Source organism: Somniosus microcephalus, chromosome 13 (genome assembly GCF_052327205.1).
Source record: "Somniosus microcephalus isolate GS21.2 chromosome 13, FLI_Smic_1.0, whole genome shotgun sequence".
Classification (NCBI taxonomy): Eukaryota; Metazoa; Chordata; class Chondrichthyes; order Squaliformes; family Somniosidae; genus Somniosus; species Somniosus microcephalus.
The window spans coordinates 71457091-71561111 of NC_140999.1; the positions used below are offsets into that span (position 1 = coordinate 71457091).

Genomic DNA, 104021 nt, shown 5'->3' on the forward strand with positions numbered 1-104021 from the left:
CCCGGCCGCAATACCCCTCGCACCGCCGCCTCTGGGACCTACCTCAGCGTCGGCGTCCCAGAACCGATCGGGACCGCCACCCCCGGTACCGGCTGCGACATCGGAGCCCCGCGATCGGGCCGCCGGCTGCTTCTTCTGTGGCCAGGCGAAACACCCGAGGACGTGCTGCCCTGCAAGAAACGCGACCTGCTCCGATTGCCACAAGAAAGGCCACTTCGCAAAGGCCTGCAGGGGGAGAGCCACAGACGCCAGCAGTGCCTCATGTGAGTTGTGGGGCGGCCATCTTTCATCAAGGCCACAGATGCCAGTATCCCCTCGTGTGAGTCGTGGGGGCGGCCATCTTTGATCAAGGCCACCGACGCCAGCAGGGCCTCATGTGAGTTGTGGGGGCGGCCATCTTCTCCGCCATTTTATTCAATGTCGTGGGCGCCGCCATTTTGTCCACTACACTCGTCCGCCACCTTGTCTCCAGACCCGACCACCGCCTCACCCGCAGACTACAGCAGCTCGCTCAGCCATACACTAGCCTCCGTCACACTGGACCAAGCTCGCCCGCATCACCTGTCCAAGTCCACGATGGACATCAAAGTAAACGGCCACGCCACGACCTGCCTGTTCGAGAGCGGAAGCACGGAGAGTTTCATCCATCCAGACACGGTGAGCCACTACTCCCTCACTGTCCGGCCAACGCGCAACCGCATCTCGATGGCGTCGAGGTCCCATTCTACAGACATCAGCGGCTACTGTGTTGTGACCCTGTCGGTTAGGGGCACGGAGTATAAAAATTTTAAACTCCTCGTCCTGCCCCAGCTCTGCGCTGCCGTCCTACTAGGGCTGGACTTCCAATCCCACCTTCAAAGTGCCACTTTGGCATACGGTGGACCCCTCCCGCCACTCACAGTCGACAACCAGCAGCCTTTAAACCGCCCACCGCGTACCACCTGCGGCCTATCCACCCTCAAGGTCCCGCCCCCCTCCCTGTTCGCTAACCTCACCCGCGACTGTAAACCCGTCGCCACCAAGAGCAGGCGGTACAGCGCCGGGGACAGAGCTTTTATTAGCTCTGAGATGCAGCGTCTCCTGAAGGAGGGCATCATCGAGAGGAGCAACAGCCCCTGGCGTGCCCAGGTCGTAGTCGTTAAGACCGGCAATAAAAACCGCCTGGTCATCGACTACAGCCAAACCATAAACCGATACACCCAGCTGGACGCATACCCCCTTCCCCGCATATCTGATATGGTCAATCAGATTGCACAGTACCGGGTATTCTCCACCATCGACCTTAAGTCGGCCTATCACCAACTCCCTATCCGCCCTGAGGACCGCCAGTATACCGCCTTCGAGGCGAATGGCCGCCTCTACCACTTCCTTAGGGTTCCCTTCGGCGTCACCAACGGGGTTTCGGTCTTCCAAAGGGAGATGGACCGGATGGTTGACCAGAACGGGCTGCAGGCCACGTTCCCTTATCTAGATAACGTCACCATCTGCGGCTGCGACCGGCAGGACCACGATGTTAATCTGGAGAAATCCCTCCGTACGGCCGAACGGCTGAACCTCATTTACAATAAGGAGAAATGTGTGTTTAACACCTCGCGTCTTGCCATCCTCGGCTGCGTAGTAGAGAACGGAGTCATTGGCCCCGACCCTGAAAGAATGCACCCCCTCATGGAGCTTCCCCTCCCCCACTGTCCAAAGGCACTGAAGAGAACCCTGGGGCTCTTCGCTTACTATGCCCAATGGGTGCCGAATTATGCGGACAAAGCCAGACCCCTCATGAAGTCCACTTCCTTCCCCCTGACGGCAGAAGCGTGCGCAGCCTTCTCCTTCATAAAGGGAGACATTGCTAAGGCCACAATGCATGCGGTAGATGAGTCTATCCCTTTCCAAGTGGAGAGCGATGCATCCGACTTCGCCCTAGCTGCAACCCTTAACCAGGCAGGGAGACCTGTGGCCTTCTTCTCAAGGACCCTCCAGGGCCCTGAGATCTGACGCTCTTCGGTCGAGAAGGAGGCCCAGGCGATCGTGGAGGCAGTACGACGCTGGAGGCATTACCTGGCAGGCAAACGATTTACCCTCCTCACCGAACAGCGTTCGGTCGCTTTTATGTTTAATAACAAGCTGAGGGGCAAAATCAAGAACGACAAGATCTTGAGGTGGAGAATCGAGCTCTCCACCTATGATTATGATATCTTGTACCGGCCTGGTAAACTGAACGAACCCCCAGATGCTCTATCACGAAGTACATGCGCCAACGCGCAAATTGATAAACTGCAGACCCTCCACAACGACCTCTGCCACCCCGGGGTCACCAGACTTTACCACTTCATTAAGGCCCGCAACCTGCCGTACTCCATCGAGGAGGTCAGGACCATGACCAGGAACTGCCAAACCTGTGCCGAATGCAAACCGCATTTCTTTAGGCCGGACAGAGCAAGCCTGATCAAGGCCACCCGCCCCTTCGAGCGCTTGAGCATCGATTTTAAGGGGCCCCTCCCGTCCTCTGACCGTAATGTGTACTTCCTCAACATCATTGATGAGTACTCCCGTTTCCCCTTTGCCTTCCCCTGCCCAGACATGACCAGTACCACGGTCATCAAATGCCTGAACGACCTCTTCGCCTTGTTCGGGTTCCCGAACTATATACATAGCGACCGGGGCTCATCCTTCATGAGCGAGGAACTTCGCCAGTTCCTACTAGCGAGAGGCATTGCTGCAAGCAGGACCACCAGCTACAACCCCCGAGGGAACGGCCAGGTGGAAAGAGAGAACGCGACTGTCTGGAAGGCCGTTCTCTTAGCCTTAAAGTCTAAGGGCCTGCCAACCTCTCGCTGGCAGGAAGTCCTCCCGGCAGCGCTGCATTCCATCCGGTCACTGCTTTGCACGGCCATTAACGCCACCCCCCATGAACGAATGTTTGTTTTCCCCAGGAAGTCGACTACGGGAACCTCGCTACCAACATGGCTGACTTCTCCGGGGCCCGTCTTGCTGCGAAAGCACGTGAGGGCCCATAAAACGGACCCCCTGGTCGAGAGGGTGGACCTCCTGCACGCCTATGTGGCATACCCAGACGGGCGAGAGGACACAGTCTCCTTACGAGACCTTGCACCCTCGGGCACCCCTGAGACACCACCGTTACCCCCCACCACCCCAAATCCAGCCCAGGTAGACGGCATGCCGGAACCCCACGAGCCTTCGCCGACCACGCAGACACCAGCATTAACATCGGATACTGCATCACCGCCACCGCTGCTGCGCCGATCAGAAAGACTTACGAGGCCTCCGGACAGACTGACATACCCGAACTGGTAGTACACTTCACCCCGCTGGACTCAAATCTAAACAAGGGGTGAATGTGGTAAACCACTTTTATCGTTCACTATCGTTACACTATGGTTATCACTGTTTATATCGTTACACTATGGTTATCACTGCACAAGGTCACCTCTTGTCACGCTGTTATACCTGGGCTGACCACGCCCGTGGCTCCGCCTGCTTGCCCAGGTATAAAGGTGGTCGACTGGCTGGTATTCCTCCTTGTTGGACCCGATCACCCACGAGGGTGGGCTCTGTCATTTAGCCAATAAAAACCTATAGTTACTATCTTAACTCGTCGCTTTTCATTGGATGAATTGATAGGTATATCAAGAGTCAACTACATTGTTGTGGGTCTGGAGTCACACATAGGCCAGATTAGCTAAGGACAGCAGATTTCCTTCCCTAAAGGACATTAGTGAACCAGTTGGGCTTTTACAACAATCCGGTAGTTTTATGGTCACCATTACTGATACTAGCTTTTTATTCCAGATTTATTTAATTAACTGAATTTAAATTCCTCAGCTGCCGTAATGGGATTTGAACTCTTGTCACTGGATTATTAGTCCAGGCCTCTGGATTACTAGTCCAGTAACATTACCACTATGCTACCATTCCCCCGTGTCCTTGAGGAGTGAGTATCTTCAGGGAGAAGGGTTTCCCGGGGGGGTGGGTGTCCTCGGGAGGTGGGTATCCTGGGGGGGTAAGTGTTCTTGGTGTCTTGGTGGATGTCTTCAGGGAGTCGGTATCCTCCAGGAGTGGGTTTCCTGGGAGTGGGTGTCCTGGGATTGCATGACTTGGGGGTGGTTGGCCTCAGGGAGTGGGCGTCCTGGGAGTGGGGGGGGGGGGGGCATTCTCGGGGAATGGGGTCCTCGGGGGGCATGGGCGTCCTCGGTGGGGGGGGGCGGAATGTATCCTGGAGTTGGATTTTAACAAGGGTGGGTGTCCTGGGAGTGCTTGTCCTGAGACTGGGTGTCCTGGACGCTGGTGTTCACAGGGGTTGGTAGTGGTGCCTCCCAAGTCTTGGAAAAGTCCCCCTTTCTCTCGGCTCCTTTTTCCCCCTTTTCCTAATTCACTTGCCCCTTTCTGAATTAAATTATGCAAATATAATTCACAAAGAAGTTGCTCCTTCTTTACCCTCTCGTGGGCACCCTTGGGGTAGGTGTTCCCGGGTGTGGGTGTTTTGGCGGCTGAGTCTACCCAGGGTGGGGGTCCAGGAGGTGTGGGGGCGGGGGTGGGTGTTTCAAGGGGTGAAAATTTCTGGGGTTTGATTTCGGGGTGGATGTGGTGGTGAAAATGGTGTTTGGGGAGGAGGCTCATGTGGATGGGGTTCGAGGGGATTCCCGTGGATGGGGTTCGGGGGGGATTCCCGCAGATGGGGTTCGGGGGGGATTCCCGCAGATGGGGTTCGGGGGTGATTCCCGCGGATGGGGTTCGGGGGGATTCCCGCGGATGGGGTTCGGGGGATTCCCGCGGATGGGGTTCGGGGGATTCCCGCGGATGGGGTTCGGGGGATTCCCGCGGATGGGGTTCGGGGGATTCCCGCGGATGGGGTTCGGGGAATATTCCCACTGATGGGGTTCGGTGGGGGGGGGGGTTTCCCGCGGATGATAAAATTCCTGAAATCCATTGTAATTTAGCGCCTTTAACATGGAAAAGCGTCCTAAAGCACACTATAGACATAATCCGACAAAATTTGACACCGAGCCAAAATAGGAAATATTAGATGGGATGACCAAATGCCTGGTTCAAGAGGCTGGAGGAGGTTACAGAGATAGGGATGAGGCCATGGAGGGACTTGAAGACAAGGATGAGAATTTTAAAATTGATGTGTTGCCGCACTGGGAACCAATGTAGATCAGCGAGCAGAGGGGTGATGGGTGGACGGGACTTGGTGCGGGATTAGGATACAGAGTTTTGGATGAACTGTAGTTTACAGGTGGACAATTTGAGGCCAGCCAGAGGAGCATTGGAATAGTTGAGTCTGAAGGTGACAAAGGTGTGGATGAGGGCTTCAGCAGCCGATGGGCTGAGGCAGGGGTGGCAAGTTTTGCAACAAGTTTGTGTAACATTGAGATTGCATTAAATTAACTTATCCCCAAGCATCAGAATTACAATATGCAACTGCTCCAAAGCATGTTTATATTACATAGAAGTAGATAGTAATTACAGCACAGAAACAGACCATTCGGCCCACCAGATCCACATAAGAACATAAGAAATAGGAGCAGGAGCAGGCCATTTGGCCCCTTGAGCCTGCTCCACCATTTAATGAGATCATGGCTGATCCGAATTTGGCCTCAACTCCACTTTCCTGCCCGCTCCCCATAACCCTTGACTCCTCTGTTGCTCAAAAATCTGTCTATCTCCACCTTGAATATATTCAATGACTCAGCTTCCACAGCTCTCTGGGGTAAAGAATTACAAAGATTCACAACCCTCTGAGAGAAGAAATTCTTCCTCATCTCCGTCTTAAATGGGCGACCCCTTATTCTGAGACTATGCCCCCTCGTTCTAGATTCCCCCACGAGGGGAAACATCTTCTCAGCATCTACCCTGTCCAACCCCCCTCAGAATCTTTTATGTTTCAATAAGATCACCTCTCATTCTTCTAAACTCCAATGAGTATAGGCCCAACCTGCTCAACCTTTCTTCATAAGACAACCCTTCCATCCCAGGAATCAACCTAGTGAACCTTCTCTGAACTGCCTCCAATGCAAGTATATCCCTCCTTAAATAAGGGGACCAAAACTGTACGCAGTACTCTAAGTGTGGTCTCACCAGCGCTCTGCACAGTTGTAGCAAGACTTCCCTACTTTTATACTTTATCCCCCTTTAAATAAAGTCCAACATTTCATTTGCTGCACCTGCATGTTAACTTTTTGTGTTTCATGTACGAGGACACCCAAATCCCTCTGCCTTTCTCCATTTAAATAATATTTTTCTTTTCTATTCTTCCTACCAAAGTGGATAACTTCACATTTTCCCACATTATACTCCATCTGCCAAATTCTTGCCCACTCACTTAACCTATCTATATCCCTTTGCAGACTCTTTATGTTCTCCTCACAACTTGCTTTCCCGCCTATCTTTGTATCGTCTGCAAATTTGGCTATAATACACTCACTTCCTTCATCCAAGTCATTAATATAGATTGAAAATAGTTGAGGCCCCTGCACTGATCCCTGTGGCACCCCACTAGTTACAGATTGCCATCCTGAAAATGACCCATTTATCCCGACTCTCTGGTTTCTGTTAGTTAGCCAATCCTCTATCCAATCTAATATATTACCCCCAACACCATGAACTCTTACCTTATGCAGTAACCTTTTATGTGGCACCTTGTCGAATGCCTTTTGGAAATCCAAATACACTACATCTACTGGTTCTCCTTTATCCACCCTGCTCATTACCTCCTCAAAGAACTCGAGCATTTGCCAATGACAGATGTTAGGCTAACTGGCCTATAGTTTCCTGTTTTCTGTCTCACTCCTTTTTTGAATATTTGCGGTTTTCCAATCCGCTGGAATTTTTCCAGAGTCTACGGAATTTTGGAAGATTACAACCAATGCATCCACTATCTCAGTAGCCACTTCTTTTAAGACCCTAGGATGCAGACCATCAGGTCCAGGGGACTTGTCAGCCTTTAGACCTATAAGTTTGCCTAGCACTTTTTCACTAGTGATAGTAATTGTTTTAAGTTCCTCCCTCCCTTTTGCCCCTTGATTTTTGTGATATCCGAGTAGTAAGGTCCAAAACTGAGATAAGCGAGATCTTAAGGAACAAAACCCAACTGTTTATTACACGGTGTAGCAGAGAAACATCTCTTACAGGCTGCAAGCAAAACACAGTATTTCCAACTGCACGAGCCAAGATGGAGGATTCACCTCTGAGTCATACCCATAATGCAATGCCACATTACCATACTAACTGGTGTACCAGGACATTACCTTAAACACTGGTGAATATGATTCCCTTAATCTTTGGCTCCATCTGGTGGATAACTTAAACATTACATCCCAGATTACTATATCCCCCCCCTCTTAAGTTTACATTAATTTCTTAACAACATTCTTAAAAAGTCCCATAAGGAAACTCCTTTAACGATAGTCCATACTGAACGAATCTAGCAGGTCGTTATCAATCTCTCTGGCGGCTTGCGAGTCCTTGGTGAACGTCTTACAGTCAAGTCCCTGCTTGGTTGTGGTAGAGCCACCTGCTGCTCCTGAGCAGTACTCAGAGTATCTGACTCTGCTATGATGGTTTCCTCTTGACGAAGGGGTCCAGGTGTAACTGGCTCTGTTCGTGGTGGTGGTACCACCGATGCATTTGGATAAATAACTGGGGGCCAACTTGTCCTCCGACATCTCCTCTGGAACCTCCAGTTCGATTTCCCCTTGTCTGGTCAGTATCTGATCTACATGTCTGCGTACTACCTGACCAGTTCCCACCATGACCATATATGATACTGGACCGGTCATTGAGTCTATGACGCCAGGAATCCATTTTGGACCATAACTGAAATTCCTGGTAAGGACCGCATCTCCTTCTCCAAAACTGCGGCTCTTTGTCCTTCTGTCATGGTTCTCCTGTTGTTTGATTTGTGGTTTTCCACCTTCCTTTTTAGGTCTGGGTGAACCAGGTCAAGAGTGGAGCGTAGTCGACGTCCTAACAACAGCTCAGCAGGAGAGAGTCCTGTGGTAGATTGAGGTGTTATTCTGCAGCTGAACAGAACTCGTGACACCTTGGTTGCCAAACTCCCTGCCGCACTTTTTTTCATCATCTCTTTAAATGTTTGTACGGCTCTCTCCACAAGTCCATTTGAAGACAGATGATATGGAGCTGAGGTCACGTGCACTATGCCATTGTTTCTCATGAACTCTTTTGTTTCAGTACTCACAAAACATGTGGCATTGTCACTTACATACTTCTTGGATTCCTCATCTAGTGTAATCTGCAAGTATGCATGACGCATATCCAGCTTTGTGAATTTCTTCCCTCCAGCCAGGTTTGCAAAGAGATCCTCTGTTTTGGGAATAGGATACTGTTCTAGTTTAGACACCCTATTTACAGTCAATTTATAATCTCCACAGAGTCTTACCGAATTGTCCGGTTTTAAAACAGGTACAATGGGAGCTGCCCATTCTGAACATTTCACGGGTTCCAGAATGTTCTCTCTCAAAAGACGGTCAAGCTCAGCCTCTACCTTCGGTTTCATGGCATAAGGCACAGGTCGTTGTTTAAAAAACCTTGGCAGTGCCTCCTTGTCTACATAAACCTTAGCTGGGGGGCCATTAAATGTGCCAAGTTCTTCCTTGAACACGTTCTCATGTTCCATCAACACTTCTTGCAAAGACAATTGTTTGCCTCCCTCCATTTGATTTATTGCTCCTCAATCTAATTTAAGTTCTTGTATCCAGCCCCGACCTAACAAGTTTGGTCCAGAACCCGATACTACAACTACAGGTAGCTGTTCCATGGTGTCCCTGTGTTGCACAGTTACAGTAGCTGTACCCAATGTCGCCACTCGTTCACCGGTATATGTTTTAAGCTGCATAGAGCAAGACTTTAACTCTGGAACTTTTGCACGGTTCCACAATTTTGAGTACTCCTCCCTGTTCATTATGGTTACGCCGCATCCTGTATCCACTTCAAAGTTGACCTTAGAGTCATTTATTGTCAGTTGCAAAGTGATAGGATCCACTTTTGGAATGTTCTCTACCATACTATGCATTATGAACATGTCGTCTTCTTTCTCAGCTTCTCCGCTGATGTGATGTGCTCCCTGTTTTTTCACTTCTCTTTCTAGGTTTTGCTTTCCTCCCCCTTTTGGTTTGTATACCTCCACGATTGCTTTTGCCCTGCATGCACGTTTTATATGTCCTTTTTTCCCACACTTGTGGCACTTTTCCTCCAGAAACCTGCATTCCCTCGCCAGGTGATCGCCATTGCATCTATAACATGCCTTCACATGCTCACGTTGTGGTTTCTGATGCAACTTTAACTTGTGCACAAAAACCTGACTTCCAACTTGCTTTGTCGTAGCCCAGTCTGAACCTTGTATTTCTTTTACATCTCGGTTCGTTGTCTCTATGGCTTGAGCAAGTGCCAACGCTTTTTCATACGTAAACCCAGTCTCGGACAATAATCTCCTCTGCATTCGATCATCCATTATCCCGCAAACGAGCCTATCTCTCAGCATGTCTTTCAGGTTGTTCCCGTAATTGCAATCGTGTGCCAATTTTCTCAACACCGCTACATAATCCAATACAGTCTCTCCCGGTTTTCTGTTCCGCGAATTAAATTTGAAACGCTGTACAATCTCACTCGGTCTGGGATTGAAATGTTCCTTCAGCAAGGCCACTAATTCAGCAAATTTACTGTCTCCCAGCTTTGCAGGACTGCATAAGTTTCTCATTAAACTATACGTCTGACTTCCCACGGAAGTGAGCAAAATAGCTCTCCTTTTCCCGACATCATCTATATCATTTGCTTCAAAGAAATGCATCAGTACCTCGCAGTACTCATCCCAGGTCTGAGTCTGAACAGCAAAAGCAGAGATCTTTCCTACCATAGCAGCCATGATCGGTTATTCAGCGCTCTTTTATTTTTCTTCTTCAAGATGTGATCTGTTGATCCTCGTCGCCAATATGTGATATCCGAGTAGTAAGGTCCGAAACTGAGATAAGCGAGATCTTAAGGAACAAAACCCAACTGTTTATTACACGGTGTAGCAGAGAAACATCTCTTACAGGCTGCAAGCAAAACACAGTATTTCTAACTGCACGAGCCAAGATGGAGGATTCACCTCTGAGTCATCATACCCACAATGCAATGCCACATTACCATACTAACTGGTGTACCAGGACATTACCTTAAACACTGGTGAATATGATCCCTTAATCTTTGGCTCCATCTGGTGGATAACTTAAACATTACATCCCAGACTACTATAATTTTCTACTATTACTGGGATGTTTTTAGTGTCCTCTACTGTGAAGCCAGATACAAAATATTTGTTCAATGCCTCTGCCATTTCCTTGTTTCCCATTATTATTTCTCCAGTCTGGTCCTCTAAGGGACCAATGTTTACTTTAGCTACTCTCTTCCTTTTTATATACTTCTAGAAGCTCTTACTGTCAGTTTTTATATTTCTTGTTAGTTTACTCTCATAAGCTATTTTCTCCCTCTTTATTTTTTTTTAGTCATCCTTTGCTGGTTTCTAAAATTTTCCCAATCTTCTGGCCTACCACTAATCTTTGCAACATTGTATGTCTTTTCTTTCAATTTGATACCTTTGTTAACTTCCTTGGTTGGTTCATCCTTCTGTTTGAGTCTTTCTCACTGAAATATATCTTTGTTGAGAGTCATGAAATAGCTCTTTAAATGTCTGTCACTACTTTTCTACCGTTTTACCTTCTAATCTATTTTCCCAGTCCACTTTAGCCAACTCTCTCCTCATACCTTTGTAATTGCCTTTATTTAAGTTTAATACTCTAGTTTCAGACCCAAGTTTCTCACCTTCAAACTGAATATGGAATTCTATCATGTTATGATCACTCTACCCTAGAGGATCCTTTACTATGAGATCAATCATTAATCTTGTTTCATTACACATTACCAGATCTAAAATTGCCTGTTCCCAAGTCGGTTCCACAACATATTGTTCCAAAAAACTGTCCCAAATGCACTCTATGAACTCATCCTCAAAGCTACTTTAGCCAATTTAATTTGTCCAATCTATATGAAGATTAAGATCACCCATGATTATTGCAGTACCCTTCTTACAAGCCCCCATTCTTTCTTGATTTATACTCTGTCCTATAGTGTAGCTACTGTTAGGGGGCCTATAGACTACTCCCACCAGTGACTTCTTTCCCTTACTATTTCTTACCTCCAACCAAATTGATGCTATAGCTGGAACTATAGCAAGATCATTTCTCACTATTGTACTGATCTCATCCTTCATTAACAGAGCTACCCCACCTCCTTTTCCTTTCTGTCTATCCTTCCGAAATGTCAAATACCCCTGAATATTCAGTTCCCAGCCTTGGTCACGTTGCAACCACGTCTCTGTGATGGCTATTAGATCATACCCATTTATTTCTATTTGTGCCACCAACTCATCTATCTTGTTACGAATGCTGCATGCATTCAGATAAAGAGCCTTTAATTTTGTCTTTTATAATTTTTCCCTACTCTGACATTTGCTGGTGCACTTTTATGTTTCTACGCTCTGTCCCTTTCTGTCATGCTCTGGTTTTCATTGCCCATATCACTACTCTGCACTGTTGTCCTGTCCTTTCTCTTTAACTTTCTAAATTTCCCCTTGCTTGTACCCTCCCCCCCACTATTTAGTTTAAAACCCTATCTACAGCCCTAGTTATTCGATTCGCCAGGACACTGGTTCCAGCATGGTTCAAGTGAAGGCCATCCCAACGGAACAGCTCCCTCTTTCCCCAGTACTGGTGTCAGTGCCCCATGAATTGAAACCCATTTCTCCCACACCAATCCTTGAGCCACGCACACAACTCTTTGATCTTATTGACCCTATGCCAATTTGCTCGTAGCTCAGGTAGTAATCCAGAGATTATTACCTTTGTGGTTCTGCTTTTTAATTTAGACCCTAGCTGTTCATACTCCCTCAACAGAACCTCTTTCTTAGTCTTACCTATGTTGTTGGTACCTATGTGGACCACGACAACTGGATCCTTCCCCTCCCACTCCAAGTTCCTCTCCAGCCTTAACTGGAGATGTCCTTAACCCTGGCACCGGGCAGGCAACACAGCTTTCGGGACTCACGCTGTAGAGACAGTATCTATCCCCCTAACTATACTGTCTCCTACCACTACGACATTCCTTTTTACACCCCAACTTGAATGGCCCCCGGTACCATGGTGCCGTTGTCAGTTTGCTCATCCCTGCAGTCCCTACTCTCATCCACACAGGTTGCAAGAACCTCATAACTGTTGGACAAGTGCAAGGGCTGAAGCTCCTCCAATGCTACCTCCTGGATCCCCATACCTGCCTCACTCGCAGTCACACACTCCTGTCCCTGACCATGGGCCAAATCTGAAGTATTTAACCTAAGGGGTGTGACTGCCTCCTGGAACAAAGTATCCAGGTAACTTTCTCCCTCCGTGATGTATTGCAATGTCTGCAGCTCGGACTCCAGCTCATCAACTCTGAGCTGAAGTTCCTCGAGCTGCAGATGCTTACTGCAGATATGGTCACCCTGGATCACACTGGTGTCCACCAGCTCCCACATGCTACAGCTGCAACACGTCACCTGCCCTGCCATTGTTGTATTTTATTTAAATAATTACGTCAATATCAATCAATTGTCTATTTATAGTTTTTAATCTAGTTAAACTAGATAATAATCTTGTTTAATTTATTAAATTTATTAAAATAAGTTTAGTTAGTTATAAATTTAGTTATATGCTGTAGGTCTTTACTGTAACTTAGCCCTCAGTCCTAAGAGAAAAGAAATACTCACCAACAATCACTTACCTGTGACGTCACACTTTGATTTTTTGTTATTGAATCAGAGCCTCGCTGCTCCTCCCCTGCTGGCTCTGCTCTCAGGCCTCCATGCCAGTGTTTATTCTCCACATGAGCCTCCTTCTTCTAACTCCTTCTAGTCCTTTCTCCCTCATGTGTTTATCTAGCTTCCCCTTAAATGCTATGCTATTCACCTCAACCACTCCTTGTGGTAGTGAGTTCCACATTCTTACCACTCTCTGGTGAAGAAGTTTCTCCTGAATTCCCTATTGGATTTATTAATGACTATCTTATATTTATGGCTCCTTGTTCTGGACTCCTCCACAAGTGGAACATCTTCTCTACGTCTCTCCTATCAAACCCTTTCATCATTTTAAAGACCTCGATCAGGTCCTTTCTAGAGAAAGGAGCCCCAGTCTGTTCAATCTTTTCTGATAGGTATAACCTCTCAGTTCTGGTATAATTCTAGTAAATCTTTTTTGCACCTTCTCCAATGCCTCTATATCCTTTTTATAATATGGAGACCAGAACTGTTCACAGTTCTCCAAGTGTGGTCTACCCAAGGTTTTATACAAGCTTAACATACCTACTCTGCTTTTCAATTCTATCCCTTTAGAAATTAACCCCAGTGCTTCGTTTGCCTTTTTTATGGCCTTATTAACCTGCATCACTACTTTTAGTGATTTGTGTTTTTGTACCCCTAGATCCGTCTGTTCCTCTACCCCATTTAGACACTTAGGGCTAGAAATTAGTTATAGCCAAGAAATGGGCAGTGTTTAGACTAAAAATGGTTAAGTAGCGCCAGTTGAAAATCGTCTAGGCTGCACCCAAAATTCATCCTCACTCCTCACTAAAATGATTGCAGTCATGATTCTCATCTAAAAACCCAAGCTCAATGGCGTTACACTGAAAAGCTGGACCAATATCAGGGGCAGTCTAATTGCAAGTCATGATTGTCACAGGCTTTTTTCACTACTTAAAGGGGAGGTTCATTGATGCTGCAGCGCCTCATTCTCAGCATTGTTGGGTGTGCAGCTGCCCCAACAATCCTAAGAAAGAGGACAAGGAGAGAAGGATCAGTTACTAACAAATCCTGATGGCAGATCGCCGCCCCAGGGAGAGAGCCCGGAGGTGGAGAGAAGGCGAGCTGTTCTGTACCCACCAACTGGCAGGAGGCCCTCGCCACAAGTCTGCCGGACTACGTGGAGGGAGGCGGCACACCATGTCATGGGCAGCACTGTGCAGGAAGAAGTTTAACAAACTCACACAGGTGGTCAGGGTGAGTGAAGGCTTCAACAAATGCTACATACCACCACTGCTCAATGCACCACACCACACCCCCAGCACTCACCCACCAACAATCTCTACCTAGCAACACTCACACCCACATCTCACACCTTGCACACAATGACAACTATACAACTATGGCAGGCACAAGGGTCATTAGTTATTAGAATTCATGTGATATGTGTGATATGTTTATAGATAAAGCTATTAATTGTGTTTAGAATATTTTGTGGTCTCTCTCATTTCACATTTGCGCCCAGGAGTACCCTGTGATATGGTAAGAGACAGGGGTGGTATGATGTGGATGTGGTGAGCTACGGGGATCCTGGGGTTTCATTCATTCATGCGAATCGGAGTCTGATGAGCCCGCCACAGACAGCCCGTCCGAAGGCCGATTGTCTCATTGCCTCAGCTCCCTCCGCCGTAGATTCTGGAGAGCGAGGACCACTGCCTTTACAGTCCAATTACTTTTAGCAAATGTTGTAGGTTGGAGCTTCTCAGAAATATTTCTGGAGTTTTGTACTTGTCACTACACTCCCTGATATCAAAGAATCTTGAAATGAATAAAGTAAACTCTTCCAGTAGCAGGAAGTAGTACGCACCCACTCAAACTTCAAAAACCTGTCACGTACGAGTGATTGGTGAGGATCCCTTTAAATGACGTCGCTGGAGCCAGCTTCCTGCTGCTGCACGCCACCTCAACCTGTCGTTGCTTTTTCCAGCCAGTAGCTTCAATGGCCAAAACGAAGTTGGGAGATCGGGCGTCAAAGGGTCAATGGCAGCACTGGAGGAAGCAGGCAAACTGGGCAAGAAGGATGCCAGTCAGGGCCAAAAGAAGAGCAACCTCAGGGAAATGGACCTGAATGTCCTCCTTATACAGAGCAGGAGGGACGGGCTGTTTGAGGTCAGGGGCCAAGATCCCCCAAAAAACAAGGTCCTGGATTCTGGAGGAAGGTTAGGGTGGGACTTTTGCCCGCCACCCTGACTAGCCAGAAGGAGCCCACTGCTGTAACCAGGGAATGTTCTGGTGATGTCACAGCAGTATCAGCATTTTAGCACCTGAAGAGGCAAAACCTTTTAAAGGAGGTAGAACAGCCCCAGAGACCAAGGAGGGAACTGCAGTTTTTAGGCCTCGGCTTAAAAAGGTAAGGATCTGAGGTTTAACAGAGGGGAGGGGGAGGGGGAGGTGCCCAGTATGGAGTCCACTTTCTCCAAAAGGCGGTCATCTGCTGATGCTTTAGGGCTTACTGTGATCCCTTTCCTGGTGATCCCTTGGACTGATGGGATCAACGGCGGAAGGTAGTGAGATGCGGTGGCTTTCTGGGCACCACCTTCCCACCGAGGAGTGGCCAGGGAAGGAACACCAGTGACTTTCCCGGGGGGGGGTGGAGGAAATGAGGTCAGGGTGGGAATACAATGGTGGGCCATACTGCCTGATTGTTTTGCCTTCGCCTCCTTTTCCGACTGATTTCAGATGGGAAAACTGAGATAAATCCAGGCTGTGGCAACCAATGTTCCCTTTAATTTATTGTTGGGTGCGCGGCCCCTTTAAGGGGCTGGTGGTTCACTCAAAATCTTCTTCTTAGGCAGTCCCTCGGAACCGAGGATGACTTGCTTCCACATTAAAAATGAGTTTGCAGGTGACTGATGAGTCGAATGCGGGACCTACAGTTTCTGTCACAGGTGGGGCAGACGGTGGTTGAAGGGGCGGGTGGGTGGGGTGCTTGGGTTGACATGCGCTGCCTGCGCTTGGCTTCCGCTTGCTCCCGGTGAAGAGACTCGAGGTGTTCGGCGCCTTCCCGGATGCTTCTCCTCCACTTTGTGCGGTCTTGGGCCAGGGATTCCCAGGTGTCAGTGGGGATGTTACACTTTTTCAAGGAGGCTTTGAGGGTGTTCTTGAAGTGTTTCCTCTGCCCATCTGGGGCTCTTTTGCCGTGCCGGAGCTCCGAGTAGAGCGCTTGTTTTGGGAGTCTCGTATCGGGCATGCGGACAATGTGACCCGTCCATCGGAGCTGATCGAGCATGGTCAAAGCTTCGATGCTGGGGATGTTGGCCTGAGCAACAACACTGACGTTGGTGCACTTATCCTGCCAATGGATTTGCAGGATCTTGCGGAGGCAGCGTTGGTGGTACCTCTCCAGTGCTTTGAGGTGCCTGCTGTACATGGTCCATGTCTCTGAGGCATATAGCAGGGTGGGTATCACTGCTGCTCTGTAGACCATGAGCTTAGTGCTGGGTTTGAGGTCCTGGTCTTCAAACACTCTCTTCCTCAGGCGACCGAAGGCTGCACTGGCACATTGAAGGCGGTGTTGGACTTCGTCGTCGACGTCTGCCCTTGTTGACAGTAGGCTCCCGAGGTATGGAAAGTGGTCCACGTTGTCCAAGGCCTTGTCATGGATTTTGATAATTGGGGGGCAGTACTGTGTGGCGGGGGCAGGTTGGTAGAGGATCTTTGTCTTACGGATGTTTATTGTAAGGCCCATGCTCTTGTACGCTTCGGTGAAGGTGTTGACGATGGTTTGGAGTTCGACCTTCGAGTGAGCGCAGACGCAAGCGTCGTCTGCATACTGTAATTCAATGACACAGGATGGGACGACCTTGGATCTGGACTGGAGGCGACAGAGGTTGAACAGTTTCCTGTTTGTTCTGTAAATTAGCTCCACTCCAGTGGGGAGCTTACTGAGGGTGAGATGGAGCATTGCAGCAAGGAAGATCAAGAAGAGTGTTGGTGCGATGACACAGCCTTGCTTGACCCCAGTCCGTACGTGAATTGGGTCTGTGGTGGAACCGTTGATCAGGATCACGTTGGGCCAGAAATTCAAGTCCCCACAGGTGAGTACGCGCTGTGTACTCACGCGTAGGGCCAACGAAAGTGCCGGTTTTGTGCATGGAAACCGGAACATCCGTTCCCTTGAAGGAAGGGATTCACAGGTCAAATGTGTGTGCCAGAGAGGCAGCGCGTACGCCTGGAACTTCTGATTTTTTTTACACGTTTCTCCATGCGGGTAAGTCCCTAGCAGCTGCGCGTGAGAAAAGCAGTCGCACAGCCTGCTTTGAACAAGGTAAGAGGTTAATTAAGTAAAATTAAAACATTTTTTCCACAGGTTTATCATTTTAAAATACTTTAAAGAAACATGACGAAAGAAAACTACTAGGCACTTGGTCTAAGTGTTAAACAAAGCTTTAATCAACTGTTTTACAACATGGAGATCTAGTTGTGTCCTTCACTAGTTCCTGTAAAAGAATGTCCTGAGCAAGCTGGGTCCATGCCCGAGTATTTATACTCTCCCTGGACAGCGCCACCAGCAGGCTGCCTAGTATTATTTCATAAGTCATTTCTACATGAATGGCTGATTCATGTCAGTAAGTTTATTTTTAGCCCCGTTAAAAACTTTAATTAATTTTTTCAAAAATTTAAATTTTTGTTTAAAATAGTTAATTTATGTAATTTATAGTTATTTTTAAAATGTGATTTTTAATAAAATTTATTTGAAGTTTTACTTAGGTTTTGGGGCCGATCTCTGTCTTCCTGTCAAATCTATGAATAGATTCCCTGCTCCGATTGGCTTCCCATGGCCCACGTGATCCCAGGGGACGCTGCGAACTAACTTCGCCGCTGGGATACACAAGCACTGCACACCGGCAGCAAGAAGAGGCCCAGGATCGGAATCCCACGCGGCCCCACAGCACAACGGCAGGTGCGCTATGTAAGTGCAGGTCGGGGGCTTGCGCCCGCGGGAAGCCTCCAACCCAGATTTCTGGCCCATTGTGAAGCAGGCGGAGGATGGTGACAGTGTCGAAGGCCTTTGTGAGATCAAAGAAGGCCATGTACAGTGGTTGGTGCTGTTTCCTGCATTTCTCTTATAATTGACGCGCGGTGAAGATCATGTCCATTGTGCCCCTTAGTGGGCGGAATCTGCATTGCGACTCTGGGAGGAGCTCTTCGGCCACTGGGAGAAGGCGATTGAGGAGGATTCTTGTGATGACTTTCCCTGAAACAGCAGGGAAACTCCTCTGTAATTACCGCAATCGGACTTGTCACCTTTCTTGAAGATTGTCACAATTACGGCGTCTCTGAGATCCCCCGGCATGCTCTCCTCCTTCCAGATAAGAGAAATGAGTTCATGAATTCGCACCAGTAGTGCTTCTCCAGCATGCTTTAGTGCCTCGGCAGGGATTCCATTTGCTCCTGAGGCCTTGTTGTTCTTCAGTTGTCGGATGGCCTTTTCAACCTCATGCTGGGCTGGGGTTGTGCTGAGATGGTGGCGGGTAGCATGCTGCGGGATGGAGTTGAGGACACTAGTGTCGAAGACAGAGTCTCGGTTAAGGAGATCTTCGAAGTGCTCCTTCTAGCGGGCACTGACTGCCTCTCTGTCCTTGATGAGTACCTCTCTGTTCTTGGCCCGGAGTGGAGTAGGACCTTGGGTGCTTGAGCCATAGATGGTCTTGACTGCGCTAAAGAATCCACGCACATCGTGGTTGTCAGCTAGCTGCTGGATCTCCTGCGCTTTCTCCACCCACCATCTGTTCTTTAGGTCGCGAGTTTTTTGTTGGACCTCGGCCTTCAGGCGTCTGTGGAGCTGCTTTCTTGCTCTCGAGTTGTGTTGCTGTTTCCAGATCAGGAAAGCCTTGCACTTGCGGCTTATTAGCTCCTGGATCTCCTGGTCGTTCTCGTCGAACCAGTCTTAGTGTTTCCTAGTTGAATGACCGAGCGTCTCTTCACAGGTGCTGATTATGGTGGCCTTAAGTGCAGACCAGGCACTGTGGACACTTTATGTCTCTGCATCACTGGGAGTTGTCAGGTTGTTTGTGAGGTGCAGGCTGAATAGGGCTTTCTTAGCGTGGTCTTTGAGTGCTCCAGCGTTTATTTTTCTGCGGCATTTTTTCTGTTGCCGCTGCTGTTTTGGGGCTACATTGATGGAGATGACAGAGCGGATTAGGCGGTGGTCTGTCCAGCAGTCATCAGCTCCTGTCATGCCGCGGGTGATGCAGACGTCCTCGAGGTCCCCCGCTCGGATGATGACATAGTCCAGCAGATGCCAGTGCTTGGAGCGAGGGTGCTGCCATGAAGCCTTGTGCTTGTCTCTCTGACGGAACAGGGTGTTGGTTATGACAAGGCCATGTTCTAAGCATTTTGGCAGGAGGTCGAAATAGACCATTTAAGACTGAGATGAGGAGAAATTTCTTCACTCAAAGGGTTGTGAATCTTTGGAATTCTCTACCCCAGAAGCTGTGGATGCTCAGTCGTTGAGTATATTCACGACAGAGGTCGATAAATTTTTGGGAACAAAGGGAATTAAGGGATATTGGGATAGTTCGGGAAGTTGGAGTTGAGGTAGAAGATCAGCCAATATCTTGTTAAATGATGGAGCAGGTTCGAAGGGCCAAATGGCCTACTCCAGCTCCTATTTCTTATGTTCTTATGTACTTTCTAAATGGTCCAAAGAGACTTGGGGGTCCATGTACATAGATCATTAAAATGTCATGGACAGGTACAGAAAATAATCTAAAAAGCTAATGGACTTTATATCTAGAGGACTGGAATACAAGGGGGTAGAAGTTATGCTACAGCTATACAAGCCCTGGTTAGACCACACCTGGAGTACTGTGAGCAGTTCTGGGCACCACACTTAGGGAGGATATATTGGCCTCGGAGGGAGTGCAGTGTAGATTTACCAGATGATATCTGGACTCCAAGGGTTAAATTACAAGGAGAAATTACACAAACTAGGGTTGTATTCCCTGGAATTTAGATGCTTAAGGAGTGATTTGATTGAAGTTTTCAAGATATTAAGTGGAACTAATAGGGTAGATAGAGAGAAGCTATTTCCGCTGGTTAGGGAGTCTAAGAGTAGGGGCTATTAGGGACAGGCCTTTTTAGGAGTGAAATTAGGGAACACTTCTACACACAAAGGGTGGTAGAAGTTTGGAACTCTCTTCCTCAACTGGCAATTGATGCTATATCAATTGTTTATTTTAAATCTGAGATTGATAGATTTTTGTTAACCAAAGGTAAGAACATAACAAATAGAAGCAGGAGTAGGCCATTCGGCCCCTTGAGCCTGCTCCGCCATTCAATAAGATCATGGCTAATTTTCGACCTCAACTCCACTTTCCTGCACTATCCCCATATCCCTTGATTCGCTTAATATCCAAAAATCTATCAATCACTGTCTTGAATATACTCAACGACTGAGCCTCCATAGCCCTCTGGGGTAGTGAATTCCAAAGATTCATCACCCTCCAAATGAAGAAATTTCTCCTCATCGCAGTCCTAAATGCCGACCCCTTATTCTGAGACTGTGACCCCTGGTTCTAGACTCCCCAGCCAGGGGAAACATCCTCCCTGCATCTACCCTGTCAAGCCCTGTAAGAATTTTGTATGTTTCAATGAGGTCACCTCTCATTCTTCTAAATTCTACAGAATATAGGCCTAGTCTACTCAATCTCTCCTCATAGGACAGTCCCCCCATCCCAGGAATCAGTCTGGTGAACCTTTGTTGCACTCCCTCTATGGCAAGTGTATCCTTCCTTAGGTAAGGATATTAGATATTAAGGGATATGGGGCAAAGGCGGGAGTTAGGTCGCAGTTCAGCCATGATCTTGTGAATGACAGATCAGTCTCGAGGGTTAAATGGCCTACTCCTGTTCCTATGTTCAACCAATTTTCTATTGATACTGCTGCATTTCCTCATACCATATGCTTGAATTTTTCTAACAAATTTCCTATGAAACACTTTATTGAATTTCTTCTGAAAATCTGTATATGTAATATCTACTGCATTCTCTTTATCTACCAAAGTGGTCACTTCTTCAAAAAAAACTTTACTCAATTTATCAAACATGACTTTGAGTGTAAGTTGTGGCTCAGTGGGTAGCATTCTTGCCTCTGAATCCAGAGACTTGAGCACACAAATCTAGGCTGACATTTCAGTTCAGTACTGAGGGAGTGCAGCACTGTGGACGTAAAAGATCCCATGGCCCTATTCGAAGAAGAGCAGGGGAGTTCTCCCAGCTGAGGAACTGGGAAGTGCAAACCTGAGGTGCTACAATGCCACTGATGGCGGGAGGGTCTAATTACAGTGTGTCAGGTTTACATAGGCATTTTCCGTTATATAAATGTGGACATAGGAATTTATGCTAGAAAAAATTGACTCAAAAACATACAACCAGAAGTAACATTTTGTAGACAAGAAGTGGCTCAGTGGTAGCACTCTCGCTTCTGAGTCAGAAGATCATGGGTGAAGCCCCACTCCAGAGGCTTGAACATACAGACTGACACTTCAGTGCAATAATGAGGGAGTATTGCACTGTCAGAGGTGTTGTCTTTTGGATGAGGCATTATACGAGGTTTTGTTTGCCCTCTCAGGTGGATGTAAAAGATCACATTCTGTACAAGTACAGAAACCAGTAAAAGCTAGTGGACAGGTACAAAATAAATTAAAAAGGCTAATGGAATGTTGGTCTTTAATTCAAGGGGGCTGGAATAGAAAAGGGTGGAAGTTATGTGATAGTTATATAAAGCTCTGATTAGATCCCATTTAGAGTACTGCAGTCATTTCTGGGCACTGCACCTCAGGAAGGATACATTGGCTTTGGAAACATAAACACAGAAACATAGAAGATAGGAGCAGGAGTAGGCCATTTGGCCCCTCGAGCCTGCTCCGCCATTCAATGAGATCATGGCTGATCATCCAAATTCAGTACCCTGTTCTTGCCTTCTCTCCATAATCCTTTGATCCCTTTAGCCTTAAGAAATATATCCAACTCCTTCTTGAATATATTTCATGAATTGGCCTCTACTGCCTTCTTTAGTAGAGAATTCCACAGGTTCACCACTCTCTGGGTGAAGAAATTCCTCCTAATCTCTGTCCTAAATGGCTTACCCCTTATCCTTAGACTGTGACTCCTGGTTCTGGACTCCCCGACCATCGGGAACATCCTTCCAGCATCTAGTCTGTCTAGTCCTGTTAGAATTTTATAAGTTTCGATGAGATCCCCTCTCATTCTTCTAAACTCCAGCGAGTACAAGCCCAATCGACCCAATCTCTCCTCGTACGTCATCCCAGGTGGTGCAGCACAGAGTCACCAAAATGATACAGGGGCTAAAAGGGTTAAATTATGAGAACAGGTTGCTTAGACTAGGCTTGTATTCCCTTGAGTATAGAAGATTAAGGGGTGATCTAATTGAGATGTTTAAAGGAGTTGATTGGGTAGATAGAGAGAAACTATTTCCTCTGGTGGGGACATAACCTTAAAATCGGAGCTAGGCCATTCAGGGGTGATGTCACACAAAGTGTAGTGGAATTCTGGAACTCTCTCCCCCAAAAAGCTATTGAGGCTGGGGGTCAATTGAAAATTTCAAAACTGAGATTGATAGAATTTTGTTCAGCAAGGGTATTAAGGGATATGGAACCAAGGTGGGTAGATGGAGCTAAGTTACAGATCAGCCCTGATCTCATTGAATAGCAGAACAGACTTGAGGGGCTGAATGGCCTAATCCTGTTCCTATGTATTCCAAGCACATCAGTGAGGTGTCCTGGCCGATATTTACCCCATAATCCGTACCACCAAAACAGATTTTCTGCTTATTTATCTCATTGCTGTTTGTGGGACCTTGCTGTATGCAAATTAGCTGTTGTGTTTCCTACATTACAACAGTGACTACACTTAAAAAAAAAGCACGTGGGATGTCCTGAGGATGTGAAAGGCATTATATAAATTCAAGTTCTTTATTATATTGTATGTCATTTAAAAATAAGCAGAGGAGCTATAATTATTTTGAATTCAATAAAAACACAGAAAATGCTGGAAACATTCCTCAGGTCAGTTAGCATCTATGGAGAACAGATGAGCATGTTTCAGGTGGGAAGCTTTGTCAGAATACAATATAGGTTGCTTTTTTTAAACCAAAATGGGTGATGTTTCTCTAGTGTGTGTTTGTGTTTGTCTGTTTGTGTGTATGCATGTGTATTTGTGTTTGCATGTTTGTTTATGTCTGTTTGTGCATGTAGATACATATTTGTGTGTGGGAGGGAGTATATTTGAGGGCGGGTGTTTTTGAATCCTGGGGGAATGCTTGTTTCAAGTCTCTCTCAGTAGATCCATTCGCCTTTGGTGATCTGACAAAAGTGCATCTTGGATTCAGGTTTAAAGGAGTTGAAGTCTGTCTGTGTGTGCGGGACCTGGGCTGCTGCTTTCTGCTTAATCCCGGGTAATTCAGTCGCCGCCCTCTCCTGACGACACCTAGACTTTGAGGGCAGGGCAGGGCACCTCCAAGAGCCCAATGCTGACAGTTTGTGGGGAGTTTCACTTTGTTAAGCCTTGCCTCTCACTGGGCTGTGCCTGGATGACTGCTTCCTCTCCTGCCTTTTAGGGCTGTGTGTGTGTCTGCTGTTTATTTCTGTGTAGGCTGCAGTTACAAGTCCCTGATTGGCTTTGATCAGACGTTGGCAGTGCAATTGTGTGTTGTGTGGGTGACGTCAGGGGGTTATTTGTGATAGCCCGGGGGGCTGGGTTAGGGGCAGTTACCCTGTCAACCGCAGCTGGGGAAAGGCAGACAGATAGATATAGAGAGACAGAGAGAGAAAGAGACAGACAGAGAGACAAGGAACCGGAGACAAAACTCAGAGCCACCTGGCCAAAGCACCTATCAGAAGCTGCAGACGCCGAACTCCCTCAGCATGGATATCCTGGCGGTGCTGAACCTGAGCGAAGTAGCTCTTTATTTTTCTAAGATATCCATGTTCCCGCTGTTTGACTTGGCTTATTACATCGTGTCCATTCTCTACCTGAAATACGAACCAGGTCTGTGCATTTCACTCTTTTTGCTGTATTGGGGGAATTGATTTTTATTTTTGGTGGGGTGGGGGACAAAGACCAGAGCCGCCTTTCGATGTTCGCAGCCAGATGTGTGTGCAGAATTTGCTGTGTTTTATCCTGTTTAGCAATGCAAGCGGGCGTTTTTACCTGAATTCTGGACAGGGCCAGTATCTGACAACGACGCATCTTAACGTGTGATTCTGTACCTATATATTTAGATTAATGAAACTATTGCTGATCAGAACGCCATCAGGTCGTAAGGAAGAAGAGTAATCCCAGCCTAATCCCAGAAACAGAGGGTAGCAGCCGGACCCTGTGTTGATGCAGTGAGTCCAGTACCGCAGTCTGTGCCCCTGTATACCCCCGAATCGGATTTATCTCCATGCAACTATTTACAGCGAGGCATATCACTTTCCTATTCATCTCAGTGATCGATGGGATTCTATTTAAATCTTTTTTTTAACTTCCCCCTCCCTACTTTTTAAACCCCTTTAAACGATCAGCGGATGGGGTATTTGTGACACATTTGGGGGGGATGAGAACCTCCAGTAATCTCTTTGTGTCAGAAGAGGAGAGAATAAATAGAAATGTCCAAGAATAACTGCAGCTGTCTGGATTGTGCCTGCTAATCTCCAGAGTTGGCGCAATGAGGGCACACAGCTACTCTGAATATAGATGCAGGAAGCTTGACTTTCACATCTACTTCATCACCAGGCTATTCCCAATCAGAAGGAGACTAAAAAGGAAAATAAAAACCACAGATACACAGCAGGAGTGTCAGAATCTGAAAGAAAAAATACATCTTAATGCTCCGGTGAATATTCCTGGTCAGTGATTGAATTTTTAACCCCCTAAAACTGCTGTGGGGCAGGGTATTCAACAGAGAACGATTGACTTAGAATATCTGCTGATTGAAGAGTAACACTGTCGATATTTAAGGGATCAAAAGATCTGATCCGGGCAGTTACACTGGGATCATGCCCTCCAGTGCTGATTCCCTGCCTGCGTCGCACCCCATCTGAGAGGGCAGACGGGCAATCTGCTCTAGTCGGTGCCAGTGTCAATAGAAGGCGCATGAGGAGGTCCAGATCTCCCATTTTCCTTCTTTGTCTCCACTCAGTGTCAGCACAGCCAAGATCAGGCACTCATTGTGTAGAGGAATGCAGGTCTGAGTCCATGGCCCATTTCCCTGCATTGCAAAGCACTTGCCTTACAACTGGCCACCTCCAAACCTCAACACTGTTCTAGCTCTGTCCTCCTTTTTTAAGGTGTGGAGATGCCGGAGTTGGACTGGGGTGGACAAATGTAAGAAGTCACACGACACCAGGTTATAGTCCAACAGCTTTATTTGAAATCACAAGCTTTCGGAGCGCTGCTCCTTCTTCAGGTGAAGTGGAGAAATGCATAAAGACACAGCTTATATAGTCAGAGAATCATGTCAGATGTTTACAGGTAACCTTTCCAACTGCCATTTATTACACCTCGGCAGAGAGATAATCACAGCAGTCAAAGGTGTGAATGGTGTCCAAACAGGTCAGTCAGGGAAACATTACATCAAAGAACAATGAGGTGGGGTCACAAGGGGTCAAATATTGCAGATGCTGGGGTCTGTATGAAAAACAAAAAAACAGACAAAAAACATTTTTTTTGGCTGGAAATCACAGCAGGTCCGGCCGCATCTGTGTAGAGAGAACAAGCCAATGTCGACTCGAGTCTGGATGACCCTGCATCAGGTGGGGTTACATGTAGCGTGACATGAACCCAAGATCTCGGTTAAGGCCGTCCTCATGGGTGCGGAACTTGGCTATCAGTTTCTGCTCGACGATTTTGCGTTGTCGTGTGTCTCGAAGGCCACCTTGGAGAATGCTTACCCGAAGATCGGAGGCTGAATGTCCTTGACTGCTGAAGTGTTCCCCGACTGGGAGGGAACACTCCTGCCTGGTGATTGTTGCGCGGTGTCCGTTCATCCGTTGTCGCAGTGTCTGCATGGTCTCGCCGATGTACCATGCTCCGGGGCATCCTTTCCTGCAACGTATGAGGTAGACAACGTTGGCCGAGTCACATGAGTATGTACCATGTACCTGGTGGGTGGTGTCCTCACGTGTGATGATGGTATCTGTGTTGATGATCTGGCATGTCTTGCAGAGGTTGCTGTGGCAGGGTTGTGTGGTGTCGTGGTCGCTGTTCTCCTGAAAGCTGGGTAATTTGCTGCGAACGATGGTCTGTTTGAGGTTAGGCGGCTGTTTGAAAGCGAGTAGTGGAGGCGTGGGGATGGCCTTAGCGAGGTGTTCGTCGTCATCGATGACATGTTGAAGGCTGCGAAGAACATGGCGTAGTTTCTCCGCTCCGGGGAAGTACTGGACGACGAAGGGTACTCTGTTGGTTGTGTCCCGTGTTTGTCTTCTGAGGAGGTCTATGCGATTTTTCGCTGTGGCCCGTCGGAACTGTCGATCGACGAGTCGAGCGTCATATCCCGTTCTTACAAGGGCGTCTTTCAGTGTCTGTAGGTGTCCATCGCGTTCCTCCTCGTCTGAGCAGATCCTGTGTATTCGCAGGGCTTGTCCATAGGGGATGGCTTCTTTAACGTGGTTAGGGTGGAAGCTGGAGAAGTGAAGCATCGTGAGGTTGTCCGTGGGCTTGCGGTAGAGTGAAGTGCTGAGGTGTCCGTCTTTGATGGAGATTCGTGTGTCCAGGAATGAGACTGATTCTGAGTAGTCCATGGTGAGTTTGATGGTGGGATGGAACTTGTTGATGTTATCGTGTAGTCTTTTCAGTGATTCTTCGCCGTGGGTCCATAACACTTAAAAAGAAATTATTTTCTCCTTTCTTTGTTTACCAACAATTCATTTATCCTCTACATCCATATCTACCTGTAACTAGTGACAGTGACGAGTCCTGCCATTGCTGCCCTATAACTGGCTGGTAGATGGTTGGGTGTGCATAAGCCATGTCTGCTCTCTCATTTCCCTGTCTTCCCTAAGGAAAGCATTTCCCCTTCACGCAAGATTCCATTAATGTCTGATTGAGGTATAGAACTCCCCAGCTGCCAACACCCAGCGAGCAGCATTAACCAACTGGCATCACCTTGCACCCTCTAATGTAAGTCAACTCACGTTACCTGCTTTTCTCCTTGTAACCCAAGCCATAGGCCTACTGCCTCTCACATGCGCCCTCTCACAGACCTAACTCCAAGCCTCAGCTCTTGCATTTTTGAATGCGTTCCTCCATATTTCACAGGAACCCCAGTCACCCAGAAGGTGGAAGAACATACAGCTATACTGAATCTATAAAGTTTCTTCAAAAATAGCGCTATGTTGGTCTTACAATCCATTGTTTTCCCATCCTTCTTGATTTCTTCTCTTCTGTCATTGTGTGGTTTAAAAATGTGGTTGAGAGTGAGAACTCACACATTGTAGGACTTTCCTTCCTGTTTCTCTGTTCCAAATAGAGATTTCTGAAAAAAAGTATTTAGTTGGCTGCCACGCTTTGTAGCCTCACCAATCTTCTTGCCTTCTGTCAACATATGTTTGCACGTCTTAATCTTTGTGCATTGCCCTTGGCCTTCAGAATTCAGCTACCATTGTCTTCCTAACCAGCGAAGGCCGTGATTCCAGCCCCAAAATACACCTGCCCTCCCACAACCCAAGTAACACTCACTCAAACCTCCTTTCCACCTGGATCAGCATTACATCAGGAAATGGACGCCAATGACAATATGAAATAACTGTCATCTGCTGGACTACGTCATCATCCGAGTGAGGGACCGCAAGGACGTCCGCATCACCCGCGCCATGACAGGAGCTGATGACTGCTGGACAGACCACCGCCTAATCCGCTCTGTCATGTCCATCAATGTAGCCCCAAAACAGCGGCGGCAACAGAAACAATGCCGCAGGAAAATTAACGCTGGAGCACTCAAAGACCCCGCTAAGAAAGCCCTATTCAGCCTGCGCCTCACAAACAACCTGACGACTCCCAGTGATGCAGAGACACAGAGTGCCCACGGCGTCTGGTCTGCACTCAAGGCCTCCATAATCAGCACCTGTGAAGGGACGCTCGGTCACTCAACCAGGAAACACCAAGACTGGTTCGACGAGAATGACCAGGAGATCCAGGAGCTAATAAGCCGCAAGCGCAAGGCATTTCTGATCTGGAAATAGCAACAAAACTCGAGAGCAAGAAAGCAGCTCTACAGAAGCCTGAAGGCCGAGGTCCAACAAAAAACTCGCGACCTAAAGAACAGATGGTGGGTGGAGAAAGCGCAGGAGATCCAGCAGCTAGCCGACAACCACGACGTGCGTGGATTCTTTAGCGCAGTCAAGACGATCTATGGCCCAAGCACCCAAGGCCCTTCCCCACTGCGGGCCAAGAACGGAGAGGTACTCATCAAGGACAGGGAAGCAGTCAGTGCCCGCTGGAAGGAGCACTTTGAAGATCTCTTTAACCACAACTCTGTCTTCGACACAAGTGTCCTCAACTCCATCCCACAGCATGCTACCCGCCACCATCTCAGCATAACCCCAGCCCGGCATGAGGTTGAAAAGGCCATCCAACAACTGAAGAACAACAAGGCCTCAGGAGCAGATGGAATCCCCGCCGAGGCACTAAAGCATGGTGGAGACGCACTACTGGCGCGAACTCATGAACTAATTTCTCTTATCTGGAAGGAGAGCATGCCAGGGGATCTCAGAGACGCCGTAATTGTGACCATCTTCAAGAAAGGTGACAAGTCCGATTGCAGTAATTACAGAGGAGTTTCCCTGCTATCTGCCACAGGGAAAGTCATCGCTAGAATCCTCCTCAATCGCCTTCTCCCAGTGGCCGAAGAGCTTCTCCCAGAGTCGCAATGCGGATTCCGCCCACTAAGGGGCACAATGGACATGATCTTCACCGCACGTTAATTATAAGAGAAATGCACCAACCACTGTACATGGCCTTCTTTGGTCTCAAAGGCCTTCGACACTGTCAACCGTGAGGGATTATGGAGTGTCCTCCTCAAATTCGGCTGCCCTCAAAAGTTTGTCACTATCCTCCGCCTGCTTCACGATGACATGCAAGCCGTGATCCTGACCAACGGTTCCACCACAGACCCAATTCACGTACGAACCGGGGTCAAGCAAGGCTGTGTCATCGCACCAACGTTCTTCTCAATTTTCCTTGCTGCAATGCTCCATCTCACCCTCAGTAAGCTCCCCACTGGAGTGGAGCTAATTTACAGAACAAACGGGAAACTGTTCAACCTCTGTCGCCTCCAGTCCAGATCCAAGGTCGTCCCATCCTCTGTCGTTGAATTACAGTATGCAGACGATGCTTGCGTCTGCGCTCATTCAGAGGTCGAACTCCAAACCATCGTAAACACCTTCACCGAAGCATACGAGAGCATGGGCCTTACACTAAACATCCGTAAGACAAAGGTCCTCTACCAACCTGCCCCCGCCACACAGTACTGCCCCCCAATTATCAAAATCCACGCCAAGGTCTTGGACAACGTGGACCACTTTCCATACCTTGGGAGCCTACTGTCAACAAGGGCAGACGTCGACAACTAAGTCCAACACCGCCTTCAGTGTGCCAGTGCAGCCTTCGGTCGCCTGAGGAAGAGAGTGTTTGAAGACCAGGACCTCAAACCCGGCACTAAGCTCATGGTCTACAGTGCAGCAGTGATATCTGCCCTGCTGTATGCCTCAGAGACATGGACCATGTACAGCAGGCACCTCAAAGCATTGGAGAGGTACCACCAATGCTGCCTCCGCAAGATCCTGCAAATCCATTGGCAGGATAGGCGCACCAACATCAGTGTTGTTGCTCAGGCCAACATCCCCAGCATCGAAGCTCTGACCACGCTCAATCAGCTCCGATGGACGGGTCACATTGTCCGCATGCCCGATACGAGACTCCCAAAACAAGCGCACTACTCGGAGCTCCGGCACGGCAAGAGAGCCCCAGGTGGGCAGAGGAAACGCTTCAAGGACACCCTCAAAGCCTCCTTGAAAAAGTGTAACATCCCCACCGACACCTGGGAATCCCTGGCCCAAGACCGCACAAAGTGGAGGAGAAGCATCCGGGAAGGCGCCGAACACCTTGAGTCTCTTCACCGGGAGCAAGCGGAAGCCAAGCACAGACAGCGCAAGGAGCGCATGTCAACCCAAGCACCCCACCCACCCGCCCCTTCAACCACTGTCTGCCCCACCTGTGACAGAGACTGTAGGTCCGGCATTGGACTAATCAGTCACATGCGAGCTCATTTTTAATGTGGAAGCAAGTCATCCTCAGTTCCGAGGGACTGCCTAAGAAGAGAAAGAAGGAAATAACAACAGAAAATGCTGGAAACACTCAGCAGGTCAGGCAGCATCCGTGGAGCTCCACGGATGCTGCCTGACCTGCTGAGTGTTTCCAGCATTTTCTGTTGTTATTTCAGATTTCCAGCATCCGCAGTATTTTGCTACTGTGTCCAATGACAATGTCTCTTGGTGTAGCTCACAATGCAGGTCAAGTTCCAGCCATGTTAGGCGCATAATGTCTACCGTGTGAAACGAACCAGGGTCTGCATTCGCTTTCTTACAGAATTATAATGTCCAACACGGTCAAACGAACAGTTGAAATAAACCGATATAGCTGTGGGGTCAGCACTGAATTCCTACTAGAGCATGTAATTTCAGCCCCAGCCTCCACTGATATTTATGCAGCTGCTCCATACAAATGAGATTCACTGGCACTCAGACCCAAACGTAAATCTGAAAAAGAACACCATCTCCAAAAAACCAAGTAATGAGTCAATGCTTTCAAACTCTCCTAACTTAGTGCTTGAAGTCATTGCAATGCGACAGCCCCTTTAATTGTGTGAGCTTTACATCAGGTGAAACATGTTATTTTGGTAGGGAAGGGAGTGTTTGGAAAGACAAAAAAGCTTGCCCTCTAAAGTTGTCTTCTTGTTGGTCAACACATAAAGCAGTCACAGAGGTCCGCACATTTCATGGAGGGCATGATAGTGACTGAAAGTGGGTGGGCAGATGCAGTTGGGTGGGGGGGGGAGGTGGGCAGAGTAACATAATGATCTAATATCAGGCTGCAGCAAAGTTTGTTGCTAAATTGATGAGATCATAACATTTTAATTATTATTAAGCTAATGAAGGTTGCAGCTGCTTGGATGCAACACCACACTAATGCAGGGACCAGTCAGTGTGGAAACTTGGAGGGGTTAATTGTGTTTTTAGATAGGAAAGGAGTTGCATTTATATTGCACCTTTCACTTCCTCAGAGCGTCGGCAAATGCAGCAGCCAATTTGCACAGAGCAAGAGCCCACAAACAGCAATCCCACAAATGAGATAAATAACCAGCCAATCTGTTTTAGTGATGTTGGTTGAAAAGAAAGACTTGCATTTATATAGTGCCTTTCACAACCACTGGACGTCCCAAAGCGCTTTACAGCCAATGAAGGACTTTTGAAGTGTAGTCACTGTTGTAATGTAGGGATAAATATTGACCAGGACACCAGGGACAACTCCCCTACTCTTCAAATAGGACAAGGGACTCTTCTACATTCATCTGAGAGGGAAGACGAGGCCTTGGTTTAAGGTGCGATTTGAAAGATGGCAACTCTTGATAGTGCAGCACTCCCTCAGTACTGCACTGGAGTGTCAGTCTGGATTATGTGCTCAGATCATTGAAGTGGGGCTTGAACCCATGACCTTTTGACTCAGAGGAAAGAGTACTACCACTGAGCCAAGGCTGAACTTCATATTTAAGTACTATTTAAAGGAAAAGTTTATTGTACTGAGTTGCTCCAAATTCTAAATTTTATAAACTGAATCATCTGTACATTTATTGGTGTCTCTCAACTGTTTCTTGAATGGGGTTTTATACTTCAAAACTATGTTGGTCTTACAATCCATTCAAAAGTTACAGGGAACCTGGGAGTCAGTTTCTATGTAGAAGTTGCACTCTTGAAAATATTGTGAATGGAGTGTTGCTCACCTGTAGAAGTAACCGGTTCCTGAGTGCTGAACTGGAAGACAGAGGTTCAAGTAGATAATTATGTGGGTCTTTTGAGATGGATGAATAAGATGGGCCGAATGGCCTTCCTCATCCATAAATATCTTGTGATCTTGTGGATATACAGAGCAGGAAAGCAGTCAATGTTGTGTCTATTAATTGTTTCAAAAAAGAGCTGGATAAATATCTGGTTGAGAACAAGATGTCAGGCCATAGTGTAGAGGAGCTGATCAATGCAATAGTGTCCTTCCTACAGGGGCAAGAAAGAGAGTGGATTATTGTCTTTACAAGGAAGCTGGCTATGGCCGAACAGTGGAAGTGTGGGATGGATCGATATTCTAAGAGTTCTGAGATCAGGGAGTACATTTTTGCAGAATCTCCACTGAAGAGATAAAATGGTTGGGTGGGTCCATGACTAGCAGATTGTACATGGCCCGTGGAAGGAGCAAGCTATTCTGGTTCCTTGCTTTCTGGTGTTATGTGAGAGAACAAGTGAGGGTCTATCAGTCACTCTCCCCTCCTCTGTCCCCTCCATCTCAGTGTTTCATTAATAGTCCATTAACAGGCTGTATTAAGATGGAACTTTATTGTGTGAAACAGGACATGGAATCAGGACATACAGCATCCTCCCTGGAACCACTATCTTATATCTCTGAACTAGCGGTTTTCATGGCCATATATATATGGCATGTGTGGGTACAGCACTTCCAGGTAATGTGTAGATACTTGCTTAGTACTTATCAAAACATCAGAATGTCATTGTTGTCCTACTTTTCTTTGTGCACATTCACTTGTGAACACGCAGAAAAGCCCAGAAGAAAATACAGGTAAAAAGCAGCTTGCTTATATAAGGGAATTGGATATATACTTAGAAAGAAGAATTGCAGTGCTATGTTAAAAGAGCAGGGGAGTGTGATTAATTGGATAGCTCTTTCAAAGAGTCGGCACAGGCACAATGGGCCGAATGGCGTCCTTCTGTGCTGTATCATTCTATGATTCTAGGTCAGATCAAGGTGTTAAGTGGTTGGTTTGATTGACTATCAGTCTCTTGTCTTCCTTGTTTGCTGATTGGGGAGTTTTACTGTCTATCACAGTTTAATGTTGAAAATGAGTTTGGATTGTGTGCAATTTTGTATTTGGAGTGGGTTCAGGAAATAGAAGCAGCGATGATTCTAGGACTTTGGGTTCTAAGTTACAAGGGGAGATATCCAGAATGGAACTAGAGAATGATTATTGGAGGAATGAAGTTTCTGTGGGGATTGGGGGTGGGGAGTGATAATTCAGGTATTTGAAGTGTTGCGAGGCGCAGATGATGCAGGCGCTTTAGCTTGCACTGCGAGCAATGAACCGGAGGGTACAGGTTTAAAATTAACAGCTCCAGCAAGACTAGAGATTAGAAGAAATATTCTTCCTGCAGATTTGTGGTTATGAGGAAACAACATTAGGCGGAGTGTCCCAAGCATTGCAGTGTGCTTATTGCCATCTTTTCACTCATTGATAATTTTGTTGTTCCAATGATAGCACTGGGAATACAGTGTTCCGAACAGTACACTATAGCCCTGATTTTAACCTCGAGCAGGAATCGCTGGTGGGGCGGGGGGGGGGGGCTGAAGTGGGCGATGATCCGTCCAGCCTGCCTGAAACGTGAGGCCTGGGTGATTTTATCGCCCGAGCCTCAGTTCAATGTCCCCTCACTGACTCCCGACCAAAGCTGGCGGAGAAGACGTGGAGGCCGGCGGGCGGGAGTGGGAAGCCACGTGGCTGCAGGCTGCTACCAGGGACCCAAGGAAATGGCCCCAGGCAAGGTAATTTAGGGCGGGGGGGGGGAGGTTGGGGAGGAGAGGTTTGGGACAATCGTGACCTGGGGAGGCGGGAAAGTCAGGGATGAAGGAGGACCAAGGTTTCTTTGTTGGGCCAAGAGGAGCGCTCCTCACAAAGAAGACTTACCTGGGCCTCCCCGACCCAATCCTGCTTACCACTGGCTCTGGGATTATGCGGGCCTTAGTCGACCTGCAGTTAAAATCACATGTGCATTGGAAATTTGTCATCGGACCGTGATTTTGCCTTTGTAATCTAGCTCCCACTTGTCAGGGGCGGGCAGCTGTCCCGAAGCCGAAGAATCGGCAGTTAAAATGGCGTGTGCCGTGAAGGGTTCAGGAATGGGTGGGCTGGGTTAAAATTGCATCTTACGTGTATGTGCCTTTTTGCCCGCTGGCAACTTTGACAGTTTAGTTGTGCTGTGTAAAATAGGATAGCGTAGGCAAGTAAAGAATTAGAGACGGAGAATGCTGGGATGAGAAAATAATCTACAAGTTTCAGTCTTGGGGAAAGTTACAATATGGCAAGCTCACTGTGGAGCTCTTATCCATATTCCAGTGGCTCCAAGCTGGTGATACTAAAAAAGCTCATCTGTTCGGTCTGATAATAAAACCAAATTTATTTTTTCCTTTACTTGTGGAATAGACCCTTGTCAAGAGCAGTTATGGTTACATTTATGTTAACTCTTTATAACCAGGATCTGGATGAATACCTGGTCAAGAATAGAACTGAAGATTGACCTAGATGATCAAATACTCTCTGGAATACTTGGGACTCTCGTCCCTTTGGGGCCATGAGTATGTCAACTGTGAATGGCCATCGATTAGGTCTGAATAAATATTATATATTGAAGTTCCTGCTCTTAATTTTAGAGGTCATGGAGAAATTTCAGTTTTTCCTTTTTGGAAGTTCACCAGATATTACTTAGCTTCCCTCAGAAGATTACGTAAGCCTATGATAGGGCTCATTGTGCATTGTGTGTGGAAGGAACGAGCTAAATGGGCTTCCAGTCCTTTTCTCATTCTCTACTTTATGATCTTTAATGAAAACAAAACAAGGCAAACATTTTCTCTGTTGGATAAATTCTGTCAAGAAATTGAAAACTACATGCAGGCATAACGCTGATCTATTTATAGATACTGTGTGAGTTAAAATCTGAACCCAACCTCAACCTAAACCTAAATTCAAACCAACTTCCAATCAAAATTTGCCCCTTCCTCTCCTTCTCTACAGTAGTAACAGTCATAGGTATGACTAGTGATTATGTTACTGGACTAGTAACTCAGAGGTTAGAGTCCAGCACAGTAACTTGTGAAAGTGATTATCAAAATATCTGGTAATGTGTGGGTTGACACAAGAAATATAACAATGAAAGTTGCTGCATTGTCATAACAACCCAATTTCATCACTAATGCCCCCAGGCAGGGACCTGCTGCCCTTACCCTACCCTGGTTTCCAATCTGATGCTGGTTCTACACTATGTGGTTGTTTCAGTGCTGAATCAGCTTCCTCCCTTCCACGGTGGTATATATTCATACAGCAATGAACACAATCATTCAACCCAAATTTATAAATGCAGTAAAAGTAAAACATTTTAAACTAAATGCTCACAGACTTCTTCCAACTCGACTGTATTTATCCCAAAATTACAGAGCATGCACACTGGAAGTGCTAAACAGTTAGACTCTTTTATACTGTCATTGTATTTTGACATGGGCTAATTTTAATCCAACCCGCCTGTTGGGAAACTGACAGGATCAGGTTTTGACTCTGGTTTTGCACCCAGCCCGATTTTACTTTCCATCGAAGTCAATGGGCATGGGTTTCCCACCCGCTGACTGAGGTTAAAATTACCCCATTATGTCAAACCATCAGATCTTTTAAAAACTGTACCGTATATATTTACTTTCTTCCATTACTGAGTCTACTAATTGGATATATTTTGGATATACAAACCATTTACAACATTACAAACTCTGCCTCACTGCACACACAGCTTTTGGTCCTCATATAAACTAGGTGTGTGTTACTTGTGGTTTGTATATTGAGTGTGCGGTTTGACATGGCGACAAGCGGGTGAAGGAGTTTAGCAGGTGACAGAGTGACGGGGGTTGGGGGGGTGGGGCCGTGGAAGTGATCATGTTGTGATATTTTCAGAATCCCAGTATCTCTTACACATGAACTGCAGCATCATCATTCTGTACTGGACCAAACTAAGAACAGCTGCTTGGGGAGATTAACTCCTCAGCTTTGAGCACATTGAGATCCATTAGAAACACTATAATAATTTTAATATTCAAATAATAATAAATATTTGTGTATTAAAGGGGAGTTCAGTCCAGCCTTGTGAACAATCTAACATCAAATGGCAGCCTATAAAACTACCCTGTTTGTATCGTAGACCCATTGGAGCCAATACATTGGGAAAATGGAGCTTGACACATTACCCTTGGATTCTATCATCTGTTCAGTTCTCCATTGCTCCAGCTTTTATAACATATAATGGAAGAACTGAACCTAAGTTGTGATGTCTTTCCATTATCTTGTTGTTTTTCTATGATGTGGTTCAACCATTCTGCAATCACTTCTTCAGTACAGTTACTTGGAAGCATAACTACTGGCAAGGATTATTTCTGTTGGAAGCTCCTGCTTAAAGTACAGCAGCTTCTTTAACTCTTCCGAGTTAAACTGGTCATTCTCCCAATGGCACTCTGCTATACCACACTCCTCAATATAATACTCTCATATAACTTACCCCTTCACCCAGTATTCTGATTTACCATATCTATAAGTATAACTCTTCTATATACAGTATATTGTGTGAAACACTTTTAACCGTTTCAACAATAAGGCACTATATAAATGCCTTTCTTTCACTCCAATGATGACATAACTCTGATAAACGACAGCCCTCATTATGATGAACCACAATACTCACTATAATTCTGATACCTCACCTCTCTTCGCGTAACTCGCTGATATACTACACTCTCTGATATCGCTCATGCTCAGTTAAATACTGATATACTACATTGCTCAATATTACTGAGGTATAATACATTGTAGGAGTCTACGTACTCCTAGCAAAAAATACTGAACTTGGAGAGGTTCAACAGAAAAGGTTTAATTGTTGAGGCTGCATGCTGAACACAAAATGGAGTCAGAGACTACACAAAGTACAACTCTCTTGCATCAGTGCACAGCTTCGACTGCTCCTCCCCCGCTCTGGGCTTAACTATGTTGCAGATCGAGTTTCTTAAAGGTGTGATCCTTCTTAAAGGCATGACGCCTGATTTATAGTCTACGGACCGGAAAGCGGATTGTGTCCGTTCTGTGCTCGGTACGCCACACAGCTCCCCCCAGAATCCGCTAGTAGGGAGTGTACGAACCGGCGTGGCGGCTTGATGGCACGACCGGAACGGCTCTTGGCGGTTGGTGTCGGGAGCGGGGCGGTCGGACGCGTCGGGCTCTTAGGCGGTCTGCCCCGCGGTGGGGGTTGGCCCACTTGAACGGGTTCATCGGGCTCTAGGTGCACCAGCTTGAGCCGGTCGTTCTGCCGCCCACTTCGAGGAGGAAGAACTTGTTCCCCGTCTGGAGTACCTTGTAGGGTCCGTCGTATGGGGGCCGTAGAGGTCCTCGGTGGGCGTCATGGCGCACGAAAACAAATTTGGCCATGTGCAGGCTAGGTGGTACGTGGGTTGCTGGTTCGCTGTGCCGGCCGGTGGGTACTGGAGCGAACTGTTGTGCTCAGTTGGCGAAAGCGCGGCGTTGCTGGTCAGCCGACCAGGAGGTCGTGGCGGTGGGCAGGAACTCTCCGGGTACGCGCAGCGGCTGGCCGTACACGAGTTCCGCCGCCGAGGCTTGCAGGTCTTCCTTGACCGCGGAGCGTAGGCCAAGTAGCACCCACGGGAGGCGGGCGATCCAAGCCTCGTCCTCGAGGCTGGCGCGGAGGGACGCCTTCATGGACCTGTGGAATCGCTCGCACAGTCCGTTGGCTTGGGGGTGGTAAGCCGTGGTGCGGTGAACGGCCACCCCAAGGTTTCGGGCGATGGCGGCCCACAGATCAGAGGTGAACTGCGGGCCTCTATCCGACGTCATGTCGGAGGGGACGCTGAACCGAGTGACCCAGGTACCGATGAACGCCCTCGTGATGTCGGCGGTGGTGGTGGACGTCAGTGGAATGGCCTCGGGCCAGCGGGTGGTACGGTCCACGATTGTCAGCAGGTGCGTGTGACCTTGTGATGGCGGCAGGGGGCCGACGAGGTGGACGTGGTCGAACCTTCTTTCTGGCACGGTGAACTCCTCGAGTGGGGCTTTGACGTGTTGGTGGATTTTGGCACGCTGGCAAGCTATGCAGGATCTGGCCCAGACGCGCACATCTTTGCGCAGGCTGCGCCAGACAAATCGGTTGGCCACCAGTCTAATGGACGCGCGGGTGCCGGGGTGTGAGAGGCCGTGGACGATGTCGAACACCCGTTTTCGCCAGGACGCCGGGGCGGGGTTGCGCCAAGGAGGTGTTGCATTTGACTGTGACGGCGGACGGGCCGCAGGCGACGTCGGTCAGTCGCAGCCCTGGGAGGGTTGTGGGCGCGGAGAGCAGATCAGGGTCAGTGCGTTGCTCCACTGCCAGTTGAGCATAGTCCACTGCCAGGTGGGCACCGTGGACGGCGGGGCGGGATAGGCAGTCGGCCACCACGTTGTCTCGACCGGAGACGTGCCGGATGTCCGTGGTGAATTCAGACACCGCGGCGAGCTGGCGTTGTTGCCTGGCTGACCACGGGTCCGCAGATTTCGCCATCGCGAATGTCAGGGGTTTGTGGTCGACAAACGCGGTGAAGGGGCGGCCCTCCAGAAGAAATCTAAAATGGCAGACTGCCAGGTGCAGTGCGAGGAGCTCGCGGTCAAAGGCGCTGTATTTGGCCTCCGGGGGGCGCAGTTGGCGGCTGAAAAAGGCCAGCGGTTGCCAGGCCCCGTCGACCCACTGTTCGTACACAGCGCCGACCGCGTGGTCGGAGGCGTCCGTGGTGAGGGCCACCCTGGCGTTGGGCTGTGGGTGAGCGAGCATGGCGGCGTCGGCGAGCGCCTTTTTGGTCGAGTCGAAAGCGGTCAACATATCCACCGACCACTCGATTACCATTCTGTCTTTCTCACCCCGGAGGGCTTCGTATAGGGGCCGCATGAGGGAGGCCGCTCCGGGAATGAAGCGGTTGTAAAGGTTGATCATCCCCAAGAACTCCTGGAGGCCTTTGATGGTGGTACGCCGGGGGAACTGCTGGACGGCTTGCACTTTGGCGGGCAGGGGAATGGCTCCGTTCTGCGTGATGTGGTGGCCGAGGAATTCGATCCTGCTGAGGCCGAATTGGCACTTGGCTGGGCTGATGATGAGCCCGTGCTCACTGAGCCGCTGGAACAGGGTGCGGAGGTGCTCGATGTGTTCCTGCTTGGAGGAACTAGCTACCAGGATGTCATCCAGGTAGACAAAGAGGAACATCAGGTCCCGGAGGACCGAGTCCATGAGCCACTGGAAGGCCTGGGCCGCGTTTTTGAGGCCGAAGGGCATTCGGAGGAACTCAAATAGCCCAAAATGGGTGATTATGGCCGTCTTGGGAACGTCCGTGGGGTGGACTGGCACCTGATGGTAACCGCGCACCAGGTCGACTTTGGAGAAGACGGAGCAGCCGGCCAGTCTAGCCGAGAAGTCTTGAATGTGCGGTATGGGGGTACCGATCCGGCGTGGTGGCGTTGTTTAGGCGCCGGTAGTCCCCGCAGGGGCGCCATCCCCCGTCGGGTTTGGTGACGATGTGGAGTGGGGAGGCCCAGGGGCTGTTGGAGCGGCGGATGATGCCGAGCTGTTCCATTGTGGCGAACTCGGCCCGCGCGATCTCCAGCTTGGCCGGGTCCAGCCTGCGGGCGTGGGCATACACCGGTGGGCCTGTGGTGGGGATGAAGTGTTCTACCCCGTGCTTAGCAACCTTCGCGGAGAAGGTCGGGTTGGTGAGGGCTGGGAACTCAGCCAGGAGAGCTGAGTAGTCGTCCGTTGAGCGGGCACGGCACTGCCACGCCATTTCAGCGGGTTGGGGAGGGGGCCATGGCGCCCGGGACAGGTGACATGGTGTTCATGTCCACGAGGCGGCGCCGAGGCATGTCGACCAACAGGCCGTGGGCGCACAGGAAATCCGCACCGAGGAGCGGGGAGAGCGCCTTGGCGGTGATAAACTCCCAGTGGTAGCGGCGGCCTGCGAGGTCGATGGTGACGGTGCGGGTGCCGTACGTCCGGATGTCGGTGCCGTTGGCGGCAGCCAGCGCAGGGCCGCCTCGCTGGATCTCGAGGGCGGACGTGGGAATGATGCTGCGCTGCGCACCCGTGTCGCATAGGAAACGGCGTCCAGAGGCGCTGTCCGTAACGTACAGCAGCGCGCCTGCTTGCCCCACGGCCATCGTATAGGCCGTTGTGGGGGCGGTTGGAAACGTGCAGGGATGGCTGCAGCGGCGTGCCCGTGCGCCGAACCGGGTATGGAAGTAGCAGTAGCCCTGGGTCGGAGGGCTTGGGGGACGTGGGGGCCTGGTGGCCGAGCTGTGTGGCCGCGCGATAGAGGATGGAGTGCGCGCCGACGCTGCGGAGGCCAGGTCGGGGGTGACGGCGTGGTTGGAGCTGGCGGACAGGAGCTTATCGGCTTTGTCGGCCAGGGCCTCGAGGTCCGTGAGGCTGGATGCCACGATCGCCGGGCGGATGCTGGGAGGTAGTTGGCGGATAAAGAGCGTGCGGAAGAGGGAGCCGGGCAGTTTCTCGTCGGTCAGAGCAAGCATGTGTGAGAGCAAGTCTGACGGCGTGGAGTCACCGAGGCCCGGGAGGTCGAGGAGGTGGCAGTTGCGCACGAATTGGGAGGCTGTGAATTTTTTAATGAGTGCGGCCTTGAGATGTGCGTACTTGCCTTCCTCCGGAGGGTTTGGTAGTGTTGTCCAGACTTTCATGATTGTGGAGCTGCCCAGGGAGGTGAGGAGGTAGTCATACATCGTTGCGTCGGCGGTGATGCCGCGGAGTCGGAATTGCGATTCAGGCGGTGGCCAGGTTCTCCCAGAACTCCGGCAGCTTCACAGAAACTGCGTTTGTGTCAGCCATGGTTACGCTTAGGAGTCGTCCTGAGCGTCGGGGTCACCAATGTAGGAGTCTACGTACTCCTAGCAAAAAATACTGAACTCGGAGAGGTTCAACAGAAAAGGTTTAATTGTTGAGGCTGCATGCTGAACACAAAATGGAGTCAGAGACTACACAAAGTACAACTCTCTTGCATCAGTGCACAGCTTCGACTGCTCCTCCCCCGCTCTGGGCTTAACTATGTTGCAGATCGAGTTTCTTAAAGGTGTGATCCTTCTTAAAGGCATGACGCCTGATTTATAGTCTACGGACCGGAAAGCGGATTGTGTCCGTTCTGTGATCGGTACGCCACAACATAAGATTACATAGGATATACAGCAGAGGAACAGGCCATTCAGCCCAACCAGTCTATGCCGGTGTTTATACTCTACTTGAGCCTCCTCCTGTCTTTCCTCATCTAAATCTATCAGCATAACCCTCTAGTCCCTTCTCCCTCATATGTTTGTCCAGCCTCCCCTTAAATGCATCTATACTATTCACTTCAACCACTCCCTGTGGTAGTGAGTTGCACACTCTCACCACTCTTTGGGTAAAGAAGTTTCTTCTGAATTCCCTATTGGATTTCTTGTTGCCTATCTTATATTGATGGCCTCTAGTTATACTCTTCCCCACAAGTGGAAACATTCTCTCTGTATCCACTCTATCAAAACCTTTCATAATTTTAAAGACCTCTAATTAGGTCACCCTCAGCTTTCCATTTTCAAGAGAAAAGTGACCCAGCCTGTTCATCCTTTCCTGATATGTATACCCTCGCTTTTCTGGTATCATCCTTGTAATCTTCTCTGCACCCTCTCCAGTGCCTCTATATCCTTTTTATAATATGGCGATCAGAACTGCACATAGTACTCTGTGTGGTCTAACCAAGGTTCAATACAGGTTTAGCATAACTTCCCTACTTTTCAATTCTATCCCTCTAGAAATAAACCAGAGTGCCTGGTTTGCATTTTTAATGGCCTTGCTAACCTGTGGCACAACTTTTAGTGATTTGTGTATTTGTAGTCCGAGATCCTTTGTTCCTCTACCCCAGCTAGACTCCCATCCTCCAAGTGATACATGACCTCTCTATTTTTCCTACCAAAATGTAATACCTCATATTTGTCTGTGTTGAACTTCATTTACCAATTATTTGCCCATTCTGCAAGTTTATTAATGTCCTCCTGTAATTTGTTGCAGTCTTCCACAGTATTGACTTTTCCCCCCAATTTGGTGTCATCTGCAAATTTAGAAATTGTGTTTTTGATTCCAAAGTCTAAATCGTTAATGTAAATTGTGAACAGCAGTGGTCCCAACACTGATCCTTGTGGAACACCACTACCCACCTTCTGCCACTGTGAATAGCTACCCTTTACTCCCACTCTTAGCTTTCTGTCTTGAAGCCAGCTAGCAATCCATTCTGCTACTTGTCCCCTGACTCCGCATTCTCTGACCTTATTCATTAGTCTATTATGGGGTACTTTATCGAAGGCCTTTTGAAAATCTAGATAAATTGCATCTACTGCATTGCCATTGTCTACTCTCTGTTACTTCTTCAAAAAATTCAATAAGGTTGAGCAAACAAGATTTTCCCTCTTGAAATCCATGCTGACTATTCATTATTATACTTTTCGTTTCTAGATGTTCTTCTATTCTCTCCTTAGTAGGGATTCCATTATTTTTCCTACCACCAATGTTAAGCTGACTGGTCTATAATTCACTGGACATGTTCTATCCCCCTTCCTAAATATAGGTATTACATTAGCTATCCGCCAGTCCTCTGGCACTACACCTTTTTCTAACGAATTATTAAATATGTGTAGTAATGCCTCTGCTATCTCTTCCCTAGACTCTATTAAAATGCGCGGATGCAATCCATCCGGACCAGGGGTTTTATCCTCTTTGAGTTTGATTCGTTTATTTAATATATCCCCTTTTTTTATTTGAAATGCACTTATCTCATTACTCACCTCATCATCCAATAATTGTGTCTGGAAGCCATGATATAAAGGTGTGTACCTGTATATTTGAGTGTTCTGGTGAGGGGTGTGGCACCTCCGAGAATGCTACAGTGAAGAGTGTGGTATGGTAAAGTATTGCAATGAGGGGTATGGTATATTCCCCCACACCCCTCAGTAAAACTCCGACATCGCACCCTCACATTTACCACATTCCTCACAAGAATACTCCCAGACATGCCTCTCACACGTGTGTTTCTAATATGCTTCCCACATATCAACATACCTCATATCTATTGAGGAATGCTGAGGCTGAGTGTGGTATATCAGAGTTGTAGTGAGAGTTATAGTCATTTTTACTGCTGTGTCGAACTGATATACCACACCCCTCGTCAGTATAACTGAGGCGAGTTATAAAGTGCGTGGGACATATCTGCGAGTGTTCCAGAGAGGGGTTTGTGCAGTGTAGTTTATTATAATTCCAGTGGTGCAGTATATCACCTGTATAATATCTCTCACTTTATTACAATGATATACCACACCCTTGTTAGGCCAATCTTGGAGACACCATCACTATAATTCTCACTGCTATACCACGGCCTCTTGTTTACTACTCCGCTCTTGCAACACCCTCATGCTCAAATAATAAAGTAAATTCAGTGCTCCTATGTTTTGCGTGTGGAACCATGCTCGATGGGAGCATGGGTTGTAGGGGTAGGACTATAACATTTTACTGTTGATTCTCCCACCCACGCTCCCTTTGAGCACAGCTCCATGCTGGATAGCTAGCTGGCTTCAAATCAGAAAGCAGAGAGTAGGAGTAAAGGGTAGCTATTCAGAGTGGCAGAAGGTGGGTAGTGGTGTTCCACAAGGATCAGTGCTGGGATCACTGTTCACAATTTACATTAACGATTTAGACTTTGGAATCAAAAACACAGTTTCTAAATTTGTGGATGATACCAAATTGTGGGAATAGTTGATACTTTTTTAAAATTCGTTTATGGGATGTGGGCGTCGCTGGCAAGGTCAGCATTTATTACCCATCCCTAATTGCCCTTGAGGAGGACTGCAAGAAATTACAAGAAGACATTAATAAATTTGCAGAATGGGCATATAATTTGCAAATGATTTTTAACACAGATAAATGTGAGGTATTACATTTTCGTAAGAAAAATAGGGAGGTCACATATTACTTGGAAAATAAGAATCTAAATGGGGTAGAAGAGCAAAAGGATCTCAGAGTACAAATGCATGAATCACTAAGGGGGAGAAATTCAGTATCGCCCCATTTGGGGCGGTAACTTTTGAAATCCTGAAAAATTAGCGCCAGGCGCTAATCATTCTCAGGTTCCACGAAATTGGGTGTTAGCACTCCAGGAAGAAAGCGGAGCGCTAATTCAAGTGCAACTACTTCCCTTGGAGTGCTAACAGCCGGCGGTGGGGGGGGCGCTAGTGGTGCAGCGCTGCCCAAGAAAATCATTAAAAATTAGCGTTAAGCTTCCCGAAAAAAAAATTATCCCCCACAGCCATCACCCCCATTAAACAGCACTCCCGAAGCGCCCAGCCTCCCGAACAATGCCTCCTGCAGCTGACTGTGTTATCGTCCGGCGATGCTGCAGGGGGCAGAACCGAAGATCGGGTCCGGGGCGCTACTGGGTGGTGCGCAGGACGATGACGTCATGATCTCCGGGCGCAGGAGATCGTGGCACCAAGGGTTACCGCCACCGCAAACCTCCAGGTGAATTTAACGGGAGTCGTTTCTTTTGTCGCGCCCGGGCGGTAAGTCGTTAGCGCCTCGTTATCGCCCCCCGGAGGCACTAAGGTACCAAATTTCTCCCCCCAGACGTAGTGATGCAGGTTAAGAAGGCCATAAACAAGCAAACAACGTATTGGGTTTATTTCTAGAGGGATAGACTTCAAAATTAGAGAAGTTATGCTAAATTTGTATCGAGCCTTGGTTAGACCACACTTGGAGTACTGCATATAACTCTGCTTGCCATATTATAAAAAGAATATTGAGGCATGGAGAGGGTGCAAAAAAGATTTACAAGGATGATACCAGAAATGCGAGGGTACACCTATCAGGACAGGATGAACAGGCTGGGTCTCTTTTCTTTTGAAAAGAGACTAATGTGCTTTAGGGAAGGAAATCTGCCGTCCTTACCTGGTCTGGCCTATATGTGACTCCAGACCCACAGCAATGTGGTTGACTCTTAACTGCCCTCTGAAATGGCCAAGTAAGCCACTCAGTTATACCAAGCCACTACAAAGAAGTTTGGACTGCAGCGGTTCAAGAAGGCAGCTCACCACCACCTTCTCAAGAGCAATTAGGGATGGGCAATAAATGCAGGCCTTGCCAGCGACGCCCACATCCCGTGAACGAATATAAAAAAATAGAGAAAGCTGAGTGACCTAATAGAGGTCTTTTAAATTATGAAAGGTTTTGGTAGAGTAGACACAGAGAGAGTGGGGGCGATTTTCCCAGCACCGAGGAGGTGGGTATGGAGGCGGGACAGCCCCCAACCCGCCTCCGTGCCCTCTTGCCTGGAGGCGGGAAGCCGTCCCGCCCTGGGTCCCATCTCCTTGGAGGCGGGAAGGGATTCACAGGCAGAAAATAGGATTATCCCCATTTTTCGTCCTGAAGTGTGGGCTTCCCGACCTGGGGGAACCCTGCCGGTGTGCAGGAGGTGAGTAGGAGGTCTGCGGGGGTCTGAAAGTGCGATGTAGAGGTGAGTGATGGGTGCAAGTGTGGAGTGGTAAGTATGTGAGGTGAGTGTAAAGTGCTAGAAAATGTTAACTTACCCTTGTTTCTACCTACAGCCTTCAGCCGCTGTGGAGCCGGAGTCCCCGACATCTCCATTGTAGAGATCACAGGCTGGCTGCTGCATCCTCCGATCCAACAGCCAGCCGACTTCTCCAAAAGCAAAAGTGGCAGTCAGAGAAATCAAGGGTTTAAATCAAACATGGCCACAGTAAATAATAATTCTAAAAGGTCTAAGAGTGTTAAAAAAACAAGCCTCTGAAGGCTTTGTGTCTTAATGCAAGGAGCATTCGTAATAAGGTGGATGAATTAGCTGCGCGAATAGATGTAAACAGGTATGATATAATTGGAATTATGGAGACATGGCTCCAGGGTGACCAAGGCTGGGAATTCAACATCCAGGGGTATTCAATATTCAGGAAAGACAGGCAAAAAGGAAAAGGAGGTGGGGTAGCATTGCTGGTTAAACAGGAGATTAACACAATAGTAAGGAAGGATATTAGCTCTGATGATATGGAATCTGTATGGGTAGAGCTGAGAAATACCAAGGGGCAGAAAACGTTAGTGGGAGTTGTATACAGACCCCCAAACAGTAATGCTGAGGTTGGGGATGGCATTAAATGGGAAATTAGAGAAGCGTGCAATAAGGGCACAGCAGTTATCATGGGTGACTTTAATCTACATATAGATTGGGCTAACCAAATTAGTAACAATACTGTGGAGGAGGAATTCCTGGAGTGTATACGGGATGGTTTCCTGGACCAATATGTCAAGGAACCAACTAGAGATCAGGCCATCTTAGACTGGGTATTATGTAATGAGAAAGGATTAATTAGCAATCTTGTTGTGCGAGGCCCCTTGGGGAGGAACGATCATAATATGATAGAATTCTTCATTAAGATGGAGAGTGAAGTAGTTAACTCAGAGACTTGGGTCCTGAATTTAAATAAAGGAAACTACGATGGTACGAGGCGTGAGTTGGCTAGGATGGATTGGGGAATGTTACTTAAAGGGTTGACGGTGGATAGGCAATGACAAACATTTAAAGATCACATGGATGAACTACAGAATTTGTTCATCCCTGTTTGGCATAAAAATAAAACAAAAAAGGTGACAACCGTGGCTAACAAGGGAAATTAGGGATAGCATAAGATCCAAGGAGAGGACATATAAATTGGCCAGAAAAAGCAGCAAACCTGAGGATTGGGAGCAGTTTAGGATTCAGCAAAGGAGAACAAAGGGATTAATTAAGAGGGGGAAAATAGAGTATGAGAGTAAGCTTTCTGGGAACATAAAAACTGACTGTAAAAGCTTCTATAGATATGTGAAGAGAAAAAGATTGGTGAAGTCAAGCATAAGTCCCTTGCAGTCAGAATCAGGGGAATTTATAATGGGGAACAAAGAGATGGCAAACCAATTAAATACATACTTTGGTTCTGTCTTCACAAAGGAGGACATAAATAACCTCCCAGAGATGTCGGGGAACATACGGTCTAATGAGAGGGAGGAACTGAATGAAATCAGTATTTGTAGGGAAATGGTGTTAGGGAAATTGACGAATTGAAGGCCGATAAATCCCCAAGGCCTGATAATCTACATCCTAGTGTACTTAAGGAAGTGGCCCTAGAAATAGTAGATGCATTGCTGGTCATCTTCCAAAATTCTATAGACTCTGGAACAGTTCCCATGGATTGGAGGGTAGCTAATGTAACCTCACTATTCAAAAAAGGTGGTAGAGAGAAAATGGGGAATTACAGACATCGGTAGTGGGGAAAATGCTAGAGTTCATTCTAAAAGATGTAATAGCAGAGCACTTGGAAAACAGTGACAGGATCGGACAAAGTCAACATGGATTTACAAAAGGTAAATCGTGCTTGACTAATCTACTGGAATTTTTTGAGGATGTAACTGGTAGAATAGATAAGGGAGAACCAGTGGATGTGGTGTATTTGGACTTTCAGAAGGCTTTCGATAAGGTCCCGCGTAAGAGATTAGCATGTAAAGTTAAAGCACTTGAGATTGGGGGTAAGGTACTGACTTGGATAGAGAACTGGTTGGCAGACAGGAAGCAAAGAGTTGGAATAAATGGGTCATTTTCCAAGTGGCAGGCAGTGACTAGTGGGATACCGCAGGGATCGGTGCTAGGACCCCAGCTATTCACAATATATATTAATGATCTAGACGAGGGGACTAGATGTAATATCTCTAAGTTTGCAGACGACACAAAGCTGGGTAGGCGTGTGTGCTGTAAGGAGGATGCCAAGAAACTCCAGTATGATTTGGACAGGTTGGGTGATTGGGCAGATGCATGGCAGATGCAGGATAATGTGGATAAATGCAAGGTTATCCACTTTGGTGGCAAAAACAGGAAGGCAGATTATTATCTGAACGGCAATAGATTGGGAGAAGGGGAAGTGCAACGAGACCTGGGTGTCCTTGTGTACCAGTCGCTGAAGGTATGCATGCAGGTGCAGCAAGCGGTTAAGAAGGCAAATGGTATGTTGGCCTTCATAGCGAGAGGATTCGAGTACATTAGCAAGGATGTCTTGCTGCAGTTGTACAGGGCCTTGGTGAGACCACACCTTGAGTATTGTGTGCAGTTTTGGTCGCCTCATCTGAGGAAGGATGTTCTTGCCATGGAGGGAATGCAACGAAGATTCACCAGACTGATACCTGGGATGGCAGGAATGACGTATGAGGAGAGATTGGGTCGATTGGGCTTATACTCGCTGGAGTTTAGAAGAATGAGAGGGGATCTCATTGAAACGTATAAAATTCTAACAGGACTAGACAGACTAGATGCAGGAAGGATGTTCCCGATGGCGGGGGAGTCCAGAACCAGGGGTCACAGTCTAAAGAGAGCGGGTAAGCCATTTAGGACAGAGATGAAGAGTAATTTCTTTACCCAGAGAGTGGTGAACCTGTGGAATTCTCTGCCACAGAAGGCAGTTGAGGCCAATTCATTAAATATATTCAAGAAGGAGTTAGATATATTTCTTAAGGCTAAAGGGATCAAGGGATATGGGGAGAAGGCGGGGACAGGGTACTGAATTTGGATGATCAGCCATGATCTCATTAAATGGCGGAGCGGCTCGAGGGGCTGAATGGCCTACTCCTGCTCCTATCTTCTATGTTATGTTTCTATGCAAAGTAGAAAGGTTTGATGAGTCCTGAACACAAGGACTCATCAAACTACACAGAATGTCACTGTTTGACAGCTTCACAGAGCTGTCAAACGATGACATTTCTTCTTTCAAAAATTCTTGACAGATGACACGTCATATGTTGACGTGCTCTGCAACTGCCTTCGCCCTAATTGGCCTGCTAAGCCCACCGGGCGGGCTTAACAAGGTCAATCAGGGGAAAATCACGCTGGTTAGCCAGAAGCTAATGTAGGCGGGACTGAAACCAGACAAGTGGGAGTCCCGCCTCCAAAAGCTTCCCATTCAGAAAATCACCCCCAGTGTTTCCACTTGTGGGGAGGAGCAAAATTAGAGGCCATCAATATAAAATAGTCACCAAGGAATCAAACAGAGAAGTCAGAAGAAACTTCTTTACCCAGAGAGTGGTGAGAATGTGGAACTCGCTACCGCATGGAGTGGTTGAAGCGAATAGTATAGATGTATTTAAGGGGAAGCTGGACAAGCATATGAGGGAGAAGGGAATAGAAAGTTATGCTGATAGTTAGATGAGGAAAAACAGGAAGAGGCTCGAGTGGAGCATAAACGCCAGCACGGACTGGTCAGGCCGAATGGTCTGTTTCTGTGCTGTATATCCTGTGTAATCCTATATAATTCTGGGAGTGCAGGAGAGCTGAATTTTACCCTAATGCTTCTGGGTAACCAGGGTGCATACATAAGAACATAAGTAGGAGTAGGAGTAGGCCATACGGCCCCTCGGGCCTGCTCCGCCATTCAATAGGATCATGGCTGATCCGAACCTAGACTCACGTCCACTTCCCTGCCCGCTCCCCATAACCCTTAATTCCCTTATCAGCTAGGAAACTGTCTATCTCCGTTTTAAATTTATTTAATGTCGCAGCTTCCACAGCTCTGAGGTAGCAAATTCCATAGATTTACTACCCTCTGAGTGAAGAAGTTTCTCCTCATCTCAGTTTTGAAAGGGCAGCCTCTTATTCTAAGATTATGCCCCCTAGTTCTAGTCTCACCCATCAGTGGAAACATCCTCCCCGCATCCACCCGATCAAGCCCCCTCACAATCTTATATGTTTCAATAAGATCGCCTCTCATTCTTCTGAATTCCAATGAGGCCCAACCTACTCAACCTTTCCTCATAAGTCAACCCCCTCATCTCCGGAATCAACTGAGTGAACCTTCTCTGAACTGCCTCGAGAGCAAGTATATCTTTTCTTAAATATGGAAACCAAAACTGTATGCAGTATTCCAGGTGTGGCCTCACCAGTACCCTGTATAACTGAAGCAAGACTTCCCTGCTTTTATACTCCATCCCCCTTGCAATAAAAGCCAAGATTCCATTGGCCTTCCTGATCACCTGCTGTACCTGCATACTAACCTTCTGTGTTTCATGCACCAGGACCCCCAGATCCCTTTGTACTGTAGCACTTTGCAGTTTCTTTCCATTTAGATAATAACTTGCTCTTTGATTTTTTCTGCCAAAGTGCATAACCTCACACTTTCCAACATTATATTCCATCTGCAAAATTTCTGCCCACTCACTTAGCCTGTCTATGTCCTTTTGCAGGTTTTTTATGTCCTCCTCACTCGCTGCTTTCCCTCCCATCTTTGTATCATTGGCAAACTTGTCAGGAATGACCCAGGTTCTGCCTCACCTTGCCACCAGAGGGCACCATGAACTCTTAATTGTTTCCTTCTTTCTTCCTAATCGTACTCACCTGTGCATGGTTATATGCCTGCTATTTAAGTGGTGCTTAGTTTTATGTCCGGTGCTCAGTCTTGAGTTTCACACTGCCTTGTGATCCTCTTGCTGGCCTGCTAGCCTGTATCTGTGCTGTTGTTATTTTGTTTGTTTCTAGTAAAGTCTATCTTTGTGTTTGCAACCTATCCTCTGCCTGAGTTTGCCTTCCTGCAGTTGGGTTCACCCAGTGCCACTCGTCACAAAGCTTGGATACGTTGCACTTGGTCCCCTCCTCCAAATCGTTAATATAGATTGTAAAGAGTTGGGGTCCCAGCACTGACCCCTGCGGAACACCACTAGTTACTGATTGCCAACCTGAGAATGAACCATTTATCCCAACTCTGTTTTCTGTTAGATAGCCAATCTTCCACCCATGCCAGTATATTACCCCCAATCCCGTGATTTTTTATCTTGTGCAGTAATCTTTTGTGTGGCACCTTGTCAAATGCCTTTTGGAAGTCCAAATACACCACATCCACTGGTTCCCCTTTATCCACCCTGTTTGTTACGTCCTCAAAGAATTCGAGCAAATTTGTCAAGCATGATTTCCCCTTCATAAAACCATGCTGACTCTGTCCGATTAAATTATGCTTATCCAAATGTCCTGTTACTGCTTCCTTAATAATGGACTCCAACATTTTACCAACCACAGATGTTAGGCTAACTGGTCTAGTTTCCAGCCTTTTGTCTACCTCCCTTTTTAAATAAGGGCGTTACATTAGCAGTTTTCTAATCTGCTGGGACCTTTCCTGAATCCAGGGAGTTTTGGAAAATTACCACCAATGCATCCGCAATCCCTACCGCTACTTCTCTCAAGACCCTAGGATGTAAGCCATCAGGTCCAGGGGATTTATCCGGCTTAAGTCCCATTATCTTACTGAGTACCAGCTCCTTAGTGATTTTAATCGTGTTTAGCTCCTCCCCCCCGCCCTATAGCCCCCTGTTTGTCCAGTGTTGGGATAATTTTAGTGTCCTCTACTGTAAAGACTGATACAAAATATTTGTTCAGCGTATTTGCCATCTCCATGTTCCCCACTACTAATTTCCCAGTCTCGTCCTCTAAGGGACCAACATTCACTTTAGCCACCCTTTTTCTTTTTATATAACTGTAGAAACTCTTGCTATCTGTTTTTATATTTTTTGCTAGTTTACTTTCATAATCTATCTTCCCTTTCTTAATTAATCTTTTAGTTATTCTTTGCTGGCTTTTAAATGCTTCCCAATCTTCTATCCTCCCACTAGATTTGGCTACTTTATATGCCCTTGTTTTCAGTCGGATACTATCCTTTATTACTTTACTTAGCCACGGATGGCTGTCTTTTCTTTTACGCCCCTTTTTCCTCAGTGGAATATATTTTTCTTGAAAGTTGTGAAATATCTCCTTGAATGTACACCACTGCTCCTGTACCGTCTTATACCTTAATCTATTTTCCCAGTCCACTTTAGTCAACTCTGCTCTCATACCTTCATAGTCTCCTTTAGTTAAGCTTATAAGTACACTGGTTTGAGATCCAACTCTCTCACCCTCCAACTGAATTTGGAATTCAACCATGTTATGGTCACTCATTCCAAGGGGATCCTTTACTAGGACATTTTTTATTAATCCTGTCTCATTACACAGGACCAGATCTAAGATTGCCTGCCCCCTGGTTGGTTCAGTAACATACTGCTCAAGGAACCCGTCCCTAATGCACTCTATGAACTCTTCCTCAAGGCTGCCCTGCCCAATTTGATTTGTCCAGTCAATATGAAAGTTAAAATCTCCCATGATTATAGCTGTTCCCTTATTACAAGCCCCAATTATTTCCTGATTTATACTCCGACCAATAGAGTTGCAACTGTTAGGAGGCCTATAGACTATGCCCACGAGTGACTTTTTCCCCTTATTATTCCTTATCTCCGCCCAAACTGTTTCACTATCCTGATCCTTTGACCCAATATCATTTCTCACTATTGCAGTGATTCCATCCTTTATTAACATAGCCACCCCACCTCCCTTTCCTTCCTGTCTGTCCTTCCTAATAGTCAAATACCCCTGGATGTTTAGTTCCCAGTTATGGTCACCTCGCAGCCATGTTTCTGTAATGGCCACCAGATCACACCCATGTGTAGTTATTTGTACCGTCAACTCGTCTATTTTGTTACGAATGCTGCGTGCATTCAGATAAAGAACTTTAAAATATGTTTTGTGACAATTTATTCCTGCTTTTACCCCCTTTACTACTTTACCTTTATCTTTCTATATTCTGTCCCTTCCTGACACGCTCTGGTTTTTAATTTCCCCACTGCTACTTTGCTTTATTGCCTTCTCCGCTGACATTTTTATTTTTCGCTCTCTTGAAACCATGGTGATGACAAAATTATTTGACCAGTTCATAAGAAATATTGTGGAATAAACTTGATAACATTATAGGACAAAATGACATGGGAATTATCCATTTATATAAATTTCTAGAAACTAAAGCGTAACACCACCTGACATAATGTCCTATGTGACCCTGAGCTGAGCTTCCAACGTCATATCCTTTCCATCACCAAGACCGCCTACTTCCAGCTCCGTAACACCGCCCGTCTCTGCCGCTGCTTCAGTCCATATGCTGCTGAAACCCTCATCCATGCCTTTGTTACCTCCAGACTCGACTATTCCAATGCACTCCTGACTGGTCCCCCACCTATTACCCTCCGTAAACTTCAGCTCATCCAAAACTTTGCTGCCTGCATCCTAACTTGCAAGTCCCAATCACCCATCACCCCTGTACTCGCTGACCTACATTGGCTCCTGGTCTGGCAATGCCTCATTTATAAAATTCTCTTCCTTGTGTTCAAATCCCTCCATGGCCGCGCCCCTCCCCAACTTCCCCCAGCCGTACAACTCTCCGAGATGTCTGGCATTCCTCCAATTCTGGCTCCTGTGCAGCCCCGATTTCCCCTCGCTCCATCATTGGTGGCCGTGCCTTCAGCTGCCTAGGCCCTAAGCTCTGGAATTCCCTGCCTAAACCTCTCCACCTCTCGATCTCTCTCTCCTTAAGTTGCTCCTTAAAACCCGATGGGGGAGAAATTGGGTGGAGCCGCAAACGAGGCACCAAGCTCGCCTGGGCGCCGGATTTAGCGCAGCGTTTGGAGCATTAGCGACCGCCGGAAATTCAGCTTGAGCGCCCCAAGAGGGACACGGGGCGAGGCTCGAGGCGCTCCACGTCCCTCTTAGGGCGCTGAAACTGAATATTGCAACGCAACGTGCTGCAGCGCCACACGCTGCGGCACGGCGCGCTGCGGTACTGCAGGCCTTCCTCCCATTCTTAAGGGGGAGGGGCCTGCACCAGCGCGATCAAAGATCGTGAGTGCCGGCAAAAGAGCCCGGCACCGAGGAGAAGTGCCGGGCTCTTGGAAAACAGCCGGCAATGCCGAGTGGGGTGATCAGGAGGCCGGGGACGGAGGTGCCGGCAGGCGGCCGCCGAAAAAAACAGCCGCCCCACACCACCACCTTAATTTGCGCCATTTGCGAATGGCGCTACAGAGGCAGTCACTGCCAAATATCGCGATCGGGGCGGTAGCGGGGCGCTGCGCACACCGATGACGTCATCGGTGGCGGCGCAGCGCAACAGGCTAACGCCACCATTAGCAACCCAGCTAAATATCGCGGGAGGCGCGGCCAGTGGCGCTAAAGCCACTGAGTGCCCTCTTTAGGCGCTAACTGGTGGCTCAGCCCACCGAATTTCTAGGCCGTTCTCTTTGACCAAGCACCTGTCTTAATATCTCTTTTTGTGGCTCGATGTTAAATTTTGTCTAATTACGCTCCTGAGAAGCGTCTTGGGATGTTTTACTACATGGAGGCGCTGTTTAAATGTAAGTTGATGTTGTTGTTGATAGACAGCTCATGGATGTCAGTAATATATCTTTCAATATAACATTTACCACATGTTCAAATGTTACAGTGAGGAATATGATATACTGAGGGTGTTGTCTAACAAGAGAATGCCATAGTGATGCACTCCTTATGATATACCACACCCTTTAATAGCACTTTTTGATTAAGCATTTAACGCTGTCTGATATTCCATCTTTATAGATCAGAACTGCTATAACAACTTGCATTTATATAGCGCCTTTAACATAGTAAAACATCCCAAGGCGCTTGATGCTACTATGTAACTATGCTCATTATAACATTCTCCAAAATACAACATCATCAACATACCTCTCACTAGAAGGCCCAAATACAATCCCAACACACATTTCTAACATGCCTCTGCAAACTCATCTTGTGACATGCTTTTATATGAATACCATATTCGAATGTTGAGATAAATTGCTACTGGATGCCACGAGCAAACTATTTCTCAAATGCTACAGGAATCTTGGCCTAGAAATTCAGTTGGTTGCGCCAGCCACTAGCGCCTTAAGAGGGCGAGAAGTGGGGCGCTAAGTGGCTAGCGACCGGGCGCGGCGCGATCTGCGCCTCTCGCGAAATTTAGTTGTGATTTAGCGGCGGCACAAAATCTTTGCGCGCGCAGATCCTGACGTCATTTCATGGTGCAACGCCCTTTGTGCACCCCGAACCGGAAATTCAGTGGCACCGGCCTATTGTGCGTCTGGCGCCCCCAGCAAGGGGACTTCTCCTGCAGTATAAATGTCAGCCATTTTGCACCACTCCCTCTTTGTGAGACACTGATATTAGGAGAGAGACAAAGGGAGAGAGCTTTCTGGTTTGAATCAACACTCGCTCAGGTACTTCTGGCTTCAGGCCAGAGCTTTGCACTTGTAATTAACTTTCAGTGCCATAGCATTAATTCGATACATCTAATGAGGGCTGCAATGGGTGCAAACGTTGGCTTACTGCATTGCATTCAAAGGGCTGAGACGCCGTGAGAGAGTGCCAGTCATGGCCAGACGGAGAAGGGCCAACAGGCGTCGGCACAGGAGGCCTTACCCACCCAGGGTATACCGCCAGCAGTTCCCTTATCTGAACATGTCTGAGGAGCAGTGTATTCGGAGGCTGCGATTCAGAAGGGAGGTGGTCACAGAGATCTGCCACCTGCTTCAGAGAGATCTGCAGCCACAGCTGAGGAGCAGGACGTCTCTGTCGGTGGCAGTGAAGGTGACGGTCGCTCTCAACTTCTATGCCACCGGCTCCTTCCAATCCGCTACTGGGGACATTTCCAACATCTCCCAGTTCGCGGTACATTGCTGCATCCGCCAGGTGACCAATGCCCTTTTCAGAAGGAGACGCCAGTTCATCATCTTCCCCATGACCCTCAACAAGCAGCAAGAGCGTGCAATAGGCTTTGCAGCATTAGCGGACTTCCCAATGCTGCAGGGCACCATAGACTGCACGCATGTGGCTTTGCGGGCACCTCTGGAGAATGCCGAGGATTACCGCAACCGGAAGGGCTACCAGTCACTTAACGTGCAGTTGGTGTGTGACCACAGGTACCTCATACTAGCTGTCAATGCCCGCTTTCCAGGCAGCAGCCACGATGCCTTCATCCTGTGCCAGACTTCTGTGGCAGACATTTTCGAAGCCCAGCCTCACCCATGAGGATGGCTTCTCGGGGACAAAGGCTATCCTTTGTGCACCTGGCTGATGACCCCGCTCCGTGCGCCCAGCATCCCTGCTGAAGAGCGATACAATGACAGCCATCAAGCAACCAGGAACATCATTGAGCACACAATCAGCATGCTGAAGCAACGGTTCCGATGTCTGGATCGTTCCGGGGGAGCCCTACAGTACTCGCCTGAGCGAGTCTCCCATTTCGTTGTCGTGTGTTGCATGCTGCACAACCTGGCTATCCGCAGGACTCAGCCACTGCCAACAGGCATTGGAGGACCACCAGAGGAGGAGGAGGAGGAGGACCAGGATGGGAGGGAGGCAGAAAGTGCAAGGGCCGTCCGTCGGCAGCTTATTGCAACTCAGTTCTAGGCCCCCTCTCAGGAAATGGCTTGTGCCAATGAAGGAAGATGAATGTAGCCGCTCCGCAAGCCCTCAGCCGATCAAGGCAACCAATAATTCCAAAAGCAAACATGGACAGTGCGATTAAAGAAAATGTATTACTCTTACAACTCTGTGCCCTTCCCGCATGACAAACTACTTCAGAGAAACCCCCCAAACAAAAACACACCAGTCTCGGCCTTCATATAAAAAACAAATACAAGTGTCGGCCTGTTTATAAAATGCAAATACAACAGCCTCGGCCTGTTTATAAAAAGCAACACAATTGGCCAGCCCTTCTACTTTTTCACCTGCGAGGGTGATCCGTCTCGCTTCCGGGCATGGCCCCTACCCGCCCTGCAGCTCCTCCTCAATGGGACCCCAGTGGCTGCAGCAAGGCTGGGGGAAGGCTGCTGAGGGTTAGTTGGTGAGACAGCAGATGCCCTTGGGGGTCGGCCTGGACCAGCTCTGGGCCTGGAGGGCCCGGCTGCGGACTGATCCAACTCAGCTTGGGCGGCATCAGTCTGTCCTACGGGTGGTGGCAGTTGCAGTGGAGGGGTGACAGTGTTGGCTGCAGGAATGCTGCCAACCTGACAGAGCACAGGCACGGGCCAGCACTGCAGCATGCGCAGCAATCTGCTGAAGCACAGACTGCTGGGCTGCTGCGGCGCGGCGAGTGCCCCGGCGATGCCTGGCCGAGCCAGCGAGTGTGGCAGCAGTTAGTGCCCGTGTGGCCCTGGTCTGTGTGACACCAGCCAGTGAATGCACGGCACGACTGACCACTTTGCTGGAGGCCGCCTGTGCTGCCGCGAAGTCCTGCAGACTCCTGGCCTGTGCTGCCCCGAATTCCTGCACACTCCTTGCCAGTGACTCTATGGAGTCAGGCATCATTGCCACTGCAGCCATGAGCTCAGTGTGCCTGCGCTCAGCCTGGGCGCCCATTTCCGCTAGGAGCCGCACCTCCTCTGCACTCACTGTAGCAGGACTGGAGGCCACACTCTCCCTCCGGGAAGAAGGCCGCCGAGCTTCCCCACCCCTCCCGCGTTGCTGCAGCCCGCTGGTCCCCGGAGCATCACTCTCCTCCGAAACTTCCCCCCTGGTCCCCTCCAGGGAAGACGTGTCCCCAGCATGGCCATGGGCTGCCTCGGCTGAGGGTGTCCCTGATGGGGCGGCTTCCTCTTCCTCTAGGTCTGAGTCCGACACAGTGCCAGCTTGAGGGGCCGCCTCCTCACCTGGCGAGTCACCATCTGAAAGCAGGGAGGCACAAGATTTGCTTTAGAGGACATGACGGCAGCGAGGGAGGCACGAGTGTTGCTATGCACTGCATTACTTCGATAGTGGCAAAGGATGCTGGCGTGAGGCACAGGTGGAAAGAGAGAGGTCCAAAAGGTGAGGACCTTACCATTGGTGCCCAGAACAGGGTCAGCATCTCCAGTCACGACGGGGCCAATCAGCCGGCCTGCCATGATCTGCTCCACTCGCAGCTCTAGGTCGCTGAGATGCTTAATGTCAGGACGGCCTCCCCCGGTCTGGCGCTGCTGTCTCCGGTTGTGCGCCAGCTTGCCCTACAAGAGAGAGGATGGCCTCTAAGTGTGGAGCCCTGATGTTGCCTGCACAGCCTCCCATGGTGGAATAGCCCTGACAGTGTATAAACTCCTGAATATGCAAGTGCTTTTCATGACAGTCCCATAGCTGCTGGATGAGGGCTGGGCATTAGGCTTTCACGTCCCTTTGGCCATCAACTGAGGAGCACATGCAGGGATGAGGAGGATACTGGAAAGGGTACTCACCCTGACAACCCGAGTGAGGTCGTTGAATTTTTTTACGGCATTGGAGGGGAGTCCTGGCAACCACGCTGTTGGAGGCGACCCTGTTTGCCACCTCCCTCCAGGCTTTCCGATATTCAGAGGGCAGCGGCCTCCTGCCACCTTCAGGGAACAGAACATGGCACCTGCGCTGAACTGCACCAACCAGCAACTTCAGGTCACCCTCTCCGAAGCGCTGCGCTCTCTCCCTTGGCTTCTCCATTCTCCTGGCTGTGGAGCAGTTGAATTAGCACTGTTCAGGCCTTCCCTCAGGGCTGCAGTGTGCAGGGCGTGGCAGCCAAACAATTCCACCCTCCCCCTTTAAGTGCTGACCGGCGCTTGACTGGCTGCCTTCAGTCAATAACTCGCCGCACCTGCGCTGCGCCCGCCTTCGGTATTTGCGCCCTGGATCGCCGGCTTAGCGCCTAATGATACTCGTGCATCGCCTGCTTTAGCGCTGCAGCAACCTCTTGGGGCGATGCAACTGAATTATCGGCAAAGGTGGCGCTAAGTTGCGCCGGGCGTAAAGGTTAGCGAGCGCCATGCTGTAGCGCCCCAAACGTGGCTATACTGAATTTCTAGGCCATTATCCAGTGGCAGAATATCTGGAATTTCTAACCCACAGGCTTTTTGACCAGAGTGCCCCTGTGTAACACGCTCAAATATAGATCTGCATATGAACTGGGTCAGCAGTAGTGGCTATGTCCTCTAAGAAACCCTCTGTCTGCTGTTTTTGGACTATGAAATGGGAGCTGTAATATTATTCCCATCAACAGTTGCTAGAGAGCCAACGTAGCTCCACAAAATGGCCAGCACACGTGCACAGTAATCATATCCTGTTTGTTGGGGGTGACATGGTTCACACGAAGACTTTTAAGCTCACTTATTTTTTTTTAAATCAGCTTGATTGGTGTGTCAGCTCTTGATGATTGTGGGATTTTGAGTAAAAATGGCTGTCGCATTTGCCGACCTCATGAGTCTCTGCCTCACAGAGTTGTTCACTGGGGGAAGCTCTTTGAGCCAGTTCTGGGAGATTTCTGTAAGTCTTTCCTTGGGAAGGATTCTTAAAGACTGCTTTATGAGTAATAACTCTTGGGCGTTTTGTGTGTCCTTACTTAGTTTGCTGCTGAAATATTTATTCAGCAGTAACTGCAACACTTGTTGGCAGACACTGGGTTAAATTTCATTTTCTATTTTGACATGCAATAGTCAAATTTAATTGGGTGGGACTCACAAGTATATTCAGAATGGAATACAGGAAAGATGTATGCCTTGCTATGTTGCCTTTGGGGGGGGTGTACAAAAATCATGTTATAAAGGCAGTGTTTATTACTGGCTCTTTATCATGTATTTGTTAAGTAGAACTTTTTTCTGATCATTTTTAAATATAAATTGCCCACAACTAGTTCAATATATAAATAATATTCCACTGATTGGACTGATTTACTATTTAGTCATCCCTAAGTCAAAACATATCTATCTATTGCTATACCTTGCACAGGTATGTATAAGAACATAAGAAATAGGAGCAGGAATAGGCTATTCGGCCCCTTGAGCCTGCTCTGCCATTCAATAAGATCATGGCTGATCTTCCACCTCAACTCCACTTTCCTGCACTATCCCCATATCCCTTGATTCCCTTAATATCCAAAAATCTATCGATCTCTGTCTTGAATATACTCAACGACTGAGCCTCCACAGCCCTCTGGGGTAGAGAATTCCAAAGATTCACCACCCTTCGAGTGAAGAAATTTCTCATCATCTCAGTCCTAAATGGCTGACCCCTTATTCTGAGACTGTGACCCCTGGTTCTAGACTCCCCAGCCAGGGGAAACATCCACCCTGCATCTACCCTGTCAAGCCCTGTAAGAATTTTGTACGCTTCAATGAGATCACCTCTCATTCTTCTAAACTCGAGAGAATATAGACCTAGTCTACTCAATCTCTCCTCATAGGACAATCCCCCCATCCCAGGAATCAGTCTGGTGAATCTTCGTTGCACTCCCTCTATGGCAAGTATATCCTTCCTTAGGTAAGGAGACCAAAGCTGTGCACACTACTCCAGGTGTGGTCTCACCATGGCCCTATATAATTGTAGTAAGACGTCTTTACTCTTGTAATAAAGGCCAACATCCCATTTGCTTTCCTAATTGCTTGCTGTACCTGCATGTTAACTTTCAGTTGTACAGTGACTTTGTCTCCAGGTAGAATACAAGATGGACATCATAAAACAAAGAGCAAGGCTGATAAGAAGATGCATGTTTTCTGTTTTAATTGGTAATTACTGTACAATTTGAAAAAAGCATTAGTCAGAATTTTGCCCAAGTACTGAATGACATTTGATGCTGCTAAAATATACAATTTACTACATAAAGATTATTTATTTAGGTGACATGAAGAGTATGCCGAATGCTGTTTTCAAAATTTTCAATAGTTATATGAAATTAAACGACTAAATTGTATTTTAGCAGATCCCATTTGTATGCTTACAGGGGAACGTCACTATGTGTGGGTGTGTGTATATATAAAGAGGGGAGTAGAAAGAGGTGAGGGGGAGGAAGAAAAAGTATTTCAATTGTCAGGGGGGGAGGAAGAAAAAGTACTTAAATTGTCAAGTACCACTATATAATGAGAAGAAAAATAAAATAGTCAAAGATCTCTCACTGATTGCATCTGTGCCTTTGTGGCAAAATACTGAGTGGAGACCAGGTGTTTCCCTACGGGGAGGGAGGGAAACATCTGAGGGCCAAAAAAAGAGACCGTTACTGCAGTATGTTTTTGCCTTTAGTCACTGCATCTCAACCATAAGCAATGAATGACATCCTCGCAGGGCAGATTCACAGGAGCTTAACTGCTGTTCTTGAATTGACTGAGCTGCTGGAGATCCAAATGTACTGGTGACTGGTACTTATATATTGCACTTACGTTGGTGCATATGATGTATGTATATATGCAGTGAGATATACTGTGTAAACTAATGCACTGTATTCACTGTGTCTATATATTGGTATATACACTGAGATACACTGTATGCATAAACCGGCTGTACTTAATGAATGAGCAGTCTAAGATCATAAATGAACAAAATAAAATACAGAAAAGCCTACTCCTTCCATGTAATCCCATCATGAACTGCCTCAAATGTAATCTGTGGGATGTGATTAAATACTAGATACATCCCAAGATTGCTGGCACCAACACAGGCACAACAGGCTCTAACCTGCCCTTAGGCTCTTTGCATATGCAAATAGCGGGCCGATCGCCCGATTCAAAATCGGGACGCCTTGAACACAGCTGGCGCCAGCTTATAGGGGAGAACTGGGGACCGCCGCCAAAAAGGTAAATTAAATGCCGCCCTTGCCAGCGACGCCCACAATCCCAAGAATGGAAAAAAGAGATATCCACAATAACCTACGTCTCTGCAAGAAATAGGGACAATTCCTGAAATGTTTGCTGTAACCTTCAGCTGTGCAAGTGCTGAAACGTGTGTCATTGGGTGTACCCCTGCAGCTTGTTGTAATAAGCCTGTCCATCATCAGTGCAACTACATGTCACAACTCTTTACTGAGGGCTGTTTTTTGGGTTGTCAGCTTTTTTTGAGGCTGTGGATCAGCTTTTCCTCAGTTTCCAGATATGCTCTCCATTGGACTTTGGGAGCCCAGCATAGTACAACACCATGCTGCTGGCAGTCTTTTCACTTAACTTCTCCTTTACCCTTCGTACCTTTATTCTCCGTGTCTTCTGTTTGTCTCGGCTGATCGTCAGTGGAAAGCGACAACGTGACCAGGGCAGCCCATTAGACCAGCGGTTCTTGAGACTATTTTCCAAACAGACGAGGCTTAAGTTGGATGACTTCAATCCACCAGGTAGCTAGCTGGGCGACCCTGTGGAGCGGCTCCCGACAGCAAAATACTGAATGACATGCTCTGTCTCATTTGCTATAATCCTGTCAGTCATCAAGTGGTGCACAAAGTAACCGGGGGATTGAACAATGCTACCTCTCATAGCATACTGGTCCCTTCAAGCCAAGACCTTGAGGGGAAGAATAACATGAATGAAAATTACAATATATTGCCCTTAAATAGAAAAGCCTTTCATGACCTCAGGATGTCCCAAAGCACTTTACAGCCAACGAAAATCTTTGAAGAGTAGTCACTGTTGTAATGTAGGAAACGCAGCAGCAGCCAATTTGTGCACAGCAAGCTCCCACAAACAGCAATGAGATAATGACCAGATAAATTTTTTTTTGGTGGAGTTGGTTGAGGGATAAATATTGGCCAGGACACCAGGGAGAACCGCTCTTCTTTGAAATAGTGCCATGGGATCTTTTACGTCCACCTTAGAGGGCAGACAGGACCTTGATTTAACGTCTCATCTAAAAGATGGCACCACTGACCGTGCAGCACTCCCTCAGTACTGCACTTGAGTGTCAGCCTAGATTATGTGCTCGAGTCTCTGGAGTGGGACTTGAACCTATGATCTTCTGATTCAGAGGCGAGAGAGGTACCAACTGAGTCACGGTTGACGTATCTTTAATGTAATGGTGGCCCAGGTTCTCTAATTTTTTCCCCTGCCCATCTTAGCACACTTCTGCCGGCTCCCCAGCCTCCACTCCAACTGTGATTCTCCGCTGCAAGTGTCGGCAGATATGGGTGTATGCAAATGATAGGATGACACTTCCATTATTAACCTAAGTATTTCCTGTCATTGACCACTTGGCAAAACTGGGTACCAGGAATGTCATTGCAAAGGCAGCGAGGGAGGGGCGGTTTAAAAGTTATTAAAGGGTCACATTGCTCTGTGCAATAAAATAAACGAGAACTATATATATTCAGCTGGCACTGCCGGCCATACTACACTGTGCCACAACCAGTTCCCCCCCCCCACCACCTGGGGTGGGTGATCTGCCAACAGCAGAGATACCACTGGAAGCCCGCCACCTACAACTGAGTGCGCTGGGTCTGAAAATCTAGGCCAAAATGTCCCAAAACGCTTCACGGAGACGAAAATAACCAGACACCAAGTGCTGGCGGAAGATGGGTTAGGGCTGGTGACTGAAGACAAGATTGAAGAAACATGTTTCGAGGAGGCTTTTAAAGGAGGGGAGGGAGTTAGCATGACGAATATTCCAGAGTTTGGGGCCAAGATGGTTGAAGGCTCTGTGGCTAAACATGGAGCAGTGGATGGGAGGGGCTGGGGGAAACATAGAAACTAGGAGCAGGAGTAGGCCATTCGGCCCTTCGAGCCTGCTCCGCCATTCAATGAGATCATGGCTGATCATCCAAATTCAGTACCCTGTCCCTGCCTTCTCCCCATATCCCTTTAGCCTCAAGGAATATATCCAACTCTTTCTTGAATATATTTAATGAACTGGCCTCCACCGCCCTCTGTGGCAGAGAATTCCACAGGTTCACCACTCTCTGGGTGAAGAAATTCCTCCTCATTTCAGTCCTAAATGGCTTACCCCTCATCCTTAGACTATGACCCCTGGTTCTGGACTCCCCGGCCATCAGAAACATCCTTTCTGCATCTAGTCTGTCCAGACCTGACAGAATTTTATAGGTTTCGATGAGATCCCCCCTCAATCTTCTAAACTCCAGTGAGTATAAGCCCAATCGACACAATCTCTCCTCGTACGTCATTCCTGCCATCCCGGGTATCAGCCTGGTGAATCTTCGCTGCACTCCCTCCATGGCAAGAACGTCCTTCCTCAGGTAAGGTGACCAAAACTGCACACAATACTCAAGGTGCGGTCTCACCAAGGCCCTGTACAACTGCAGCAAGACATCCTTGTTCTTGTACTCGAGCCCTCTTGCTACGAAGGCCAACATACCATTTGCCTTCTTAACCGCCTGCTGCACCTGCATGCTTACCTTCAGCGACTGGTGCACAATAACACCCAGGTCTCTTTGCACTTCCCCTTCTCCCAATCTATTGCTATTCAAATAATCTGCCTTCCTGTTTTTGCCACCAAAGTGGATAACCTCACATTTATCCACATTATAGTGCATTTGCCATGTTTTGCCCAATCAACCAACCTGCCCAAATCGTACTGGAGTTTCACGACATCCTCCTCACAGCTTACCCTCCCACCCAGCTTTGTGTCGTCTGTAAATTTGGAGATATTACATCCAATTCCCTCGTCCAGATCATTAATATATATTGTGAACAGCTGGGGTCCTAGGACCGATCCTTGCGGTACCCCACTAGTCACTGCCTGCCACTCGGAAAACGACCCGTTTATTCCAACTCTTTGCTTTCTGTCCGCCAACCAGTTCTCTATCCAAGTCAATACCTTGCCCCCAATCCCATGTGCCTTAATTTTGCACGCTAATCTCTTATGCGGGACCTTATCGAAAGCCTTCTGAAAGTCCAAATACACCACATCCACTGGTTCTCCCTTATCTATTTTACCAGTTACATCCTCAAAAAATTCCAGTAGATTAGTCAAGCATGATTTACCTTTTGTAAATCCATGTTGACTTTGTCCGATCCTGTGACTGCTTTCCAAGTGCTCTGCTATTACATCTTTTATAATAGACTCTAGAGGGAGTGGGATGCAAAATAGGCCAGATGGAAGAGTGGAGGGTGCTTGGCCATGGAGACTTATAGACGAGGACAAGGATTTTGAAATCAATGTATTGGGGAATAGAGAGCCAATGAATGTTGGTGAAGGCATGGATGACAGGCGAGCAGAATGAGGACTTAGTGCTGATTAAGGCGCAGATGGTAGGGTATTGGGTGTGTTGCAATTTGTGGTGGTCAGAATTTGGGAGGCTCGTAAGAGAGCGTGTTGTAGTAATTGACTCTTGAGGTAACAAACGCGTGGAGATAGGCAATGTTGCAGAGGCAGAAACAATGTTGCTGGTGTCTAAGATGTGTGGTCTGACAGCCCAGGGTAAAAAATGACACTGAGGCTGTGCAATTGGGTTAAAACTGAGGAAGTTGCCAAAGTGAGAGGGATGGAGTTGGAGGCTAAAATGTAGGAGCCAAACAGGAAGGCTTCAGTTTTCCTGATGTTAAGTTGAAGCAGTTTCTTCCTGATCCAGGCCTTAATGTCAGCTAATCAGTTAGACAGCACAGTGGTGGTCGAAGAGTCAAGGCTGGTGACAGGGAGTTAGAGCAAATGTCATCAACATATATGTGAAAGTTGCCTCCATGCCTATGAATGATGTTGCCAAGGAGTAGCATGTAAATGAGGAAAAGAAGGGACCAAGGATAGAACCCTGGGGCACCCCAGAGGTGTCCATGTGGGAACAAGAGGAGAAACCACTATGAGATATATGTTGGAACAGGTAGGAGCGCAAACAAACTAGGGCAGTGCCACAGAGAAAGGCCAGAGATGGAGGAGGATAAAGTGTCAAACACTATGGCGAGGCCAATGGGGATGAGGTGGGATATTGCAGTGTGGTTGCAGTCACAAAAGATGTTTAGGAAGGATGTGAAGGCCTTAGAGAGGGTGCAGAAAAGCTTTACAAGAATGGTTCCAGGGATGAGGGACTTCAGTTATGTGGATAGACTGGAGAAGCTGGGGTTGTTCTCCTTAGAGCAGAGAAGGTTGAGAGGAGATTTGATAGAGGTGTTCAAAATCATGAAGGGTCTGGACAGAGTAGATAGAGAGAAACTGTTCCCATTGGTGGAACGGTCGAGAACCAGAGGACACAGATTTAAGGTGATTGGCAGGAGAACCAAAGGCGACGTGAAGAAAATCTTTTTTACACAGCGAGTGGTTATGATCTGGAATGCACTGCCTGAGAGAGTGGTGGAGGCAGATTCAATCGTGGCTTTCAAAAGGGAATTGGATAAGTACCTGAAAGAAAAAAAATTGCAGGGCTATGGGGAAAGGGCAGGGGAGTGGGACTAGCTGAAGGTGCTCTTGCAGAGAGCTGGCACGGGCTCGACAGGCCGAATTGACTCCTTCTGTGCTGTAACCATTCTATGATTCGAAAAGATATAATTCATGAATTTAACCAGGGCACTCTCAGAAACCAGATTCAAAGGTGTTATGAATGCTGGCAATCATTAAGGGTGGGGGAGGACATAGTCTGAAGCAAGGGACCACTGATAGCAAACATGGAGCTGAGCAAGGATAGTTGTGTGATAAAAAGTTGGGCTGGAGGGGAACAAGTGCACAGGAGATGCAGCTCATGTAGATCTGCCTGGTGAGGTTCTGAGGGAGATGCTGGTGGGGGTGGGGGCGTGGCGGAGGTAAATGCAAGGATATGGGAGTGCGGGGGTGGGTGGTGGAATAAGAGGGGGAGGAACAAACCATGTGAATCGTTTCAATCTTTGAGATGAAAAAATCATGGGCTCCTTGCATTGGTGTTGGAGGTGAAGATGGGGGAGCAGAAGAAGGGGTTCAGAGTAAACAGTGATATAACTAGGCATTCACCTTTGACCACATTAAATTGCATTCACAGCACCACAGGACAGAAAAGGTTTCCATCACACGCAATCCCCTTCAGAGGCACAAAAATCTGCAGGATAGAGGAACTACGTATTTGCATTGATTATATTATTACTCAAATGAACCCAACTACCACAGAGTGAAATTTGAAGTTGCTTTCACTCACAGCATCGTCTCAGTCTGTATATCTGAGTCGCTGATGCTTTATCATTTTTATTTACTCCTGATCATCCATTCATGTGAATTGTCTGCCAACTGCCTTTAACCCCAACAGCTAAATAAACTCACATAATTATTCTTTTTAAAGTTATTGGGGGAGAAATTCGTGTGTTTAGATGGCGCTAAAATGCCAGTCGGCGCTCTACTGCCAGCTGATGGCGGTTCCAGCGGCGCACGCCATTTCCGTCTTGTTGGTAGCGGTGCCGCTAAACTCGATCACCGGGGACGCAATGCTCACTTGACACCCAATCTCCCAATTTGGTTTTGGCCATTGCAATTACCGACTGGAGAAAGAAACGACAGGTAGTGGTGGCGTGCAGCAGCAGGAAGCCGGCTCCAGTGATGATATTTAAAGAGATTGTCACCAATCACTTGCACCGGACAGGGTTTTGCAGTTTGAGAGGCTCTGTGCTATTTCCTGCAACTGCAAGAGCCTTCTTTAGTTATTTCACGGTTAGTTGGTATCAGAGAATGTTCTGGCAAGTACAAAACTCCCTAATTATTTTTGACACTCAAACTACAACACTTGCTAAAAGTCATGGGGGGCTGTACTGGCAATTGACCTCGCCCTCCAAGATCTATGGCGGAGGCAGCGAGTTAGACGGGAACAGGTGAGCAGAGGGAGGAGGAGGGCCATCAGGGCTCACAACAAGAGGCCTTATCCACCTAGGATCTTCCAACAGCACTTCTCCTACCTTCAATTAAACAAGGAGCAGTGTATTAGGCGACTCCACTTCACCAAGGAGGTGGTTACCTCCTGCAACCAGACCAGGGTGACCACAGCTCTCCCAGTGGCAGTCAAGGTCACCGTGGCCCTCAATTTCTTCGCCAGCAGATCCTTCCAGTCTGCAGCAAGAGACATAGCTAACATCTCACAGTTCTCCAGCCATCGCTACATCCGGGAGGTCACCGAGGCTCTCTACACCAGGAGAAGGCACTACATTGGTTTCCCGATCACTAGAAAGAAGCAGGATGAGCCAGGATAGGGGGCTTCCCCACGGTGCAGGACACCATTGACAACACCCATGTGGCATTACGGGCACTGCATAACAATCCTGAGATCCTCTGTAACTGCAAAGGCTACCATTCACTTAATGTGCAGTTGGTGTGCGATCACACACAGTAAATCCTCAACGTCAATGCCCGCTATCCTGGCAGCAGCCATGATGCCTTCATCCTGCGCCAGTCCGGTGTGCCAGCACTTTTCCAGCCACCACGTTAAGCTCGAGGGTGGCTGCTCTCCACCTGGCTCATGACTCCATTCCGCAGCCCCAACATTCGTGCCCAGCACTCATATAATGAGAGCTATGCTGCCACCATGAACATCATCGAGCAGACCATCGGGGTGCTCAAGCAACGGTTCCGCTGCCTTGAACACTCTGGAGGAGCCCCCCAGTACTCGACTGAGCGGATGTCCCATTTTGTGGTGGTCTGCTGCATGCTGCACAACTTGGCCATCATGAGGGCCCAGCCCTTGCCACCAGGGATTGTGGGACCACCTCAGGCGGAGGAGGAGGAGGAAGAGGAGCAGGAGGGAGGGGGCGGGCAGACAATCGGCCTTCCGGACGGGCTGTCCATGACCGGCTCATCAGATTCACATGAATGAAACCCCAGATCCCCATTATTCACCACATCCCCATCATACCATCCCTGTTGCGGGCCATATCACAGTGTCCTCCTGGGACAAAGCTGAAATGAGAGACACCACAAAAGATTCCAAACACAATTAATAAATTTATCTATAATCATATCACACTTATTTACATGAATACTATTAACTAATCACCCTTGTGTAATCCCTTAGTGTCTTTTTTCATGTGCCCTTTCCTAACCTAATGCTCCTATGAAGTGCTCCCCCAGTGACTGCAGCACAGCTGGTGGAAGGCTGCTGAGTTTCCATACGGGAGACTTCAGAATGATTTTGCAGGATGACCTTGACTAGCTGAGGACCTAGAAGGCCTGGCTGTAGACTGCATCACCTCGGCATGTGCGGCAGCAATCTGGGCTGGTGGACTGACAGGCAGCAACAAGGGCAATGGAGGAGTGGCAGTGGTGGGAGTAAGAATGCTGTCATCGGAGAGGACAGCAGGTTCCTGCTCCACTGACCCACAGCTCCAACTCTCTCTCCTTTAAGATGCTCCTTAAAACCTACCTCTTTGAACAAATGTTAAGAACCAGTCTTAATATTTCCTTATACAATAGCAAAATACTGCGGATGCTGGAAATCTGAAATAACAATGGAAGCTGCGACATCGCTCATCATCACGTCTGGGTTGCCATGGTCTCGCTGGAGTGTACCATCATTTCCAGACTGGAAATCCTGGGCTCCATGCTCTGCGCAGAGCCTCGTGCAATGTTAGAGGCGGACTCCTCCACGCTCCTTGCCAATGCCGAGGGGCTCTCTGGCAGCCTTGCCATTGCACCCATCATTTCCGTGTGCATGCCCATCACTCTTCTTCTGAAGGCCTCCCCATTGAGGTCCTCAATCCGAGTCCTGTGCAGCAGAACTCGCGCACAAACTCGTCCTCTGGGGAGCTGGCCCCCGAGCTACCCTTTCCCCCTGGCTTCGCTGCAGCCCACTTGTGCCCGGTGCCTCACCCTGTGCCGATCCCGCTACTAAACTAGCCTCTAAAGAACGCGTAGTGCCAGTATCTGAGCTGGTGTCTGCGGGTGAGAGATGCAGTGATGTGGTGTGTTCTTCCTCCTCCTCTTCCACCCCCGCGTTCTCTGCGGTGCCCTCAGGGGCAGGCTGCTCAGGTGCTTGCTGATTATCTAAAAACAGAAAGGCACAAGAGTTGGGTTATGGTGAGGGGAGTGGGGTGGTGAAGCCAGAAATGCATGCATACAGCATGAGAGGCTTGAAAGTGGGAAAAAATTGTGGGCTGAGGGGAAAGTGGGATGTGAGAAGAAGAATTATGAATGAAGATGCCATTATTGTCTCTAAGTGGGGTCCACGTTGCCGGTGGTCACAGTGCCGACGACCTCGCACCCAATGATCTCCAGCACTCGACTCTCCAGTTGGCTCAGCTCTTCAATGTCGGCCTGGCTCCTGCGCCTGTCCGCTCCTGCTCCCAGTGATTGTGGGCGATCTTAGCCTGCAAGAGCAAGGGAAGTTCAGTTATGTGAAGAGATTAGAGAAGCTGGAATTGTTCTCCTTAGAGCAGAGAGGTTAAGGGAAGGCCTAATAGAGGCATTCAGAATTAAGGGGTTTTAATAGAGAAAGTAGGGAAAAACTACTTCCTCTGGCAATTGGGTCGGTAACCAGAGGACACAGATTTAAGATCATTGGCAAAAGAACTAGAGGGCAAATGAGGAGAAATTTCTTCACACAGGGGGTGTTAAGATCTGGAACACACTCGCTGAAAGGGTGGTGGAATCAGATTCCATCGGAACTTTTAAAAGATAATTTGCCGGGTTATGGGGAAAAAGCTGGGATGTGGGACTAAATTGGATAGCTCTTTCAAAGAGCCGGTACAGGCATGATGGGCTGAATGGCCTTCTTCTGTGGCTGGAATTTTTATCTGGAGACCTGCTGGGACCGAGGGTGTGGGTGCCCCGGTAGAGCGCGGGACCTGCACGCTGTGGAGTTTAATTCCACAGCATGCCAGTGACGTCACGGACAGGTTCCCCGCCCGGAAGTCAGCTTGGCTTGTCTTCCAGTCGGGCGGAGAACGCTGGACAAGAGGCCACAACCCCAGTAAGTGCAAGCCTCGACCCATGGTGGGGGTTCGCTCCCGGGGGGAGTCTGATCCTGGGGGGAGGGTCCAATCCCAGACCCGGGGTGGGGGGTCCAATCACTGACCCTGGGGTGGGGGTCCGATCCCTGATCTCGGGGGCAGGGGGGCGGGCGAGGGAGCCTGGGGGACCGGGGGGGAAGCACTCCTGCTCCTCCTAGTCCACAAGGATTGGCCCCCGAGACAGTGCTCATCTCGCTGCAGCTGCCGGGATTCCCGAGGCTCGGGAACTCCAGCCGGCGGCAGTTAAACCTGCAAAGCAGGTTAAATCCTAGGCTGCCGGCCTCATTATCATATTTAAAGTGCCAACCTACCTCCTGGGATCAGGTTGGCAAGCCTGCCCCGCCCCCCGTCCCGACTCAGTTAAAACCGGAAGTAGGTGGGTTAGGGTCGGGATTCAAGTTTTTAACACTTTAACCTCCCACCTGACCTTAACCCACCCATTTTTGGGGGTTAAAATTCCCCACTATAATTCTATCACACAAGGCAACCCATGAGGACTGGATTGGCTACTATCTGCAATGAAGAGGTCATGTGGCCAATTTGAAGTACTGAAACTGAAAGAGGATGTTTGGAACTGACTTGGGTGTGAAATGGGGTAGGGGAGGGGAATAAATGTGAAAGTGTTGGCAGTGTTTTGGAACCCCAAAGGGCTGTGCACAGCTCCAGGGAGCAGTGAAATACAGCTTCACACTTGTGGTCCCCTTCTGAATTTCCAATCTCAGCTATGGCTTTAGGTCCTGAATGGAGGAAATGGGGAACAGACAGTCATATCTAGCCGTTAGCAGTAGCTCAGTGGTTGTACTCTCGCCTCTGAGTCAAAATGTTGACGGTTCAAGTCCCACTCCAGAGACTTGAGCACAAACTCCAGGGAAGTGCTGCACTGTCATGTTTCGGATAAGTTGTTAACCCTGTCTGCCCTCTCAGATGGATGTAAAAGATCCCATGGTACTACTTCGAAGAAGAACAGGGGAATTCTCCCCAGTGTCCTGGCCAATATTTATCCCTGAACCAACATCACTAAAAAAAGATTATCTGGTCATTATCACATTGCTGTTTCTAGCAGTTTGCTGTGTGCAAATTGGCTGCTACATTACAACAGTGACTACACTTCAAACCGACTATATTGGCTGTAAAGTTCTCTGGGATGTCCTAAGGTCGTGAGAGGAACTGTATAAATGCAAGTCTTTCTTTCTTTCTTAACTCTCGCACTAGCAATTTCAGGATGGCATCGGAAGAAGCAGGGAACAAATTGCTTGCCCTTTCGGCTGCAAATGATGTGTGGTGTGGTGGAGACCCAGACAACAGAAGATAAAGGGGTGTCTCACCTTCAATGGCAGTTGTAAAAGGGTAAATGACAAGTACAAATGGCTGATTGGCATGGTTTTTTTTCCAGGATCAGTGGATGTGTCCCGTCGTAATCCAATTGCCTCATGGTTTTGCGCAATGCTTTACTGCTTTGCCAGTTATATAATGGCTGATGTACTGCTTGGAGAATCGCCCCTCCATTATTTTAACAACACTTCTCACATCTTGCTGGCAACAGCTGTTTGGTGAGTGGACATAGATTTTATTATTCAGAGAATTCACTTTGTTAAAATATTAGATATTATTTTTGCTGTGAGTGTGATAAGCTCCTAGTTGATAGTCAGATGAGTCCATGAGGGTGCTAGGCTACATTTACAGGACAATTCACTATAAAACAAATCATACCATATTATCCTTGTACAAGACTGTGGTTAGGCCCCAGTTATAGAATACTGTGTCCTGGTAGGTGATATTGAGGAAAGGCTGCAGAGGAGAGCCACAAGATTAATTCCATGTTTAAAGCATCTTAGTTATCCAGATAGGCTCAAAGAGATGGGTGTCTATACTTTAGAAAAGCATAGATTTAGGGATAATTTGATCAAGGTTTATAAGATTATGACGGGACTAGAATATGTTTGTGTAGACCAATTGTTTCAACTGAATAGGTTAGGGAGGACCAAGTTATGTAAGGGCAGAAGTAGGTTAGATGTCAGGAGGTTCTTCTTTTCCCAGAGAATAGTGGACCTGTAGAACAGGTTGCCGGCTCATGTGGTGAACGCTGATTTTTGAATTTCTTCAAGTGAGACCTGTTTCTAGTTTCTAGAGCTCACCTGGTACATTAATCAGGGCCAGGGTGGTCTCCTGGACTAGTTTCGATCACCTGAGGGAATGGAGAAGAATTTTCCAGATATTTTCCCCTCCTAATTGGCTGGGGTTTTTATCTGTTTTTTTGTATCTTCCAGGAGATTATATGGCTCAGGGCAGGGTGGGGTGTGTATGTATTGTGATGTATAAGGCATCACAGCTGTAAGGGACAGGCTGAATGGACAAGTAGGTCTTGTCCTGTCTGTCATTTTTCATATGTTCAGATGAATTCCAATCACATTTTGGGATCATTTGACCATTTTCCCACAGAAAGGATTTGAAAAAAGGTTGTTGTGTTTTAAAGCATAATGTATTCAAGTAAGTTTAAAAAAAGAGCTCTGCGATAATAGGTAATTAAGATGCCAACGAGCTAGTAATTTGTTAGCTTGTCTTGGTAAATGATAAACAACTCACACCCATTGTATTGGAGAGTTGCTAATCCCGGGCGCTCGGCAAGTGAACAGCAAGAGATAGAGCACAGAGACGGACATAGGCAGAGGGAGGGTTTTGAAACAGGCTATTGCTCTTATGGTCAGGTTTTTAATGAGATAGCTGTGAAGCAATGAGACCCAACAAAAGGCTGAAAGAAGGATACAATGCTGGGTAGATGTTTAAGTCAAGCAAGATGATCCACTGATATATGGGGATATAAGAGGAAGCTAGATAAGTACACAAGGGAGAAAGGAATAGAAGGATATGTTGATAGAGTGAAATGGAGTAGGGTGGGAGGAGGCTCGTGTGGAGCATAAACACCGGCATAGACCTGTTGGGCCGAATGGTCGGTTTCTGTGCTGTAAAATTCCATGTAATTCTATATAATGAGAAAGCGTAGCGTATTCATAATTGTTCTATTATTTCATAATTATAAGTTATACTAATGGAATTAAAAGAATCTGATCACAACGGCTACTCTGTATGTTCACTCACTGTCAAATAAAGCAGCTTAACAATTTTATCAAGCCTCAACTTACCAAGTGTTTCTGTGGTCCACCTTCAGAGATTGAAGAAGTACATGTACAAAAGACACAGGGTCACAAGGGGGTACTATTGTTACACCCCACCCCCCCGGTTACATTATTTTGCAAGTAAATATAGGGCAATGTGTGTCAATTCCTATAAAAGATGTTCAGACCACTTATGGGTGTGGCTGATTTCCCCTTCCTAACACTGGATGCTGAGGCGTTGTCAATGCTATTAAAACTAGGGATTGGAATCTGGACTTTCCTGATTTGTATTGCTCATTGACACACCACACCACACCACATAGTACATATATTTACTGGGTCACTAAAAGATATGGATCATAAGCATAACTGTTTACACATATAGTTAGACTAATTTACAAATTAATATCTGTTACATGTTAGCTAAGGATATGACCAAGCCACTGTGTAACTTGGGGCCACACAGTAAAGCCTGTCTTATTTAACTGCAGGATCTGTAATGGAGTCTATTGGATGTGGAGAGATTGTATCCTTTATCTAAACTAAAATGCTAATGTATGCAGGGAAGGACTGACCAACATTAGACTGCCTCCCACTCCAACTATTAGACTTCGGACCCATTTGTTTATAGAATCTTACAACACAGAAGGAGGCCATTCCGCCCATCGTGCCTGTGCCTGCTCTCTGAAAGAGCTCTCCAATTAGTCCCACACTCCTGCTCTTTCCTCATAGCCCTGCAATTTTTTCCTTTTCAAGTATTTATCCAATCCCCTTTTGAAAGTTACTATTGAATCTGCTTTCACCAGCCTTTCAGGCAGTGCATTCCAGATAACAACTCGCTGCGGAATAAATTCTCCTCATGACTCCCTTATGCTAATTATCTTTAATCTGTGTCCTCTGGTTAACAACCCTTCTGTCAGTGGAAACAGTTTCTCCCTATCTACTCTATCAAAACCTTTCATAATTTTGATCACCTCTATTAAATCTCCCCTTAGCCCTCTCTGCTCTAAGGAGAACAACTGTGCAACATTCACCCAAAGGGATTTTCAGTTGTATCAGATGTATCCCACACTTTGTTTCATTTCCAATGAATTAAGATTTGGAAGAAATTGATAAAGAAAGGGAAAATAGAAAATGAAAGTAAACTAGCGGGAGACATAAAAACAGACTGTAAAAGCTTCTATAGGTATGTAAAAAGGAAAAGATTAGCAAAAGTAAACGTGGATCCCATACAGGCTGAGACAGGAGAAATTATAATGGGGAATAAGGAAATGGCAGAGAAATTAAACACATACTTTGGGCTGGATTTTCTCAATGGGAAGCTTTTGGAGGCGAGACTGCTGCTTGCCAGCTTTCAATCCCGCCTCCATCAGCTTCTGGCCAACCAGTGGGATATTCCCCTGATTGACCTTGTTAAGCCCGCCCAGCGGGCTCAGCAGGCCAATTAGGGGGAAGTCAGTGACAGAGCACGTCAACATATGACGTGTCATCTGTCAAAAACTTTTGAAAGAAGAAATGTCATCGTTTGACAGCTCTGTGAAGCTGTCAAACACTGACATCCTGTGTACCTTTCAACTTTGCAGAAATCAGCTGGCTGTTGGGTCAGAGGGTCCAACAGCCAGTCTGTGATCTCTACAATGGAGATGTCGGGGACTACGGCTCCACAGCGGCTGAAGGCTGTAGGTAGTAACAAAGGTAAGTTAACATTTTCTAACACTTTACACTCACCTCACATACTTACCACTCCACACTTGCATCCATCACTCACCTCTACATCATACTTTCAGACCCCTCCGACCCTCGCAGACCTCCTCTTCGCCTCCTACACCCTGGCAGGGTTCCCCCAGGTCGGGATGCCCGCACTTCAGCGCCAAAAATGGGGATAATCCTATTTTCTGCCTGTTAACTACCTGTTAACAGACAGTTAATAGGCTTTAATCCCTTCCCGCCTCCAAGGAGACGGGACCCGGGGCCGGGCAGCTTCCCACCTCCTGGCAAGAGGGCACAGAGGCGGGTTGGGGGCAGGTTTGCCATCCGCCCCCAAATTCTGCAACTTTCCCGGCAGTCTCGCCTCTATACCCACCACCTCGGGGCTGAGAAAATCCAGCCCTTTGTGTCTGTCTTCACGGAAGAAGTTGCAAAAACCTCCTGGAAATAGTGGAAAACCAAGGGTCTAGCGAAAATGAGGAACTGAAAGAAATTAGTATTAGTAAAAAAATAGTACTGGAGAAATTAATAGGACTGAAAGCCGATAAATCCCCTGGACCTGATGTCCTACATCCTAGGGATTTAAAAGAGGTGGCTATAGAGACAGCGGATGCATTGGTTGCCATCTTCCAAAATTCCATAGATTCTAGAACGGTTCCTGCGGATTAGAAGGTAGCAAATGTAACCCCACTATTTAAGAAAGGAGGGGGAGAGAAAACGGCGAACTACAGACCAGTTAGCCTGACACCAGATAAATCTGTTAGAGTTTTTGAGGTTGTAACTAGCAGAATAGATAAAGGGGAACCAGTGGATGTGGTGTATTTAGATTTTCAGAAGGCATTCGATAAGGCGCCATACAAGAGGTTATTAAACAAAATTAGGGCTCATGGGATTGGGGGTAATATACTAGCATGGATTGAGGATTGGTTAACGGACAGAAAACAGAGAGTAGGAGTAAATGGGTCATTTTCGGGTTGGCAGGTTGTAACTAGTGGGGTAGCGCAAAAATCAGTGCTTGGGCCTCAGCTATTCACAATCTATGTCAATGATTTGGATGAGGGGCCCAAATGTAATATAACCATGTTTGCTGATCATACAAAGCTAATGTAAGTTGTGAGGAGGATACAAAGAGGCTTCAAGGGGATATAGACAGGCTAAGTAAGTGGGCAAGAACATGGCAAATGGAATATAATGTGGAGAAATGTGAAGTTATCCACTTTGGTAGGAAAAATAGAAAAGCAGAGTATTTTTTAAATAGTGAGAGATTGGGAAATGTTGATGTTCAGGGGAACCTGGGTGTCCTTGTACATGAATCACTGAAAGTTAACATGCAGGTACAGCAAGCAATTAGGAAAGCAAATGGTATGTTGGCCTTTATTACAAGAGGATTGGAGTATAAGAATAAAGATGTCTAACTGCAATTATATAGAGCCCTGGGGAGACCAAACCTGGAGTATTGTGTACAGTTTTGGTCTCCTTACCTAAGGAAGGCTATACTTACCATAGAGGGAGTGCAACGAAGATTCACCAGACTGATTCCTGGGATGGGGGGATTGTCCTATGAGGAGAGATTGAGTAGGCTAGGCCTATATTCTCTAGAGTTTAGAAGAATGAGAGGAGATCTCATTGAAACAAAGACAATTCTTACAGCACTTAACAGGGTAGATGCAGGGAGGATGTTTCCCCTGGCTGGGGAGTCTAGAACCAGGGGTCACAGTCTCAGAATAAGGGGTCAGCCATTTAGGACTGAGATGAGGAGAAATGTCTTCACTCAGAGGGTGGTGAATCTTTGGAATTCTCTACCCCAGAGGGCTGTGGAGGCTCAGTAGTTGAGTATATTCAAGACAGAGATCGATAGATTTTTGGATATTAAGGGAATCAAGGGATATGGGGATAGTGCAGGAAAGTGGAGATGAGGTAGAAGATCAGCCATGATCTTATTGAATGGTGGAGCAAGCTCGAGGGGCCGAATAGCCTACTCCTGCTCCTATTTCTTATGTTCTTAAACGCAATAGATTTGTGCTAATAACAGTCACAACTTACCAAGATCTGGGAACAACAAACAAAAATGGATTGCAAAAGAATTGAAATTCTTAGTGTTGGCGATTTTTGCTAATGGTGATTCACTTTATTTCATTAACAAATAGTGGCCGTCACTGGGAGGCATTGATCAGAGAAAGGGGAACATGGTTCCCTCTAGACTGCATTTATACCAGTTTCAAACGTGAAAGGGCTGCGTTCCAGCGTATTGTGCCATGTGCTGCCCATATGTCTCCTTGAGTTCAACAATTTCAGATAATTATCCCTGCCCCCATTTTTCATGCAGTATGATTTTTGCCATTCCCATTTGCAACATTTTATCTTTCCTGCCTCTTACAAAAGTACAGGATGTTCTTTCTATTCCTTCCTCCCCTCCTAACCCCCTCACCCTGTCTCTGCACCTGCTTAATATCTGTTACATCTCCAGCTTTTTCCAGTTCTGATGAAGGGTCCCAGACCTGAAACGTTAACTCTGTTTCTCTCTCCACAGATGCTGCCTGGCCTGCTGAGTATTTCCAGCATTTTCTGTTGTTATTTCAGATTTCCAGCATCCGCAGTATTTTGCAATTATATTTATGTTTATATAGCGCCTGTTACGACTTCAGGACGTCCCAAAGCGTTTTACAGCTACTGAAGTACTTTTGCGGCATAGTCACTATTGTAATGTAGAAAAACACGGCAGCCAGTTTGCACACAGCAAGGTTCTACAAACAGCAATGAGATAATGACCAGATCATTTGCTTTTTAGTGATATTAGTTGAGGGATAAATATTGGCCAGGACATTGGAGAGAACTCTCCTGCTCTTCCTCAAAATACATGCACCCGAGGGCAGATGGGGCGGGGCCTTGGTTTTCTGTCACATCCGAAAGATGGTACCTCCAACAGTGCAGCGCTCCCTCAGAAATGCACTGGAGTGTCAGCCTGGATTTTGTGCTCAAGTCTCTAGGGGTGAGACTTGAACCCACAACCTTATGACTCAGAGGTGAGAGTGCTACCACTTAGCCACAGCTGACACATTTTGGGCTCACCTTTTTAGATTCCTCCCTTCCCGCACACCCTCCTGGACCAACAGGACATAAGTGGTGGTCCTCCACCGAGGCCTCTACTAATGCTACTTTGTAATCAGGTGGTAAAAGCTGTCTGACATAAATCGTGCCATTTATGTAGAAAGGACTTACAAAATATACTGGGTGGCCTGCTGATGGCGCTGTCCAGGGAGAGTATAAATACTCGGGCACGGGCCCAGCTTGCTCAGGGACATTTTGTAAACAGGAACTAGTGAAGGATAACTAGACTTCCATGTTGTGAAACAGTCGATTAAAGCCTTGTTTAATACTCTGACCAAGTGCCTAGTAGTTTTCTTACGTCACTGTCTGACTGTTATCTAAGTTCCCTTACCCTTTTGCTTTTTTCCTCCATCTGAAGATTCCTCCATTTAGGATCTCCTCATTTGCCCGATGAGTTTCAGAGTCCCACAGAGGCATGAGCTTGAACCTGTGTCCTACTGCTCCATGGCGCTGTAGGGGGAAAAAATCATCAAAGTAAATCATATTAAAAACATACATTTGGTGAAACTAATGTTGGTTTTACACTGCACCTAATCAATGGGTTTTAGCTGCTAATATTGAAAGTTCGTGAACATTCATTACTAACACAAACTGAACCCATGCTTTCCACTTAGGTACCTCATCTTTTATTGCCCATTGAACCTTTTCTACAAATGTGTGGCCTTCATGCCTGTGAAGTTGGTCCTCACTGCTATGAAAGAGGTGGTGCGGGTCCACAAAATTAGTGTGGGCATTGTCCATGCTCACCACGCCTATCACCATGGATGGATCATCATGGCTTTGGTTGGATGGGCCAAAGGTAAGTAGCCTTTTATCTCTTTATTTTTGAGATGTTAAACTAGGTGTAATATTGCTAAATATTCATTTTGTGTTAACCAGCCCACCCTTCCTGCATCTGAGCAATTGGACATCCCATGAGAGCCACAGCCTGCCTTCCCAGCTGCCTTCCCCCCCAGCAAGATTTATTTGCTTGTGATGGAGCCCGAAATGGGATTGGTATTGGCATTGGGGCTGGTGTTGGTTTGAAAAAAAGTGCCATTTTGTAGTGTGGAAATCGCAGTCTGTAAAGAGAGAAAATCAGTTGTACAGTCAACTCAAAAAAACAACACAGAGCCACCTGGAATATTAACTAGTGGTGGTCATTTTTATTTTGTTCCCTACAGGTGCTGGAGTTGCATTGATCTCCAACTTTGAGCAGCTAATTCGTGGAGTCTGGAAGCCAGAATCAAATGAGTTGCTCAACATGTCCTTGTAAGTGAAAATGGCAGCACACTGGGGGTGAAATTCGTGTTGGGCGGCAGCAGAAATGGGCGATAGCGAATCGGCAGCCCGTTTTACACCCTGCCCCATTTTGGAAAAGAAAATGGGGCAGAGTATAAAGTGGGCTGCCAATTTGCTGTTGTGCGCTGTTGCTCAAGATTAATTTAACCTCCCTCCCCCAGTATTTCTGGGGTGGGGGACTTAATGATTAAATCTTTGATTACTGTGACACTGGGAACGGAAGAGTTATGAAGAGCATCGCTGATAAGCTGGTGTCATAAACCTCCTGGTGGAACCTGAAAGCAAGCAACCTATTCTGTCCTTTTCAGCCATAAGAGTGGCTTGGGTCCAGGAGACCGAGACCGCATCAAAACCTCACCAAAAAAATTACTAATAAAGAATTAGGAATATTGCACAGACGGTGAAGCTAACTGTACAATTTTATTATGTCCTCTCACAGCCCGACAAAAGCTAGTCTGGTTGGAGCAGTTATCTTCACCCTACAGCAGGCCCGCTGGCTGCCCATATCCAAACACAACATCGTCTTCCTGTTCACCCTCTTCATGGTTGTTACGAAGGTAAATAAATCTTTACAATTCATAGAAATAAAGGTACGTTTTATGAGTGTGACACGCCAGGCATTGCCTTGAAGCACTTTTTGCTAATCATTTAGATGTGTTGGTAAGTGGATGCCTGAGAATGCTGGTGGCACTTCCAACCTAAAGGATCATGAGGGGCTGAAATGTTGAAACTCAGCCTTGATTGTTATTCAAAGCTTTTTGTCTTTGTTTTGGTGTTCTTTAACTGTTGTGTATCAAGACATGTGGCTGGACCAATATGTAAAAACAGAGCCCTCCATTTCTCGGATGCAGAAGAAGGAGGGTGAGACAAGTCCAACTTTGGAGGAGTGAAACCTCCCTTGTAATTGTGTAGACTTTGGGCTGATTAATTTATTGCATTCTTCCTACTGATGGAGGAAACATGGCCGTGATATGTGACACATGAAAGGGAACAGACTGTCAATTTCTTTAAATGCTGATGAGGTCTGCCTAATGCCCAAGGACAATGCGAGATTCACACGGCACTTTTCACATGTAACAGTATCATGAACGGTATAAATTGTTTTGTTACTTATATTTCACAAAGCATTTTGGTGAAACACAGAATAGTTTTGCACTGGTGAAAAATATGTTACCATACATTGGATTTGGAGGGGAGGACGCCCAAAATTGTTATTCATCAGTAACGTTACTGTTTTTATACATTATTATCTGGAAACGTTCATGGTTAAATTCTGAGCATGGCAACAACTGCAAGGCCACATGGTATAGGAATGACATTTAAGGTGAGAAGAAAATAAGTTGGTTAAGCACAAGTCAGTGTTCAAAAGAATGTTTTCCTGTTATTTGTTGTGTGTGTTAGATTCGAATTCGGAGAAACTCTAGACTGAGACGGAATTGAGAATAAAATAAAAGTTTTATTAGTAAATAGCTAAAAAGCTTGTGCACAAGGGAGAGAGGCTGATTTCCCCAGAATCGAACCTTTCCTCTCAACGAAATACAATCTACAAGCCTTGATATACCTTTCGATAGGTACCGCCCATTAGGTTGCAAAAGTAGGCGTACACATACAAACAGCGTCACTACCATCACTCCCTTATTGGTTGGCGTGATTAGTCCCTCAATGTCGGGAGCCGCCCTGAAGTGTTCTGACATACAGCATAACAGTTTCTAGCTTCTGTGAGCAAGGTCGCTTAATTCTTGAGATGATAAACAATGTCCGCTTTTGGTTGCGAGCAGACATTACAAAGGAAGATAAGGTGTTTGAGGCAGAGATAGAAATGGCCGACTCCCTATGAAGTTCAGTTCCCCTTATCTCTCAGAAGGCCAGCTGCATTAAACACTGCTTCTGTAACACTGATAACAACAAAGACAGAGACTAAGAGTCTAGTAAATATGTTATTTCTACAGTACAGGAAACTTTCTGGTATCCGGCACTGACGGGACCGAGCTGGTGCCGTCCCATCAAAACTGCCGTAGAAACCAGCGCTAATGTTAAAACATACGGAGCTTCTGAGCTCCGTGTGAAGCAACAAACCCTGTTGCTTAGCAACAGCTTCAGCTAGACCTTGCAGAGTCACGACTGCAGAAAAAAAGCAATGAAAAGAAAAAAAACTTATCTGAACCGACTCCTGAATTTTGCCGGTGGATAGAGCTTTCCGGACATTTAACCTCCGGATAAACGAAAGTTTCCTGTACTTGGTTAAGATAGTTAATATGATGGTCAAGTATCCCATCATGCTTCGCAGGTACCTAAATGCTACATGTTCATTTTATATATATTTCCTAATACGTGAAGCTAAACATCCTTTGAATGGTTTCTAGTACTACAGCCCTCCCTACAGCTTTGGTTAATATATTTAAAGACGTGAGGATTCAGGCTTTGATTCACAGGCCTATTTTTTGCAATCCAACATGTGCTTGAAATTTTGTGCACTCGAATAAGTACACCGTGATAAAACATTTCCAGTAAGGAAAGAAAGAAAGACTTAGGCCTAGAAATTCAGTATTGCCACATTTGGGGCACTACAGCCGGGCGTTCGCTAAATTTAGCGGCCGGCGCAACTTAGCGCCACCTTCGCCGAAATTGAGTTGCATCGCCCTAAGAGGTTGCTGCTGCGCTAAAGCAGGCGGTGCACGACTATCATAAGGCGCTAAGCCGGTGAGCCGAGGCGCTACCACCGAGGGCGGGCACAGCGCTGGTGCGGCGAGTTATTGATTGAAGGCAGACACGCTGGCACCGGTCAGCTCTTAAAGGGGGAGGGTCGATTTGGATTGTACCTACGCCCTGCACACTGCAGCCCTGAATCTAGGCCTAAACAGAGCTGCTTCAAGAATGCTACGCCCACGACTATGGAGAAGGCCAGGGAGCGAGCGCAGCGCTTCAGCGAGGGTGCCCTGAAGCTTCTGGTTGGCACAGTGGAGCGCAGGCGACCTGTCCTCTTCCCTGACAGCAGGAGGCCACTGCCCAGTGAGTACAGAAAAGCCTGGAGGGAGGTGGCGAACAGAGTGACCTCCAACAGCTTAGTCCCCAGGACACCCACGCAGTGCAGAAAAAAGTTCAACGACCTCACTCGGGTTGTCAGGGTGAGTACCCTTTCCAGTATCCTCTTCATCCCTGCATGAGCACCTCACTTTACGGCCAAAGGGTCCTGAAAGCCCCAATGCCCAGCCCTCATCCAACAGCTATGGGACTCTCATGAAAATCACATGCACATTCACCACTTTACACACTGTCAGGGCTATTCGACCATGGGAGACAGTGCAGGCAAGATCAGTGCTTGACACTGTACTCAGAGGCCGTCCTTTCTCTTGCAGGGCAAGCTGGCCCACAATCGGAGGCAGCAGCGACGGACCGGGGGAGGCCGTCCTGACCTTAAAGACCTGAGCGACCTGGAGCAGCGAGTGGAGCGGATAATGGGAGGCCGACTGATTGGCCCCGTCGCCACTGGAGATGCTGACCCCGTTCTGGACAGCAATGGTAAGGTCATCACCTTTTTGACCTCTCTCTTTCCACTTGTGCCTCACACCAGCATCCTTTGCCACTCTCGAACCAATGCAGTGCATTGCAGCACTCATGCCTCCCTCGCTGCCGCCCTGTCCTCACTCTAAAGCAACTCCTGTGCCTCCCTGCTTTCAGATAATGAATCGCCAGGTGAGGAGGCGGGCCCTCAAGCTGGCACTGCGACTGATTCGGAATTCGAGGAGGAAGAGGAAGCCGGCCCATCAGTGCCACCCTCAGCCGAGGCAGCCCATGGCCATGATGGGGACACGTCTTCCCTGGAGGGGAGCAGGGGGAAGGGTCTGATGACGGTGAAGCTCTGGGGCCCAGCGGGCTGCAGCAACGCGGGAGGGGTGGTGAAGCTCGGCGGCCTTCTCCCCGGAGGGTGAGTGCGGCCTCCAGTCCTGCTACGGTGAGCGCAGAGGAGGTGCGGCTCCTTGGTGAAATGGGCGCCCAGGCTGAGCGCAGGCACATTGAGCTCATGGCTGCAGTGGCAAGGATGCCTGACTCCATAGAGTCACTGGCAAGGAGTGTTCAGGAATTCGGGGCAGCACAGGCCAGGAGTCTGCAGGACTTCGGGGCAGCACAGGCGGCTTCCAGCCAAGTGCTTAGTCGTGTCATGCAATCACTGGCTGGTCTGATGCAGACACAGATCAGGGCCACATGGGCACTAACTGCTGCCACCCTCGCTGGATCGGCCAGGAATCGCCGGGGCCCTCGCAGTCTGTGCTTCAGCAGATTGCTGCGCATGCTTCAGTGCTGGTCCTTGCGAGTGCCAGTGTCTCGGCCGACCAGGGAGTGCCTGTGCTCTGTCAGGTTGGCAGCATTCCTGCTGCCAACACTGTCACTCCTCCACTGCAGCTGCCACCACCCGTAGGACAGACTGCTGCTGCCCAAGCAGAGTTGGAGCAGTCAGCAGCCGGGCCCTCCAGGCCCAGAGCTGGTCCAGGCCGTCCTCCAAGGGCATTTGCCGACTCACCATCTGACCCTCAGCAGCCTTCCCCCAGCCTTGCTGCAGCCACTGGGGTCCCATTGAGGAGGAGCTGCAGGGCGGGAAGGGGCAAATCGCGCAAGCGAGGCGGATCACCCTCGCAGGTGAAAAAGTAGGTGTGGCAAAATGTTTTTTTTTAATATGAAGGCTGAGAATGTTGTGTTTGTTTTTTATATGAAGGCTGACAATGTTGTGTTTGTTTTTTATATGAAGGCCGAGGATCATGGTCATTTTTGTTTAACTGTTTTTTTCATTTTCTCCAGGTTGTGAGAGCCAGTTATGTGTCTGACTGTTTTTTGGGGGGTTTCTCTGTATTTGTTTGTCATGCGGGAAGGGCACAGAGTTTGTAAAAAAAAAACTTGTCTTTATTCAGATTGTCCATGTTTGCACTTTGAACTATTTGTTGCCTTGACCGGCTGAGGGTTTGCGGAGCGGCTCCATTCATGTTCTTTCAATGTCACAAGCCATTCCCTGAGAGGGGGCCTAGAACCGACTTGCAATAATCTGCCGACGGATGGCCCTTGCACTTTGTGCCTCCCTCCCGTCTTGGTGCTCCTCCTCCTCTGGTGGTCCTCCAATGTCTGCTGGCAGTGGTTGAGTCCTGAGGATAGCCAGGTTGTGCAGCATGCAGCACACTACAACGAAATGGGAGACTCGCTCAGGCGAGTACTGAAGGGCTGCCCCGGAATGGTCCAGACAGCGGAACCGTTGCTTGAGCACGCCGATTGTGTGCTCAATGATGTTCCTGGTCGCTTGATGGCTGTCATTGTATCGTTCTTCAGCAGGGGTGCTGGGCGCACGGAGTGGGGTCATCAGCCATGTGCACAAAGGATAGCCCTTGTCCCAGACAAGCCAGCCTCCTGGGTGAGCCGGGGCTTCGAAAATGTCTGCCACAGGATGAAGGCATCGTGGCTGCTGCCTGGAAAGCGGGCATTGACAGCTAGTATGAGCTGCCTGTGGTCACACACCAACTGGACGTTGAGCGAATGGTATCCCTTCTGGTTGCGGTAATCCTCGGCATTCTGTAGAGGTGCCCGCAAAGCCACATGAATGCAGTCAATGGCGCCCTGGACCATGGGGAAGCCCGCTATTCTTGCAAATCCCATTGCACGTTCTTGCTGCTTGTCTGGGGTCATGGGGAAGGAGATGTACTGACGTCTCCTTCTGAAGAGGGCATTCGTCACCTGGCGGATGCAGCAATGTACCGCGAACTGGGAGATATTGGCAATGTCCCCAATAGCGGATTGGAAGGAGCTGGTGGCATAGAAGTTGAGAGCCACTGTCACCTTCACTGCCACCGACAGAGACGTCCTGCTCCTCAGCTGTGGTTGCAGATCTCTCTGAAGCAGGTGGCAGATCTCAGTGACCACCTCCCTTCTGAATCGCAGCCTCCGAACACACTGCTCCTCAGACATGTTGAGATATGAGAACTGCTGGCGGTAGACCCTAGGTGGGTAAGGCCTCCTGTGCCGACGCCTGTTGGCCCTTCTCCGTCTGGCCATGACTGGCACTCTCTCTCGGCGTCTCTGAGCCCCTTGAATGCAATGCAGGAACCCAACGTTTCCACCCATTGCAGCCCCCATTATATGTGGCGACTCAAGGCTATGGCACTGAAATTTAAATCCAAGTGCAAAGCTCTGGCCTGAAGCCAGAAGTACCTGTGCGAGCGCTGAGTCAAAGCAGAAAGCTCTCTCCCTTTGTCTCTCTCCAAATCTCTCTCTCACACACAGGAGTGGAGCAAAATGGCTGCCACAAATAATGCAGGAAGAGTCCCCTTTAAATAGCGCCCCCCGCGCCCCACAGCGACTGGGAACCGTTCCACTCAACCAGTCGCTGGTGGTGCCAGGCGCACAGAAGGGGGCGCCACTGAATTTCCGGTTCGGGGCGCACCAAGGGCGTTGCACAATCAAATGACGTCAGCTGCGCACGCAGATCCTGAGCGGGCGCTGCGGTTTTGCGCTGCCGCTAAATCTTGACTGAAGTTCGCGAGAGGCGCAGATCGCGCCGTGCCTGGGTGCTAGCCGCTTCGCGCCCCACTTCTCCTCCTCCTAAGGCGCTAGCGGCTGGCGCTAACAACTGAATTTCTAGGCCTTACAGTCAATGAAGTACTTTTGGAGTATAGTCACTGTTGTAATGTGGGAAATGTGGCAGCCAATTGCACACAGCAAGCTCCCACAAACAGCAATGTGTTAATAAACAGATAATCTTTTTTTTTTTAAAGTGATTTTCATTGAGGGATAAATATTGGTCAGGGCACTGAGAAGAACTTCTGCTCCTGAGAGGGCAGACGGGGCCTCAGTTTAACGTCTCATCCAAAAGATGGAATCTCTGACAGTGCGGCGCTCCCTCAGTACTGCACTGGGAGTGTCAGCCTAGATTTTATGCTCAAATCTCTGGAGTGGAACTTGAACCCTTGACCTTCTGACTCAGAGGCGAGAGTGCTACCCATTGAGCCCCAGCTGACACAAACAGGAAGACATTTTAACCATTTCACTGTGGTCTGCCCGCCCCCCACCAGGTTTTCTACCTACTGTCAGTTATAAGGCAGCGCTTCAGGTAAGTGAGGAGGTGAGTGAGTCTTTTACAATATTTGCAATTTTTTTGATTGATTGATCTCTAAAATAACCAAACATGTTGGCACCAATGGCGGGCATTAAGCACAATAAGATATATTATCCTGCTGTGAGTATAAAGTGGATGTTTTCACTTTATTACTAGTGGATGCACTCCCACCAATAATATGGAGCAAAGGTCTACAAGGGGATGTCCCAGTCCATGCTGCATGAATTGGATGAATATAGGGCCTGGCCACACTTACTGATATCCTTTAGAGTTAGCAATTATTGAGGCTTTGGACGCACAAAATTCAGTCCAAAAGCAAAGCCAAAGACACCAATGGAACATACCACCTAGAATGCCAAGGACAAAAGACTGTCAGTGATACCAACCCACACTATCACTGACTGCCAGAAATACCAAAGAAAGAAACACTTGCATTTATGTAGTGTCTTTAAGACCTCAGGATATCCCAAAGGGCTTTACAACCAATAAAGTACTTCTTGAACTGTAGTCGCTGTAGAAAACGTGGTAGCCAATGTGCATATAGCAAGGTCCCACAAACAGCAATGTGATGATGACCAGATAATTTGTGCACATCACCACTGCACTCCAGACATGCCAATCCCCATAACATTACAACTGCCAGAGCTACCAATCCATACTACCACTAGACTGCCAGACATACCAATCCATACTACCACTAGACTGCCAGACATACCAATCTATACTACCACTAGACTGCCGGACATACCAATCCATACTACCACTAGACTGCCAGACATACCAATCCATACTACCACTAGACTGCCAGACATACCAATCCATACTACCACTAGACTGCCGGACATACCAATCCATACTACCACTAGACTGCCGGAGCTACCAATCTATACTACCACTAGACTGCCAGACATACCAATCCATACTACCACTAGACTGCCAGACATACCAATCCATACTACCACTAGACTGCCAGACATACCAATCCATACTACCACTAGACTGCCAGACATACCAATCCATACTACCACTAGACTGCCGGACATACCAATCCATACTACCACTAGACTGCCGGAGCTACCAATCCATACTACCACTAGACTGCCAGACATACCAATCCATACTACCACTAGACTGCCGGACACACCAATCTATACTACCACTAGACTGCCAGACATACCAATCCATACTACCACTAGACTGCCAGACATACCAATCCATACTACCACTAGACTGCCGGACATACCAATCCATACTACCACTAGACTGCCAGACATACCAATCCATGCTACCACTAGACTGCCAGACATACCAATCCATACTACCACTAGACTGCCGGACATACCAATCCATGCTACCACTAGACTGCCAGACATACCAATCCATACTACCACTAGACTGCCAGACATACCAATCCATACTACCACTAGACTGCCAGACATACCAATCCATACTACCACTAGACTGCCAGACATACCAATCCATGCTACCACTAGACTGCCAGGCATACCAATCCATGCTACCACTAGACTGCCAGACATACCAATCCATACTACCACTAGACTGCCGGAGCTACCAATCTATACTACCACTAGACTGCCGGACATACCAATCCATACTACCACTAGACTGCCAGACATACCAATCTATACTACCACTAGACTGCCGGAGCTACCAATCTATACTACCACTAGACTGCCAGACATACCAATCCATACTACCACTAGACTGCCAGACATACCAATCTATACTACCACTAGACTGCCAGAGCTACCAATCCATACTACCACTAGACTGCCAGACATACCAATCTATACTACCACTAGACTGCCAGAGCTACCAATCCATACTACCACTAGACTGCCGGACATACCAATCTATACTACCACTAGACTGCCAGACATACCAATCCATACTACCACTAGACTGCCGGACATACCAATCCATACTACCACTAGACTGCCGGAGCTACCAATCTATACTACCACTACACTGCCAGACATACCAATCTATACTACCACTAGACTGCCAGACATACCAATCCATACTACCACTAGACTGCCAGACATACCAATCCATGCTACCACTAGACTGCCAGACATACCAATCCATACTACCACTAGACTGCCAGACATACCAATCCATGCTACCACTAGACTGCCAGACATACCAATCCATACTACCACTAGACTGCCAGACATACCAATCCATACTACCACTAGACTGCCGGACATACCAATCTATACTACCACTAGACTGCCAGACATACCAATCCATACTACCACTAGACTGCCAGACATACCAATCTATACTACCACTAGACTGCCAGACATACCAATCCATGCTACCACTAGACTGCCAGACATACCAATCCATGCTACCACTAGACTGCCAGACATACCAATCCATACTACCACTAGACTGCCAGACATACCAATCCATACTACCACTAGACTGCCGGACATACCAATCCATACTACCACTAGACTGCCGGAGCTACCAATCTATACTACCACTAGACTGCCAGACATACCAATCCATACTACCACTAGACTGCCAGACATACCAATCCATACTACCACTAGACTGCCAGACATACCAATCCATACTACCACTAGACTGCCGGACATACCAATCCATACTACCACTAGACTGCCGGAGCTACCAATCTATACTACCACTAGACTGCCAGACATACCAATCCATACTACCACTAGACTGCCAGACATACCAATCCATGCTACCACTAGACTGCCAGACATACCAATCCATGCTACCACTAGACTGCCAGACATACCAATCCATACTACCACTAGACTGCCAGACATACCAATCCATACTACCACTAGACTGCCGGACATACCAATCCATACTACCACTAGACTGCCGGAGCTACCAATCCATACTACCACTAGACTGCCAGACATACCAATCCATACTACCACTAGACTGCCGGACACACCAATCTATACTACCACTAGACTGCCAGACATACCAATCCATACTACCACTAGACTGCCAGACATACCAATCCATACTACCACTAGACTGCCAGACATACCAATCCATACTACCACTAGACTGCCAGACATACCAATCCATGCTACCACTAGACTGCCAGACATACCAATCCATACTACCACAAGACTGCCGGACATACCAATCCATGCTACCACTAGACTGCCAGACATACCAATCCATACTACCACTAGACTGCCAGACATACCAATCCATACTACCACTAGACTGCCAGACATACCAATCCATACTACCACTAGACTGCCAGACATACCAATCCATGCTACCACTAGACTGCCAGGCATACCAATCCATGCTACCACTAGACTGCCAGACATACCAATCCATACTACCACTAGACTGCCAGACATACCAATCCATACTACCACTAGACTGCCAGACATACCAATCCATACTACCACTAGACTGCCAGACATACCAATCTATACTACCACTAGACTGCCGGACATACCAATCCATACTACCACTAGACTGCCAGACATACCAATCCATACTACCACTAGACTGCCGGAGCTACCAATCTATACTACCACTAGACTGCCGGACATACCAATCCATACTACCACTAGACTGCCAGACATACCAATCTATACTACCACTAGACTGCCGGAGCTACCAATCTATACTACCACTAGACTGCCAGACATACCAATCCATACTACCACTAGACTGCCAGACATACCAATCTATACTACCACTAGACTGCCAGAGCTACCAATCCATACTACCACTAGACTGCCGGACATACCAATCTATACTACCACTAGACTGCCAGACATACCAATCCATACTACCACTAGACTGCCGGACATACCAATCCATACTACCACTAGACTGCCGGAGCTACCAATCTATACTACCACTACACTGCCAGACATACCAATCTATACTACCACTAGACTGCCAGACATACCAATCCATACTACCACTAGACTGCCAGACATACCAATCCATGCTACCACTAGACTGCCAGACATACCAATCCATGCTACCACTAGACTGCCAGACATACCAATCCATACTACCACTAGACTGCCGGACATACCAATCCATACTACCACTAGACTGCCAGACATACCAATCCATGCTACCACTAGACTGCCAGACATACCAATCCATACTACCACTAGACTGCCGGACATACCAATCCATGCTACCACTAGACTGCCAGACATACCAATCCATACTACCACTAGACTGCCAGACATACCAATCCATACTACCACTAGACTGCCAGACATACCAATCCATACTACCACTAGACTGCCAGACATACCAATCCATGCTACCACTAGACTGCCAGGCATACCAATCCATGCTACCACTAGACTGCCAGACATACCAATCCATACTACCACTAGACTGCCAGACATACCAATCCATACTACCACTAGACTGCCAGACATACCAATCCATGCTACCACTAGACTGCCGGACATACCAATCCATACTACCACTAGACTGCCGGACATACCAATCCATACTACCACTAGACTGCCAGACATACCAATCCATACTACCACTAGACTGCCAGACATACCAATCCATACTACCACTAGACTGCCGGACATACCAATCCATACTACCACTAGACTGCCAGACATACCAATCCATGCTACCACTGGTATGTCAGAGATACTAATACAGACCATCACTAGACTGCCAGATATACTGACACATACCACTGCTGGACTGATTGATTTAATAATCCATAATGCTACTGTAGTACCAGACATATAATCCATATACTACTACTGCTATGCCAGAGATACTAATTTGGGGTAATAACCCACAGTCTGGCGTGGTGGTAGTTTGGGAGATGACAAGTTTTTAAATATAATTTGGATAAGAGGCGTTTTTACATAAGTTTTGGACGGTCGATGTAAGGGTGCATTCTCATTAAGTGCAGTCCTTCAGGTTTCTTACGTCTCCTATGGAGCAGCAGCTGACTCCTCACTTTAAAAACTGAGAGAACTCTTTTAAACATTTTATAAACCAATATTAGTGACAATATATATCTAAGTATTATCGCCCACTAGCTTGCTATCCTGTGAATGAAGTGCAGATAAAACAGGTTCCCACAAAGGGCAGTGGAAATCTGGAACACTCCACAAAAGGCTGTGGATGCTGGGTCAATCGATAGATCTTTCTTAGGTACGGAATATGGATCAAAGACAGGTGAATAGAGTTGAGGTACAGATCAACCATGATCTAACTGAATGGTGGAACATGCTTGAGGGGCTAAATGGTCTGTTCCTGTTCCTAACTTACGTATAATTACAAGTGACTGGAGAATAAGGTCAGCAAAATAAGCAATGTTATAAGTAAATGGATTTCACTAGCTGTTGATATTTTGCATTCTACATTGTAGGTGTTCATGACAGCAACACACTCCCATGGGTCACCTTTTGCTCCAATTGAAGCCTTTATCTGCCCCATTGTCTTTGGGAATGCCTGTGGTACATACGATGATCATGATCGTGTCTGTTCTCGTGACAATATGCAGAGCTTCCCCCCTTGCAATCTGTCTCCGTACACGGCCAAGACAAAGGAGGAACTTAATGAAGGGACAAGGAAGAAGAAGTGCAAAAAGACTGAATAAGTAATGCGACTCCCAAGACAGTTATCAAAGTGTGCTGAAAGTGCAATTTCTGGGACTTAATGTGATCTGGAAACTGTTACTATGAGGAAAATCGACATAATTGTACTCATACAATCTACTAGGGTTTGCGTTGAGCTTGTCTGTCTCATTAAATGGAAAGAAAAATGTGAACAAATGGTAGTTAGCCTGTCCTTCCCAGGAATGTGTTTCCCCGTCTCAAGTCCCATCTAGAAAAGGCAGCATTAATAATGGTAACGATTTGTCAGTGTCTCTGAGAGGCCATGTGGGTACAGAATGTGAAGTAAATGGAAATATTCATCCCGGATAGTCTTCTAAAATTGCTGGGGTGTACTGCTGGAACTACGTAAGGGGAAACACCTTATTTACATGTAACCAATACTGTACTAGATCAGAGAGAGCTTCATTTTGTCACTGTTTGCAAAAGTGAAAATAAATTCTATTTTCCAGCATTGTTACCTCATGGCTTTTGGACTGAACAGACAAAACCAGAATGGAGGTGCTATAAATACCAGCTAGTGGTGACGTGGAATGGCCTCTGCTGATAATTACAGCGCCTGCATTGTTCTCAGTCTGGACTCACAGTGGGAAACGCAGACACTGAAATTGACTCTGGTATGGACAGTGGAGCTGTAATAAGCAACTGGAAGTAAATGGGTCAAACTCTCAGTTATCATAGCAGACAGAGAAATGCCATATGCATGCGCTAAGCATTAGTCCACTAATATCGAGGGTATAATGTGCAATAGCTGTATTTGTACCACAGATATTTACTAGAAATGCCACAGCAGGAAAATTCAGGCCAAAAGTAGGTCAATGTGCCTTTTTAAAAAAAAAGAGAAACCCATTCTCCTTCTATGATAGAATCTTCTCATATTTTACAATGTAGAAAGTATTCTGTTGTTGCCAAAAAATACAATGTAAGGAACTGTGTTATACTTGTGGTCTTCCAAATAAAAGTTATGTAATATAATAAAGATTAAGTATAAAACACTTTATGTTTATTAAAATATATTGAGTGCCCCCCATCTGCTATGTTTTCCACAACAGCAATAATCACTGGTTATTAAACAATTTTGAGTTAATAAATTATTTTCTTAATTCTTAGAATGTGGGCAACACTGTCAAGCCAGTATTTATTGCCCATCCCTAGGTGCTCTGAGGGTATTTAGAATCAACTGCATAGTGTGGGACTGGAGTAACATGTAGCCCGGGGCACGCTCTTTCATGTGTCAGCTCACAAATGACCAGATGTACTGAATTCAAAATGTATAACGTGCCATGGTGGGACATGAACTCATAACATCTGAGTTTCTAGTCCAGTATCATAACTAATAAACTACCATAACCTGTAAATAAAGTTATTAAGTATGATCCTAAGAAAGCATGAAACAAGGAAAGGCCATTCCACTGATAAAGCAAGCCTATTTCTTTAATGCACCATTTGCTTCAGTATGGATGCTACCCGACCTGTTCAATCTGCTGAAGAAAGTGCTGCTGTGTTTCTTCTTGACCCCCCCACAGGAAATCCTACATAACTCCAGAACACTTGTCTAATCTTACATTTCCTTCTTGATACATTCTTCTACTTTGGTGCTTTTCCACTTCGTATATTTTTTTAAGTTTTTCCCCACTTCAATTAATTTTTTAACTGCTCCCCTCCTCCGCGTCATTTTCTGACTGAGAAAGTGAGTAAATGCAGCTCGCAGACCTCTGCTTAAAAAGTAAAAAGACTTGCATTTATATAGCGCCTTTCATGACCTCCGGCTGTCCCAAAGCACTGCAAACAATTACAAGCCATTACAAGCAATGAAGTACTTTTGAAGTGTAGTCACTGTTCCCTCCATCATAAGGTCAGAAGTGGGGATGTTCGCTGATGACTGCACAGTGTTCAGTTCCATTCGGAGCTCCTCAGATAATGAAGCAGTCCATGCCTGCATGCAGCAAGGCCAGGATGACATTCAGGCTTGGGCTGATAAGTGGCAGGTAACATTCACGCAAACAAGTGACAGGCAATGATTGTCTAAAACAAGAGAGTCTAACCACTGCCCCATCACATTCAACGGCATTACCATCGCTGAATCCCCCACCATCAGCATCCTGGGGGTCACCATTGACCAGAAACTTAACTGGACAAGCCACATAAATACTGTGGCTACAAGGGCAGGTCAGAGGCTGGGTATTCTGCAGTGTGTGCCTCACCTCCTGACTCCCCAAAGTCGTTCCACCATCTACAAGGCACAAGTCAGGAGTGTGATGGAGTACTCTCCACTTGCCTGGATGAGTGCAGCTCCAACAACACTCAAGAAGCATGACACCATCCAGTACAAAGCAGCCCACTTGATTGGCATCCCATCCACCACCTTAAACATTCACTCCCTCCACCACTGGCGTACCGTGGCTTCAGTGTGTATCATCTGCAAGATGCACTGCAGCAACTCACCAAGGCTTCTTCGACAGCACCTCCCAAACCCTTGACCTCTACCACCTAGAAGGACAAGGGCAGCAGGTGCATGGGAACACCATCACTTCCAAGTTCCCCTCCAAGTCACACACCATCCTGACTTGGAAATATATCGCTGTTCCTTCATTGTCGTTGGATCAAAATCCTGGAACTCCCTCCATAACAGCACTGTGGGAGTACCTTCACCATAGAGACTGCAGCGGTTCAAGAAGGCGTCTCATCACCACCTTCTCAAGGGCAATTAGAGATGGGCAATAAATGCTGGCCTTGCCAGCGACACCCACATCCCAGGAACGAAAAATAAAAATGCAGGAAACGCGGCAGCCAAATGGTATACAGCAAAATCTCACAAACAACAATGTGATAATGACAAGATAATCTGTTTTAGTGATGTTGGTTGAGGGATAAATATTGGCCAGGACACCGGGGAGAACTCCCTTGCTCTTCTTTGAATAGTGCCATGGGATCTTTTACATCCACCTGCGAGGGCAGATGGGGCTAGGTTTAAACACTCCATTATTACACTGGGAGTGTCAGTCTCAATTCTGTGCTGAAGTTTCTAAGCCTGTTATTGTTTGTTACACCTTCTTGGTTCAGCCACGGTACCAATGGTGTTCATGAAATTTCTGCACCATGGTGGCTCAGATTTGGGAATATGGCTAATCCAGAGTTAGCATGACGCGGGTGCCTAATTTCATTGGACTGGTGTATTTTTCAAAGTACAGGGGGAGCATTGATGGCAGCCATGTGGCCATCTGGCCAGCAAGTCCTGCTCCTCCTCTGCCACCATTTGCTCCTCCTTATCTGTGCACTCTCTTCAACTGAAGCTGCCTCCTCAAGATGGAGAAGGTTAATGGGAGATTTCAAATTAAGAAGAGTTTTGAGAAACTGTTTTCACTGGCAGGAAGGTTGGTAACCAGAGAACAATTGGCAAAAGAACTGGGGTGGGGCGGTGGGGAGGAATGAGAATTTTTTTTACTCAGCGAGTTGTTATGATCTGGAATGCACTGCCTGAAAGAGTAACTTTCAAAGGGGAATTGGGTAAATACTTGAAAAATAAAAGTTTTCAGGGCTATGGGGAAAGAGTAGGGAAGTGGGACTAATTGGACAGCTCTTTTAAAGAGCCAGCAAAGGCATGATGGGCCAAATGGCCTCCTTCTGTGCTATATGATTCCATAACAGCATCTTCTAGGGCGTATGTGACTCTACTCGTGCTTGAAAACCTTGGTGACAGGGACGTGGGGACATGTATGGTGCTGTCGTGCTCTGGGCCACTGGCAGTTCTAGCAAGCTGCTCCTTTGGGCCTACAATCACAGAAAATGAACAGACATTAAAGTTTTGACTCAAAGGGACACCTTCAAATTGCAGTGCTGTATACTATTCGTGATGTTTGTGTGGCTGTATGCATGCCTGTACAGGAGTGAGTAAGAGGTGCAAGACATAAGTGCTTGGAGAAGTCTGCAGCTTCAATTTCCCCAACCCCCCTCCCATGGTTCTTATACAAAAGGATGTCTCAGGTGATCTCATCTAAGGGAGTTAAGGGCTTGTGATTTCTAAGCCGTCCTCCAGCCTAGACTGTTCCTTGTATTATTTCCCATCTTTGTCATGCAAGCAGAGAAGTAGTCTTGAAATGTTGTAAGTTGAAGGAGCACATACACAGTAACAGACAATTCCCAACCTGCAGTCTATCCTGGGCGTCAGTAAATGACCATACACAGTGCAACTAGGCTGTGGCACAATGACCCATGAAGCCCTTGGCAGGTGTGAGTGGGCCAAGGCTTTAAACTGTAAGCTGCAGCTTGAATGTGCACTCTCTTGAATTACAGGCAGACAATAAAAGAGCTTTAAGGGCTTGGCATGGATGAGCAGGTTGATCGGCAACTTTGGGTTGTATGGAATCTTGGGCCACTGAGCTGGTATGTGGTCCTGTTGAGCAGTCTTACATTGCCAGATTCCTTTTAGTGTGCCATCTCCTCGCACATTTGTTCCCAGGACCTGCAGAAACAGTGTTGATCCTGGATGTTACCTCCTCATGGTTCATTGCTGTCCTCCAGGAAGCATGTCTTTGCGCCAAACAGGACAATTCTCCACTCATCCACCTCATGAAGCACTCTGTCATCAGCCATCACACGGGTTGGGTGCTGGGCTGCTCCTTGCCAACAGACGCAGTCTCATGCCTCCTTTGTGTTTCCCATCACTTCTTTACTCTTCATGCGGGTGACAAATATTTTAAATACATTTTCACCCTTTACAAAAGCTCTTTTGTTTTAACCTTTAAATGGGTCCAATCCTTTAAATTTGGGCTGCAATCTCTCAAGACTTTCTAGCTGCATCTTTGGTGAGCTACCGTCTACAGGCACAAGCTAGACTGGGAGCTCAGATAAATTATTTAAATTGTCCTACCTCATAATACTGTGAGGTCAGACTTTCAGCACTTCCGTAAGTGGTGTGCTTGTAGCATTTTGGTTCCAGTCACTCTGCGCTATGAATGGAACATCTACTCCCTGAACATGTTGAGGTTGCTCTCCAACACAGTAGACATTGGGGTCAATATTAACCCTCCCCCATGGGCAGGAGAGGGTCTGGGGGGGGGGGGGGCGGTTAAAAATTTATTGAGAGACGTGCGTGTCTCCCGTCTTGAAGAGGCGGGAGACTTCAGGGGATATTAAACCATAGCAAGTCAACCCTATAAATGGACCACAAGCCATTCTTCTCTGCCACCTAGGGTCTATATATTCAAACTACCTTGAAAATTCTATAGCAACTGGTAAAGTATTACAAAGTCTTGCATAGTATTTATAGCACAGAAACAGGCCATTCGGACCAACAGGTCTATGCCGGTGTTTATGCTCCACACGAGCCTCCTCCCACCACTCTTCATCTAACCTCATCCACATATCCTTTTATTCCTTTCTCCCTCATGTGCTTATCTAGCTGCCCCTTGAATACATCTATGCTATTCGCCTCAACTACTCCCTGTGGTAGCGAGTTCCACAGTCTTACCCCTCTCTGGGTGAAGAAGTTTCTCCTGAATTCCCTATTGGATTTATTAGTGACTATCTTATATTTATGGCCCCCAGTTCTGATCTCGCCCACAAGTGGAAACATCCTTTTTATGTCTACCCTATCAAACCCTTTCATAATCTTGAACATACGAAATAGGAGCAGGAGTAGGCCACTCTGCCCTTCGAGCCTGCTCCGCCATTCAATAAGATCATTGTTGATCCAATTACTCCACATTCCCGCCTATCCCCGATAACTTTTCACCCCCTTGCTTACCAAGAATCTATCTACCTCTGCCTTAAAAATATTCAAAGACTCTGCTTCCACCTCTGAGGAAGAGTGCCAAAGACTCACGACCCTCTGTGAGAAATTTCTCCTCATCTCTGTCTTAAATGGGCGACCCCTTATTTTTAAAGTGACCCCTAGTTCTAGATTCTCCCACAAGAGGAAACATCCTCTCCACATCCACCCTGTCCAGACCCCTCAGGATCTTCTATGTTTCAATTAAGTTACCTCTTACTCTTCTAAACTCCAGCGGATACAAGCCTAGCCTGTCCAACCTTTCATCATAAGACAACCCGCCCATTCCAGGTATTAGTCTAGTAAACCTTCTCTGAACTGCTTCCAATGCATTTACAGGAAACTTTCTGGGATCCGGCACCGACGGGACCGAGCTGGTGCCGTCAGATCAAAATTGCTGTAGAAACCAACGCTAATGTTAAAACATACGGAGCTCAGAGCTCCGTGTGAAGCAACAAACCCTGTTGCTTAGCAACAGCTTCAAAACAGTCGGCGCAGCTTGCAAGCGTCTAGCTGAAGCTGTTGCTTAGCTACAGAGACGCTTGCAGAGCCAGGACTGGAGAAAAGAAGCAACGAAAAGAATTTTTTTTATCTGAACCGACTCCTGAATTTTGCCGGTAGATAGAGCTTTCCAGACATTTAACCTCCGGATAAACGAAAGTTTCCTGTACATCCTTCCTTAAATAAGGAGACCAATACTGTACACAGTACTCCAGATGGGATCTCACCAATGCCCTGTATAACTGAAGCATAACCTCCCTACTTTTGTATTCAATTCCCCTTGTAATAAACGATAACATTCTATTAGTTTTCCTAATTACTTGCTGTACCTGCATAGTAACCTTTTGCGATTCATGCACTAGGACACCCAGATCCCTCTGCATCTCAGAGCGCTGCAATCTCTCACCATTTAGATAATATGCTTCTTTTTTATTCTTCCTGCCAAAATGGACAACTTCACATTTTCCCACATTATACTCCATTTGCCAGATCTTTGCCCACTCACTTAACCTATCTATATCCCTTTGTAGCCTCCTTATGTCCCGTCACAATTTACTTTCCTACCTACCTTTGTGTCATCAGCAAATTTAGCAACTATACCTTTGGTCCCTTCATCCAAGTCATTTATATAAATTGTAAAAAGTTGAGGCCCCAGCACTGATCCCTGTGACACACCACTCGTTACATCTTACCAATCAGAAAATGACCCATTTATGCCTACTCTCTGTTTCATGTTAGCTAGCCAATCTTCTATCCATGCCAATATGTTACCCCCTACACCATAAGCTTTTATTTTCCTAAATAACCTTTGATGTGGCACCTTATCAAATGCCTTCTGGAAATCTAAGTACAGTACATCCACTGGTTCCCTTTTATCCACAGCACATGTTACTTCCTCAAAGAATGCCAATAAATGGGTTAAACATGATTTCCCTTGCACAAAACCATGTTGACTCTGCCTGATTACTTTGAACTTTTCTAAGTGCCCTACTATAACGTCTTTAATAATAGCTTCTAACATCTTCCCTATGACAGATGTTAAGCTAACTGGCCTGTAGTTTCCTGCTTTCTGTCTCCCTCCCTTTTTGAATAAAGGAGTTACAGGAAACTTTGTGATATCCGGCACTGACGGGACTGAGCTGTTGCCGTCCCATCAAAACTGCCGGACAAACCAGCGCTGATGTTAAAACATACGGAAGCTTTTGAACTCCGTATCTAGCAACAAACCCTACAGCTTCTAAACAGTCGGCTGTAGCTTGCAAGCGTCTCTGTAGCTAAGCAACAGCTTTAGCTAGACCTTGCAGAGCCTGACTGGTGGAAAAAAAAGCAACGAAAAGAAAAAAAACTTACTGAACCGACTCCTGAATTTTGCTGGTGGCTCGAGCATTCCGGACAGTTAACCTCCGGATAAACCAAAGTTTCCTGTACATTCGCTATTTTCCAATCTAATGGAACCTTCCCCGAATCTAGGAAATTTTGGAAAATTAAAACCAACGCATCAACTATCTCACTAACCACTTCTTTTAAGACTTAGGATGAAGTCCATCAGGACCCGGGGACTTGTCAGCCCGCAGCTCCAACAATTTGCTCAGTACCACTTCCCTGGTGATTATAATTTTCTTGAGTTCCTCCCTCCCTTCCATTTCCTGATTCACAGCTATTTCTGGGATGTTACTAGTATCCTCTATCGTGAAGACCGATGCAAAATACCTGTTCAGTTCAACTGCCATCTCCTTATTTTCCATAATTAATTCCCCAGACTCAGTTTTTATAGGACCAACGCTCACTTTTTAAAATATCTATAGAAACTCTATCTGTTTTTATATTTCTAGCTAGCTTTCTCTCGTACTCTAATTTTTCTCTCCTTATTAATCTTTTAGTCATTCTTTGCTGTTTTTTATATTCTGTCCAATCTTCTGACCTGCCACTCATCTTTGCGCAATTATATGCTTTTTCTTTAAGTTTAATACTATCTTTAACTTTTTTAGTTAACCACGGATGGTGGGTCCTCCCCTTGGAATTTTTCTTTCTTGTTGGAATGTATATATTCTGTGTATTTTGAAATATCCCCTTAAATGTCTGCCACTGCAACTCTATTGACCTATCCCTTAACCTAATTTGCCAGTTCACTTTAGCTAGCTCTGCTTTCATGACCTCATAATTGCCCTTATTTAAGTTTAAAGTACTAGTCTTGGACCCACTCTTCTCTCTTAAACTGAATGTAAAATTCAATCATATTATGATCGGTTACCTAGGGGCGCCTTCACTATGAGGTCATTACTTAATCCTATCTCGTTGCACAATACCAGGTCTAGTATAGCCTGCTCTCTGGTTGGCTCCAGAACGTGCTGTTGTAAGAAACTATCCTGAAAACATTCCATGAACTCCTCATCTATGCTACCTTTGCCCATCTGATTTTCCCAGTCTATATGCAGATTAAAATCCCCCATGATTATTGCCGTACCCTTCCGACAAGCTCCCATTATTTCTTCCTTTATACTCTATCCTACCATGTGGTTACTATTAGGGGGCCTGTACACCACTCCCACAAGTGACTTCTTGCCTTTATTATTTCTCATCTCTACCCAAACTGCTTCTACATCCTGGTTTCCTGAACTTAGGTCATCCCTCTCTATTGTGCTAATACCATCATTAATCCTTATCTGAGGATGTTCTTGCCATGGAGAGAGTGCAGCAAAGATTCACCAGACTGATACCTGGGATGGCAGGAATGACGTATGAAGAGAGATTGGGTCGATTAGGCTTATACTCGCTGGAGTTTAGAAGAATGAAAGGGGATCTCATTGCAACTTATAAAATTCTAACAGGACTAGACAGACTAGATGCAGGAAGGATGTTCCTGATGGCGGGGGAGTCCAGAACCAGGGGTCACAGTCTAAAGATAAGGGATAAGCCATTTAGGACAGAGATGAGGAGGAATTTCTTCACCCAGAGAGTGGTGAACCTGTGGAATTCTCTACCACAGAAGGCAGTTGAGGCCAATTCATTAAATATATTCAAGAAGGAGTTAGATATATTTCTTAAGGCTAAAGGGATCAAGGGATATGGGGAGAAGGCAGGGACAAGGTACTGAGTTTGGATGATCAGCCATGATCTCATTGAATGGCGGAGCAGGCTCGAGGGGCCGAATGGCATACTCCTGCTCCTATCTTCTATGTTTAATTAACAGAGCCACCCCTCCACCTTTTCCCACCTTCCTGTCCTTCCTAAATGTCATGTACCCTTCAATATTCAGGTCCCAATCTATGTCATCCTGCAGCCATGTTTCTGTAATGGCTATCAAATCATGTTTATTTATTTCTATTTGCGCTATCAGTTCATCTGTTTTGTTTTGAATGCTACGTGCATTCAGATGCAGAGCCTTTAGTTTTGTCCTTTTATTATTTTTATAACCTCTAGCCTTATCTGTTGATTTACTCTTAGGTTTGTACGCTCTATCCCTTCCGGTCACAGTCTGTTTATTATTTCCCATATTAATACTTTTCTCTATTGCCTTGTCTCTAATCTTTGAATTTCCACATCTTCCCAAATTTGATCCCATGCCCCCAATATTTAGTTTAAAGCCCTCTCTACCGCCCTAGTTATACGACTCGCCAGAACACTGGTCCCAGCACGGTTCAGGTGAAGACTGTCCCAACGATACAGATCCTACTTTCCCCAGTACTGGTGCCAGTGCCCCAGGAATTGAAACCCATTTCTCCCACACCAGTCTTTGAGCCACGCATTCATCTCTCTAATTTTATTTACCCTATGCCAATTTGCTTGTGGCTCAGGTAATAATGCAGACATTATTACCCTTGAGGTTCTGCTTTTTAATTTAGCCCCTAGCTGCTCATACTCTGTTGACAGAACCTCTTTCCTAGTTCTACCTATGTCGTTGGTACCTACATGGACCACGACCACTGGCTCCGCCCCCTCCCACTGCAAGTTCCTCTCCAGCCTCCATCAGGTCATCCCTCAGTACTTTATTTTCCAAAGAGCCCTAATCTATTCAATCTTTCCTGCTAGGTATAACCTCTCAGTTCTGGTATCATTCTAGTAAATCTTTTTTGCACTTTCTCCAGTGCCTCTATATCCTTTTTATAACATGGAGACCAGAGCTGTTCATAGTACCACGGGGTCGTTTTTCCTGGAGCCGTCAGGCGGGGTTTCAGGCGTGCGGGGGGGGGGGGGGCGGGGGAAATCCCGAATTTGGGGGTCCCGACACCATCCCGCCCAAAACCCGCCTCCACGTAAGTTTTACAGGAGGCGGGTACCCGCCCCGCACTGGGACCCGCCGGCCCGAGGCGGGAAGGGATTAGTGCCAATTAACTGCCTGTTAACAGGTAGTTAACAGGCAGTTTTTAGCCTAATCCCTATTTTGAGGGGTGTCGTGTGGGCTTTCCGACGGCTCCAAACCACGAAAGGTTAGAGCAGGCAGGCCGTCGGGTTGAAGGACTTGGAGGGGTCGCGATGTCGGTGTTCAGGTGAGTGATGGGTGCATGAGTGCAAAGATAAGTGTGTTTGGTGTGTCTAAAGAAGTTTAAATTACCTGTACTTACCTTAACAGCCTTTCTTCCTCTAGGTTTCAGGAGTCCATCACTCAGCTGGCACTGAAAGCAAAATGGCTGCAAACTGTCAAAAGTGACAGCCTTCAGCTTTCATTGCCGGTGAGAGCTCTAACTGAGTCTGTGTAGAAGGACTCAGGTTAGAAGTCAGACTGTCAGTGTTTGACAGCTTCAAACAGCTGTGAAACACTGATATTTCATCTGTCAAGACCTCTTGACAGATGAAATTTCAGTCTGTGACGTCACCTGTTGCCGGGTGGCCCTTAATTGGCCTGCTGAGCCCGCTGGGCGGGCTTAACAAGGTCAATCAAGGGAAAATCGCGTGGATTGGCCGGACGTCGATGTAGGCGGGACTAAAACCCGAAAGTTGTAATCCCGCCTCCTTACAGCTTAATGAAAATCGACCCCCATGTGTCCAATCAGTATTTTTATAGTTGCCTCCAGATCTATCGCACCTTGAGGAATATACAGGCTCCATGAATTCTTGGAAAGAATCCAATTATAGACCGTCTTGAATGAACTGTAATGGGCACTGCCAAGAGCCTTTGAAATGTGAAGTGTTTATGATGTGAAAAACATATTGTAGACATAGAATATTGGGTTATGGTCCTCTGGAACTTGGGTTTGATTCCAGCCTAGAGAAGTAGAATGA

The 104021-nt window shown here is 47.2% G+C and overlaps 1 protein-coding gene across 3 annotated transcripts; it reads left to right on the forward strand.

Annotated features, from left to right (window-relative positions):
- Positions 1-23546: 23546 nt before the first annotated feature.
- Positions 23547-93525, forward strand: tmem38a (transmembrane protein 38A). 3 transcript variants are annotated; one of them, XM_086005023.1, is made up of 7 exons: positions 23547-23910; positions 71968-72124; positions 79117-79301; positions 79666-79753; positions 80223-80340; positions 83140-83302; positions 92284-92419. In XM_086005023.1, exons 1-7 carry the CDS (start codon positions 23787-23789, stop codon positions 92331-92333), a joined length of 885 nt encoding a protein of 294 aa, XP_085861149.1. In that variant the 5' UTR covers positions 23547-23786; the 3' UTR covers positions 92334-92419. The 3 variants fall into 3 exon arrangements, with proteins under 3 accessions (XP_085861149.1, XP_085861148.1, XP_085861150.1); XM_086005024.1 differs by lacking the exon at positions 83140-83302 and adding an exon at positions 24640-24752 and having other exon boundaries at positions 23821-23910; positions 92284-93525; XM_086005022.1 differs by lacking the exon at positions 83140-83302 and having other exon boundaries at positions 23565-23910; positions 92284-93525.
- The last annotated feature ends 10496 nt before the right edge of the window (positions 93526-104021 follow it).

Excerpts from the sequence above, each read along its gene's own strand:
- tmem38a (XM_086005022.1), top strand. The coding sequence starts at position 23,787 with ATGGATATCCTGGCGGTGCTGAACCTGAGCGAAGTAGCTCTTTATTTT. Across the intron at positions 72,125-79,116 it reads TTGCTGGCAACAGCTGTTTG|GTACCTCATCTTTTATTGCC; the intron begins GTGAGTGGACAT and ends CTTTCCACTTAG. Across the intron at positions 80,341-92,283 it reads TCTTCATGGTTGTTACGAAG|GTGTTCATGACAGCAACACA; the intron begins GTAAATAAATCT and ends TCTACATTGTAG.